A 144,179-nucleotide genomic window follows, 5' to 3' on the forward strand; every position below is an offset into this window, starting at 1 on the left:
CCAACTGTCATCCTTACCCAGATGTGTATTCAGCAGACAGGCAGAGGCACAGGATGGTTAATCAAGAAAATGCCCACTTTCTGACAGTGTCACTTTCAAACTCACAGCTCAAAAACTTCCCCAAAAGATGTATTTTTAAATTGCAAGTTTAGAGACCCCAAACTCTATCTATCTGCTCCCAATGAAAAATTACACTTAAAAGATATTTCAAGGCAATCCTTATGTTACCTGATGGGAGCGATAGGCCTTGCAATAGTGAATACTAAGAGAGGGCGAAGAATTCTGCAGAGTTCACTGAGTTTTCCCTACTCTGTGCTCTGTGCAGAGTTCTGAAAAACTCCAGGAAGTGATGCAGAGCAGCGTTTTTTCTCACGCACGTTTTTCCATCATTATGTTGGCGTGTGAGAGAAATCGCTAAGTTGGCGAGCAAGATTTCTGAACGCAGACGGTCGTGGCGGGTCTTTACTGCTCACATTGAGAAAGCTGCTGCTCACGTTGAGGAAGCTGCTGCTCGTGTAGAAAACCTACCCGAGCAGTAGAAAGAAGTTAACCACCTCTGGTGCTTCGCGTGATGCCATTTGCGCTAATTTTACAGAATGGGGGGAAATCCTGGTGCTGAAAATCAGCGAGAACAGTGTGGCTTACCCAAAGTCCGCCACTCGTGGAACTCCGTGTGGCGTGTTTTTTTCGGCACTTCATGGAGTTCAGTGGAGCCCCCCACTCAGCATAGCGGGTTGGCCTAAGACCCTTCGAGTGAGTCCGGGGGGGCCCTCCGTGTTCTCTGCCAGGGGAGTGCCCCTCAAGTTTTAGTTATGCCACTGGCCAGGAGCTGACAGGTCTAACAGAAAGGTTGCCAGTATTTTTCTCAGGTTGCAGCCATCACTAATCAAGTCTCAAAACAGGAATGCAATAAGAGGAAACTATAACCCCATACGAGAGTTCATGCTCCCAAAACCAAATTAAATCTGCCTCTAAACGACCCCGACTGTCTCCTCCAAAGTTATGGCTTTGTGTCCAATATCGGTAGATTTTTTTCTGAAAAAGATTGCTCAGATCTATCTTGACTCCTAAAAGAAAAGACACTCTGAAATAGCTCTACTCGGGTTTACTTTGCGTTTAATACCTGAATGGTCTGTTCAAAATACTAGACCTCAGAGAACTGCAATCAGTTCTGCAGGAGATAATACGGCTAGTGAAGAATGTACTGCTCTTCGGTTATGCCGTCAAGACGTTCCTATTTCCCTTCAATTCCAAGCCATAACTTAATTGGCGTTCGCTACTGAACATTTGGTCCAGAATTCTTCTTTGAACACACACTTCATTGTGACGTCTGTCACTCCAGTAGTGTATTCGGCTCACTATAATTACGTAAATATGTAAGCATATATAAATACATACATTATTTAATTAATTGATTTTTAAATTAATTATACTTAAACTTTTCACAATAAAAATCATCCATTTTTGCATTAGTTATTCATTGAGAAATGCCAAAGGAGAATACATAGTTACGGTAGATGGAGCAGTATTTGAAAAATAAAGTCCAAAAATAGCATTGCAAATAGGAAAGTCACAGCTATCAGTGTAATATTTAAGTGATAGTGAGAAACTGCACTCAAGCGACATCACAACCTTCCCTTAAATTAGACATTACTAGGGCAGACCAATAATTTATGAATAATGTCAAATCATTAATTAAAAACAATACAGTGTAGTCACAAGGCCATGCAACTAAAGCATTCAAGACCAGTAGGGGGAGCCCACCCCATGACAGAGGCCTACAACTACGCCAAAAGGAGACATTGCTACAAGAATAACAGGCCATAGTAAAGCAGGATCAAAAGCTACTCCCCACTGTTAAGCAATGTCCATCCGAGCCACAACGATCTCAAACACTCTAACCGGAGATCTCTACCTCCTCGTGGAACGGGTCTCTTGGGTTAGTGTCAGAGTCATTGTCTTGTCTGTGACAGGCACGTTCCATATTCTCAGGAGCAGGATCACTCAAACGGTGCTCTAGTTCTTCATCCTCTTCAGCCTCATACATTTCAGTTGTTAAGGGGCCATGTCCTGGACTGGCACTGGGGACTTCGGAGGGAGCGTGGAATCTCTTAAACCATGATACATTCCGCGCCACCTGCTCAGGGCCTCGCTTTGCCACAATCATCGATCCTTGATGGCTGGTGACTATCCACGGCTTGTCTTCGAACGGGAGACGAAACTTGCTTCCCGGGAATCGGTCCTTTATGAGCACGGCGTCTCCTTCTTGTATGTCCGAATGACGCGCTCTCCTACGTCTGCTTGTTCCATCATTTGAGTTTTTCCTCTTGGCATATTCTTTCCTTTCATTTATGGGCTGGGCTTCCAGGACTCATGATGGGGTATGACATCAGTCACGATTCGCCCCATCAATATATGGCCAGGAGCCACTCCAGTGGTAGAGTGTGGCGTCAAATGGTAATCATGGAGGAAAGAGTAAATACCTCTCTCTATTGCTTCAGTCTTAGCCATCGCAATCCGAACCACTTTATTTAGTGTCCTAATAAATCTTTCTACTTCCCCGTTGGCTTGAGGCCAGCGAGGAGTTATCTTTCTGTGCTCCGAATTCACTCCCACGAAACAGTGGCCCATTGTCAGTCTTGACCTCTTGCACTAGCCCATGGGATGCAAATATTTTTTCCATCTTTGATATGATTTCGGACGCTGTCAAGGTGCTAACTATTTCTACCTCGGGGTACCAAGAGTAATCATCAATCATGACCATCAGATGATCTCCATTGGGCAGGCTCCCAAAGTCAAGGCTCGTTGACACCCACGGTTTATGTGGCAGTTCCTCAGTCTCAATAGGGACTGGGGTGTTGGGAGTTCCAGTCGTTTAGCACCAATGGCACGACCGTATTAACTCCTCTTCCCTTTCGTCCATCTGTGGGAACCATACCTTCGTCCTCAATCTGTTCTTCGTCTTCACCATCCCTTGGTGACCAGCATGTGCTAGCTGAACGACTCTACTCGTGAGGCTGGATGGGATAACGAGTCTGTGATCTCGGAGGAGACATCCGTCTTCACTGACAGTTAGTTCTTGCCTCACCCGGTGTAGTCCTTCCATAACCATCCTCGACTCCGGGGTTAGGGACTGCCACTGTTTCAGTTCGATACGTCAGTTATTGTTCTGTATCGGCTGAATCGCTCTTTGGAGGTTGTCATCTGATTCCGTGGCTTGTCTTATTGTGTCCATCGTGATGGGTAGTGGTCGTGATCTCTCGGCTACGCATTTGACGTATTCTTCGGTCTCACGAGCTTTGCGTTCTTCTCTCTGAGTGGCAGGTCTGGAGTGCCTTGAGAGGTAGTCTGCTGGGTTGTTTGATCCTGGGCGATACTCCACTTTACAATTGTATTCCTGCAATTGAAGCATCCACTTTTCAATGCGTGGAGGTGGCTCCAATGCTGTACCTTGGAAGAGTGGTATTAAGGGTTTGTGATCTGTGGTGACAGTAAATGGGTGTCCATAAACATATAAGTGGAAGTGTTTACATCCCCAATGGATTGCAATTGCTTCTCGCTCAATCTGAGAATATCTTCTCTCTGGCTCAGTTAGTGAGCGGCTCGCATATGCAACCGGGGCCCAATCTTCCTCATTGACTTTCTGGAGGAGTATGGCTCCTAGCCCTGTTGGGCTGGCATCTACTGCGATGGATGTTTCTCGCCGGGGATCAAAATATCGTAGGATGGTGTCATCCGACAACGCTTCCTTTGTTGCTTGGAAAGCACGTTCCTGTTCAGGACCCCAAGACCATGTTGATGCCGTTTTCGTGAGGTCTCTCAACAGTTGAGTCAGTGACGTGAGGTTCTTTATAAAGCGGCCACAGTAGTTTACCATGCCTAGAAAACTTCGGACTCCAGTTACGGTCGTCAGGGGTTTGGCATTATTGATGTCTGTCACCTTTTACGGGTCAGGGGCAATGCCTCGTGACGATAAGGTGTATCCGAAGAATTGTATCGTTTCTTTGAGAAACTCACATTTTTCTCTATGGAGGGTAAGTCCTGACTCATGGATCCGCTGGAGAACTCTTTTGAGAATATCGTGGTGTTCTTGGATGGTTTTTGCGAACACGAGGATGTCATCACTGACATTTATAACACCTTTCAAGTCTATTACCAACTCTCTTATCGTGTTTTGGAAGACTTCAGCTGCACTTGAAATCCCGAAGTTCAGCCTCTTGTAGGGGCGGAGTCCAATATGGGTAGAGAATGTTGTGACATACCTGGACTCCTCTGCTAGGACTAGTTGGTGGTACCCTGATCTGAGGTCCAGTTTCGAAAACCATCTGGCTTCACTGAGTTCTCCTATTAGGTCATCGATGGTTGGTGTAATGTGCGTTCTCTTTTTATGGCTACATTTGGCAGTCTCATATCAACACAGATCCTGACTTCTCCAGGTTGTTTGGGTTTTTTGGCTACTACAATCGGAGATACCCATGGTGTCGGGCCCTCCACTTTCTCTATGACTCCTGCAGATTCTAACTTGCATAGTTCCTTTTCCACTAGGGGGCGTAAGTGAAACGCTATCCTTCTGTGTCTTAAAGCTCTGGGTTGAACTGACTTGTCAATGTGTAGCGTGATTTCTTTGTTTCTTAGACACCCTATGCCTTCAAAAACATGAGCGTAGGACTCTAATATGTCACTCAGGGACTCCACGTATACCTCAAAAGTGAAGGTGACGATGCCTAGGGCTTCTGCGGTGTGGCACCCTAGTAACGTTCGCTGTCCTTCCTCTGCTACATAGATGTAGGCTTCGATTTCTTGAGATCCGTGAGATACCATAGCGCAAAACTTTCCTTTCATCGTCAGTGGTCGAACTTGACCATATGCAAATACTCTGACCTGTGTCGGTATGAGGGGTGGAATTGGGTTTAGCTTCTGGTCTGTCGCTTGTGCCATGATGTTAATGGACGCTTCAGTGTCTATTATGACGTGCACTGGGCATCCAGCTACTGTACTTGACACTTGGGCAGTTTTCTCTGCCGACTTGTGGCCGTACTGATGGTGAAGATTGAGTGGACTATTTGTACTCCTTCCTCATCGTCATCCATGTCACTGCCTGTGGGTTGTGTCTCTATAGCCGTGTTTACTGTGGTTTGAGTATTTGTGCCCCTTGTCGTTCTACATACTTTGACGAAATGATTAAATTTTCCACACCCTCCACATTTCTTTCCTTTGGCAGGGCAGTTGATAAGGGGTTGGTTTGTCCCTCCGCACCTTCCACATGTTTTAGTCGATGATAGTGTCTTTTGTGTCTTTGGCTTGGAGGACGCTCCTATTACTGCTGCTACCTGCTCCATCTTGATTGGGTTCTGAAGAGCTGCTTCCATATGGGACGCTCTTGCCTTTGATAGCTCTTTGGTTCTCCCCATTGTGAGAATGTCTTGTAAGGGGCACCCTGACTCTTCAAGGATCCGTTCTCTTAATTTGGACGATGCACAGCCCTGTATGATTTGACCTCTAATTTCATCATTCTCATTGTGGAATGCGCATGTGGCCGCAAGCTCTTTCAGTCTCAGATAGAACATATCAATGGATTCATCAGCAGACTGTCGAGGTTGTCGAAAAATGAACCTTTCATAGTCTACATTGACCATGGGTGCAAAGTGCGTTCGGAGCGCTGCAATGAGTGAGATGCGTCTTTGGCTCTGCCTCATTTATTGTTTTCGCTATGCAGTATATGTCTTTCCCTCCTAGGTGTACCACCATTGTTCGTTTTTGCGCATTGTCCATTTTTGTGGCTTCGAAATAAAACATGAGGCGCTCCACCCATTCATTCCATCGCGCTGCCTGTGTGGATGGGGCACCTTCCTCTATGAATGGCTCAATGGGGGGTACCGTATTCATTTTGTATTACTTGTTTTATTTTATTTTGACTGTCTCTTTCCTTAGGTTGTGGTGTGTACAGCTGAGACTCTGTTTACTGTCTCTTAATTTTTTTCCTTTGAATGCTTCACTGTCTCATAAATTTTTTTCTGTGCCTTTAAATACTGCTTTTAGGCAAGGCACACACAGCTTTGCCTTTCGTTGTATGTGTTTTGTTTGCTCTTTTTTTGGGGGGGGGCGTGGCCTAAATTAGAGGGCTGGCGATCTTACCGGCAGGTGTGCCTCGCGTGTGGAGGTCTTCTTTTGTCTTATTTTGCATGCACGGCCGCCTCGCCACGTGGGTGTGGTCGAGGCACGAGCACCGTGCTTAGCTTCCTTTCACAGGTGGGCAGCGCCCGTCCTCTTCGCCAGTGTGGTGTTCTTATCACCGGCGCTGCACGCTAAATAAACCACGCGGTACACCGGTGTGGATTTCACTGCTGCGCAGCTATCGAGGGAGCTGTCTCCGTCACAGCCTTCTGCCCCGGATCCCTGATGTCACTGCCAGCCCTTTATTTCTATTAGCTCACGTGAGCTAGGGCTCAACCAATATAACAATACCCGTAGGGGTTGCCGTGGAAACACCCCTACAACATTTCTACTTTTGGTAGTGCCCGCAGTCCCGTTATTATACGGGCGCAACACTACAAGCATCAGCGACAACGAAAGACACAAAAGGAAAAAGAAAAGAAGTTCGCTCTCAGTCAAACTTATCAGCATTTAGCCATGTAACAGGGTCGATAGTCCAAGTGGTAACTAAACCGCCCCAAGGAAGGACAAACGTAAACCCTTTACCAATGTCATCAGAGTATTTTTGAAGGGCAGGCCCACGAACGAGTTATAGTGATGGGCGTGAGGTGGGCTTTGCTAAAAGTCTAGATACATACCAACACGTGCGCGCTGCTATGCTCGACCTAATAACGCAGTAGAGTCACCTATCATCGTGTAACAAAAGACTAGAAATATTACTATTATCCCATAAGTGTTGACCCATCCCATGTGTCCTTCTACAGTACGACTGACACATGTTGCCGAAAACAGTAGTGTAGCATCAGTGAAAATCTTTGTGGGGTTTGGAGGATTGGGGGCAGTAGTGGTCAGAGGCAACAGGTTTGTGTAACTGGTGCAAGAGTAATGCAGTGAGAAGCACAATTGTGCAATCAGCCAGGATTTCACCACATATCTGGCCACATGATCATTGATCCTTTATAGATGATGCATATGCAGAATGCGATCCTTTTGTGTTTTTTCAGCCACTTATCCATAGTAGGTTTGGTGCAAAGTCGCACAAAAAAACGGAGGGCCTCATTTACCATAAATTGATGCATCTTCATTGCTGCATCAGGTTTCTGGCACCTGCCGCATATCCCCTAAGGACGCTATGGATGCACTGTATTTAGAATGCGGAACTCCATGGCACACATGTTGGCACTAAAGTGACCCATTGCTAGAATTGTGTTGTTAAACTGACACAACACTAGCAATGCTAGGACAGCCCAACTGGAAAACGCTCTGTATCAATTTAACCCTTGGTCTGAGAAAGCAGTAAAATTTTGATTCAGTGAAGTCGTAGAGTGACTCAGTGAAAAGTTGTAAGTTTCACTGCATCAGTTCTACGTGGCTTTTTCTGTGGGTATGCCTACCCTGTATATATTATACCTGGCACAGGTATAATGCAACACAGGGCTTTACAAACGGACACATTGGGCCCAACCCATCAGTTTGTAAATATGGAGCAGTGTAGTGCACTGCTAGCGCCGCCGCTGCATCAAACAAAATGATGCAGCGGTGGCGCAAGGGGCTTGTAAATGAGGCCCAGAGTTTGGCATATTAGTGAATCTGTCAATGCCTAAATCTTCAAGCAGCATTTCTAGGTTTTGAGGGAAAACAAAACTTGCTGGTGTCATATAGCCTAGCTCATATTGCAAACCAGTATGCCTGTATATGGGGACTGTGCCAAAAAATGGGGAATAGATCACACTGCATCTGGGAACACTACCAGCACTTGGAGTGGTTAAGGAGGCCCGCTATGTGCAGACAATGAGACAACCTTTAGCAGTCTGTCACAATCCTAATGTACAGAAATTTCAGTTTAGCTCCCCTGGCAAATTAATTGTGCGATATGAAAAGATCAGACCAGTCTTCCAAGTCATTGGCATTTTGTAAGTTGAGCTGCCTTAGCAGTTTCAACATGTTTTCATAGGGCTTGGAGAACCCTACAGATATGAGGACTTTAAACAACCCAGACTTAAAACCTCAGAACATCCCCCACATTTTTAAATACAGTAAAATAGGCTAGTCAGTGAACTGCTCTTCCACCTCTTAGCTGCACAGGCAAGTGAAGCCCTTGTGTCCTCTGAACCCTGAACTCTGTGAGTTCGAGGACCTCCTCGACCTGCAGGCTTCTGCCTGGACCTCATCCCTGGTGTCTAGTGGGAGAGCTCTGCTCTTCTGCTAGGCTGCAGGGATGGATCTCTCGTGATCCATCCCTGCCGCTGCTGCCCCGCGGCCTTATCACCTTTTTTCATGCAGTTTTCTGCTCCCGCTACTGATCCCTCTCCCATCTCCCACCTATCCTCTCCTCCACACCCCCTACTTAATGACAGATGCTGTGCAGTAGGACGAGCAACCTCACTGACCTAGTCAGTGAACTGATCTGCCACCTCGTAGCTCCACCGGCAGGTGAAGCCCTTCTGTTCTCTGAACCCTGACCTCTGTCAGGAGTTCAAGGCCCTCCTCCACCCGCAACGTCTGCCTGCACCTCATCCCTGGTGTCTAGTGGGAGAGCTCTGCTCTTTTGCTAGGCTGCCCTTTGCCTCTTTTTCTTTTTCTTCCTCTGTTGCCTCTTTTTCTGTGTGCTGTTCCTTTTGTGTTCCTTTTGTGTCTTTTGCTTTCTGTGCTTACTCTCGCTCCCTCATTTTCTCCCCTCACTCCGCTCTCTCTCTTTCACTCTCGCTTTCCCCTGCTGTTGTTACCTCCGTGGTCCGCCCCCTCCTCCCTCTCTCGTACTTCATCTGCCTCTGCGGCTCAACCCCCTTTTTGGGTGCCGTTTTATGCTCCCAGCTGTCCCTCCTCCCCCCTCCCTACTTAATGGCGGCCGCTGGGCCAAAGGCAAGCCTAAGGAAAGCCTGTCTGCGCCCATCTGGGACCCGAACGCGACCAGTGCCAGGACCCCCACAGCAGTTGAACTCATCGCACTCAACCCAGGACGCAACAACAACGGCAAGCAAGCAGCTCCAGGCAACATACACAGTCCCTTCACCTGCTTCTGCTGCCGTCAAACTTGCACCACCAAGACCCGGGACCCAGCACATCCCACCTGCAATAACTCTCCCAACTCAAAACCCCTGAACTGTATCCTCCTCAATGTCTGCTCCCTCCATAAACATGCCACCGAAATCTAGGACCTCCTCGACAGCACCACCCTGGATGTTGCATTCCTCACGAGACCTGGACCAGCAACACCTCAGGCCTAGACATCGCCATCGCCATACCCCAGGGATTGAAGATCGATCTGAAAGATCGCCCCAGCTGCCTTGGGGAGGGAATCGCCATTGTCCACAGGTCCAACCTCTGCCTGAACACACACTTTGAAGACACCAAACAAACCTGATGGAACGCCTCTACTTCAAGCAACGCACCAGCCCGACATCCACCATCAGGGGAACCATCATCTACCGCCCCTCCGGACCTTGCACACCTTTTGCTGACTCTATCACAGACCTCATCTCTGCACAAGCCATCGCAGTTACCAACTACACCCTGCTGGGACACCTCAACTTCCACCTTGAGAACCTACAAGACCCCAACACTGCATCCCTCGTAGACAACCTCCACAACAAAGGACTCCGACAGATCGTGACAGAGCCAACACACTCTGCAAGACACACCCTGAATTCCATCTTCACTACAGGAACCTCCGCTATCTTCAGCCACACCACGGAACTCCCATGGACAGAACACCATGCATCTACTTCACCTTCAACACACCCACTATCACCACACCCCAAATCCAGCCATCGCATAGAAACTGGACAAGAATAACCAACAATCAGCTCACCGTCGCCCTTGCCATCGCCGCCCTACCATCACAAGCAACGATGACCCAAACACCGCAGCACGCACCTTCCACAACTGGATCACCGACTGCGCCAATACCATAGCCCCCTCAAAAAGAACAACAACACCCATGCAAAGAGAGCCAGCTGGTTCACCCCCGAACTCTGGGAATCGAGACACACCTGTCGCTGCCTCAAGAAAATCTGGAGAAACACCATATCCCCAAAAGCCCACAGCAACTTCACAGCCGCTACCACTGCACACCACCAACTCATCAGAAGGACCATAAAGAAGAATATCCAAGACAGGATCTTCTCACAGCACACACAGCAAGGAACTATTCAGCATCCTCAAGGAGTTCGCCCAACCCAAGAGTGAAACAATGGACATCCCACCCTCACAGGACCCATGCCACAGACTCAACCCCTACTTCCACCACAAAATCAAGACCATTTACGACAGTTTCAACAAGGACAACCCACACGCAGAATCCCCCCCTTCCAGGCCCAACACCAACAAACCTACAATCTCCACCGGGACTCCCCTCTCCACTGAAGATACATTGAAAACCATGAAGTCCATACATTCCGGGGCCCCCATGCTCTCATCACGTCTTCAACAGAGCTTCAGACACCATCGCCCCCATGCTCCGCCTCACCTTCAACTGCTTACTACCTGCCGCCACCTTCCTCGACGACTGGAAACATGACGAGATCAACCCCTTCCTCAAGAAATCCTCAGCTGACCCCACCAACCTCAAAATCTTCAGGCCCTTCTCCCCACTTCCATTTCCTGCAAAGATAATTGAAAAAGCAGTCAACAGCCAACTCACCACAGTCTTAGAAACCCACAAAATCCTCGACATCTCCCAATCCGGATTCAGGCCAAACCGCAGCACTGAAACAGCCCTCTTGTCCGCAACAGATGACATCCACTCCCTGCTGGACAAGGGAGAGGCAACGGCACTCATCCTACTTTACCTCTCAGCAGCTTTTGACACAGTCTCCCATCACACCCTGATAAGAAGACTCCATGAAGCCGGCATCAGAGACAAGGCCCTTGACTGGATCCAATCCTTCCTCACCGGCAGAATGCAACAAGTGAGGCTCGCCCACTTCCTCGCACAACCCACACCTGCGGGTTCCCCCAAGGATCCTCCCTCAGCCCCACGCTGTTCAACATCTACATGGCCCTGCTAGCCACCATCATCAGAAGCTACGGAATAAACATCATCTCCTACACCAACAGCACCCACCTCATCCTCTCTCTCTCCAATGAACCAGAGAAGGCCAGACACAACTTCCACAAAGGCATGAAAGCAGTCGCCAACTGGATGAGAGACAGCTGCCTTCAACTCAACACAAAGAAGACCGAAGTACTCATCCTGGTCCCTCAACCCAATGCATGGAGCCACCCACCCTCGGAAACCCGCCCACCCCGCCAGCCAAGCCTTCAACCTCAGAATCATCCTAGACCCCGACCTCACCATGAACCATCATATCAACTCAGTCACCTCCAGCTGTTTCCTCACCCTCCACCTCCTACGCAAGACCAAATGGATCCCCTTCAAACACAGAAATACCATCACACACACCCTCATCACAAGCAGACTGGACTACGAGAACACACAGCAAATTGCAAAACATCCAGAACGCCGCAGCCAGATTGATCCTCAACTTATCCCGGCGCTGCCACATCTCACAAACATCTATGTACACCACACTGGCCCCCCCATAGAGAAAAGAATCACTTTCAAGATCCTCACCTATGCACACAAAGCCCTCCACAGCACCAGATCAGCCTTCCCTAACCATCGAATCAACTTCCATGTACCCCACAGGGTCCTACGCTCAGCCCAGCTCTCTCTTGCAGAAGTACCCCACATCAGGAAAATCAGAACAGGACGACACTCCTTCTCCTGCCTCTCAGCCACCACCTGGAATGCCCTACCCATCCACATCAGACAAACCACCTCCCTCCCCAGCTTCACGAAGGAACTGAAGGCATGGATTTTTTAATCCACATCCGGTACCTGCTACACTCCTCCCTCTAGCACCTTGAGACCCTAACGGTTGAGTAGCTGTGCTTTTGAAACACTGATTGATTGATTGATTGATTGAAATAGGCAAATGCTGGGGGAGCAGGTGATGGGGTAATACCCTACTGTGTTTGATGAACTGTGATAATTAGTTACATCCCAAGAGGCGTTCATTACCTAGTCCAAAGTCAATTTGGATTGAGTATAGACTTAAGATGTTCTCCCGAGAATACCTGCTTCAAGCATGACACCCCAGATTTAGACCTCTGAGGCTAGTTGATTTGAGTGTCCTCTATCCTACAGCTGCACTGTACCAGTTTGGAGTGTAAGAGTGAATGTAGGGTGCCCCTGAAAAGGCTAGTGTTCAGATCGCCAAACCAGTAGCATATTTCCAAAATAGGTGTATTGAGCAAGACATGGATGATTTTGTGAATAGATCAGTATCGTACTAGGAGAGAAGTATAATGGAGTATGTTCTGTGTCAACCCAGAGTGGACGATAAAACTGACAGACAGAAAGTGCAGATGATGTCTGTGCCCAAAGTTTGGACAATTTAAACCTGGGGTGTGTATCCTTTAAAAAATATAAACCCTAATGTCTGTGTCAATCTGGGTAAGCAGAGATATATACATCCCAGTTGGAAGCATACTGGCAACATAATTATATCTCAATTACATCACAATGTCACTATCATTTGTAAAGTCTGTCCATTCCCATACAATGCTAGATTGATGTGAATCCATCGAGTCACTCCTAGTGTGGATGAGGAGGGGCAATATATTGTATTTGGCCATCTTTTTAGACCCCTGTCAATTTGAATATCCAGGAGCTCAAGGCCTGGTGGGGATCTTGGGCATAAAAAGGGCCTCTCATTTACATCAGTTGAATTTATACTCAAAGAACACTACGCTAGCAAGTATTGAATCAGTGACATCAGGGCACGGTAGGGCTTCATAGGCTTGCGGAGGACCAGAGAGAGTATCAAAGTTAGACCTATCAGCCTTAGGGTGGTCTTCCTCCTAAAAGTTTGCCTTCTCCCCTTCTATTTTTCTGGTTTCGTTTTTGTTGACCTTAGTACTCTCTGCACATTACCACTGCCAACCAGTGCTAAAGTGCTTGCGCTCACGCCCTAAATCATAGTAAAATTGGCTTACACCTGATTAGAATATTTAATCACCATGTAAGTCCCTAGTAAAGTGGTATAGCTTATGCCCAGGGCTGGTATTTTAAATGCTACTAGTGAGGCTGCAGCACTTGTTGTGTCACCCACTTAAGTAACCCTTACAACATGTCCCAAGTCTGCAGCTGCAGCCTGTTGTCAGTTTCAACCTCCCAATTTGGCTTGGCAAAATAACCCCTTTGCTAGGCTTCATGCTCCCTTTTTAATACATTTAGAAATGGGGTCTTTCGTTGGCAATGTGTAAAGTATTTGGGCAATAAATCATGCAATAACACCGTAGAACACCACAAAAATACACCACACAGTGTTTAGAAAAATATATAATATTTATCTGGTAAGATGCAGGTCAAAACGATTAAGATGCAATAAGTATATGTTGAGATATTACTGTAAAAATGATATAAGGTGTCTTTAGTCTTTTAAAAGCAACAAATGTCTCTTGCAAGCACAAAGTACCTGGTTTGCGTTCCAAATCTCCACTTGGAACAGCAGAGGAAAACAGGGAGGTGTGCGTCAATTTTTCGGGCCGTACATGGCAATGCGTTGTTTATTTTCCACGCAGGGAAGGTTTTGTGTTGATTTCCGGTGCGTGAACTTGGATCCTCTTCGGGTTGCAGGGTTTAGGGACGCCCCGGGGATGAAGAAATCTGGCGCTTGCAGGATGAATTCACAGGGGCTGCGTCGATCCGGTGGGCATTGCGTGGACATTTTTACCACACGGCAGGTGGTGCGTCAATTAATCTCAGGAAGTCTGGCTGCGTCGTTCTGGCTCAGCCTTGCGTCAATCCAGTGGGCCATACATCGAATTTCCAGTTGCTACGCTGGCGCTGTGTCGATTTTCTCCTTGCAAAGTCAGGCTGCATCATTTTGGTTCAGCGTGCAGTGAATTTTTCACTTTGATGCACGCTGTGCATCGTTTTCTGCATTCTGTGTGTCGATTCCGCCACACAGGGAGTTCTTCTTGCAGGAATGAAGTCTTTTTGGTCCTGAGACTTCAGGGAACAGGAGGCAAGCTCTATCCAGGCCCTTGGAGAGCACTTCTTCAGCACAGCCAGAGAGCAGCAAGGCAGCATGGCAACAGCAAGGCAGCAGTCCTTCTAAGAAAGAAGTCAGGTGAGTCCTTTCGGCAGCCAAGCAGTTCTTTTTGGCAGGTTGCAGGTTCTGGTTCAGGGTTTCTTCTCCAGGAAGTGTCTCGATGAAGTAGAGTTTCTACCTCAGAAGTGTCTGAGTTGGTAGGGGCAGAGGCCCTGTTTAAATACCCAAATGTGCCTTTGAAGTGGGGTAGACTTCGTAGAGTGGCTTAGAAGTGCACAAGGTCCCCTTTCAGTTCAATCCTGTCTGCCAGGGTCCCACTAGGGTGTGTGCAGTCCTTTGTGTGAGGGCAGGCTACTGTCCTTTGACATGTAAATGTCAGGCCCTCCACTATCTCAGCCCAGGAAGACCCATTCAATATGCAGATGTATGCAATTGTGGCTGAGCATCCTGTGTTTGGGGTTTGTCCGAGTGAATGCACAAGGGAGCGGTCAACTGAACCTAGCTAGACATGGATTGTAAGGCACGGAAGGATTTAAGTGCAGAGAAATGCTCACTTTCTAAAAGTGTAATTTCTAAAATAGTAATATTAAATCAAACATCACCAGTCAGCAGGAGTTTGTATTACCATTCTGGCCCCACTAAATATGAACTTGCCACGCCTTTCATAACAGCAGCTACCACTCAAACAGTATGTGAGGGTAGCTGTTAGAAATGGGGTCTTTGGTTGACAGTCAGGTTACCCCCTGTTCAAGCAAGGACCCTCACTCTAGTCAGGGTAAAAGAGAATCACCCTCTGCTAACCCCTGCTTACCCCCTTGGAAGCTTGGCAGAGCAGTAGGCTTAACTTCAGAGTGCTAGGTGTAAAGTATGTGTACCAACACACACAGTAACTTAATGAAAACACTACAAAATGACACAACACCAGTTTAGAAAAATAGGAAATATTTATCTAAACAAAACAAGACCAAAACGCTAAAAGTCTGACATATACAACTCAAGTTATACATTTTCAAAGATTAAACTCAAAAATAGCGCTTAGAAGCACAAAATGCTTCGATGAGGTGTTCACACGGCGTCGTGACGGAGTCGTTCCCAACAAGCCAACACTATCGGCGCCAGACACGGAGTCACGTAGACCCCCAAGTACAGTACCTTTGGTGAAGAGTGAAAACGAGTCGATGCGCGAAGTCGGGGATCGTGGCGTGGGTGCGAAACATTGTTTCTGCACACTTCGAGCGGCGTCGGTCACAACGTCTTGTGGTGACTTCCACAGAGTTGCGGACTTCAGCTGGGCTGCAGCGGCATCGGGCCTGCGAAGATCGCCACTTTCCAGCGAAGGTCACGGCTTCGGGTGAAGGCGGCGTCACCGGATTCAGCAGCGGCATTGGTCCGAAGTCGTCCGAAGTCGATTTTCTTGGATTTCCACCAGCTTTCCTTTCAAGGGGCCAGGGACTGGGTAGGGCACCACTTGTCAGAGCAGAAGTATCTCCAGAGACTCCAGGTGCTGGCAGAGAGAAGTCTTTGCTGTCCCTGAGACTTCAAAGAACAGGAGGCAAGCTCTAAATCAAGCCCTTGGATATTTCTTCACAAGATGGAAGGCACACAAAATCCAGTCTTTGCCCTCTTACTCTGGCAGAAGCAGCAACTGCAGGATAGCTCCATAAAGCACAGTCACAGGCAGGGCAGCACTTCTCCTCAGCTCTTCTTCAGGCAGAGGTTCCTCTTGTTTCCAGAAGTGTTCTAAAGTCTGTGGTTTTGGGTGCCCTTCTTATACCCAATTTCTCCTTTGAAGTAGTCCTACTTCAAAGTAAAGTCTCTTTTGAATGTGAAATCCTGCCTTGCCCAGGCCAGGCCCCAGACACTCACCAGGGGGTCGGAGACGGCATTGTGTGAGGATAGGCACAGCCCTTTCAGGTGTAAGTGACCACTCCTCCCCTCCCTCCTAGCACAGATGGCTCATCAGGAAATGCAGACTACACCCAGCTCCCTTTGTGTCACTGTCTAGTGTGAGGTGCAACCAGCCCAACTGTCAAACTGACCCAGACAGGGAATCCACAAACAGGCAGACTCACAGAAATGGTATAAGCAAGAAAATGCTCACTTTCTAAAAGTGGCATTTTCAAACACACAATCTTAAAATCAACTTTACTAAAAGACGTATTTCTAAATTGTGAACTCAGAGACCCCAAACTCCACATGTCCATCCACTCCCAAAGGGAATCTACACTTTAATCAGATTAAAAGGTATCCCCCATGTTAACCTATGAGAGGGGACAGACCTTGCAACAGTGAAAAACGAATTTAGCAATATGTCACTGTCAGGACATATAAAACAAATTACTATGGTGGTCATTACAACCATGGCGGTCGGTTTTAAAGCAGCAGTAAAAATTGAATCACGACCGTGGCGGAAACCGCCAACATAGACAGCCACTTTAACACTCCAAACAAACACTGCGGCGGTAAACACCAACAGACAAGCGGAGGACAATGTACCACCCACACTATTACAACCCACCAATCTGCCACCTTTTCCGGGGCGGATTCACCGCAAACAAAAACACAGCGGAAACAGGACTTCGGAGGGAAAACGCTCACCTCTACACACCCCACGAGGAACCAGGACGCCATGGAACCAGAACTTCCGATACTCCCAGCCTTTATCTTCCTGCTCCTCTACCAGGAGCACGAACGCCGGCGGCGAAGACCACGGTGAGTACTGCACCTATGACACAGGGGAGGGGGGAGGGAAAAGACAGTGACACACACACGCAGCACGCACCACCTCCACCCCCACCCTCACCCACTACAACACACATACTAATACATATTGATACATTACAGTTACAACCCCCAACCCCACTGGAAGAAGGCAGGGACAAAAGGAAATGAGCAGAATAATTGTGATATATTCAATTACATAAATCAAAAATATTTACAAATATATATACATTTATACTATATACAATTATATACAACAAGAACACAAGTCCAAGGGATTCCACCATCATAGTCCGTGGATCACTGGGCCCAAAAGGCAAGGGCGAGGCCCACACTCAATACCCGAACAAGACGGAGAGAACACAGCAGGGGCATCAGATAGAAACAAAACAGGCACCTCAGGGGGAAGGGAAGGGGGGCACTTCAGCCGGTTGAGTGCACAACACCAGATCCACGAGGGGGCTCCATGCCCACTGTCCAATCCTGGGGAGTGCAAAGCCACAGTCTCACGAGTCTCTACAGTGTGAGGTTTGCCCACTGTTCAATCCTGGGGAGTGCAAAGCCACAATATGTCATGTCTGTACAGTGGGTGGGTTGCCCACTGTTCAATCCTGGGGAGTGCAAAGCCACAGTCTCACAAGTCTCTACAGTGGGTGGTTTGGCCACAGTTCAATCCTGGGGAGTGCAAAGCCACAGTCTCTCAAGTCTCTACAGTGGGTGGTTTTCCCACTATTCAATCCTGGGGAGTGCAAAGCCACAGTCTTTCAAGTCTCTACAGTGGGTGGTTTGCCCACTGTTCAATCCTGGGGAGTGCAAAGCCACAGTCTCTCAAGTCTCTACAGTGGGTGGTTTGCCCACTGTTCAATCCTGGGGAGTGCAATGCCACAGTCGCTCAAGTGGATGTAACTCTCCACTGGTTCTGGAGGGGGCTTTGTGCCCAGAGTGCTTCATCCTGCCAAGGACTGAGGTAGTGGATGCCTTTCTCCACAGGTTCTGGAGGGGGCTTTGTGCCCAGAGTGCTTCATCCTGCCAAGGACTGAGGTATTGGATGTAACTCTCCACTGGTTCTGGAGGGGGCTTTGTGCCCAGAGTGCTTCATCCTGCCAAGGACTGCTGTAGTGGATGCCTTTCTCCACTGGTTCTGGAGGGGGCTTGGTGCCCAGAGTGCTTCATCCTGCCCATGGCAGCCTCAGTAGCATCGGAATCATTGGCGCTCACTGGCCTGCGGTGCTGCTGGCAGCGGTGTCCTGTGCAGCGGTTCTGCTGGTGGCGGTCTTGTCCTGGCATGCGGTGCTGCTGGCGGCAGTGTCCTGGGCAGCGGTTCAGCTGGTGGCGGTCTTGTCCTGGCCTGCGGTGCTGCTGGCGGTCCTGTCTTGGGCAGCGGGGCTGCTGCTCGCAGTCCTGTCTTGGGCAGCGGGGCTTCTGCTGGCAGTCTTCTCCTGGGCAGTGGTGCTGCTGGCGGTCCTGTCTTGGGCAGCGGGGCTGCTGCTGGCAGTCCTGTCTTGGGCAGCAGGGCTGCTGGCGGTCTTCTCCTGGGCAGCGGTGCTGCTGGCGGTCGCTGCTGGTGGTCCTGTCTTGGGCAGCGGGGCTGCTGCTGGCGGTCTTCTCCTGGGCAGCGGTGCTGCTGGTGGTCCTGTCTTGGGCAGCGGGGCTGCTGCTGGCGGTCCTGTCTTGGGCAGCGGGGCTGCTGCTGGTGATCTTCTCCTGGGCAGCGGTGCTGCTGGCGGTCCTGTTATGGACAGGGGGCTGATGCTGGCGGTCCTGTCTTGGGCAGCGGGGCTGCTGCTGGCGGTCTTCTCCTGGGCAGCGGTGCTGCTGGCGGTCCTGTCTTGGGCAGCAGGGCTGCTGCTGGCGGTCCTGTCTTGGGCAGCGGGGCTGCTGCTGGCAGTCTTCTCCTCGGCAGCGGTGCTGCTGGCGGTCTTGTCCGCCATGCTGATCTTCCCAGACTTGCCGGTTTTAATGTGCCCCTTCCCCAGCTTGGATGGTGTCGCAGCTGTCTCCACACTCCCAACTGTACCCTTGGGAGTGGCTTTGGTGGCTGATTTCTTTCCCCTCTCCCGCCGGGCACTGGCCAACTTTTTATGCTTGACAGGTGGGGGACTGTCTGTGCTCTGGCTCCTTGCCACACCGGTTGCCCTGCTGCCTGGTGCACTCCAGAATCCGGTGACTACTGGCACCACTGGTCCCGCCGATGTTGTGTCTGCGGTGCAAGGTTGGGACCTGGAGAGTCGGGTCCTAGGAGACTGAAGGGGTGGGGGAGGTGAGGGAAAGAGGTCAAGGTTGGCCAGGAAAAGTTTCTTAGGAACACTGGGACTGGTAGCTGGAGGGGATTTGGGAGTGGAGAATGAGATTGTGGTTGTAGGAGGTGTACGTTTGCTGACTTTGGGTGAAGGTGCATGGGCTGGAGGATGTCGTGAGGTGGACGGCTGTTGGGTGGGTGTGTGGCTGCGTTTGTGCACCTTGGGAGGTGGCCTCACAGACAGACTGGGAGAGGACACAGGGGATGTGTGAATGGTAGTGGGGGTGGTGACTGCACATGAGCGGGGTGTGGTGGTTGATGTGCTGGTGATGGACGTAGAGGCTGAGGATGTAGTGCATGCAGGTGCGAGTGGAGACGAGAGAGGAAGGGAGGAGGGAGACGAGGAGAAGGGGGACACAGTGGAGGCTGTGGATGTTGGTGTGTCTGCATGTGCCTGATGCTTGCGTGAGTGCCTGTGGGATATGTGGTGCTTATGTTTGCCAGAGCTTCCCTTGTGTGTTGAGGTGTGTGCATGCTGGTCTGATGGTGTGCTTGGGATAGGCTGAGGTACAGGGGTGTGGGTCTGGGTGGAGGAAGTTGAAGGGGGGAGGCTAGAGACAGGGACAATGGCTGCCATCAGTGCTGAGGCCAGAGTCTGAAAAGCTCACTGAAGGGCTGTCTGACCAGAGTGAATGCCCTCCAGGTATGCATTGGTTTGTTGCAACTGCCTCTCTACACCCTGGATGGCATTCAAAATAGCAGACTGCCCAACAGTGAGGGACCGGAGGAGGTCAATGGCCTCCTCACTGAGGGCAGCAGGGGTGACTGGGGCAGGGCCTGAGGTGCCTGGAGCGAAGGTGATGCCCACCCACCTGGTTGTGCGGGCACGGGGCAAACGCTGAGGGGCTGCTGGGATGGCGGTGCTGGTAGGGGGGTGGCGGCTGTACCTGTAGATGCTGGGGGCACAGATGGGGCCACCACCGCAAGGGAGCTCCCATCAGAGGAGGAGTCGGTATCGCTGGTGTCAGCTCCTGTCCCCGCTGTGGAGCTCCCCTCGCCCTCTGTCCCACTGGTGACTTCAGACTCCGTAGTGTCGCCCTCCAGGGCCATGTGGGATGCTGCTCCCTCCTGCTCCGGTGCCACTGCTCCTCCGCCTGATGATGCTAATGCACACAAGAACAGGGAGACCACAAAAAGGGGGGGGAAGACAGAAGAAAGACATGTTCAGTGCATGCAATACTGCTACCGTTGGCGGACACGACAGACACAGAAGCCCCCTGCACTATGCCTCGCACTTGGAGTCCACTATTCAATCCCTGGGACATGGCTTACACGGCTATGGCCGATTTCTGCACACATGGATGTCACAGGAGCCTGGCTAGGTGTAGTTGGCACTGTACACAGGTGGAGTGGGGTGCCACAGGGCCTGCCTGAAGAAGGGACCTTAACTATTAAACTCGCCCTGGCCTAGGGGAACCCACAGCCCACCTCCCTCACCCAGACACCTACAATGCGCACTGAATCAGCAGAATGAGAGTGTACTCACCCCCTTGTTGCTGCTGTGATGCCCTCAAGCGCCCATCCAACTCCGGGTACGCCACCGCCAGGATCCTAAACATCAGGGGGGTCATAGTGCGACGGGCACCCCTCCCACGTTGGGAGGCTATCCCCAGATGGGCCTCCACCGTCTTCTTGCTCCAGCGGCGAATGTCCTCCCATCTTTTCCGGTAGTGGGTGCTCTGTCTGTGGTAGACCCCCAGGGTCCGGACTTCCTTGGCGATGGCACGCCAAATGTCCTTCTTCTGGTGGGCGCTGACCTACAGGAATTGTACAGGGGAAAAAGAGAAGTAATTAGCAACTGCATTGTCATAGTCATTGGCCCGCATCCCTAACCTTGCCATGACGCACATGCACTCACCGTTGTTTCATGCACGCCTCATTCTCACCCCCCCATATCTTTCATCCACCCCACTCCACACAGGCATTGCACAGTGTACTTACCTGTTTGTCTGGAGGACCGTAGAGTAGTGTGTACTGGGGGAGGTCCCCATCCACGAGTTTCTCCAACTCCTCCGTGCTGAAGGCAGGGGCCCTTTCCCCAGACACACGAGCCATTGCCTCTTCCAGACTGAGGTCACAGCAGCACTTGCAGTGTAGGTCCTCTCCTGTCGAAGATCAGGTATCGAGTGATTGAACAGAGAGAAAATGGCGGTCACGTCCGCGGCGGTGCGTACTGTCACCGCCGGCATACATCTATTTGGCTCCTGGGACCCATAGGGTCCAATGTTAACCAATGCAGAATTGCGCCGCAGTCTTCGACCGCCTACCGCGATGGTGTACAATGCCAGAGCAGTTACCTCATATCCCATTGTCCCACCTTACAGGTCAGGCAGCTGCCATTTCAGGGGCCTACATGGCATTATTTTTGACTGCATCACACATACCTAGGCCTTGCCTAAACACTAATACAGGCAAATTTCGATTTATGAATATTTTCATAGTAAGGTGTGTTTCCGTACCTCAGAGTTGGTTGACTCTCTGCTCGCTGTTCTCCTCCATAGGCACCGTCCGCTGGGGCATGTGAGGAGATGGCGGCATCCTCTGGTGTACAGACCGCTGGTGGACCTGTCGACAATGGAGGAGCGACATGTGATCATCACCTACAGGCTTGATCGTACCACAATCCTAGAACTGTGTGCCCAGTTGGAGCCAGACCTGATGTCAGGTATCCGCCATCTCACAGGAATCCCCCCTCAAGTGCAGGTGCTGTCAGCACTCCATTTCCTAGCAAGTGGGTCTTTTCAAACAACAGTGGCCATAGCATCAGGGGTGTCCCAGTCTATGTTTTCCAACGTGTTGTCCAGAATGTTGTCTGCCCTGCTGAAACACATGCAGAGCTACATCGTTTTCCCTCAGGTGGAAGATTTGCCTACAGTGAAAGGTGATTTCTATGCCCTGGGACATATCCCCAACATCATAGGTGCCATTGATGGGACACATGTGGCCTTGGTCCCCCCATGCAGGAGTAAACAGGTGTACAGAAACCGGAAGAGTTACCATTCCATGATTGTGCAGATGGTGTGTTTGGCAGACCAGTACATCTCCCATGTTAATGCAAAACTACCTGGCTCAGTGTATGACGCTTACATCCTGCGGAATAGCAGCATCCCTTATTTGATGGGGCAACTACAGAGGCACCGGGTGTGGCTATTAGGTGAGCACATGGACAATACAGTGAGAATAGTTGTCTGGGTCTGTGGATGTCCCTATGAGTTAGTGTGTGTCTAACAGTTGTCCCTCGCCATTTGCAGGTGACTCTGGTTACCCCAACCTGTCATGGCTACTGACGCCAGTGAGGAATCCCAGGACAAGGGCAGAGGAACGCTACCATGAGGCCCATGGGCGGACTAGGAGGATTATAGAGCGGACCTTCTGCCTCCTGAAGGCCAGGTTCTGGTGCCTCCATATGACAGGTGGTTCCCTATTCTACTCACCAAAGAAGGTATGCCATATCATCATGGCCCGCTGTATGCTTCACAACTTTGTTTTACGATGACAGGTGCCTTTTCTGCAGGAGGATGGTCCAGATAGAGGTGTTGTGGCAGCTGTGGAGCCTGTGGTCAGTGAAGACGAGGAAGCAGAAGAAGAGGACATCGACAACAGGAACACAGTGATCCTGCAATACTTCCAGTGATACACAGATAAGAAGACAACACTGCCTGCTACATCTAATTCAAATCTACTACCTCTCTACTGTCTGTCATTTTCACCCAGTGTATGGTCACTGAGTTGTCACTTTCCCTTACGATTTCACAGATGTGGGTCCCACTGTGTGACATCTGCTTTATTTCCTCATGGACTAGAGCTGTGTGACATAGGTATGTTGACATTACATTTGAAAGAGCATTTTGCCACTGTAATTGCTAATACACTATTTCGAAATCACAGACAGACTCCAGATTGTTTTGTTTTTTAAGGGTGTTTATTTAAGTGCTCAATATTGGAGGGGGTTGTAAAATGGTGAGGGGGGATGGTGGAGGAATGTCCATGGCAGAGTCCAGTCTATTAGTCTCACAGGTGCATTGTCCAAAGGGTCATAGGAAGTGGAGCTGGGACAGTTTAAGGATGGACAGGGTGACAAGGTGGGACAAATGGATGACAATCAGGGCGGTCTCATTTCTTGGCGGGGGTCTTGGCATCGTTCTCTGTCTTTTTCCTGGATCTCAGGGACAGTTTGCGGGGTGGATCTCCCTCAGCAGGGGGTGGGGTGCTGGTGTGGTGGTCCTGTGGCGGTGCCTCCTGTCCACTAGCGCCGGCGGAGGTGGTGGGCAGTTCATCGTCCAGGCTAATGTCATGGGCCCCTTGTTGTGTCACAGTGTCCCTCCTGGTGTTCACGAGTTCCTTCAGCACCCCTACAATGGTGCCCAGGGTGAAATTGATGGATTTGAGTTCCTCCCTGAAGCCCAAATACTGTTCCTCCTGAAGCCGCTGGGTCTCCTGAAACTTTGCCAGTACCGTTGCCATCATCTCCTGGGAATGGTGGTAGGCTCCCATGATGTTGGAGAGGGCCTCGTGGAGAGTGGGTTCCCTGGGCCTGTCCTCCCCCTGTCGCACAGCAGCCCTCCCAGTTCCCCTGTGTTTCTGGGCCTCTGTCCCCTGAACCGTGTGGCCACTGCCCCCAGGTCCCTGTTGTTGTTGGGGTGGTGGGTTAGCCTGGGTTCCCTGTAGTGGTGGACACACTGCTGATTGACGCGTCCTAGGTCCAGAGGTCCACTGGGTGGGTGCTGTGCTGGTGTTTCCAGAGGGGGGAAGCTCTGTAGTGGCTTGTGACAGTGTGAGGGGAACCGACTGTCCCGAGGTCCCAGATGGGTTGGGCTGGTCGTCTAGATCCAGTTGGAAAGAGCTGCTGTCATCACTGTGGGCCTCTTCTGTGGGTGGAGTGGACATGTCTGGACCCTCCTGTCCGGTGACGTTGGATAGGGGTCCTGCAGGGGTGTAAAAGCATGATAATTGCATCTGTGTGTGCCATGGTGTGCAATGGGTGGGTGACCGTGTACCCCAGTGCTTGCATTCGTGTTTAGGACCTTGTGTGATGATGGTTGAGGGGGGTGTATGGGTATGTGCAGTGGCCATGCTTTGGTGATGGGTGTCCATGCTTTGGTGTTGCATGCAAAGGCTTGGGTTTGGGATGTGTGTTTTGTGATATTGGGACATGTGTGAGGAGTTGGAGTGATGGGGGTGAGGGCGAGGGTGGGGGTATGTGATGGCATGCAGGTAGGGTGGGGGATGTAATAGTTAAGATTTGACTTACCAGAGTCCATTCCTCCAGCTACTCCTGCGAGGCCCTCAGGATGCAGTAAAGCCAAGACCTGCTCCTCCCATGTTGTTAGATGTGGGGGAGGAGGTGGGGGTCCGCCGCCAGTCCTCTGTACCGCGATGTGGTGTCTTGAGACCACGGAACGCACCTTCCCCCGTAGGTCGTTCCACCTCTTCCTGATGTCATCCCTAGTTCTTGGATGCTGTCCCACTGCGTTGACCCTGTCCACGATTCTGCTCCATAGCTCCATCTTCCTAGCTATGGAGGTGTGCTGCACCTGTGATCCGAATAGCTGTGGCTCTACCCGCATGATTTCCTCCACCATGACCCTGAGCTCCTCCACAGAGAACCTGGGGTGTCTTTGCGGGGCCATGGGGTGGTGTGGGTGATGTGTGGGGTGGTGTGTGTTGTTATGTGTGAGGTGATTTTTAGAGGAGTGTTGTGTGAGGTTCATGGATGTTATGAGAGTAATAGTGTTGAGTGCCTGTGGATGCTAGTGTTGTTTCTGGTGGTGTCTCTCTCTGGCCTTCAGTCGCAATTGTGGTCGTAGGGGTTTGTGGGTGATATGGGTGTGTGTTTTATATTGTATTGGATGTGTGGGAGTGGTGTGTGTATGTGTATCAGGTGTGTATATTTTGAATTGTCCAATGTGGATGTGTTTTGTAAAAGTGTGTGTATTCTGAGCGCGGTGGTGTGTACCGCCAATGGAATACTGCGGTTGAAAGACCGCCGCGTGGATTCGTGGGTCGTGATAGTGTGGGCGTATTCCTGTTGGCGTGACGGTGGAGGTTTTGTTATCGCCAGTTTATCACTGACCTTTGGTGTGGCGGACTTGTGTGGGTGTCAAAATTTTGGCGGATTCCGGGCTTTGGGTCATAATGACCATGGCGGAATTCTGCGGCCGCGGCGGTGTGTTGGCGGTCTTCTGCACAGCGGTAAGCTGCTTTTACTGCCAATGTTGTAATGAGTGCCTATATGTCCTATCTTAACCATACACTGCACCCTGCCCTTGGGGCTACCTAGGGCCTACCTTAGGGGTGCCTTACATGTAGGAAAAGGGAAGGTTTAGGCCTGGCAAGTGGGTACACATGCCAAGTCAAATTTACAGTTAAAACTGCACACACAGACACTGCAATGGCAGGTCTGAGACATGATTACAGAGCTACTTATGTTGGTGGCACAACCAGTGCTGCAGGCCCACTAGTAGCATTTGATTTACAGGCCCTGGCACCTCCAGTGCACTTTACTAGGGACTCACCAATAAACCAAATATGGCAATCATGGATAAACCAATTACATACAATTTACACAGAGAGCGTATGCACTTTAGCACTGATAAAGTGCTCAGAGTTCAAAAGCCAACAGCAGCAGGTCAGGAAAATTAGGAGGCAGGAGGCAAAAAGACTGGGGATGACCCTGCAAAAAGGGCCATTTCTAACAGTAGCCCTAATGTTAGCCTATGAAACGAGCAGGCTTCACAGCAGTGCAAAACAAATTTAGGAGTTTTACACTACCAGGACATGTAAACTACACAAGTACATGTCCTGCCTTTTTCCTACACAGCACCCTTCCCTATGGGTTACCTAGGGCCTATCTTAGGGGTGACTTATATGTAGAAAAAGGGGAGTTTTAGACTTGGCAAGTACTTTTAAATCCCAAGTCGAATTGGCAGTGAAATTGCACACACTGGCTTTTCAATGGCAGGCCTGAGACATGGTTAAGGGGCTACTTAAGTGGGTGGCATAATCAGTGCTGCAGGCCCACTAGTAGCATTTAATCTACAGGCCCTGGGTACATATAGTGCACTTTACTAGGGACTTATAAGTACATTAAATAAGCCAATTGTGTATGATCCAATGTCATCACGTCTTTAAGGGAGAGAGCATGTGCACTTTAGCACTGTTTAAATGTAGTAAAGTGCGCAGAGTCCTAAAACCAGCAAAAACAGTGTCCAAAAAGTTAGGGGTGAGCACCCTAAGGCTGTCAGGTCTAACAATACATATAAGGCACCCCTAGGGCCTGCCCGAAACAGCCCATACGGCAGGGTAATAATAATAATAACAATAATACGTTTATTGTCTGGTTACTTAAAACAATTAGTCAATGCTATCATGAACAATGGTAAAATTCAGATTTAGATGGCCTTCAAAGCATTTTTACATAAAAAAAAATACTAATGCTATCAATAGCCATATAAGCAATTTTTAAATGTGAAACAAATTTATTTTTTACAATTGTCGATACTGTTGATGTTGACAACTGCTACAGAAACTGATAAAAACAAAGGGCACAATGCAATATGTAGAGTAGCAGCAGACATTTATCAGCAAAAGTTAGGCACAAAAGACCAATGTTCACAGCTGGAACTAGCACCTGGTTTACATTTCACATTTGTCAATAGTGCTTGTACGGACAACTGCTCCAATGGCTAATAATAGCAAAGTGCGAAGTGCAATGCGTAAAATAGCCGCAGACATTTATCAGCGGGCTTTAGGCACAAAAGCTTAATGTTCCCTGGTGAAACTAGCTTCTAGCTTGCACAAATTGTTTAAAAGCATAACAACCAAAACAACATTGAAGCAGCATAACCAAAGAGCATCAATGCATTATAAATACATCAATAATGCTGGAACAAGCAAGCTACACCAGTTTACACTAAGGCCAGAGGACAGAAACAGGTTCATATCAATTAAAGATAAGCACAGGGGCTGAAAGCTCTTTTTAAGTTATAAGGCCCTGATTATGATTTTGGCGGATGGGTTACTCTGTCAGAAACGGGACGGATGTCCTGTCTGCTGTATTACAATGCCATCATATCCTATCGAGATCATAATATGATGGATGGAATAACTTGTCACGTTTGTGATTAAGTATTCTATTCACCAAGATCGGAATAATACCCTAAGATATGAGTATATTCAATGCAACTTCAGTAATTGAATAAAGCTCAGGGTGCATTCACGCATTCAACACAGTTCAAAAATCGAAGATTTTGTAAACAGGCTCAACTGTAGACAAAAGACAAGTAAGCAACTCTGAAACGGAGCAGACAGTGCTCTTTCTTAAGCTTGAGATGATTGACTAAAAACATTTGCCTTAGTGTGCTGTCGCTCTAGTGAGGAGTTCAGTAAAGTGCTTGAACTAATGGCTGTTATTACCCCCAGGCTTAGCTCCTTAGTCGTTAGGGCTACAAACTTGACCAACAACATTTTCAAGGTGTTATTGTCAGGGTTGAGGGCATTAATTATTGTCAGTTGGCACATACGCATGCCTAATTTGTTCTACTCTCCCATTAGGAGTACCTTCAGTTCCGCTAACGAGGCTGGACAGCTAAAAAGATGTGCTGAAGAGCTTCATCGTACATAACACAGCCATTGCACATTGTAAATCCCAAAGGATGACATCACCTGTCCAGGTGTCTCAAAAACTGCCACTAACCATATCTGAAGGCCATAAACTTTAGTTTTTTGTATTTTGAATACATGCAGGCCAGATAGGATTGGTGATGCCTCTTGGTAATAGATGATAGCCAATGAGTACCTTTACTAGGGGATCCATGTCAGTCGGATGTGAGTGGCAGCTCACACACTTTTTAATATTTTGCTTAAAGACATTTTGACTCATGTGTGAAGCCCAAAGCTCTCTAACATTTAGGAGACTACTACAGTTCTTGATGTGTAGGGAGTAGGGTTGTCTGGCACCTCATGATTGAATTTCATCTCAGTTTGGAACCTTTAAACTTTCTCTCCTGGCAAACAAGAGTTTGTAGCAAAGATTTGAAAATGATCCTGCCCTTTCCATCCATTGGTCAAGAAGGCCAAATTCCAGTCAAATCTAGTTGATTGATGAAGGTCTCAGCAGTTGAAGAGCAGACTTATATATCTTAGTGACCAACTTATTTTGTAGCTTGATAAAGCCCCACAATGATTCACTGTCATAAGCCAGGGATGGAATACATTTTGGGGGTTATTCCAACTTTGGAGGAAGTGGTAATCCGTCCCAAAAGTGACGGTAAAGTGACAGATATACCACCAGCCGTATTACGAGTCCATTATATCCTATGGAACTCGTAATACGGCTGGTGGTAAATCCATCACGTTTGGGACGGATTACCACCTCCTCCAAAGTTGGAATAACCCCCTTTGCCCTCATTACCATCAGAAGTGGGTCAAGGCTCAGCTCCCCCAACGAGCTTGACAATTTTGACAGATGACAGGAGGGCCAGTCCTTTGTTTTCTACATCCTGCATGTGCCAAACAAAGGAGCAACTTGCATGTACTGTGACACCAAGGGATTTACATGACTGTTTGTTCGAGATCTTTTTGCCGTTGAGGTACCAGCAGCCCACTTTGTTGATTTTCCTGCCCAGTATTACAATTTTAGTTTTTCTTAGATTACCTTCCAGACACTTGGAATTAAAGTAAGAATGTAATACATTAAACAAGTGCTGCAATCCGATTCTTGTATACCTAAACAGTACTTAGAGCCAGATTACGAGTCTGGTGGTCTCAAGACAATGAGAATTGCGGTGGTGGTCGGACCACCTGGGTGGTGGCTATCCGACCACCACATTACGACCCTGGTGGTCGGACCGCCAGGGGACTGCCGTCTCCACCGGGATCTCTGATGTTGGTTGTGATCAGCCAGGGCGGCGCTGAAGTCAGTGTCTCCCTACTAAATAAAACAATGTTCTCCTCCAGCCTTTTCATGGCAGTTCAACCGCCATTAAAAAGTTGACAGATAACAAGTGCTTGGGGCCGCAGGGGGCCCCCTGCACTGCCCATGACATTGTCGTGGACAGTGTAGCACTCCCTTCCCCAGCACTGTTGGAATGCCCAATTCTGCTGTGCAGACAGTATGCATTCCTAGGGTGCTAGGTGGGCCCCCTGTGTGCCGGCATTGACCTTGTCTTCATGTGGAGCCGAGACAAATGGTGCTGCATAGTTTCCCCTGGGATGAGCAGCGGAAACCTTGGTTTCCACAGGTCAGCCCGTGTAAACCTCATAAAGGGGCTGGTGGGGCGACCACTAGCTTTGCGGTGGTGTCCTCACCACAGGTCTGGCAGTCGGGTTTTCCAACCGTCAGACTAGTAATCAGGCCCTAAGTTATCTGCATAGTTCAAATTATTGATGTGCTTGATTCTGATCTTCGGTGATGACTGTTTATGTTGATGGGAGTGCTGGATTAATCAGAGATGTACAAGTTAAAGAGCAGAGGGACCAGCATGCACCTCTGCTTGACTCCCTGCATGGTGGGAAATTTCCTGGATATGTGGTTTCCGTAATCTACTTTGACCCAAATCCATGTGTCAGTGTGTAGGGTGCATTGTAGTTAAAAAGGTGGACATGCACTTTCAAGTTTTACATGCCCTACTAGTGAAAAACTCACAAAATAGTTTTTCACTACTATGAGGTCTACCTTTCCCATAGGACAAGTTTGGACTACTCTGTTAGATATAATAAGTGCAAATGTTTGATTGGGAGCATGTAGAAAAATATTTTTGGTGTCTGGGGAATTGTAATTTCAAATTCTCTTTATTGGTAAAGTTGGATTTTAAGTCACAATTATGAAAACACCTCTTTTCAAACGTCTTAAGCATTTGGTGGCTGCAGACTCTTCCTTCTTTGCTACACCAAGAAGGACTGCTCTGCTGCCTGAAGCCTAATCCAAGGTCCCTGAGGTCTGCCCTGCTTCTTGATCCCTGCTTTCCTCTACTTGAAACCAGTAGTTACAGAGTGACTCCAAGGGCGGGTTGGCTGACCTGATCAGGGCCTCAGGGACCGAAAAGGCTCTATTCTGCACCCTCACCTGGACACTGCCCAAGTGAGTCCTGACCCACCAAGTGGTTCTTCTCCAGTCATGGACCTTGGAAGTGGTGCTAAAAGTGCCCAGATAGCCCAAATGCTAAACTTGTAACTTAGAACATTTTTGCCCAAAAATTGCTCTTAGACCAGGACCTGCCTGCTTGTAGATCGTCCCAAGGTGTATTGCCAGTCCATTCCCACTACACTCTTTTCTACAGTAGCAAAAATCTGTTCAGTGGCTCCTTGCAGAAGTGGTATCCAGCCTCAATGAGCCCTTGTTTGCTACAGCCTGCATGTAGGTCCACTTGGAGCTTTTCGACATCCCTATAGGAGTCTAACTCCGATACTAGGAACCTTCACTGCAACTTCATCCAAGGGCTTGGCGACAATGATGTCTCCTCCTCCTGCACTGCCCGCTGCTTTTGCCTGCTGAACTTAACCTTCTAAGACATTTTCTACAAAACTGTCTAAGTCCAAAGATAAAAAGAGACTGTACCCAATCAACTTCATATAACCAACCATCACTCTATTGTGGTTGGCCATAAGACTTTTGATTTGTTCCGGTCTCGCTTGACTAGATGTCTGCAGTTGACTCTTTGATAATCTACACGCTACTTTTCACTTTAAAGTCTGGTTCTACTGATTGGATTTTTGTCAATTTGGTGTCAAATAATACATTAAAATGTGCTCTATTTTTGTAAATTTGTGTGGAATTTTACTTCAGTTTTATTTCCAATATATCACTGTTTGTACGCTCCATAAAAGCTTTATACATTCCCTCTAAGTTAAGCCTGACTGCTTTCGTGCCAAGCCATCAAAGGATTAAGCACAGGTTAATTTATTGACTTTTTTGGTTCACCCAGACAAGGATTGCGGCTGTTGCTTGACAAGGGTTCACACCCCCTCAGCCAGCTATTCAATTTCTCACAATCATCCACATATAAAAATGCTTTGAAAGGGTCAGCTGAGCATTGGTGTCCTGTCTCTGCTCAGCTTGTCTAATTGCTGGTGCCAGGTACTTTAGGGCCAGTAAGAATAAGAGCTGAGAGAGGGGTTAGCCCTGACACATTTCTCTGCAGATTAGGAATGGCTGCTACAGAAATCCACCACAAATGGCACTAACGGAATCAGAGTTCAAACACTTTCTCAGCATGAAGTCAAAGAGCCAAAGTTTGTTTCAGGAGGTCTTTGGTTTGCCAGAGCAGATGTGTGAAGGATCCAAGGTTGCGTTTAGATAGATAAACAATGAGGGACAAGCCCAACATGGGATGAGTGGATCAGAAATGGTATTTCCCTATGCAGTTAGGCTTAACCAAGATCTTGACATCAATGTTTCTCACAGAATGGAGGGAATAGCTCACACATAACACCGAGCACTTGATTCCTAACAATATCACAGCTTTGTTAGATGTTGGCGCCAGAAAAACTCAAGAACTCAGCCTCATGAAATGCATTACAAATAATAGGTATGAGATGGGGCTCGCCGGTTTTAAAAAATTGTCATGGAACACCATCCTCAAAAGGGGACTTACAGCAGCTACCGCTTTCTCCTAACAAATTGCTCTTCCACATCTGCTGTGTTATGGCAATCAGAGTGGTGTAGGTATTTGTAAAGTGACTTAAATGCTTCCAAAATAACAAGGGGGTAAGTAAGTTGAGCTCCATCAGAACTTCTTATCAACAGTAGAGGCAGTTGGACCTCTTTCTGACTCAACTATGCAGCAATTAGACTATCCGCTTTTTTGTAATGCTCATAGTGCCACCAATGTATCTTAATTTGATCCCTTGTGATTAAAAAGTGCACTTGCGGCCTGATTCACGAAGATAAACTTACACTATTGTGTTTGTTTGCAATTGTTTGATGGTCAAAAAGTTATTTTAGTAGTAGTATTCTTACGATTGCAGAGTATCCAAACATAAAAAGATAGGACAGTCCTGCCTTTTAGTGTGTGGACAGTCTGCAGTCATAAAGATAAGGCTAAATTATACGTTTGTTAATAGCAAACAGCCAGAAACTTAAACAAAAATGTAAGTTTACCTCTGCAAATGAGGCCCTCAGTTTCAGCTTGGCAGTTTCAAGCTTATGTCTGGTGTCAGAACAGGGGTTTAATGCATACTCGAATGTCAAACCACTGACAACATGGTACAGACTACACTGTTTGGCCCTAGGTTTTGATAATGCAGAGCCATGAATCAATATTCTGCTTCAAGTGTCCTTTGCTGCTGGCCGAAGCTTCAGACAAAAATATTGTCATGAAGAAATATTGTTGCCAATAATATTGCTTTTTAAGGTAAGTATTATTGTTGTTAAGAATATTACTGTTGTTAATATCACTTTCGATAATAATTGTTATTAATTCTTTTAAATATGGTTTGTAATTTTACATTATGTAGAGCTTTTAATTTAATTTCTAATACTAATTGATGATGTTATAGCGGCTTGTTTGTAGAGGGATAGGGTGGGAAGTTAAGTAATAACCATTATTAACTCATTTACAATTGTTAAGTAATATGTGATTGATAATAATTATGTATATAATGTAATGCTGACTTATTTTGATTATATTTTCGGTCTGGGTTGGTATATCTGCAGAAGTATAGGGAGGGTAGTTATTTTGGTAATAGTTAATTAACAATTAATTTTTATTTATTATTAATTATTTTATTGATTAATAAATGTGTACATTTGCTTGTGACTCTGTCCACTTATCTCCTTTCAGTGGACCCTTGGTCAATGCTCTTTTCAGTGTTAAACTCAAAACTACTTCTTGCTATGCAAGATTTTCTCTTGACGGACCTGCAGCTGGTTCAGGAGACGTCAGATCACATTGGCTTTGATCCTCAACTCCTAGCCTTTCGGGGTCTGGTGATTGCTCTGTTTGTACCTCAAAATCGTCTTCTTCTGGGAGAGCCCTCCTCTGACTAGACTCTCCTGTTGCCTCAATTGAGGTTGTCTCACTGTCGCTCTCATGGAGGTGTTCTCCTTCATCTCTCACAGGAGTGTCTGAACTGTTCTCAACTTGCTCAGATACAGTCTCATTTCCTCTTTCGACCCCTTCCGGTTCTGAGACTTGTCTGGCCGTTGTTGGTACTCTCAACAACTCCTCTTCCTTGTCCAAAGGACATGCCACTTTTCTTGTGTGGCTGGCGTGTATCCAGTTCGGAACTCCAGCACACCTCACAGCTCTGGTAGTGATCAAGACTACCGGGAAAGGGCCTTTCCACCGAGGTTCCAAACATGTCTTCCTCACATGTTTTCAGACCACCACCCAGTTACCCGCTCTCAGGTTGTGTCCTTGATCTAGGGACGGTTGCAGTGTGGTGGCTTCCACCTGCTGAGAGAAAAAAAGCAAACCACATCAGCTAGACCTTTGCAGTAGTCCAACACCATATTGTCTGTTATGTTCACAAGATCTTTTGCAGAAACCACTAGCAACCTCTTTGCTCTGTCCATGAGGATCTGGTGTAGTGACAATCCTGTCTTCCTGTCGGGTGTGTTCCTCATTGTCATCAGAACTAACAGCAGTGCGTCAGGCCATTTCAGATTCGTGGCCGCACACATTTTCACCATTCTTGATTTCAAGGTACCATTCATTTGTTTCACCAGTTTATGACCATTCTTTCCCAAATAGTCCAGTAAGGCAATCATGTCATACTTGCACTCGTCCCTTGTTTTGGATGCAATCAACAAGTCGTTAATGTACTGTACCTATGTAGATTGGAAAGGCAATTCCAGTGACTCCAGATTATTTTGCAAGATCTGATTGATTATGGAAGGTGACTCTGAAAACCCTTGAAGAATTCAACACAACAGTGAACTTGGTTTAAAACAGAGCAATACCACTGACTTGGTCAGTGCATTGCTCTGCCTCCTGTGGCTACACTCTGTAAGTAGAGCCCTTTCACTGGCTCCTCTGAACTCCTGACCCCTGTCAGGAGTTGGAGGCCCTCCTCCACCCGCAGGCTTCTGCCTGCGCCTCATCCCTAGTGTCTGGTGGGAGAGCTCTGCTTTCCTTCTAGGCTACCTTCTGCCTCCCTCTTCCTTTTGCTTTGCTTTGCTCTCTGCTCTGCTTCACGACTGTCCCTTAGTGCTCCTTTTCCTCGTTTCTCTCTCACTCCGCTTTACATCACTTTCCCTTTCTCCCTCTCTCTTTCTCCCCTGCCGCTGCTTCCCCCGCGACCTGCCCCTTTTATTGGCTCTGCCTCTTTTTCGTGCCATTTTTTGGCCCCCTCCCGCCTCCCAGCTGCCTCTCCTCCCTCCTTAATGATGGCCGCTGCGTAGCCACGCAGCGGGCACGCTGCTGGCACTCCTGGACCGCGCTCAGCGCCAGAACCCCTGGCTCTTGTCCCATCCACCACTGCCACTCACATCTTTACTACAACGCCGCCACCCTCCTCCCTCAACACCGGCTGCTCTCCCGCCTGCCTTCAAACCTCCCCACAGACCACCCATGGACCCTTCTCCTGCCGGAACTGCACCTTCACCAGCTTCCACACCAATGACCCACCCACCAAGGCAGGACGCAACCATCTCAGATGTATCCTACTCAGCACCCGCTGTGTCCACAAGCATGCAGTGGAGCTATGGAATCTACCCGACTCAGCCTCCCAGAAGTCACCTTCCTGACCGAGACCTGGATGAACCCCTCCTCAGCGCCTGACATCGCCCTAGCCATCCTGGATGGCTACAAGATCACTCGCAGGGACCGCTCCAACAAAACAGGAGGAGGCATCGCCATCATCCACAAGAACATCCTCAGGATCACAACCAACACCGAAGACACCCCCTGCTCTTCCAAATACAAACTGACCCAAACACCACCCTCCGAGGGACCCTCATCTACAGGCCTCCTGGCCCACAACAGCAGTTCAGCGACTCCATTACCAACACAATCAGCATGCACGCATCCACTGACTACATACTCCTCGGAGACTTGAACTTCCACCTTGAGAACACCAATGACAACAACACTGCCACCCTGCTTGACAACCTCTCCAACCTCAGCCTCAAACAGCTCGTCACAACACCAACCCACTCTGCAGGACACACACTCGACCCTATTTTCTCCTCCAGCAATCACGTCTCTTTCAGCAACACCACCGAACTGCACTGGACAGACCACAGCTGCATCCACTTCTCCTTCAAGAAACCCACAACACACCACCACCCACAACAGATCCCCCACCGAAGTTGGAACAAGGTCACCGAAGACCAACTTATCGTGACTCTGTCCCAGAACCCACCCATCGACACCACTGACATTGATGCAGCTGCCCGCAACTTCAGGCAATGGGTCAACACCTGTGCCAATACTCTTGCCCCAATCAAGAATCCCTCCAACAGACGCACCTACAGAAAGGCCTTCTGGTTTACCGCCAACCTCCATGAATCTAAGCAAAGCTGCAGAAGACTCGAATGAAGTGGCGCCAAGATCAAACTCTGGACAACCTTACAGCCTTCAAAAACGCCATCCACAGACACCACCAACTCATCTGAGCCGCCAAGAGAACCGCCTTCAAAGACCGAATCAACAACAACGCACACAGCCTCAAGGAGCTCTTCAATATCGTGAAGGAACTCTCCAACCCCAGCTCCAATGCTAACAACATCCTGCCATCCCAAGACCTCTGCGACTCCCTAGCCTCCTACTTCCACTGCAAGATTGCAGACATCCACGACAGCTTCAGCACCCAGACCCCCCGGCAACCACCAACACAACAGATTCACCTCTGACCAACCTCCTGCTCTCCTAGACCCCCGTCAATGACAACGACACCATCAAAATCATGAACACCATCAACTCCGGCTCTCCATCTGACCCCTGCCCTCACCACATCCTCAACAAAGCAAGCTCTGTCATCCCACCCCAACTACGGAAGATCATCAACAGCTCCTTCGAGTCCGCCACCTTCCCGGAGAGCTGGAAACAGGCCGAGATCAACACCCTCCTCAAAAAACCCAAGGCGGACCCAAAGGATCTCAAGAATTTCCGGCCTATCTCCCTGCTCCCCTTCCATCAAAAGTCATCAAGAAGGTTGTCAACAGACAACTAACCCGCTTCCTCGAGGAGAACCGCACCCTGGACCCTTCCCAATCCAGATTCGGCAGCAACCACAGCACCGAAACTGCCCTCATCACCGCCACCGACGACATCAGCAGCAAAACTGCGGCCCTCATCCTCCTGGACCTCTTGGCCACGTTCCACACATCTGCCACCACACTCTACACTCACGCCTCAGAAATACTGAAATACGCGACAGAGCCCTGGACTGGGTCACCTGCTTTCTCACCGGCAGAACCCAGAGAGTCTGCCTCCTCCCATTCAGCTCGAAGGCCAGGGAAATCATCTGCGGCGTACCCTAGGGTTCGTCCCTCAGCCCCACCCTCTTCAACGTCTACATGGCCCTGCTCGTTAAATAACATTGCCTGATCCCACAACCTCAACATCATCTCATACGCCGAAGACACCCAGCTGATCCTCTCCCTCACCAAGGACTCTGCCAAGACCTACCTCCATGAAGAAATGGAAGCCATCGCCGAATGGATGAAGAGCATCTGCCTCAAACTCAAATCCGACACGACGGAAGTCCTCATCTTCGGCTCCACCACCTCTGCATGGGATGACTCCTGGTGGCCTGCCACTTTCGGAACCACTCCCACCGACCATGCACACAACCTAGGATTATCTTGGACCACTCACTATCCATGTCCCAGCAAGTCAATGCCATCTCCTCCTCCTACTTCAACACCCACTGCATGCTCCGAAAGATCTACAAATGAATACCCACTGAAACCAGAAGAACAGTCACCCAAGCCCTTGTAAGCAGCAAGCTAGGCTACGCCAATGCCCTCTACGCAGGAATCACAGCCAAACTCCAGAAGAGGCTGCAACGCATCCAGAACGCCTCCGCACGCCTAATCCTGGACATCCCCCACCATTGCCATTTCACAGACCACCTGAAAAACCTGCACTGGCTCCCAATGAACAAGAGAATCACCTTCAAACTCCTCACCCACACTCACAAAGCACTGCACAGCACCAGACCAGAATACCCCAACAGACGACTCTCCTTCTACACCCCGACCCGGCATCTCTGCTCTGCCGATCTCGCCCTCGCAACTGTCCCACACATCCGCAGAACTACACCCGGCGGTAGATCATTCTTGCACCTCGTCGCCAAAACATGGAACACGCTTCCCACCCACCTGCGCCAGACCAAAGACCTCCTTACCCTCAGGAAACTTCTCAAGACCTGGCTGTTCGAGCAGTATCAGCACCCCCCCATCCACCCTCCTTCCCTCCTCAGCACCTTGAGACCCTCACGGGTGAGTAGTGCGCTTTACAAATTCCTAATTGATTGATTGAAGAGAAATTGCCTATCCTCGTGAAGAGGCACAGAAAAGAATGCTTGTGACGAGTCTATGATGGTGAACCATTCAGCATCACATGGAATCTGAAACAGAATCATAGATGGATTTGGCACCACAGGGCAATATTCCATCACAGTGTTGTGTATTTTTCCCAAATCCTGGACAATTCAAACTTTCTCACAGATCGGTGAATTGCATGGGTTGCTCAACACCTCTTTCAAGACCTCTTGTTTTATGAATTCTGTAATTATGTGAGCAACCTTCATAAGGATATCCTGTGGCATCTGATACTGGGGAATCTGAGGAAAAATTGCATTTAGCTTTTCAGAAACTCTAAATGGCTCAACTCCCTTTATTAGACCTATTTCTTTCCCCATCAAATCCTGCACTTTCTCTTTAATCGTTCCCTGTAAATCAGGAGGAAGCTCCTTCACTGTGAACACTGGAAAGAAATTAATCAGGGGGTGCACCTTATTTATTGTCTCATACTCTGTCTCTGGAAGTGGACCATCCTAATCATCACTATACATCTGACTCTCGATTCCATCATTTGAACAAGTAATCAAGCACATGTTTTTACACAGTAGGTCTCTTTCCAGTAGGGATACCGGACTGGAATCACAGAGGGTGAATTTGTGCAATCCTTTAAAGTTACCAATTTTAATCTGGACTGGTTCTGTAATTAGGTTGCTCAAATACTGATTCACTGATTCGCTACTCCTTCAATCTGGACTGTCTTTCCTGAAAAGGGCAAGTTCGGAACTTCTGCGGTTCTCACTGTAGAGCGTGTGGCTCCAGTGTCAACCAAGAAAGGAACCTTGTGACCCATTACCTTTCCCTTCACATATGGGCCTTTCTGATCTACTTCTAAAGAAGCTGCAAGCACACATTCCTCCTCATCTGAACTCTCCCTCACACAATCATGGTTTATTCCATTCTCACTGTGTAACAGGAACTGGTGCACTGTATTATTACTTTGGTTAGACCGCTGACTTGTGACCTGTTGATGAAGCATCACCTGCTGCTGTTCCATTGGGGCTTGAGGTATTTGAATTTTCTGTCTAGGTTCCATCTGAACCTGCTGTTGCATTGGCTGCAACTGTGTCATTTGTACACGTGGCATTTGCTGCAGTGGTTGAAAATTCTGCCATTGATTCACATTATAATGACAATTCGGATTATGACCTCTCATTCTTGGTCTCCTCATGTTTTGGAATGACTTGATGTCACTATTTGCTGAACAACACCTTCCTACACCATCATCGGACACTCCCGCTTCCAATGTCTGATCGTTCCACAAGCGTGACAAGGCAACACTCTCTTCATTACCTCTACATCATTCTGAACCACTACAGTATTCAAATCGTAACTGCAATTTCCATTACCAATTCTGCCGCAACCTCCACATCTCATCTCTGCATCACCATCGCCTTTTCCTTCAACTTTCTATGCTTCAACTCGATCTCATCACTACAGTACTTTGCATACTGCAACACCTCATCAATCAGCTTTGCTTGCCATCATATCAAATGACTCTATCATCTGGCTAATTTCAGGTCTCAAATCTGAACACAAAATGAATCGTGTCTTTTCGGTTCAATTATTTCTGCACCACTGAAATGATTAAATGCCTGCAACAAGCTCTCGTAGTACACGTGTATTGACTCCTTTGCATCCTGAGCTGTCCTGGCATTCTCTGCCAGTCAATGTTTTTGGGCGAAATTCTCATCTTCAAAAATTCATTCACTTTGTAGTAGTATTTCATTACCTCTGAAGGTGGCGCACCTGTATTCGGATTTCTGTTTGGTTCTGTTTTTGGCCAATCTATAGTCCTCTTACACTCCATCCACAAATCAGCTGCAACTACTATCTCTAATAGGGTGTTCAAGTCTTCCCACAGGCTCTTCGCAATTTTCAGAAACATGTTTGTCTGCTGGTACCATTCTACTGGCTTCACTGTCAACCTGGGATAGTCATTTGTAAAGGACAGAATATCACAAATTCCCTCCTGGAATCTCTCTCATTGGTAACATTTTCACTAGATCCTTGTCCTGCTGCACATTTGCAGTCAGCTCCAAAGAATCCCCTTTTCTCTTATCTCTTTTCTTTGCCCACCTGCCTTCCCATTTGTCTAAGGCTCCCCATGTCTGGACACTTTGGAGTAACTCCCTAAGATGTGCCTTCATTCCTGCAGATCTCACATGTTCAAAATCCTATGTGTCAAAATCTAACCGGTAACTCCTTTTCCAATGCTTTGTTTTCTCTGTTTCTATGCCATACTTCTCTGCCAAGTCTGCCAACCTTTGTTGCACGTTGCTCACTTCCGTTGTAATTTTCGGGTACAGATATCTTAGTTCTGCTTCTGTGTAAGACTCTAATCTGGTCACACCCATAGTTCCTTCATTGAGCTCACCCGCTTCCATTCCTAGTCTCGTACAGTTCAAGTACTCCTCTCCCCTAGGAGCACTCTGCGGGGTATTCAGCTTGTCCAACCATTCAGTCAATTGTTGGGCATTCAAACCTTGCAATAAAATATTGTTAGCCTGTGCATGTGGCACTTGCTGTACCACTGTATTCAGGGACTGCGGTGTCAGTAATTTTGGACTCTGACTAACATTTGACCATATAACGGTATCCAGAGGAACTCCGAATGAGCTAAGGTATAGCAATGATCTTGATCCGTAAGAAGTCTGTCCCACAGTAAAGACTACTCGAATATTCCCATCAAGTCCTCCCCTCATTGAATTCTGACTCATGACTCCCTGTCCATTTGCACTGTCATTCCCCTTTGTGAACAAAGGTAGAACTGGACCAATGGTGACAGGCACAGATACAGCATCTGGGCTTGGTCTAACACTCAGGTTCTGTGGGTGCATAGTTCCCATATTCTGACTCATCAATATAGACGTCTCGATCTGGGTCCCTGTTATTGGAGTGTACTTTGATATTGCTTGTGACTGCACTTGAGGCATTAGAAGTGGAGTTGTCTCTTTCTGAACTAATGTCACTTTTGGGAAAACCTGTCCTGTAGGCACTATTAGGTTTGTGGCAGTTTCCACCATGGGCACATCAGGGTAAGTTCTCGGGACATTTGACTGTGGCACCTGATTTTGTGCTATTGGAGTAACAGATGCATTGAGACTGCTATGCCTAGAGCTCTGTGTCATGCCAGGATTAATCTGCACTAGACTCATTGTTGCATTAACCTGTGCCGGTGATGAAGGATTTACACTGGTACTCAGATCGTTCTCTTGTGCTGCATATGGTGGGGGACGATTTCTCAATAACTGCAAAATAACTCATCATCGTCTGATTCCTCCTCAAATGTCAAAGATCCTCTAGACTTCTTTTATCTCCACTCTCTACTCTTGGAAGGGCTTCTGTTTGTTTTTCTGGTAGCTTTCCTTCCTTCTCCCTTGTTGTCATGTGTAATCACTGGAAACAGTTTAATCCCCTGTAAAGTCTTGGCTCTCCACAATTTCTGACCACTGTCCCATCTAGCCTCTGCTAGTGTCTTTTCTGCCTTTTTCATCCCCTTCTAAAATTTCGGTTGCTGTTGCTATCTGGCTACTAACTCCCAGAATGGTAATGCCTCGAACTGTGCTGGTCTCGGAGGGGGTTTCAGATCATACAGCCACCCTCCTCAGATTCTCTAAGCTTCTCAAATTAAATGTTATGTTGGCAGGAAATGGTAAACTTCCATCCTTTTCAGTCACTTTGCACCATTGTTTCAGCCAAAGACCTGATGTGACAGCCTGCTCTTCGATAGCAAATAAGCTGTGTACCTTCGGACGGTGCAATATCCCCTATGCTCATTGTAATGTACGTATCTCCCCTTGAAGCACTCTTTAAAGCTTTGAACAATTTCATTTTTGCGACCTTTGTTTTTCAAAATCAAATCAGGAAGTGACATTTAATCCCAGAATTCTTTTCACCAACCTTCTCCACCAATTGCACTTCACGGACAGCTGCCAAACCATGTGCAAACTTTTTGGAAAGGGTGTTGGATTAAGGGAAACAATGGCGCTCAAAGCCTCGAGGTGTATATAGAGATTTCTCACAATATCTTAAACGGTGCACTCTTGGGGGACTACACCCTGTAGGAGGCTGGACTGGCTTGTAGTGAGTACCAAGGGGTACTTGCACCTTGCACCAGGCCCAGTTATCCCTTATTAGTGTATAGGGTGTCTAGCAGCTTAGGCTGATAGATAATGGTAGCTTAGCAGAGCAGCTTAGGCTGAACTAGGAGACGTGTGAAGCTACTACAGTACCACTTAGTGTCATATGCACAATATCATAAGAAAACACAATACACAGTTATACTAAAAATAAAGGTACTTTATTTTTATGACAATATGCCAAAGTATCTTAGAGTGTACCCTCAGTGAGAGGATAGGAAATATACACAAGATATATATAGACAATAGCAAAAATATGCAGTATAGTCTTAGAAAACAGTGCAAACAATGTATAGTTACAATAGGATGCAATGGGGAAACATAGGGATAGGGGCAACACAAACCATATACTCCAAAAGTGGAATGCGAACCACGAATGGACCCCAAACCTATGTGACCTTGTAGAGGGTCGCTGGGACTATTAGAAAATAGTGAGAGTTAGAAAAATAACCCTCCCCAAGACCCTGAAAAGTGAGTGCAAAGTGCACTAAAGTTCCCCTAAGGACAAAGAAGTCGTGTTAGAGGAATAATGCAGGAAAGACACAAACCAGCAATGCAACAACTGTGGATTTCCAATCTAGGGTACCTGTGGAACAAGGGGACCAAGTCCAAAAGTCACAAGCAAGTCGGAGATGGGCAGATGCCCAGGAAATGCCAGCTGCGGGTGCAAAGAAGCTTCTACTGGACAGAAGAAGCTGAGGTTTCTGCAAGAACGAAACGGGCTACAGACTTCCCCTTTGGTGGACGGATTTTGCTCGCCGTGGAGAGTCGGGCAGAAGTGTTTTCCCGCCAAAAGAACGCCAACAAGCCTTGCTAGCTGCAAATCGTGCGGTTAGCGTTTTTGGACGCTGCTGAGGCCCAGGAGGGACCAGGAGGTCGCAAATTAGACCAGCAGAGAGAGGGGACGTTAAGCAAGACAATGAGCCCTCTCTGAAGCCGGTAGCACCCGGAGAAGTGCCAGAAACAGGCACTACGAGGATGCGTGAAACGGTGCTCGCCGAAGTTGCACAAAGGAGTCCCACGTCGCCGGAGACCAACTTAGAAAGTCGTGCAATGCAGGTTAGAGTGCCATGGACCTAGGCTTGGCTGTGCACAAAGGATTTCCACCGGAAGTGCACAGGGGCCGGAGTAGCTGCAAAGTCGCGGTTCCCAACAATGCAGCCCAGCGAGGTGAGGCAAGGACTTACCTCCACCAAACTTGGACTGAAGAGTCACTGGACTGTGGGGGTCACTTGGACAGAGTTGCTGGATTCGAGGGACCTCGCTCGTCGTGCTGAGAGGAGACCCAAGGGACCGGTAATGCAGCTTTTTGGTGCCTGCGGTTGCAGGGGGAAGATTCCGTCGACCCACGGGAGATTTCTTCGGAGCTTCTGGTGCAGAGAGGAGGCAGACTACCCCCACAGCATGCACAAGCAGGAAAACAGTCGAGAAGGCGGCAGGATCAGCGTTACAGAGTTGCAGTAGTCGTCTTTGCTACTATGTTGCAGGTTTGCAGGCTTCCAGCGCGGTCAGCAGTCGATTCCTTATCAGAAGGTGAAGAGAGAGATGCAGAGGAACTCGGCTGAGCTCATGCATTCGTTATCTGAAGTTTCCCCAGAGACAGAGACCCTAAATAGCCAGAAAAGAGGGTTTGGCTACCTAGGAGAGAGGATAGGCTACTAACACCTGAAGGAGCCTATCAGCAGGAGTCTCTGACGTCACCTGGTGGCACTGGCCACTCAGAGCAGTCCAGTGTGCCAGCAGCACCTCTGTTTCCAAGATGGCAGAGGTCTGGAGCACACTGGAAGAGCTCTGGACACCTCCCAGGGGAGGTGCAGGTCAGGGGAGTGGTCACTCCCCTTTCCTTTGTCCAGTTTCGCGCCAGAGCAGGGGCTAAGGGGTCCCTGAACCGGTGTAGACTGGCTTATGCAGAATTGGGCACCTCTGTGCCCAACAAAGCATTTCCAGAGGCTGGGGGAGGCTACTCCTCCTCTGCCTTCACACCATTTTCCAAAGGGAGAGGGTGTCACACCCTCTCTCAGAGGAAGTTCTTTGTTCTGCCATCCTGGGCCAGGCCTGGCTGGACCCCAGGAGGGCAGATGCCTGTCTGAGGGGTTGGCAGCAGCTGCAGTGAAACCCCAGGAAGGGCAGTTTGGCAGTACCAGGGTCTGTGCTACAGACCACTGGGATCATGGAATTGTACCAACAATGCCAGGATGGCATAGAGGGGGCAATTCCATGATCATAGACATGTTACATGGCCATATTCGGAGTTACCATTGTGAAGCTACATATAGGTAGTGACCTATATGTAGTGCACGCGTGTAATGGTGTCCCCGCACTTACAAAGTTCAGGGAATTGGCTCTGAACAATGTGGGGGCACCTTGGCTAGTGCCAGGGTGCCCTCACACTAAGTAATTTTGCACCTAACCTTTACCAGGTAAAGGTTAGACATATAGGTGACTTATAAGTTACTTAAGTGCAGTGTAAAATGGCTGTGAAATAACGTGGACGTTATTTCACTCAGGCTGCAGTGGCAGGCCTGTGTAAGAATTGTCAGAGCTCCCTATGGGTGGCAAAAGAAATGCTGCAGCCCATAGGGATCTCCTGGAACCCCAATACCCTGGGTACCTCAGTACCATATACTAGGGAATTATAAGGGTGTTCCAGTAAGCCAATGTAAATTGGTAAAAATGGTCACTAGCCTGTTAGTGACAATTTGGAAAGAAATGAGAGAGCATAACCACTGAGGTTCTGATTAGCAGAGCCTCAGTGAGACAGTTAGTCACTACACAGGTAACACATTCAGGCACACTTATGAGCACTGGGGCCCTGGGTTACCAGGGTCCCAGTGACACATACAACTAAAACAACATATATACAGTGAAAAATGGGGGTAACATGCCAGGCAAGATGGTACTTTCCTACACAACCCCCCCCCCCCCCCAAACGAAGGACAATAAGACTAGCCATGACCTGATGAGTCTTCATTGTCTAAGTGGAAATATCTGGAGAGTCCATCTGCATTGGAGTGGCTACTCCCAGGTCTATGTTCCACTGTATAGTCCATTCCCTGTAGGGATATGGACCACCTGAACAATTTAGGATTTTCACCTTTCATTTGTTTTAGCCAAAGTAGAGGTTTGTGGTCTGTCTGAACAATGAAGTGAGTGCCAAACAGGTATGGCCTCAACTTCTTCAGAGCCCAGACCACAGCAAAGGCCTCCCTCTCAATGGCAGACCAACGCTTTTCTCTAGGGGTCAACCTCCTACTAATAAAAGCAACAGGTTGATCCTGGCCCTCAGAATTAAGTTGTGATAGGACTGCCCCTACTCCTAATTCAGATGCATCAGTTTGGACATAGAATTTTTTAGAGTAACAAGGGCTTTTCAGGACAGGTGCAGAGCACATGGCCTGCTTCAGCTCCTCAAAAGCTTTCTGACAGTTTGCTGTCCATAATACCTTTTTAGGCATTTTCTTGGATGTGAGGTCATTAAGAGGGTCTGCAATGGAGCCATAGTTCTTAATGAACCTCCTGTAATACCCAGTGAGGCCTAGGAAGGCTCTCACCTGAGTCTGAGTGGTAGGGGGAACCCAATCAATAATTGTTTGGATTTTCCCCTGAAGTGGTGCAATCTGTTCCCCACCAACAAGGTGTCCCAGATAAACCACCTTACCCTGCCCTATCTGGCACTTTGAAGCCTTGATAGTGAGGCCTGCCTTTTGCAGGGCCTCCAAAACTTTCCATAGGTGGACCAGGTGATCATCCCAGCTGGAGCTAAAGACAGCTATATCGTCCAAATATGCTGCACTGAAAGCTTCCAGCCCTTGCAGGACTGTGTTCACCAACCTTTGAAAAGTGGCAGGTGCATTTTTCAAACCAAAAGGCATTACAGTAAACTGGTAATGTCCTCCAATGGTTGAAAATGCAGTCTTGGGTTTAGCATCTTCTGACAATTTGATCTGCCAATACCCTGCAGTCAAATCAAAAGTGCTTAGATACTTGGCAGATGCCAGTGTATCTATGAGCTCATCTGCCCTGAGTATAGGGTGAGCATCAGTTTTGGTTACTAAGTTGAGACCTCTATAGTCTACACAAAACCGCATTTCCTTCTTTCCATCTTTGGAATGGGGTTTTGGTACCAGTACCACAGGAGAAGCCCATGGACTGTCAGAGTGCTCAACCACTCCTAGTTCTAACATTTTCTGGACCTCTTGCTTTATGCAGTCCCTGACATGGTCAGGCTGCCTATAGATCTTACTTTTGACAGGTAAACTGTCTCCAGTATCTATAGTGTGCTCACACCAAGAAGTGGTACCTGGCACAGTAGAGAAGAGTTCAGAGAATTGATCTAGGAGATTTATGCAATGGTCTTTCTGCTCAGCAGTAAGACAATCAGCCAAAACTACACCTTCCACAAGAGCATCTTGATCTGTGGAAGAGAAGAGATCAGGTAGAGGATCACTGTCTTCTTCCTGTCCCTCATCTGTTGCCATGAGCAGGGTGAGATCAGCCCTGTCATAGTAGGGTTTCAGGCGGTTGACATGGAGCACCCTAAGGGGACTCCTGGCAGTGCCTAAGTCAACTAAATAGGTGACTTCTCCCTTCTTTTCAACAATTGTGTGGGGTCCACTCCATTTATCTTGGAGTGCTCTTGGGGCCACAGGCTCCAAGACCCACACTTTCTGCCCTGGTTGGTACTGAACCAAAACAGCCTTCTGATCATGCCATTGCTTCTGGAGCTCTTGGCTGGCCTGAAGGTTTTTACTGGCCTTTTTCATGTACTCAGCCATCCTTGATCTGAGGCCAAGTACATAATCCACAATATCCTGCTTAGGAGCTTTTAAAGGTTGTTCCCAACCCTCCTTTACAAGTGTGAGTGGACCCCTAACAGGGTGTCCAAAAAGAAGTTCAAAGGGGCTGAAGCCCACTCCTTTCTGGGGTACCTCCCTGTAGGCAAAAAGGAGGCATGGTAGAAGGATATCCCATCTCCTGCGGAGTTTTTCAGGGAGACCCATAATCATGCCTTTGAGAGTTTTATTAAATCTCTCCACCAGTATATTTGTTTGTGGATGATAGGGTGTTGTGAACTTGTACGTTACACCACACTCCTTCCACCGGGCCTTTAAGTATGCAGACATGAAATTGCTTCCTCTGTCTGATACCACTTCCTTTGGGAAGCCCACCCTGGAAAATATTCCCAGGAGGGCCTTTGCCACTGCAGGTGCTGTAGTGGTCCTTAAAGGAATAGCTTCAGGATATCTTGTGGCATGGTCCACTACCACCAAGATAAACCTATTGCCTGAAGCAGTAGGAGGGTGAAGGGGGCCAACTATGTCAACCCCTACCCTTTCAAAGGGAACCCCAACCACAGGCAGTGGGATAAGGGGTGCCTTTGGGGTGCCACCTGTCTTGCCACTGGCTTGACAGGTTTCACAGGACTTACAAAATTCCTTTGTGTCCTCAGACATTCTAGGCCAATGAAACAGGGGAACAAGCCTGTCCCAAGTTTTCATTTGTCCTAGATGCCCAGCTAAGGGAATGTCATGTGCCAGTGTTAGGAGGAACTTTCTGTACTCCTGAGGAATCACTAATCTCCTGGCAGCTCCAGGTTTAGGATCCCTATGCTCAGTGTACAAGAGGTTGTCCTCCCAGTAAACTCTGTGAGAGTCACTGACATCCCCATTAGCCTGTTTGACAGCTTGCTGTCTGAGACCCTCTAATGTGGGACAGGTTTGCTGTGCCACACTCAGCTCCTCTCTGGCAGGCCCCCCTTCACCCAAAAGCTCAGCAGTGTCTGCTTCCAGCTCCTATGGTGTAGGTTCTGCACAGGGAGGGAATTCTTCTTCCTCAGAAGTAGAATCCACTGTAGAGGGAGGGATAGTAGGAAGTGGTTTGCTTCTACTAGCCCTAGCTTTAGGGAGCACTTGGTCCATTGTTCCAGGATCCAAGCTTCCCTGTCCTTTTTGCTTTTTGGCCTGAGCCCTTGTCAAAGCAAAAATATGCCCTGGGATGCCCAGCATTGCTGCATGGGCCTCCAAATCCACATCTGACCAAGCTGATGTCTCCAAATCATTCCCTAATAGACAGTCTACAGGTAAATCTGAAGCTACCACAACTTTCTTTGGACCAGTAACCCCCCCCCCAGTTGAGATTAACAACAGCCATGGGGTGGCTAAGTGTGTTGTTGTGAGCATCGGTTACTTGGTACTGGTGACCAAGTAGGTGTTGTTCAGGGTGGACCAGTTTCTCTATGACCATAGTCACACTGGCACCAGTGTCCCTGTAGGCCTGAACCTCAACACCATTTATTAGGGGTAGCTGCTTGTACTTATCCATATTAAGGGGACAAGCAACTAAGGTGGCTAAATCAATAGCCCCCTCAGAGACTAACACAGCCTCTGTGGCCTCCCTAACAAGGCCAACCCCAACTAAGTTACCAATAGTGAGCCCAGCTACTCCCTTGGATTGGCTATTAGAAGGTTTGCTCCCACCACCACTGCTATTAGTAGGGACACTAGGTGTAGCAGTAGGGGTTGTAGTGGTAGGAGGCTTGGTGCCTTTCTTTGGACAACTGGGATCTGTTGTCCAATGGCCTTTTATTTTACATAAATAGCACCATGGTTTCTTTTCCTTGTTCTGATTAAAAGAGGATTTGGGCCCACCACCCCCACCAGAGTGTTTTTGTGGGCCTGATGAAAACTCATTTTTAGATTTGTCCCCACCCTTGTCAGAAGACTTACCATCCTTCTTTTTGTTGCCATCTTTGTCACCCCCTGTATGAACTTTTCTGTTCACTCTTGTTCTGACCCATTTGTCTGCCTTCTTTCCCAATTCTTGGGGAGAGGTCAGATCAGAGTCCACCAAGTACTGGTGCAACAAATCAGACACACAATTATTAAGAATATGCTCTCTCAGGATCAAGTTATACAGGCTTTCAAAGTCAGTAACCTTACTGCCATGTAACCACCCCTCCAAGGCCTTCACTGAATGGTCAATGAAATCAACCCAGTCTTGTGAAGACTCCTTTTTGGTCTCTCTGAACTTTATCCTGTATTGTTCAGTGGTTAAGCCATAACCATCCAGGAGTGCATTCTTAAGAACTTGGAAATTATTAGCATAATTTTCTTTCACAGTAAGGAGCCTATCCCTACCTTTTCCACTAAATGATAGCCATAGGATAGCAGCCCACTGCCTTTGAGGGACATCCTGTACAACACAGGCCTTCTCAAGTGCAGCAAACCACTTGTTAATGTCATCCCCCTCCTTGTAAGGGGGAACTATCTTGTGCAGATTCCTGGAATCATGCTCTTTTACAGGATGACTATGGGGAATACTGCTGCTGCCACCATGGGTTTCTAAACCCAGTTTCTGTCTCTCCTTCTCTACTTCTAAAGTCTGTCTATCCAAATCCAGCTGTTGCTTCTTGAGCTACAGTCTGGTTTGTTCCACTCTCAATCTATTGAGCTCCCTTTCTAACAATCTGTCATCAGGGTGGGTGGGAGGGACATGCCTTGAAACAGAAGTATGGTGAGAATGGACAGAAGGAGACCTGTCCCTTACAGGAGCCACCCTAACAGCTTGGCTAACAGAAACATCACTACCAGTATGGTGAGAATAAATGCTTTTGCTATGATGTGAGACAACACTATTTATCTGGTGTGTCTCATCATCATTACCAACTATGCTAGACTGTCTAGTAATGGGCAGGCTAGGAAGTTTCTTTCCTGAATCTTTTCCTGGGGGAGTCCCTGGATCTGATTGAGAACCATTAGCTACTTTTTCTACAGATTGGGCACTTATGGCCTTATCCTGTACTCTAAGCATGTTAATTAACAGTTCTAAGGAAGGATTCTTCCCTACACTCAAACCTCTCTCTATGCAGAGACTCCTTGCTCCTTTCCAGCTAAGGTGATCATATGCAAGTTTGGACAGATCAACATTTTGGCCTGTGCCAGACATTTGTAGAGAGAGTTAAAGTGATAGTAAAAGATAAAAAGTTTGTCAGAGCTTTTAGAAAGACAGAGAAAAAAACTTTTAAAACTTTTTAGAACTTTTTAGAAAGTTAGAAGTACTTTTCAGCACTTAGAAAAGAGTAAAAAGAGGAAATGCAAAACTTTTTGGCTATGTGTATATACACTGACCTTGTTTTGTATATTTTTCTCTTATGAAAAGTACAATGACAAGAGTGGTAAGTAGTCTCAAAGCACTTATCCCACCGCTGCACAACCAATGTAGGAGGCTGGACTGGCTTGTAGTGAGTACCAAGGGGTACTTGCACCTTGCACCAGGCCCAGTTATCCCTTATTAGTGTATAGGGTGTCTAGCAGCTTAGGCTGATAGATAATGGTAGCTTAGCAGAGCAGCTTAGGCTGAACTAGGAGACGTGTGAAGCTACTACAGTACCACTTAGTGTCATATGCACAATATCATAAGAAAACACAATACACAGTTATACTAAAAATAAAGGTACTTTATTTTTATGACAATATGCCAAAGTATCTTAGCGTGTACCCTCAGTGAGAGGATAGGAAATATACACAAGATATATATAGACAATAGCAAAAATATGCAGTATAGTCTTAGAAAACAGTGCAAACAATGTATAGTTACAATAGGATGCAATGGGGAAACATAGGGATAGGGGCAACACAAACCATATACTCCAAAAGTGGAATGCGAACCACGAATGGACCCCAAACCTATGTGACCTTGTAGAGGGTCGCTGGGACTATTAGAAAATAGTGAGAGTTAGAAAAATAACCCTCCCCAAGACCCTGAAAAGTGAGTGCAAAGTGCACTAAAGTTCCCCTAAGGACAAAGAAGTCGTGTTAGAGGAATAATGCAGGAAAGACACAAACCAGCAATGCAACAACTGTGGATTTCCAATCTAGGGTACCTGTGGAACAAGGGGACCAAGTCCAAAAGTCACAAGCAAGTCGGAGATGGGCAGATGCCCAGGAAATGCCAGCTGCGGGTGCAAAGAAGCTTCTACTGGACAGAAGAAGCTGAGGTTTCTGCAGGAACGAAAAGGGCTAGAGACTTCCCCTTTGGTGGACGGATCCCTCTTGCCGTGGAGAGTCGTGCAGAAGTGTTTTCCCGCCGAAAGAACCCCAACAAGCCTTGCTAGCTGCAAATCGTGCGGTTAGCGTTTTTGGACGCTGCTGGGGACCAGGAGGTCGAAAATTGGACCAGCAGAGAGAGGGGACGTCGAGCAAGACAAGGAGCCCTCTCTGAAGCCGGTAGCACCCGGAGAAGTGCCAGAAACAGGCACTACGAGGATGCATGAAATGGTGCTCGCCGAAGTTGCACAAAGGAGTCCCACGTCGCCGGAGACCAACTTAGAAAGTCGTGCAATGCAGGTTAGAGTGCCGTGGACCCAGGCTTGGCTGTGCACAAAGGATTTCCGCCGGAAGTGGACAGGGGCCGGAGTAGCTGCAAAGTCGCGGTTCCCAGCAATGCAGCCCAGCGAGGTGAGGCAAGGACTTACCTCCACCAAACTTGGACTGAAGAGTCACTGGACTGTGGGGGTCACTTGGACAGAGTTGCTGGATTCGAGGGACCTCGCTCGTCGTGCTGAGAGGAGACCCAAGGGACCGGTAATGCAGCTTTTTGGTGCCTGCGGTTGCAGGGGGAAGATTCCGTCGACCCACGGGAGATTTCTTCAGAGCTTTTGGTGCAGAGAGGAGGCAGACTACCCCCACAGCATGCACAAGCAGGAAAACAGTCGAGAAGGCGGCAGGATCAGCGTTACAGAGTTGCAGTAGTCGTCTTTGCTACTATGTTGCAGGTTTGCAGGCTTCCAGCGCGGTCAGCAGTCGATTCCTTATCAGAAGGTGAAGAGAGAGATGCAGAGGAACTCGGCTGAGCTCATGCATTCGTTATCTGAAGTTTCCCCAGAGACAGAGACCCTAAATAGCCAGAAAAGAGGGTTTGGCTACCTAGGAGAGAGGATAGGCTACTAACACCTGAAGGAGCCTATCAGCAGGAGTCTCTGACGTCACCTGGTGGCACTGGCCACTCAGAGCAGTCCAGTGAGCCAGCAGCACCTCTGTTTCCAAGATGGCAGAGGTCTGGAGCACACTGGAGGAGCTCTGGACACCTCCCAGGGGAGGTGCAGGTCAGGGGAGTGGTCACTCCCCTTTCCTTTGTCCAGTTTCGCGCCAGAGCAGGGGCTAAGGGGTCCCTGAACCGGTGTAGACTGGCTTATGCAGAATTTGGCACCTCTGTGCCCAACAAAGCATTTCCAGAGGCTGGGGGAGGCTACTCCTCCCCTGCCTTCACACCATTTTCCAAAGGGAGAGGGTGTCACACCCTCTCTCAGAGGAAGTTCTTTGTTCTGCCATCCTGGGCCAGGCCTGGCTGGACCCCAGGAGGGCAGATGCCTGTCTGAGGGGTTGGCAGCAGCAGCAGCTGCAGTGAAACCCCAGGAAGGGCAGTTTGGCAGTACCAGGGTCTGTGCTACAGACCACTGGGATCATGGAATTGTACCAACAATGCCAGGATGGCATAGAGGGGGCAATTCCATGATCATAGACATGTTACATGGCCATATTCGGAGTTACCATTGTGAAGCTACATATAGGTAGTGACCTATATGTAGTGCACGCGTGTAATGGTGTCCCCGCACTAACAAAGTTCAGGGAATTGGCTCTGAACAATGTGGGGGCACCTTGGCTAGTGCCAGGGTGCCCTCACACTAAGTAACTTTGCACCTAACCTTTACCAGGTAAAGGTTAGACATATAGGTGACTTATAAGTTACTTAAGTGCAGTGTAAAATGGCTGTGAAATAACGTGGATGTTATTTCACTCAGGCTGCAGTGGCAGGCCTGTGTAAGAATTGTCAGAGCTCCCTATGGGTGGCAAAAGAAATGCTGCAGCCCATAGGGATCTCCTGGAACCCCAATACCCTGGGTACCTCAGTACCATATACTAGGGAATTATAAGGGTGTTCCAGTAAGCCAATGTAAATTGGTAAAAATGGTCACTAGCCTGTTAGTGACAATTTGGAAAGAAATGAGAGAGCATAACCACTGAGGTTCTGATTAGCAGAGCCTCAGTGAGACAGTTAGTCACTACACAGGTAACACATTCAGGCACACTTATGAGCACTGGGGCCCTGGGTTACCAGGGTCCCAGTGACACATACAACTAAAACAACATATATACAGTGAAAAATGGGGGTAACATGCCAGGCAAGATGGTACTTTCCTACACACCCCCAACCGGTTGGCAACCCAACAGGCTAAACTATACAGGAAAGAGGCACTCGCTAAAAATAACTTATACATAAATTGATAAATGTCAGTATATCAATCAAAGTCTCTACAAATGCTCTGCAAAGAAATTTCAATGACACCAAAATAATAGGGTGGTGTAAAGTAAAGTCCAATAGTAAAGAGGCGTCAATAATCTCCAGTGTGGTTCCACAATCTTGAAATTTATTCTTTCTGTCCCATATTTCAAGGTTCCAACATATGGATATACATGAATTCAATCCAATAAGTCAGTCAATAATTTTGTAATGAATCATGTACTTGATGTCTCTCTGTTCCGTTCAGACCCCACAATCCGTGTGCGACCCTTCTCACTAACCAACCTATCCCAGCGTGGCTCCAATGACGTCACACTCACACGTACTGTGGCTGACAACGTTTTGCGGCTTGTCCTCCGAAACTCAGATTCGCACAAAACAAATGCAATTTATTGCAAGCACTAAACAAAATCAGAACCCAATTTGCTTATTTACTACAGGTAAGGTAACACAATCCCTTCAGAAACTTTAAGGATTTTTCACTGACAGCTCTCTAGCAGCTACTCCTTCTTTCTCAGTTTCCCTGATTAACAAGCAAAATTCGACCCGCAAATTTCACTCTCAACTGATCAGTGGGTCTGGTGTGAGCCGATAAAATTATCTTAGAAATAGCCAGGTTTTCACCTCTCTTCTTAAGTGTATATTCTCCTGAATACATCGAGCTTCAGTACTTGGTGGCTTGCACGAAGAAATCAGTTTCTACTTATAGAAAGTTTGTGTGTAACCCTCCTGGCCCATACTAATACCATAACACTCAGCAGTCGGGCAGCCAATTTTAGCTCAAACATGCCTCATAATACCTCCCCCATACTGCTTGACCTTCGATCGCTCATATAAGACAGAACTCCTGTGGATCAAGTTCATCACCCAGTACAGTACCAGAAAACAGCAATATATCATCCATAACCAACTGAACAGGCATTGACTAACTGAAGAGATCTGACACATACTGCTGGCCAACAGAGGACTCTACAATAGTCCACCACTTCAATTCCCAACCAGCTACATATTATGACTGCTTTTTAATATCTCACAATGGAAAGCCCAATTGGGATGACAGTAACAAAGTTCATGCCAGCGGATCATTCTTCAACCATCTCTTTCCATCCTGTGCCTTCTCAGGACCGTAAACTTTAATAATGCTAAATTCTCAGAATGGAAAACTCTAGTGCATCAACCAGATAAGAGGGCTATGATCAGGAGAATCATTATAATTGGACCTGCAGAGCAATTAAAGCTTCTGGCTTATTGAAAACTCCACCTATGTCTGACACACATCCGTCACATTGATAATTGCTGCATCTCGTAACACAATAAGCCCACCTCATTGATCATTAAACATGATATGGAACCACTTACCATGTAGGATTTACAAAGAGACGCCCTTCCAACCTCACGTCCTAAGCAATATGGTACCCATGTATGCACACACTTCAGCCCCCATATATGTGTAGTAAGAGCTATAAAAATGTTACAATACAATACAACAGTCCATACTTCAATTGATGATAGGGGATATATGTTAATCCCTTGATTACGTCTATCTGCAATATTGAAACAACTACATTCCAGCTACCTGAATACGACAGAAGTACTCAATGAACTCACACAAATCTCTTCAAAAGATCACATCTCCACCCCTTTCGTCGGACCTATAATTCCCCAAAGAACCAACTCCTCAGCATCTATACCTGTTTGTTAACTGCATGTCTCAATAATACCCTGGGACTGCCTCTCACCTTAATTTCATGCCTCTTTTAGACCATGCCACTCACTTCAAGAAACCTACTTCAAAACTGATAGTTTTGCAAAATGACTTCTTTGTCATTGGTTCCATTGGTGCGCCTGTTCCATAAGTCCATTATGGCTCAGGATCATCTTTACACAGCTTTTTATTTGGAGTATCACTTTGCAGCTTAAATGTTATGCTTTAACATGCTCATATAACAAACTTCAATTTAATGTGGTAACATGTTTGATGGTTCAGGATATTTACTACATCTTTTCGTAATGCATCTGGTGCATGGCAGTCAACTTACTGTTGTCATTTGATCACTAAAACTTCAACAAGACAGATCCCCCTCTAGCTATGATCCTACTTGAGAGCCCCTCCACCTGTCGCTCTAATTTTGAGTGCATTCATTGGTTCATGCTTCAACTACTCCTCATTAGACATCATTTAGTATAATATAGCCACTATGCAAGTTGCCCACAACAATGATGATTCCATTGCCAGCCAGAACCTTAAACTGCAAGTCCAAAAATAGACGTAGCTGCTGGATAGCAGAGCAGGACTGGCTAAAGCTGTCACTTTGAAGCTACATTTGTTCTATTAGGCAACAGTCTTACCTGAAGCAACATTAATTTGTATTATGGGATTGATAGTTAAATGTTTTCATTCATCTAGCATCCATCCATGCACAAATGTAGATATTCAACAATCCATCCATGCACTCACAGTTCTAGCCTGCACTCAATACACACACACATGTGCTGATTGAATCTTGCCCCTTTCCCCACACTGCTCCTCTTACTCTTGGCCTCATCACACTGACCCTACCCCTAAACACAGCCCTTACACACACACACACACACACACACACGCACACACACAATGCTCTTGTTCACACATATTAATTCCTTGATCCGTTCAAGTAGTTATTGATCCAGCTTTCCATCCATACCCACACACTTTCTTTCACATTAACTCGCTTTAATAATGAATATTTTTATTGGAACATAGCACAAGACAAAGCAGGTGCAAAGCAAAAAGCATGCAACATGAATTTTACAAGTGAGCTCTAGATAAACTCACTTTCCCTTGGCAAGTCAAGTTTACCAGGAGATGAATAACAAAGAAAGAAGAACATCAAGTTATGTAACAGATGATGAATTTGAAATATTTAGAATTTTTCAGAGCACAGCTTTAGTTTACTAATCACCGAAGATAATTATTGACATAAAACAAATATTGTAGTTCAAGTATTATTTTACATCTATAATATAGATTCCAATTATGTTTCAACTTTAAGAAGTCTCATAGCTTCAACCTCCTACAGAGAGGCAGAAACACAGAGATTTTCACAAGGTACTTCTTATCCTTGAAAGTTATTTTTAGTTCTAGAAGTCTTTGCTTCTGTGGAGCAAGTTGAGCCTAGCTGTAAAAACAGGCAGAGTGAAAGTATCCAGTGTGTCTGTTTTTCTCTCATCTTTCTCCACTTTCCCCAGCAGGGTGCAGCTATAAATGCTGCAGCAGGCGAAGTGGCATTCACCCCCAAACTGTGCATGCACAAGAGATAATGCAAAAGGCTGGAAAGACAATGGCACAGCACGAGGGACCCCCCGAATGGCACCACCTTCAAAGATGAGCTAAATAAATACCATTGGTGTTGCAGAGAAGCAAAGACAGCTGTCTTACTCAGTCGCATTGAGGAAAGCACTGCTCAAGATCGTCAAAGAGTTTGCCCACCCTACAGCCACAGAGAACACGATCCAACCTTTCCAAACCCTCTGCATTGCTCTTGCCGACCACTTCCATGACTAGATCACTGCCACCTGCAGCAATTTCCCACCAACATAGATCACCTTCTAACTCCACCTGAGGACTCCACCAGCCACCTTATCACAGACTGGATGCCACTTTCCACACAAGAAACAGCTGCCCTCATGACCTCAACCCACTCTGGCTCACCCAATGACCCCTGCCCAAACTACATTTTCAACCTGGGTCAGAAGGAGGTTTGTAGTGTCCTCACACACATCTGCAACACCTCCATGAAGACCGCCACCATCCCAGAAGCATGGAAATAAGCAGAGGTCAAACTACTCCTGAAGAAGCTTTCAGTTGACCTCAGAGCGCTCAAAACTTACCACCCCATCTCTCTGCTCCATCTCTCTGCTCCCTTTCCCAGCCAAGATCCCGGAAAAAGCCATCAACAAGCCACTCTCCGAACAGCTTGAAAGACATAACCTGCTTGACCCCCTCCCAATGTGGTTTCTGCTCTAACCACAGCATTGAGACCGCCCTCATTGCCGCAACAGGCGACATCAGGACGACATCAGGACCCTCCAGGACCCTCCAGGACCATGGAGAGTAAGCTTACCTGATCCTCCTAAACCTCTTTGCTGCATTCAACACCATCTCCCAGGTCACCCTCACATCCAGACTCCACTACATTGGGAAACCGAAGCAAGGACCTCAAGTGGATTCACTCCTTCATCACTGGCCACACTTAGAGGGTCCGCCTCCTACCATTCACATCAGAACCAAAGAACAGCATGTGCGGTGTTCTGCAGGGATACTCCCTCAGCCCCACCCTCTTCAATGTCTACATAGGACCATTATCTGAACTTGTACGCTGCCATATCTCAACATCATCTCATACGCCAACAACATGCAGCTGGTGCTCTCCCTCTCTGAAGACCTTGAGACCCCCTGAAACAACTTCAGCAAAGCCTCGACACATGACGCCGAACTACCTGAAACTGAACACCTACAAAATGAAGGTGAGCATCGTCAGACACAACCCCTTCCCCTGGGATGACTCCCGGTAGCCATCCTCAGTCGGACATCCTGCAGCCCCTTCAAACCACTCGCACAACTTAGGCGTCATCATAGACAGCAAACTTACCTTCAAACAGCAAATAAACACTGTGGCCCCTTCTAGCTTCCATAACCTCTCCATGCTACATAAGCTCTTCTAATGGATCCCCTTTGAAACTAGAAAGATGGTCACCCAGGCCATCATCACCAACAGACTGGATTACGAAACGCCCTCTATGACGGACTCCCCACCCAGCTCCTCCACTGCTTCCAGACCATTCAGAACGTGGCCGCAAAACTCATTCTAGACTTCCCCAGAAAAGTACACATCACACCCCCACTTCAGAGAACTACACTGGCTACCAGTGCACAGGAAATGAAAATTCATGGTCCTCACCATTGCATACAAAGCCCATCACAACATCGGACCCAAGCTGATAAACCACAGACTCTCATTCCACCTGCTAACCAGAGTGCTTTGTTTCACAACTCGCCCTCGCACAGGTCCCAAGAATCCTATGCAGCCGCAGTAGAGGTTGCTCATTCTCCTACTTTGGCACAAAGTCCTGAAACAAAATCCACCTTCATCTGTGACCATCACACACCCTTCTCAACATAAGGAAAACGCTCAAGACATGGCTGTTTGAGGAGTAGACAACCACAACCTACCATCCTACTAGAGTGCATGGATACCCCCGTGTTGATAAGTTACACTTTATAAAACCACTGATTGACTGATTGATGTAGTGCATCCAATAAATCCATTCTTATATGACCAATATGTGAGAGATCCGGTAGTAGAACACTATGTGCACCATAGCAATGCCACCATAAAAAGGAGATTTACAACATTTAGCCATAGAAATACATTTAGGGGGTCATTACGACATTGGCGGGCGGCGGTAACCGCAGTGCGGCCGCCAATGCGCCCGCACTCCTGCAGCCCCCATTACGACATCCCCGCTGGGCCGGCCGGCGCAAACCAAGTTTGCACCCGCCGGCCCAGCGGGGATGAGGCCGCAACATAGGAGCAGGTTCCTAATGGAGCCGGCGGTGTTGCGGCCGTGCGACGGGTGCAGTAGCACCCGTCGCGCTTTTCACTGTCTGCTATGCAGACAGTGAAAAGCTGGCTGGGGTCCTGTTAGGGGGCCCCTGCACTGCCCATGCCAGTGGCACGGGCAGTGCAGGGGCCCCCAGGGGCCCCAGGACACCCCTTACTACCAGCCTCTTCCTGGTGGTGCAAACCGCCAGAAACAGGCTGGCGGTAGGGGTGTCATAATCCCCAGGGCAGCGCTGCTTGCAATGCTGCCCTGGCAGATTATCACCGCCGGGGCTAAAACGGCGGGAAACTGCCGGCCCCGGAGGTGCGACCGCGGAAGGGCCTCCGTACCGCCAGCCTGTTGGCAGTACGGACGCTACATTACCCCTGGCGGTCTCTGACCGCCAGGGTCGTAATGACCCCCATAGTCTTACTCTCCAAGTGGAAGATCATAAGAAGCTAATTTACCTTTCTGAAAAAGGAGAAAGGGATGGTGAAGAGGACGTGTTATACAGTATACAACATCTTTGTTGAGGAGACCATTTTCATGACTATAACCCATCATAAAAAGAACAGCCAAAGTGGAATCCAGTGCCCCTCTTTAGAGAGTCAGTTAGGGAAGAGATATTATTAGCCAAGCACTGCTCTGCAGAAATTAATTCCCAAGGTCTAAATCTAGTCAACTTCACCATGTGATCAGGAACCTATGTTGGTTTAGCATTGGTTCTCTGAACTGGGTGAACAATGGATTTGGATCAATTTACTGGCTAGCTCATGTGTCCATTCACTGCTGTTCAACCTTGCACTTTTTCATCCATCCCACTTTTTATCCATACACTGTCCCACTCAAGTTCATCCAAACTTCAATGCATTCACTCATCTATTCATAGATAAAATCATTTTCACATTCATCCAGTCATCCATTCACACAACCATAGATGCTAAGAATCAATGAGAAGTACTGTCACTTAAAACACAGAAGTTTGATTTCGCTCCTGGCTTCTGTAGAAAGCCTCAGAAAGCTCATACCCTACACCAGGGACTAAAATGTATCCCTCTTAGTCTAAGCCAGTTCACGTACCAGACCAGGGGCCAGATTTAGAGTTTGACTGATGGGTTGCTCTGACCTATTTTCCTTCCCTTATATTACAAGTGCCATAGTACATAATGGACTGGTAATGGGGGGATGCGATATCTATCACGTTTGTGAAGGAGTAAAGTAACCCGTGCAAAATCAGGCCCCATGTCCACCAAATATTGTAAAGCTTGCGAATAAAATAAAACACACATCTAAAAACAGCGTGTTTATAATCCCTGTTTCTCTGGGAAGAAGCAATGGTGTCATCACGTGTGTTTCAAGGAGAAAAGCTTTTTTTAAACCTCAGCAAAACAGCAGGGATTTGTCTCACACTGGTAATTCATACACAAACACTAGATATACAATCGTAAGGAAAAGAAAATCCATGACAACAAAGAGAAAATAAGCAAATAGCAGCTTTGCTAAAGAATGCACGTCTGTTCTCATCTTATGCAAAAACCTTTAAGTAGAATGCAAAAAAATCCTGTGGCTTCAAAGGAAGTTTCTGAGAATTTCTCCTTGCACCACTGCTACAATCACAGCAGTAGTTGTCAAAAGGCAGAAATCCCAGCGTGCAGTATATTTTTTCATTGTGAATCATCACATGCTAAATATGTGTTTTAGCCCAAATGAAGTAAACACCCTTGAGACCTTTACAGCCTGAAGTCTCTTCATTCTGGGCAGACGCTACAAAGTAGAGAATTAATGCACCACTCTTCTCAGGCTGGCATAAATAATTTACATTCCCTGCTTCAAAACAACACAATACTTATTATTTTGAAGTGATTGCAGAGGGTAAAATAAAAAAAAAATCTTTTCCCGATATTAAAATCCACAGATTCTTAAGAATACTTAAAGCTTCTGTTTGTTACTTTTTATAATACAAAAGCTGTGCACTTCAGTATCCGTGTCTAGACAGATTATCAATACACAATAGATACAAAAATACAAAATTACAAAAAAATGTTACAGCAAAAATCACCTGCTTCTTCTTAAAGAAGTTATTTCTGTGGTGTTCTGTAAGTATTGAAACGTTCAGCCATCACAAATCATGAATAGTCTGTCCATCTACCAACAAGCATTGCCAATGCTTGCTTAAAAGAATCTTGTACGGCAATGTGAAGCATTACGAGGTGTATTTACTGAGATGGTATGGCGTGTTTGTGTCACAAAAGTGACGCAAAATCTTTTTTACCTATTTACTTTCCAGCTCAAAACTGGTTTTTGCGCTGGAAAGTACCCTAAAACTAATGTTTGCTTTGCTTGGCGCCAAGGAGGCATTACATAGGTGGTACATGGTGTTCCTATTCAACCACCCATGATTCTCCTTTAGTACAAAACCTATGCTAAATTCATGCACACACCCTAGCACTACGGCGCTGAGGTGTGTGCGTGGTGCTTGGCAGCTAAAACCAACACCAGCGCTAGGGGGAGGGGAGGAGAGAGCCATATTTGTCTAAATATGTCTCTCTCCTGCTCTATCCTTCTCAAACAGCACAACACAGATTTTTGCATGGGAATCTGCTAAATTTGGGCTTACAGGTAAATAGCATGGGAATAGAGACGATTTTCTGTGGAAGCAGAAAAATGTAGAATGAGGTTGGTGTAGGTTAAAAGGTCAGATGATAGTAACACTGTTAAGCCAGACTTAAAATATCAATTTAGGTTAATGACAGCCCTCCTCCCCTCTGTACTGCTGCAAGAGAAAAACAAAATCCATGATCTTATCTAAGATATACTTTAATAGCGATCCAATGTCATTTGTGTGGCCCTTAAGTTCACTCTTAGGCAGTTGGGTAATTAACAAAATGCCTGGAGGGTTTTCTACTTGTACTAACCGTATAAAATAGTCTCTGGATATTCTCGTTTTAATGCCCTTATAGATGTGTTTGGTTCGATTCATAAAGACATGTACGAGAACCTAACACAGCACCACAGTAGTAATCCCTTACGTACTTCGAAATGTATTTGTGAATAGGTCCCATTAAGTCAACTTTGTGGGACAAATAATGCGCTTAGGATGAGTTTTTCTCTTTTTACATGAATTACTTTGTCCAGAGAATTTTGAGAGCTTTGGTGTAGTGCAGATTTTTGTGAGACTCTATAAGTAGGCGAGGAGCATGTGTTAGATCCAAGATGTTAGATGTATGGAGTGTCCTCTTTGCCCCAGTTTTCTGAGGCCCTGTTGTTAGAAGCCGATCACATCAAATCTTGGTAACATTCCTGAATCAATCAACTCAGGACTTGAGGCATGTGATATTGGCAGTGGTATTAGGTACTAATGGAACTTGACTGGCCCTCTCACATGTGAAGATGCACCATACCCGATCAAGTTGCTTTCAACACCATTTGCTAGTGCACTAGGCTGGAGAGGCAAAGCACATTAAAAATACATACTATAGTGAATAGGGTCCTGCATATGAGAATGCTAAACATAGTTCTAACAAGTTCAGTTGAAACGTGCTATGATTCAGTTAGTTTACAAACAGGGTCCCAGTGTGAGTGCTAATAGTGACAGAAACCACGGCAAGTATGGAGTAACATTTCTATGCACATGCATCTCTAGTAATTGTTACTGACACTATCCAGTTCCTTCAAAAATTAAGAATCCAATTTAGAGTTATGTGTTAGTGAAAAATCTTAATTTTACGGAGGAAGCTCTAAATTCTGTGGAAAACTCCCAGACAAAATTTCCTCCATCACACAACCTTGAAAGCTGGAGAAGTCTGGCAGTGAACATCCAATGAATTTAGAATTGAGAATTTCCAACAAAAGGAAAGTCCAATCAGATTTCTAGTTACTGTTACATAATAAGTAAGGTCCCTTATTCCTCTAGAACCAGTATAGGTGAGCGCTACCATTGGAAATGTATGTGGTCAATGCAGGTCAATATGCATTGTAAGTGGACCTCAATGAGAAGATATCATTGGTTACTGTTGAAATAACTTTAGAGGCAATTTTCTATAGAGCACCTTGAATGGTGTTGGGAATTTTGTGGAGACAGGCCACAGCACCGATGTAGATGGTGACTAAGCTCAGCCAAGGCTAAATCAGTATGGTCTACAATAGTAAACTGTTTCTTAATGTGCAAAATCTCAGTCTTTTGTTAGGTAGCTTGACTCATGGATGGCCTTCCTAAGTGGTTTAGCAGACAGAGTTCCCCCCTCCAAAATACCGCTCCGCGGTCGAAAGACCGCTGAGGGTATTTTGGCTTTTGCACTGGGCTGGCGGGCGACCGCCAAAAGGCCGCCCGCCAGCCCAGTGCAAACCACCCTTCCCACGAGGACGCCGGCTCAGAATTGAGCCGGCGGAGCGGGAAGGTGCGACGGGTGCAGTGGCACCCGTCGCGTATTTCAGTGTCTGCACAGGAGACACTGAAATACAAAGTGGGGCCCTCTTACGGGGGCCCCGCGGCACCCTCTACCGCCATCCTGTTCCTGGCGGGAGAACCGCCAGGAACAGGATGGCGGTATGGGCTGTCAGAATCCCCATGGCGGCGCAGCGAGCTACGCCGCCATGGAGGATTCTAATGGGCAACGGAAAACCGTCGGGAGACCGCCGGTTTTCCGCATCTGACCTCGGCCAAACCGCCGCGGTCAGAATGCCCTGCGGGGCACTGCCAGCCTGTTGGCAGTGCTCCCGCCAACCCTGGCGGGTCAGAATGACCCCCAGAATCTTCATGAGAAAAATTGTTACAGAACTAAAGAATTATAGGGAATACAAAAAATATCAAACACAGGAAAGCATGGGAAAATATGTTATCCAACTGAAACCTATCAATTAAAGTTTTTGCTGTTGCTCCAAGACATTTTTCTAGACAAGGAATATTTGAAGTAATTTACACCATAAATCTATGGGCAGCAAGGCCACAAAAAGTTTGGATATGGTTCATAAGGAGATCTGCTGTAGTTTCAAAGATTCTGCAAAGAATCTGAAAGTGGAAAAAGCATACAAGTTGAACCTCACCCATGACTCCTAAGGTTTCACCTTTCTTGGGTAGTGAGCTGGTATCCACCTCCCAGTCCTCCAGGTGATGGTTTTTCCAGGTTTAAAGATTTTTCCTCAGGTTATGGTTAGCGATACTGCTTCTTTAGCTCCTGGCAACTCACTGAGAGAACTTGTGCTCATACCTTTTCTAACCTCAGGACCATTTTGAAAAGTAGGAGAAGATTGCTTCTTGGGTAGGATTCTTATCAATGCTTTGTTTCTAAAGCTGTTACAAGCCAATTTGTAGAGGCTACAGCTTGATCTATCTTTCATGTTGCTTCTGAATGTGTATTGTTTCCTCAATTAGGTGTACTCTTGTCCCTTCCCTGCTGCTTGTTCCTTCCCCACCAGTCACTCTCCCCAGGCTTGACTGTTCCTCCTTCTCTATCTGCTCTTCCCAGCCTGGTCACCTCTTCTCACCCCAAGTGTGGGCCTTCTTTAATCTTGTGTGACATAAGGAGACATTTTGGCTCTCATTACAACATTGGAGGTAAAAACCGCCTACTGCCACGGCGACGGCCAGCAAAAGACCATTGCCACGGCTACCAGCCGTCTGCCATGTTATGACCACAGCAGGATTTCCGCCAGAAGGATGGCGGAAATCCGGCTGTGGCCCTGCCGGCAGATGGCAGTAATGTGGCACTGCTGCCAGCAGGAGCACCACACCAGTAGACCGCTACCAGCCGTATTACGACCCATAATAAGGCCTGGTAGTGTTCTTCTGGTGGACATTGCTGGTGGCCGCAGCACCCTGTCCCGTCTCCTGCTGGAGGACCCCCTGAACACATGTAAGTGGGTGCCGACAGGGGAGTGGGTGGGGGTGTTGTGTGTGTGGGGGGGTGAATGTTTGTGCGTGCATGTATGCGGGTGTGTGTTTCGTATTGAATATGTGTACATGTATGGAGGTGTGAGCGCGTGTATGTTGTGTTGTGTGAATGCATGTCTGCGTGTATGTATGTAAGTGTGTGCGGATATATTTGTGAATGGATGTATGCATGCATGGATGCATGTGTGTATGGGTGTGTTTATGCATGTGTGTGAAGGGGGCTTTGAAAGTAGGGGGGTTTGGAGAGGAAAGGGGGTGGGGGAGACTCTGGAGAGGGAGGGGGAGGGGGAGACCCCTATCAGTGACAGGGAAGGAATTCCCTGTCACTTATAGTGCCTACCGCCATGGTTTTCATGGCGGTAAGGAAGCCAGGAAAACCATGGCGGTAGGTGGGGTCATAATCCTGCGGACGGAACAGTGACGGCCGCCGGGCTGGAGATAGATATCTCCAGCTCGGTGGCTTTCACCGCCATGGTAGTCGGAGTAGTACGTTGGCGGGCTGGCTTCAACCAACCCGCCAATGTCATAATATGGCGGTAGGTACCGCCACCCTGTTGGCGGGACTTACCGCCATGTTACCACCGACCGCCGGGGTCATAATGACCCCCTTTGTTTGGGTCTCTGTTGAACTCTAGGACATATTGAAAAGTGGGAGATAACTGCTCAGTGTACATTAAGGATGCTCTGTTTTAAAACCCCAGTTTTAGTGCTGCATCTTGATCTGTCTATACTTTTCATCCAACATACTCTGCTGCTGATTTTTTTCCACCTACCCTTCACCCCCGGCTCCACTGCATCTCCACCCCAACCCCTACTTTTGGCCTGCCTGGATCTATCCCTCTCCTATCCAGAGCACACTGCCTTTAGCTCCTGACAATGCATTGGGTTTGTGCATCTGCAAATCTTGAAGCCATTCTGAAGAGTGGGAGCAGCCCTCTTCTCACACTGTTCTCCAAGCTAAAACAATAGAAACAGAGGACGCTTTCTTCTTCTTCATTGTCTCTAGCTTACCTTGAAATATTATTCCCTACTAATAGTGAAAAGCTAGCCTTTTTGGGCTGAAATTCTAATAGGTCAGGGGTTTGCCTTGTCTTCTAAAAGTAGAAAGAGCAAGGTGTTCATTGGTAGGTGTTTGTATGTGTATGTAGAGGTGAGTGGTGAGGGTATGTTCTTAGGTAGAGTTGCTGGAGTAGTGTTACAGGCGAAATAGCAGAGGGAGCATGTGAAAGTTTCTGTGTTGTGTGGCGCGGCACGCAAGATGAGGGTGATGAGGTATCCGGTACTCAAGGTGCAAAGGAGAGTTGTGGGTAGTGGTGGGTTGGGGAGAACAAGGTTTTCTGGCTCTGGGTGCAGTCCAGGTGCCAATGGGTGCAGATGGGTTTGCCTTTGATGCCCCAGTGGCACACCTGCTGCACTTGTCCACTGTGCATCTGTGCTGTTCCCGCTATTATGTAGGTCCTGGGAGGCGCACAATGGCAGTAAAGTAGAGCGGTGTGAAGAACAGGTAAGGAGCGAGGGTAGAGGGGAGGAGAGCCTGAAGAGGGCAGGAAATGGGCACAGGAAGGGACACGCAGAGAAGATAGATAGATGGCAAAGGTCAGAAAAAGAGTAAGAGAAATGGCACAAAGAGTGAGTGAAAAGGCATCAAAATGTAGCAGAATGAGTGAGAGAAAAGGCAAGAAGTGAAAGAAAAATGGCACAGAAAAGTCACAGAAAGAGTGAGCAAAATGGCAAAAAAGCAAAAGAAAAGTCACAAAAAACAGAAGAAAAGGCACAGAAAGAATGAGAGAAAAGTCAAAAAGAGCATGAGAAGAGTCAACAACAGTGGGAGAAAAGGCACATAAAAGTTGCAGAAAGAGTGAGAGAAAAGGCACCCAATAGCGAAAGAAAATGCACAAAGACTAAGAGAAGTGGCACAAGAGCCACATGCAGAGAGAGAGCGAGAGAGAGAACAAGGTAAGAGAGTGCTGGAGCTGGGTCAACAAGGGCCTTGACCAATTGGTGGGGTGGTCATAGGTAAGTCCTGCTGAGACTGGGCCTGTGCACCTACTTAGGCCCGGCCCTAGCAGGGTTGCTCCCCATATGAAAAAGAACTTTGGCACTCCACAACCGGATATAAAGCAGTATATAAACACTAGAAAACAACAGTATATATTACCTTGAAGAAAAGTTGTAAAATCCTCTACAACTAGAAGTAACTTGGCTACTTCCTCTAGCTGTAGCAAGGTCCCTAAAACTTAAGGCAGAGGTCCACGAGAAATTTCCAGTGATAAGTGATCACCTGGAATTCTTCCATGTTGCAACTCTTTCCTCTTTCTCAGGAAACTGTGCCTCTTCCAGCCTCTGGCGGAAAGTTCGGCAGGGACAAGGAAGATCCTCTGACACTACCCTTTACAACAGCAGTAGAGTGGAATTCTTAGTTATTGGGCAACATGCTAAAGACAGGTACTCGTTAACACATAGAGGATGACATTGTAAGCCAGGTTGGTCCCAGCGACATGGAGTTCCAGGTAGGATATAAGAAAACTTTCTTCAAAGGTCTATGGCAGACAGACATGAAGTCTTCACATAAACAGGCAGAGAAGTTGTCTTAGGTTCAGAACTCATGGACTATGCCTTATTTGAGAAATGAATAAAAAGATAGAGTTGTCCCTACCTCAAGATGTGCAATGTGGTTCGACCATACATCTATTAGTGATATGCTTCTGATGATAAGGGTGCCAAAAGTGAGTTCCCTCATGTCTCCTGTTTTGTGTTTTCACACAATGTAAGGGTTTAGCCACACGACAACTACAGACCCTGTGCCCAGAAAAAAGACTGGTGTGTGCCTCCTGCCCCGACCATGTCTTTCTTAAGGGAACATCTGAATTTCACAACATCATGCTTGTACAAGAAAAGGGAAGTGGCATCCAACACTAGTGATGCCTGCTGGGCTCCCAACCCCTCTAGCTTTGATGCAACTATTCTGTGTGTTGATGACAAATAATGGGGTACGATCCTGTGTTATAGCCATTCTTGCTGTATAGAGGTGTAATGTTTTTTTTTTCCTGACCTTTGGGGTTACCATTTGTTTGATGAAATAGTTTGTTTTTTATTTCTGTGTACAAATGTATGTAATGTTACCATACACCGTTTTTCTTTCAAAGTGATGCAGTTGTGGACAGAGGAGAGAGCCTCCCCCCCCCACATACCTAGACTGGCCTTTCTTTTCTTGATCTAAAAATTACTTAGATGCATATTCCCACTAGCTCGACTTCAGCGTTACCTAGGTGAGTTGCAGGTTTCCAATGTAGAACAAGTATGGTCTGCGGTGATAACGATTGTGCCCTTTATAAATGATTTGTGAAGGAGAACTTATCATTACTGTCCTGTCCACATGTAGGTGACAGGAATTGTCCCATTAACGGTTATGTTTATGTTAAATGCTTCATTATTCTGCTGCTTTTACTATCGGTCACACCTCAGACATGGTACAATAGCCTGTGGGATTAGGTGTGCGCAAAGAGGAAGGGGTGAATTTATCGAATTGATTGATTTACCACATAAACCAGTGAGCTGCTTCCATCAAAGTATGACTTATTATCACCATTGTATCAGCATTTCCCTTTATAAGGCTTTGGCCCATATTTATACTTTTTGACACAAAACTGCATTTGCGCAGTTTTACATCAAAATGGATAGCGCCGGCTTGCGCCATTCCAGGACGCCAGCTGGGCACCAAATTTATGGAATGGTGCAATCCGGCGCAAAGGGTGGCCTAGCATAAAAAAAAAATGGCATTAGCTGCGATGGGGTGGCGGTATGGGAGAAGGGGTTTTTACGCCACAAAATGACGTTAAGCTGGTTAGAGGCAAAAAAAAATGCCTCTAGCCAGCCTAGCATCATTTTCTGACGCAAAACCATCCATACCACATGACTCCTGTCTTAGAAAAGACAGGCGTCATGCCCACCACGCCAATGGACAGCACAAGGGACAAGGGTCCCCTGGGCATGGCCACTGCACACTGTGCCATGCTGGGGGGCCCAAGTTGGGCCCCCGAAGGTACTTTAATAAAAAAAAAAAGAATACTTGCCTATACTTACCCTACTTACCTGGGATGGGGTCCCCCATCCTCTGGTGTCCCTCTGGTGAGGGTGGGGGTGTTGCTGGGGCTTGAGGAGGGCACCTATGGACCCATTCCATTGTGTTCAACCATGGAAATGGGTTCACAGGTTCCCTAACCTCTGGTCTGACCCAGGTGTTAAATATTGATGCAAAGCAAACTTTGCACCATTATTTAGCCCTTCCTCCCACCCATGCATCATTTTAGCACTTGGGATAAATATAGGGCTATGGGGTTAACACCATTTTTTAGATGGGAACGCCTACCTTGCATCTCATTGACGTGAGGGAGGTTCAAGCATCTGAAAAATTGTGCAAACTCCTAAATTTTTACTTTAGACAGGCTAGAGTCAAAATGTAAATGTGGAGTTAGTTTTGTTCCAAATGTGAGTTACAAAAAATGACGCAAATTCAGCAAAAATGGAGTATAAATATGCCCCTTTGTTTCCAGATTTCTGCAACAATTTCAATGAACTAGAGACATACTCTGGAACAGTGATCTATGACTGTGGCCAAATGTCTGATTTCTTGAATTCTGATAATGGATCAACATTGGCTCCTATAGTTATCAAGTTTCTTTTGCAAGGGTCTTGGGAAAACACAAAGTTGCACTGTGCCTACTATTCTCCAGCAGAGGGTGCAGTAGATTAGAGGACTGGTATAGTAAAACTGGAATTGGAAAGATTTCTACATATTCTGGATTGACGCACTATGACGTGCTTCGTTGGTTAGGAGAAGCACCCCTCACAGAGTGGGCATACTGAGCACCAACTGAAATACTGTTTGACTAGCGTATGCACATTTCCATTGTTCCGCTGTCAGTATCTCAGTTGTTTTTACAGTCACATTGAGTTACCTTCATCGTCAGGTTCTGCAGGCCCTTCCTGACTAACAAACACCAGCTGGACATGATCTCCAACCCGGTGATTGGGCCTTGGTCACCTGTGAAGTGTGAGGAGCTGATCCCCTGGACAGATGGCTCTCACATCAAGAAGGTGTATCCAACTGGAGCAACAACGAGGACTAGGGGGCACCATCAACTTCACTAACTTCATCACCTGCAGTTCTGGCTGGCAAACTTCGGTAGAACCTTAGTTTTAGAATACCTGGCCTCCATTTAAAGCACCTAGTGTACAGGAAATTGATCATTTTGAAGGTCTCTTTTGAAGTTCATTGAGACAATGATGTCTGACACCTCATTAATGCTCATCAAGAAAAGGCTATGGGTATCAGCGTATTTCTTCATGCTACTGATCATGGTATCTGTTGATTTCACACAGATGCCCCTTACTTAAAAATAGTAAAATTGAAGGACACTGAAACTTTTGAACTTTGAGACTTTGAACTTCTTTCCCAGATTTGATATTAAAGATCACTGTGATGATCAAACATGCTTTGAGGGAAAGAGAATAAGGTTGAATAGAAAGTGAAGTAAGATATAAAGTTACATGTATTGTCATTTGATGTTTGCCCACACTTGCTCCAACAGTGCCTAGTAGATCATAACTTACAGTGTAGTATTGCACATCACCTTTACCAACTGTAGCTGTGAAAGACAGAACAACATGAGCGTTCTATTACCTGTCAAATAAGAGTTGTCATTCATAACAATGCATCATAGAAAGTATAAGTGTGAGGATCATAATAGGAGAAGTAAGTTGCTGTTAGGTTAAGAACAGATAAATAAGTGGTGGACCCACTGTGCATCACAGATTACTGGTGGGAGAGATAAATGTTTGTTCCTAATTACACACACACAACAGATAGCTAATGGCTTTCTAGAGTTTGTTAATGTACCTGTGCATCATTGCCTATACAAGCTACCACAGATAGTGATACATCAGGCATCCTCTGAAGGCTTAGCAAGAGGTACTAAGGATGATGAAGGACAGCAATAGTACTTATTCCCAAGGTAGTAACAGCATGCATGCCAGACACAATATCTAGACCTAAACACTGATGAATGTGGGACAGAGCCAGGAGGATTAAAAACACCATTTCATCTTTGACCATCAGAGGAGGGGATGTAGAAGCATGTTTTATTTTATGTGGAATCCTTCCTGTCTTGTTCACGTTTTGTGATATTCAATGGTGATAAATGCCTGCAAAGTGTGTTCAGAATTGGGATGACCTTCTATTAAACTAATGTTTCCAGACAGCTAGCTTGTAATGCAAGGCTTGCTTCAAAGAGACACCTTATGCGACATGCATTGCTTCATTGGCCCAGCAACAGACAGACATATGGATGTCCACATAAGTCTGGACAGGGGTTGTGAAGAAATGGTTTCTTTGATGCCTCGGAAAGTCTTAACCATTTGAGTAATGTGAAGGTCATGTTAGTGGTCATCATGCTACAATCATGAAGTGTTGTTTTACTGTGATTGGTTAGATGCCTAATAGATGTGTAACACCATGGGCCATATTTATACTTTTTGATGCAAAACTGCGCTAACGCAGTTTTGCGCCAAAAAAATTAGCGCCGGCTAACGCCATTCTGAAGTGCCATGCGGGCAGCGTATTTATTGAATGGCGTTAGCCGACCGGCGCTGCCAGGTGTGCGTGAAAAAAAACGACGTACACCAGGCAGCGCCGGCGTAGGGAAAAATGGCGTTTGGGCGTCCCAAAATGGGGCAAGTCAGGCTGAGGCAAAAAAATCGTCTTAACCTGATTTGCGCCATTTTTTTGGGGTGCCCAGACGCCATTAACATGACTCCTGTCTTAGCAAAGACAGGAGTCATGCCCCCTTGCCCAATGGCCATGCCCAGGTGACTTCTGTCCCCTGGGCATGGTCATTGGGCATAGTGGCATGTAGGGGGGCACAAATCAGGCCCCCCTATGCCACAATTTTTTTTAAAAAAAATACTTACCACAACTTACCTTTTCTTCCCTGGGATGGGTCCCTCCATCCTTGGGTGTCCTCCTGGGGTGGGCTAGGGTGGCAGGGGGTGTCCCTGGGGGCAGGGGAGGGCACCTCTGGGCTCATTCTGAGCCCACAGGTCCCTTAACGCCTGCCCTGACCCAGGCGTTAAAAAGAGGCGCAAATGCGGGGTTTTTTGCCCCGCCCACTCCCGGGCGTCATTTTTGCCCGGGAGTATAAATACCACGCACATGCCTGGGAGTAATTTTTTAAGACGGGAACGCCTACCTTGCATCTCATTAACGCAAGGAAGGTGTTCACGCCAAAAAATTACGCTAACTCCATGAACTTTGGCGCTAGACGCGTCTAACGCCAAAGTATAAATATGGAGTTAGTTTTGCGTCGAATTTGCATCGAAAAAAACTACGCAAATTCGGCGCAAACGGAGTATAAATATGCCCCCATGTATCTTCTGATCAACATCACGCCATGTATTTAATGAAGAAATCACCTTCCTGTTATTCTGATTGGACAATATATTTTCACGCCTTTGTGGCTTTCATGCATAAAAGATCTGATGGAACTTCTCCAAATTGGACATTTTATTTCTATGAATATGGCCATATGAGTTCATGAATACAGTTCTGTTTCAATCTCAACTTTGCCTGTGTCTCTTTACTTAGCTTTGACACCCCCAACAACTAATCTATAATCTCGGCGGATCAGTGTGCCCTGATGAACTCAAAGGTAGATACACAGAACTCCCAGACACCCAACAAGTTAGTAAGCAGGACTGTATAGACCTGGATGAATTCATTGATTTAACTACCAGCCCGAGTGCCAATTCAACCAGCTAGGTCCCCCATATGTGCACATGGGCAACAGCAGACTAATATTCTCTTCAATTCTCAACCTTGGGCCAGCAAGGTCTACCATAGAATGCAAAGGAAGAGTGTCCTGCAAGTGCAGCAAGGTCAGCAAGCACAGCAAGCAGGGCAATTAACTTGAAGGCATCTGGTGTCATTACCACCAGCTCGACTGGCATGGGCATGGACCATTCAGGGCAAATAAACCATATTCCGGCCTCTGCAGCAGTAATAACTTCAGCTCCAGAGAGCAGCAGTGCATCTCCACTCATCTCAACCCGTATCAAATACAAACACCCCAGCTTCTGAAGACCTATTTGACCCTAAAGAACCTAAAGCAGCAGGTCCTATCTCAGTTCTACCTCAACAGGATGGACCTAGCTTTCAAATGTCAATAGAAACATGCGGAAAAGATCCAGTACAAAAATGCTCACAATATGTGGGAACAAAGGTGAATGCATAGTGCACACAGATTTCCTATTTGACACAGGAAGAGGGGTGAGATGCTAGCATCCTACGCTACTGACCTCGAGCAGGAGCCTAAGGCAGATGAATCCAGGTAAATCCAATAGGAGGGACCCCCCAAATTAGATACCTCTGCAAAAAATAACAACTCTCTCTCAGATGCAGGAGTCTGGCCGTCTATCCTGAAGACCATACAAACAATGGTCAATGCCAAGGACTACTGTTCTATACAAATGTACATTCAAATAGAGAGATCAAACACCGTAGCCACGTTTGTGGCCAGGATTAATGGCAGGATTACTGATTTAAACAATCTCATCAGAAGGGTCCAAAATGATGCAAATGTTCTAATCCCATGGTGTACTTGTTCTCCTACATTGGAAAAATTGGGCACATTACCAACCACTCCCTCTTGCTTGATGAACTAAAGGCCTTTCTAAGGCCCCAAACTGCTAACAGGCTAACCCAGCCTCAGAAGAGACAATGGATAAAGGGGACAGAAAAATGCCGAAACAATCTGAAACCACAACTACTAGCTCAAACACACTTAGCCCTTTCTTAGCAGTCAAACTCTTGTTGGGCTCCATATTGTTCACAAAGCCTACCCAATAGCTCCAAGTAACAGAAACTGGTGCAGCCATAAACTGGGACATAAAAAGGAGATATCCTCAAAAGTGACAACAGCAGCAGGACAGACTTAAGCCAGCCCGGACCCAACAGTCCACCCCAAAACACACTACTGGCAGCCTAACGGATGTAGTCAAAGGCAGCAACCCAAAAAAATGACAAAAAAGGAAGTCAGGGAATAAAAGGTTCCCTAAAACCAACTCCCTGAGTAATTACGCCATCTTTGGAAAATCCACCCCTATGCTAGATAGTAATGCACCAAATCTCTCTAATGAGGAATGGGGGAGAGTGGCTGACTTAATTGAGGATAAAGCACCCTCAATGCATGTAGCATTTACCGCCAAAGGCCAGAATTTGGCAGATGCTCAGGTGGTGATAACAGGGCCTCTCCCCACCCTTAATCTTCTACCAGCCATCCCAGCTGAAATAATGATTCCTGGCATCCATCACGAAAGCCCCAAAGGCACCAGCCTGGCCCTGTTGAAAGCAATTCAAATTCAAATGCCGGGATTTTTGTTGGGGAAAACTTGTATAGGTCTCATTGGCTCTACTAACCCTCATCTGGCATCCAAGAGCACACCTGCAAGATCCTGGAAAGAAGAGACCATAGCCCAACTCTGGTCCGCCCTCTTTACTGGTCATTAGGAAATGATGACAACCTCAATCGAGGAAACATCAGAATGTTGCTAAAACAGATTCCAGACTTATCGAGGCCTACCTCTGCTGACATAGAATATGTTAAATTCTTAACCATAAATCACGGGTTACAGGGAGACTCCACAAAGGGCATCTGTAGCTCACCGGACATGGCAGACAAGGCGCAATGTGAAAGTAATGATTTTTTAGCCGGGGGCAAAATTGTAGAAAAATATCTAGTACAAGGGTACTCACACCGCTTCAGAAGCAAAGAAGGCAGCGACCCAGGATACGTCAGCAGCCTGCCAAAACTGTTCTCAGTGCTAAAAATTGTCCTATGGGTAAGTCCACTGAGTAAAGAAAAAGTTAGCAAATCAATCTCAGTACACCAAGACTTGAGCCAGCACTGGAAAGGGCCAGCTATCATTGAGTGGAAGTGTCTAGCAAGAGCACTAAACAAGCCAAAACCAGCAAGTTGGCCGGTGGCAGCTGAAGGAGATACCTCAGAATTAGTTACACAAACTCTCCGACTGTGCTCCTTGAATGTCCACGACTTGACCAGCAATGTTAAAGACAAGACCTTGTCTCCTACCTTCAAACTTTGTCAGTGCTTGCATTACAGGAGACCTGGACTCAAGAACTGATAACTATTCCATGCTTCTCTAGTGATCAAATTCAAATTTGGATGCATTAATGGAGGTCTTGCAATCTACTTGTCTACATCTATCAAGATTAGTGTAAAGGTGCACAAAATAGACTCAGATAACATCCAAATACTGCGCCTAGTCATGCAGAAAATGTGAGCAGCAACCAACAGTCTTTCAGTGACATCAATAAATCTTTATGCACCGCCAAACCAAAAGGAACACACAAACATGTTGAAGAAGCCATGCAACAGCCTCCTCAGACAAGGGGCATTCCCTCAGCACCCGTTGACAATAGTAACAGGTGTTTTCAATATGCACTTACTAGGCTTCTTATCAACGACCAAAAGTATTGAGGCACAAGAGCGCTAATGGGACATTCCAGTTCAGGCAGACATAGAGATGGGGAGAAGAGACCAAAGGATCCCAATTCTGCTCTGCAAATTAGAACATCTGGACCTATGGGCATTGATGGCTGCTTCCAAGATGATTTCCCACCCACAATGTCCTTCCACTCTGCCAGCAGCAATTCCCTGCTTGACTACACATTTGGTTTCCTTCCTCTATTACAAAAAGTATACTTGTTAAAAATGGGGGAAGGAATGGAGAGTGACCACCTATGGCAAGAGGTGGAACTTGCTTTTGCCGTGCTCTGGAAATCAGCAAATGCAGACGCTTCAGAATCAATCTACCTACCTGACCTAAGAAGGGTAAAATGTCAGCAACTAATATAGTTTCCTTGGAACAGGAAGCTGACAACCACTACAAGCTGGCGCATAGCGACAGGAGTTCTGCAACAAGCAACTGGGAAACATTCACAATTTCCTTCTCCCAACAACATGACTCAAAAGCAACTCCCATACAGCTCAAACATCAAATGGCTTTTCAATACAAAGTCAGAGCAACTGTGCAGGCAGAGAAATAACAACACTGAAAAGGGAGGTCAACAGAGCTCTGAGAGCAGTACAACAACTCTCTCAAAGTTTCCATATTTGACTTCAGGCATAAGAAAAAAGTGTTAAAAGGGGCCAACTGGTCTAAAAAGAGGGAAATAGTGGTCAGCTTCTGGGCCAAACTCATCTAGGACATATAGCACCACAATGCAAGTGCTTTCTGGTGATCTGTCAACTCCCTAAAAGACAAAGCACCGACACACCCTGGATCAAATTTGTTTGAAGAAGCCTATGCCTTATTCTTCACTGTTCACTTTATTTACAACCGCATAATGGCAGCAGACTCACTGGGCTGCCCAGGGGCAAGCTCATCAGGTGAGCAATTCCACCCATACCCATCATTCTAGAGGAGTAGCGAATCCTAGACGAGGAAATATTAAAATTGCAGATCAGTAAAGGTAGACTCACAGGTGCTCCTGGTCTGAATGGAATTCCCCAAGCCATCTATAAAATCAACCCAGGAAAATAGGCAGTGTACCTGGCCCCTTTATTCACCAGTGCTCTGTTAACAATCCCGTCCGCCTGGAAAAGGTCTATCATATCACCAATCTTTAAAGGTGGTGTCAAGTCAAAACCCACAAATTACAGGCTTATAGCCCTCTTTGAAAATGGGGTGAAGTGTTATGTGGGTGTCCTATTGAAATGGCTCCTTGACTGGGCTGGCACTGCATCCATCATCCTGATAAATCAGATGGGGTTCTCAAAAAAACTTTGACAAACAACACGGTACTGACCTTGCTGCTAGAAGCTTTAAAATCAACCAAACAACCACTGTATCTATGTTAAATAGATTACAAAGCAGCTTCCAACAGTGTCCCACAAAACCTGTTACGGAATAAGCTAAAGGACTGGGGGTACCTCCAATGCTTTTAAGAGAAATTAAAAACATATATACGGACACTTGGGTCAGGATAAAGGTGGGCAACAGGACAGCCTCTTCAGGGCCATCCCAAATTTCGAGAGCTAAAACAGGGTTGCTTTCTGGTCCCAACTCTCTTTAATCTATTTCTGGTGGACTTCTCTTCATACTGGGCTGAGGAATTTTCTCACGCCCTGAAACTCAGCACCATCTCTCTTTTAAATTTGTTGTATGCCAATGATCCAGTGCTGATCAGTCGTACCAAGGTGGGAATGCAGCGCCTTCTGAATGCCACTTACGACTACTCATTAAGAAACGGCCTGACAATTAACACCAAGAAAATTAAAATTATGAATTGCTGCGGAACAAGTGGCAAAATCGGCTGCTTCCTAGATTCCACAAAGCTCAAAGAATTCACTGATTATAAATATCTCAGCCTCATATTTGACAACAAGGGTGACCTTAAGCCACACAGGGAGAAAATGAAGAGAAAAGGCCTGGCCTCGGGTTGCTCTTTAGGAACCTAACCTGACTATTTAAAAGCCCCATTTTGGGAATATCTAGGGTGAAGATAGTCCCAACTTTGGCATACGGAAGTGAGGCCGTTCTAGGGAGGCCTTCGAACACTCTGGACAACACTGTCATCAAAATCTACAGGGAAATATTTTATCTACCAAGAGACACCTTGGCAGCCCAGATTAGGCTATTGTCTCCAGACACAAGAAAGCCCCTTTTGCCCATGGGGCTGGGGAGGAAGGACAGAGACATGTAGGGCAACAGTTTGTACTCTCCCAGCCTTAACCCAAACACAGAAAAACAGATGTGCCCTTATCTTAAAGAAACAGACATATTTTGGCTTTGTCACTCACTGTTTTGGGAAATTATTCAATTATGAGTGTGCTTTTAATTTCTGGTGTGCCACTGTTGCATGAACACAAGCATTTGCTAAAAATGTTTGGGATGGCATCACACAGCCCCTGGTGTCATGCTTCAACACTGGCCATCCCGTGCTCACCAAAGCATGACCTAATGGTGAGCAGGCCCTTGTAGTCCAACTGAGGGTGAATCAACTGGGGAAGAATCAGGGAAAAGGAGGGTATTGAAACACCTGCCTCTTGCTGTGAGTGCAATCTAGACTTTAATAAGGGGCGAAAGAGGGGTGATTAAAATGAGCAGCTGGGCAATGAAGGGTGCAGTTATTACATCATTGTTCCCCCTAGGTAGAAATGTTTCAGCCCTTAATTGGTCCAATGTTGGATCCAGAACTTTCATCAGGACCAAACAACCCTATATGACCCTATCTTGTCTTCCTGCACACAAAACATACACACATTTTAGTGCACATACAATCAACACCAGATCTGTAATCTCTGGTTCTTCCTATAAGGAGAATGTTCCTTCTTGGGATGCGGTCCTGTGAGGAATACATAGGTATACCTATATATTTAATGATATAACAGAAAAAGACATAAAATGAAAATACAAAACCAAAATGTAAAGTACAGCACACTTAAACGCAAAATGTGGTTAAAAGAAACAATACACCTAGTGACATACTGAGGGGGTCACAGTGGTCATCCTCCTGTGGAGAGAACATGTCTCTTGAGTGTGTAAACTGCACTCTACAAATGAGCCAATGTGTGTGAGAACCCAATCACCTGTAACATGTCAGACACTAGCAAATCCTGAACAACTCAAAACCACATTGCATGTTGCTTTGTCTCACCCTAACACTGGGATATCAACACTTCATGGAGGTGTGAAGAGGGGGAGCCTTCACACCTCCATGAAGTCTATAATAAAAATAGCAAAGGCGGTAAGTGCATGTCTTGGAAATCCTCCATGCCATCCTTGCTGCATGTCAAAGTTATTGCTACTTACTTTGTCAAAGGTCGCCCCCACAGTATCACTTGTTTCATGTTCCTCCCTACTTCCGATGCTACAGAAACTGTTGGTAGCTCGGTATTATGAGTAGAAGTGGGCATAGCATGTACCATCATAGAGGTGTGACCCCCTATGCTACGTGGGAGTTGAAGTACGCGGACATTCACTGCTTAAGCCATATCAATGCATGAGGGAAAAGTTCCTTCCTTATATGGTGGGCATGAAACAGGACAGAGACACGTCAGGCCCATGTGCGGGTCCTTTGCCCAAGGCTGTATTGGTAGCTCGGGATGATGTGGAAGCAGGCATAGCATGGTATCAATAGGGCGCGACACCCTAAGCCACTTGGGAAATGTAGTACGGGGACCTTCACTGCGTGAACAATATCATGATGTTGCTTCCACATCATCCAAAGCTACCAATAGAGCCTTGGGCATAGGACTTTGCACAGGGGTCTGACACATCTCTGCCCAGACCCATGTCCACCCTACAAGGAAGGAACATTTTCCTCATGCATTAATATGACTGTGGTGGTGAAGGTCCACATACTACAACTTTCATGGGGCATGGGGGGTCACACCTCTATGAAGCCACATTCTACGCCCACTTCCACTCATAATCCTGAGCTACCAACAGATTTGGTAGCATCAGGAGGAGAGAGGAACATGAAATATGTGATACTATGGTGGTAACCTTTGACGAAGTAAGTGACAATTACTTTGACAGGCAGCACGGATGACATTGATGATTTCTGAGCTATGCACTGACCTCCTTTGCTATTTTTAATATAGTGTGTGATTACAAGGCTGCCCCACTCCACTCCGGCATGGCATGTTGATATCCCTGAGTAAGAGGAAGACACAGGAGCATGCAATCCGATTTTGAGTGGTTCAGGATCCATGTGTGTCTGGCATGTTACAGGTGACTGGGTTCTCACATGCATGAGCTCGTTTTTTCATGTGCAGAGTACACACTTAAGAGATAAGTTCTCTCTGCAGTAGGATTGCCAATGCGACCCCCTCAGTATGTCACTGGGTGTATTGTTTCTGGTAACCACATATTGCGTTTAAGTGTGCTGTACTTTACATTTGGCGTTTTATATTTCTATCTTATATCTTTTTCTGTTATATCATAACATATAACTGTATATCTATGTTTTCCTCATAGGACCACCTTCCACATAGGAACATTCTCATAATAGAATCAATCAGAGATTACAGATCTGTCATTGATTGCATGTGCACTAATATGTGTGTATATGTGATGTTGCAGAAAGACAAGACAGGGTCATATAGGGTTGTTTAGTCCTGATGAAAGTCCCAGATCCACTATTGGACCAATGATGGTCTGAAACATGTTGATGGGAACAAGGACGTCATAATTGCAACTTCCATTGCCCCGTTATTTGTTTTAATCATCCCTCTTCCATTCCTTATTAAAGTCTAGATTGCATTCACGTCAGGAGGCAGGGATTTTCAATACACTCCTGTTCGCTGATTCTTCCTCAGTTGGTTCACCCTCAATCGGATGACAAGGGCCTGCACACCAGTAGAACATGCTTTAGCGAGCGTGGGATGGCCAATGTTGAAGCATGACACCGGGGAGGGGTGGGGGGGTGATGCCATCCTAAACATTTTTAGCAAATGCTTGTGTTCATGAAACAGTAGCACACCAGAAGTTAAAATCCCACCCGCAATTGAGGAATTCTCCAGAAAAGTGGGTGGCACATTCCAAATATGGCTATTTGTGAGATGAGCAGCATTCGTCATCATGTGCTACCGGTTCCAATCCGTGGAAAGGAATACCTTAAATCATAACGTTTGGCTGAAAATCAAAAAAACTCATTTGGGAGCCCGAAAACTCCTCAAAGACACCATTGATTAGCTCGGACTGGCTCAACTATGGTCCACAACAAACACCCTTGAGTCTTTTGGAAAAACAACTGGCACAATGTTGAGACTAATCTTATCATTAGAGGATAAGGCTTCCCTTGAGAACTGCGCCCATGCATTGATTAAATTAAATAGTTACACTCAGGTAAAACCATAACCATATTTGCGTGAAGACTTCAGTAGCAGGACCAAGGGAACCTTTTTAAAATATTGCCTTGGAGTCCTCCCCACAAATGCACATGCAGCATCCTGGCTAAGGGTAGCAGAAAAAACACCCTGGAGGTTGTGTGGCCACTCAAAAGAAGACACGATCCACACTTTCTGCATATGCAGATCCACCTTAAATGTGTGGATCCAGAGGGCTCAGGACTTTCTGGATTCAGGCGGCTGCATTCCTGCAGACAAACAATAACAGCATGCTTAAATCCTTAGGACTCTTGAGCGATCTCCTGAACAGTAAAATACCTGCAGAGGGTTGAGCAGGCTCTAAAGAAAGCTCCTTGCCAGTCAGCAAAACTCCCCCAGCCGTTATCGCCGGTTTTCAGCCGGGACAGGGGGAAAGTACCTCTTCCACACTTGCAGCAGTAGTTCCGAACTCCCAGCTTTCATTAATGTATTTTAGTTATTTTTGCACGTTTCCTTTCCACACAAAGCACTTTCCTCATACATGTTATGCACCTCCTGCACTACTGTAAAAATAGGATGTAACTTTTTGGCCGGGGCATTGTCCGATTTGCAATGAGACTCTCTTGCTGCTATATGCCAAGATGTTTTAATGACTTTTTTATACTGTATATTAATATTGAATTGTTTTTAATTAATCAATCAATAAAGCAGCAGCGGCTGCCAGCAATAACACTCGGTTGGGTGGGGGGAGGAGCGCAGGGGGTGTTTGCATGAGGGGGTCACATGGAGAGGGGGGTGGTAATAATCATTTTTTTAAAAGGTACCTGCCGCATGCCACCTCAGTGTTCCTTGTTGCTTGGGTGCTTCTCTGCTTGTTCTCTCCCCGGCCAATCCAGACACTTCTTTCATGCTGTTACCCAGCATGAGAAAAGCTCCTGGATGGTCTGAGCGGCCTGAAATGCCATTTAGCTGAGGACTGGGAGCCAGCACTGCTTTTTCACATGGGCTGTTCAACACAGCCCGGGTGGAGAGTTCTAAGTGCGTATGTTGGTTGACCAGCCTAGGACGGCTGTCCAAAATGACATGCGTAATTAGAGTGCACACTACTCCTCCTCCCATGGTGACGAGGATGGCCCCATCCCACCCTACACTAGGCAGACTGGCCGAGGAGGAAGCAAAAAATTAAATGATTATACAATAATTGTATTATCATTTAATTTTTGTGCTGCCTTTCAGCAGTGAGGTGATGCTCCTCCGCCATAGAGGAGTGGCTACCACTGCAATAAAGTTTACTTACATAAGAGGAGTTCAATCTTTGAAGTAAACGAGTTTTAGGGATTTAAGAAGATGTAAGGTTAGGCTTCTGCCTTCCACTAGAGGAAGACCTTTACAAGTAAGACCACATTTCATGGACTGTGTGCACTACAGACTTCTTATTCTGTTATTCAGTCCTGCCATATACAACAAAACTGAGATGAGACAGATTTGCATTTTATGAACAATTGCAAGTTTAATAATATTGTACATTTGAACGTATTGAGATGCTTATTGTATGGTTTAAAGGGATTTACCTCAAACAAGCATGATTTACATTTGAAAATCAAGCTTTCCTTCTATTACTTTATTGTTTTTGAAGTGAACACCCTAGGTGCGACATGTATGCTCGGACGTGGGTCCAATGCTCACTGTGCCATAGCACACAAGCCATACCTCACTGATGAGATATAAGTAACTCGTAACCAATATGGAGTTGCTTGTGTTCTGATCTGGAGAGTTCTGGTCTGGCAAGTTAGGCTGGACTGTTCCTACTGGATGGAGTAGGACCAAAGCTGATTTGTATAAGGTGAGTCTCCATCTAATGTGGCACAATGGGTGATTAATTCAAGCATCCCTTTCATCACCTTTTTGTTTTTGTAGTTGCAAGGTACAGCACAACCTTTTTAAGAGTAGTGGCATAGAGGTGCTAATCTAGCACTTGAGACGTGCTTTAGAAAATATGGAAAGAACATTTTACTGATTCAGAATTAAATAAAATGTATATTATTATAATATGTGTAATTAAATATGATTGAGGAATGGGGCACATTCTGCATGGTCGGTGTCTCACAAACCCCTCTGTGGCCACTGAAAGTCAAACAGCTATTTGCTGACTGTATTGCACACATTTTGTGATTAATATCACTGCAAAGGCGCACCTGCATTTTGCTAGCTGCCGCCTATCACTTCTGAAAATGTTACTATCCTGTGTCGGGAACAATAATTCTAAAAGTGACGTAAATGTAAGGCTTCATTCATCATACGCAGGTACAGCATTGGCAGGATCGAAGAAATATCTGTCTTTTGAATTCTCCATTTCAGCTGCAGGCACTGAAGACATGTTCTGCCTTCACAGAGGACAAAGCCGGGCTTGCAATAAGGCAAGAAAACCCAGGTCTCTTTTTGCCCCGGGCTGTACAACTTTACATGTTTTTTTTGCTTCTCCGTGCAACTCATTGAATTTCAGAGTGGGTCTCAATAGCCCCTACTGTCCAATCCATGCCCAGTATGGTCTCCTCAAAGGCCTACTTCTGTTCAGTGCAATAAAATCATAACAGTGCCCCTTATTACAACTCACTGATGCCTGGGAGCATGATGTTAGAATATTATTCTTTTTGTCGCTTGCTCATAATATGCTGCTGTTGGTACATTTCGTTCTTTCAGTTGCAGCAACCAATGAAAAAATATTATACTGTTGAGGGAGTTTTTAGATTGCCCTGAAGCACAGTTAAAGTATTTAGTGTGACTCTTGTTTTCCTGCCAGCATGTATCACCATCTACACTTAATGCCACATTAGGTAGTTTTTTTTTCTTCAGTCTGGATGAGTTTTCATCATGTGAAGCTACAGCCAAAATGCACGTCTCTTATGCAGATTACAATTGAATCACTATTTGTGGTTCCATAGCCCTGGCCCTACTGTTTTAAATGTAGCACAACCCGCTGTTTTTCATTTTTACACATCAGTGGAAAAAAATGAATTTTGCTGTTTGTTGTGGTTTGTGTTGTTTGTGCAGCTCATGTTGAGAGGTGCAGGTAAACATTCTGTAATTACTGCGAAATTCCATCAAATAGTTTAGTATGCGAAATAGTGTTACATTTGTTTTACAAGGTAAATGTGTCCATAGACAAACTTTGTATTTTTCACCTGTGGAGAAGTGTGGCACAATGACATGCCGCGGCGGCCGCGGCCGCAGGCACAGGTCGCCGCGGCGCGGCATTCCTTTCATGTCGCGGCCTGTGGGCGGGCCGCGGGGGAAGCCGCGGCTGGCGCACAGGCCGCGGGGGAAGCCGCGGCTGGCGCGCGGACCGCGGGAAAAGCCGCGGCTCGTGCGCTGGCCGCGGGAAGATCAAGGGGCCTGGTCAGGGGTTGCGGCACTCGCCGCGCCCCTTTCCTTAAGTTCTGCTTCAAAGGCAGACGCGGCAGGGCTTGAGACCCCGAGTGGGTTTCAGGCCTGACCGCGTATAGCGCATTACTGCGCTTTACATCCAGTTTCCTACTACTGCAACTAACATCTGCTCACCACTTACCAATGTCTCCAGTCAAAGACCGAACCCTTGCACATGGTGGTATTTTTATGCCTGCCTTTTCCTTTCCCAGCAGGCTGCCCACTTCCTCTCTTCCCAGCATGCATTGTTTCTCTTTTTTTAGACGCATGTACCTGATTCACTATTACATTCTCTTCCCCAATCCAAGATGGTGGTGTTTCTACTTCCTGTTTCCTACTTCCTGTTTAGAGGTATATAAGGGGAATTCAGCTGCTTGTTCATTGCGTTGCAACACTCCTTGGTGGTAGTCACGCTCTGATCGATTTCTTCCTACGAATCCATTGTTTCCTGACCTGTCTTTGTTCTCCAGTTTTCCTGATCTTCAGTCCTAACGTCTTGGTGTCCTCCTTTCGTTTCAGGGAGTTCCTGTGGAGGTTTTTTACCCTACTGGGGTTTTTCCTCTGGGACTCCTTCTGGAGGGCACGGACTGTAGTGGTTTGCTCTTACCAAATAGCACCGTGGCTACTGGAAGGGGTCGCCCCTACCTCGGCCAGAGCAGAACCTGCCGGAACCGGGGCCGTTCCCCTACGCTTCTCAACTTCGACGGTAAGCCCATTGAAAACCGTGACACACAATGGTTAGAGTGGCAGACCCTGAAGCAGAGATCTGTCTCAAGACCAGGGTTCAAGTCCTGCTTTGGCAGGTCTTGGGCTCAATTCCCTTGGACCAGATAATTCTCACCTCAGTGCCTAATCTAATTAATGAGTCCCACTCTGCCACTCTGGGCAATAGCTTGCTTAATCTCCACAACGGCCCCAACAGCGCTTGGATGCCTGGCTTCACCCTGGGGGTGCCCAGGAGTGGGCATCTCACAGGGAAAAGCCAGGAGGGGTTCCATAGCTGTATGAGTACAGCGCCTTGAGACCCTAACGGGTGAGTAGTGTGCTATACAAGTGCAAAGTTTACAGTTTACCTTCGACTACTTGTGGCCAAATGTAGTATAGTAGTATTGTGATAGGCCAATGATTAGGAGCTGACAGTTCAGACTTGCACTCGTACGTGGGAGCTGAGCATCAAGTAGACATTGGCATCTAGCTTAACCCCACACTCTTTCTTTGCAGGCTCAGTGAAAAGTGAAATTCCACTGGACTGTCAAGTCAGAGAACTTTTCAGCTCACTTCCGATCAGAGGATGTTCCGGCAGTAGGATACACCGAAAAATGTGGTGACACATTTGAATGGAGTACTCCTTGTCCAAACACTTCCTCTTCCGCAGTCAGATGAATTTCTGACACTTGAAAGAAGGATAATTAATGGGTTATCACAAAGATTAACAGAGTGACCTCTTTCTCTAATTTTGTGTATTTCATCAGCTCTCCTAGCATTGTTCCACTTTCATTAATATTTTAAAGAGCATTCAAACACTGCCAATTAGAATCAGTCGGCTTTGATCAAAGGAGAAATATGCACTCAGTGAAGTCAGTTGTTATTCTGTATGACTAACGGCCTCATTATGAGTTTGGCAGTCGGACCGCCGGATCGCCATAGGGGCGGTCTTTTGAATGGCACCAGGCCGATGATCCCAAGAACGCTGAATTACGAATTCCCCACAGGGCTCGCGTGACTGGCAGGGGGAGGCAGCGGGCAGTATAATGGAGATACTGCTGGAAAAGCATCCCTACCTGTCGGCACAAAGGGGGGGCTATGCCCATGCACCATGTCTTGCACAGGACACAGTGCACTCCTGTTGGAAATGGCCCTTTTTGCAGGGTTATCCCCAGACTTTTTGCCATCTTCCTCCTGTTTTTTTTCATATCGGTTTTGCTGGTTTATTGTCTCTGCGCACTTTACCACTGCAGATCAAGCTAAAGTGCAAGTACTCCCTGTGTAAATTGTATTGGTGATTGGTTTATCTATGATTGGCATATTTGATTTACTAGTAAGTCCCTAGTAATGTGCACTATGGGTGCCCAGGGAATGTAAACAAAATGCTACTAGTGGGCCTACAGCACTGATTGTGCCACCCATATGAGTAGCCCTGTGAACATGTCTCAGACCTGCCTCTGCAGTGTCTGTGTGTGCAGTTGTAAAACTGCCTATTCAACCTGGCAAGTGTACCCATTTGCCAGGCCCAAACCTTCCCTCTTACTACATGTAAGACACCCCTAAGGTAGGCCTTAGGTAGCCCTGTGGGCACAGTCTTGTATTTAAAAGGTAGGACATGGACTGGTGTGTTTCACATGTCCTGATAGTGAAATAGTGCCAAATTCAGGTTTCTCTATTGCAAGGCCTATCTCTCCCATAGGTTAACATGGGGATTGCATTTAAATTCCTCTTGAGTGTAATTTCCCATTGGGAGTAGATAGAGATATGGAGTGTGGGGTCCCGGAACTCACAATTTAAATATACATATTTTTTATGTTTTTGTAGAATTAGTTTTTAGATGGGCATTTTCTTGTTTAATGATTCTGTGCCTCTGCCTGCCTCTGGACTCCACGTGTGGTTCAGACTGACAGTTGGGCTGTTTGTGAATTCCCTCTACACAGTGACACAAAGGGAGGTAAGGTGGGTCCTGCATATCCTGATGAGCCTCCTGGGCTAAAGGGAGGAGGGAGGAGCTGACACCTGCACCTGAAATGGCTGTGCCTGTCCTCACACAATGCAGTCTCCAATCCCCTGGAGTGTGCCTGGGGGGCCAAGCCTGGCAAGGCAGGATCTTGTGAACAACAGAGACTTTCCTTTGACATTTGCCTACTTCAAAGGCAGAAATGAGTATAAGAAGTGGACCTAAAAACCAAGATTTTTAGAACACTTCTGGATCAAGAGGAACCTCTGTCAAGGAGAAGTGCTGAAGAGCTGGAAGAGGAGTACTGCCCCTTGGCTGTTTGTGCTTTGCTTAGTTGGCCTCCAGTTGCTGCTTCTGCCCAAAAGATGACATAAACTGGACTTTGCTGTGTATCCTGCTTGTGAAAGTTCTCCAAGGACTTGAAGAAGAGCATGCCTCCTGTTGGAAGTCTCAGGGATATCAAAGACTTCAGATTCATCTGCTTACAGCACTGGGAACATTGTGTTTTGTGCTGCAACAGAAGAAAAATCACCATGACGCTTTCAACGGTGTGCTACCTGCACCGTGAGCTGACAATGTCACAAGGAGCCGAGCCTTGGCATCCTTGCTACCAGCGCTCTACTCTTACACTGATGCTGCTGCCTGCAGCGTGGCCTGAGGACACCGCTTGTGAGGTACACGCAGTACCGTCCCGTCCCGCAGCCCTGATCCACTGAGGCCAGCGCCATCAACTCCAGCATAGTCAACAGATGCCCCTGTCTGCACAGTGACCCGTGGGCGCCTCACGGAGCACCCATGTCATACTGCAGCCTTGGGCCTACCGACGACAACGCTTCAGCAACGATGATGCTGCTGCCTGCACTGTGACCTGGAGACACGGCATGTCACACTGCACGTCACACCGCCCTGCTTCACACTGCAGCCTTGGTCTCACCGGCACTGCAGGACACAGTGACGAGCCGCTGCCTGCACTGTGACCTGTGTGCACCGCACATTTCATCATCCTGCTTTACACTTCAGACCTGATGCCATCAACACCAGAGTTCCTAACTTCGTCATCTGCCCAAAGTTCGATCTGCAACGTATGTCACTTCAAAGACCCGGCAACCCCTGCACTGATGTCTGCCAATGCCCGCCAACGCCAGTGACGCCACACTCTGGATCTCATCACAAGGATCACAATGCACTACATTTCCAAGGTACTGTTTGTGGGTCTTCCCTAAACCGTAGCTGGCCCGCAATGCCGTGGTCGGCCTTAACTGTTGGATTTGTTGTTCACGATGCCGTGATAGCCCCAGATTAAGCTATCAACTTCAAGGAACTGTATTTTTAAGTAATTTTTGCAAAATTCATATATTTATTATCTATGTTGGATTTTTCTTGTTTTGGTCTTGTGTTACACAGATAAATATTGGCTATTTTTATAAAACTAGTGTGGTGTCCTTTTGTAGTGTTTTCACTGTATTACTGTGTGTTATGTGCAAATACTTAACACATTGCTTCTGAGATAAGCCTGACTGCTTGTGCCAAGCTACCTTGGGGGTGAGCAGGGGTTATCGGAGCTGGGTATCTCCCTTGCCCTGACTAGCATGACGGTCCCTACTTGGACAGGGTGTAAATTGACTGCCAACTAGAGACCCCATTTATAACAACACCGATCCCCAAATTCTTTGGAAGGTCCACATTGGCCACTGCCTCACACTCAATGTGGCTGTACCTCTAGGGCCCTCTGGTTTGGGCCCCTTACCTGCCTGACCGACAAGCTTTCCATGGCAGTGGGATCACCATTGAAAGCTTGGGAGTCCTGCAGGTCGTTATGACCAGGGTGGTCCCAATGACGGGATCTCAAACATTGGCCACCATGGTCAGGCCAACCACGGACCCACTGCACTGACTATGGCAATGTCGGTGGTCTGCTGGTGGTCTTCTGGCAGTCCGACTGCCAAACTTGCAATCTGGCGGTCCAACCGCCAAAGTTGCGGCGGTCTGACCGCCACCGCTACCATGGAGGTCCATGGCCCATCAAACTCGTAATGAGGCCCTAAGCCTATATATGTTTTGACAATTGCACTTGGAACCTTTAAGATTCGATTTTCAGTCAGTCTAGAGGTTCGTATCTAGGAGATATCACAGAATGAAAACACTGCACTATGAAAAGTTATTTTCCAATATTTTGGAAACTCTTATTTCAAGGAAAAGAAATACCAGCTATGAACCTTCTCCATGCACCAAGACCTCTGCTGAGACTACCCTTGCACAACGGTTAACTGACAGTTCCTAATTGGACTGCCACTGCAAAGGTTAAAAGGCAGCAAGCATGTTTTGTTTATATATTTACCAATGAAGTTGCAGATTTCTTTGAAGCAGTAAATAAATAATGGATACCAGTGCCTTTCCAAACCTCCATTTAGGTTATGTCAACCTAATCTCAACAGTGAATTGAACTTCAACATACTGATGGGAAACCTTTAATACACCATAAGTACAGCTCCTCCAAGATGAAGAGAAGTCACATTATCAATAACACCAAGATTCGTCTGTAAGTAAAACTGAAAATGACAGTCGGATTTGGCAGACAGACAAAATAAAACCAGCAACATCTGTTGGAGGGAGATATCAAGACACTAGGCCTGATTACAAGTTTGGCGGTCGGACAAGCCAACCGCCAAACTTGTGGGGAGGATGCCACTGTCATACTGGTGACATCCCACCCAAGCGTATTACAATGTTCTTGCCAGGCAGATCATTGGGAACATTGTATTATGTGTTCCTGCAGGGCTGACCAGCGGGAACAGTGCTACAATATTGGTCTCAGCTCCTTTAAAGGAGCCGAGGTCAATAACGCAACACATCAGCACCATCGGAATGCACACTATCTGCAAAGCAGACAGTGCGCACTCCGATGGTGGTGGGCAGGGGGTCCCTGCACTGCCCGTGCCATGGGCAGTGCAGGGGTGCGCCTGTGGACCCCCTGTAGCCCCCGGCACTGGCTTTCCACCAGCCTTTCCATGACAGGGTCCTCCCCATGGAAAGGCTGGCGGAAAGCTTAGTTTTATTCAGCCAGGTGGCGCTGAGTTCAGTACAACTTAGACAGCCATCAGCCCATCGGGAACCATGTTCCTGGCAGGGATGGCAGTTCCTTGGTGGGTCCGCCTCCAGGGTTGTAATGTGGCAGTCTGACCACCTGGAGTGCAGTCATCTGACCATCACCGCATGTCTGGCAGTCCTTGGACCACCAGACTTGTATTCAGGCCCTCTGTGACCTATGATCACATGGAACTGAAACAACCACCTCTCAAGTAAGGTGAGTTGTATGCAGCACAAATCTTGTAAATGCTTCTTTCTGACATTTCTGACAGCAAGAATACCAGATAAAAAATAACGTATTAAGGGACAGTATTCTAATTTTTTCCTGCTTTTGTAATATGTGGCCTTCTGTGTAAGAAGGGGATCATGTACAAGTGACAAACAATATGAAAGAAAACACCAGTGTTAACCGAGTTATAATCTGATATGATCCGTATCTGCCCTCCATGTCCTAAAACTAAATTATGGCTCACTACAGAGATTCAGACCATATACTCACAAAATGCACATTGTAACATTATTTTTAATGTATTACTGAGTCAGAAATCGCTACAGTGTATTCACAGATGAGAGCTTTAGACTACAGGAACATTTTTATTTTGACTTTCTGTTAGAAATGGGGTCTTTGGTTGGCAGTCAGATTGCCCCCTGTCCAAACAAGGACCCTCCCTCTATTCAGGGTAAAAGAGAATCACCCTCAGCTAACCCCTGCTTACCCGTTAGATAGCTATGCACGAGCAGTAGGCTTAACTTCAGAGTGCTAGATGTAAAGTATTTGCACCAACACACACAGTAACTTAACTAAAACACTACAGGAGAGCGAAGTGTCGATCTGGTCAGCACTCTCAGGTCCGGGCAGGCCTTGCATTGTTTTTAAACGCCCAGCGGTACTTGCGTCAGAAATCCAGCCGAACGATGATCTGAAAACCACGCAGTGCGGGTTGCGATCTCCCAGCCTCCGTCAGCGATGCTGCGCCTCATTTCTTCAGCTCCGTGCATTGATTCTTCAGATGCATTTCCAGCGAGCATCGATTTTCGGCCGCAGAGCCGGCGGCACGTCGTTTCTTCAGCCGCAGATTGGAGTCACATCGATCTTTTCCCCACACAGCGCTCTGTGCGTGGGTTTCTCCTCTTAGGCTTCTAGCTTCTCCTTTCAGGGTCCCAGGAACTGGATGGGCACCACAGGGCAGAGTGGAAGTCTCTGCAGAGACTCCAGGTGCTGGCAGAGAGAAGTCTTTGCTGTCCCTGAGACTTCAAACAACAGGAGGCAAGCTCTAAATCAAGCGCTTGGAGAGTTCTTCTCAAGATGGAAGGCAAACAAAGTCCAGTCTTTGCCCTCTTATTCTGGCAGAAGCAGCAACTGCAGTATAGTTCCACAAAGCACAATCACAGGCAGGGCAGCTCTTCTTTCTCAGTTCTTCAGCTCTTCACCAGGCAGAGGTTCCTCTTGTTTTCAGAAGTGTTTTAAAGTCTGTGGTGTTGGGTGCACTTCTTCTACCCAATTTCTCCTTTGAAGTAGGCCTACTTCAAAGTAAAGTCTCTTTTGAATGTGAAATCCTGCCTTGCCCAGGCCAGGCCCCAGACAATCACCAGGGGGTTGGAGACTGCATTGTGGGAGGGAAGGCACAGCCCTTTCAGGTGTGAGTGACCACTCCTCCCCTCCCTCCCGGCACAGATGGCTCATCAGGAAAAGCAGACTACACCCCAGCTCCCTTTGTGTCACTGTCTAGTGTGAGGTGCAACCAGCCCAATTGTCATACTGACCCAGACAGGGAATCCACAAACAGGCAGAGTCACAGAAATAATATAAGCAAGAAAATGTTCAGTAAAAGTGGCATTTTCAAACACACAGTCTTAAAATCAACTTTACTGAAAGATGTATTTTTAAATTGGGAGCTCAGAGACCCGAAACTCCACATGTCCATCCGTTCCCAAAGGGAATCTACACTTTAATCAGATTTAAAGGTAGTCCCATGTTAACTTATGAGAGGGACAGGCCTTGCAATAGTAAAAACTGAATTTAGCAGTATTTCACTGTCAGGACATATAAAACACATTACTATATGTCCTACCTTAACCATACACTGCACCCTGCCCTTGGGACTACCTAGGGCCTACCTTAGGGGTGTCTTATATGTAAGAAAAGGGAATGTTTAGGCCTGGCAAGTGGGTACACTTGCCAAGTCGAATTTACAGTTAAAACTACAGACACAGACACTGCAGTGGCAGGTCTGAGACATGATTACACAGCTACTTAAGTGGGTGGCCCAACCAGTGTTGCAGGCCCACTAGTAGCATTTGATTTACAGGCCCTGGGCACCTCTAGTGCACTGTACTAATAAATCAAACTGTACGGTTACTAATAAATTAAATATGCCAATCATGGATACACCAATTACATACACATTTTGTAGAGGAGCACGTGCACTTTAGCACTGGTTAGCAGTGGTAAAGTGCCCAGAGTAACAAAAACAGTAAAATCAGAGTCCAGCACACATCAAGAACCTGGGGAACAGTGGCAAAAAGTTAAGGGAGACCACGCCAAGGATGAAAAGTCTAACACGTGTCCCCCCAGCTGAAAGTGGGGAGCAACTACCCAACCTCATGGGAGTTCTCATAACTAAGGCCGGAAGAACCTGGACAGACCATCAGCATTGGCGTGCTCTGTACCAGGATGTTGTTCCACTGTAAAGTCCATCCCCTGTAGGGAAATGGACCACCTCAACAGTTTTGGATTCTCACAACTCATCTGCATTAACTATCTGAGGGGCTTGTGGTCGGTCTGAACTAGGAAGTGAGTCCCAAACAAGTAGGGTCTTAGCTTCTTCAGTGCCCAGACAATAGCAAATGCTTCACGTTCTATGGCACTCCACCAACGTTCCCTGGGTAGTAACCTCCTGCTAATGAAGGCTACAGGTTGATCTATGCCCTCTTCATTAAGCTGTGAGAGTACTGCTCCAATACCATGCTCTGAGGCATCTGTTTGCACAACAAACTCCTTGGAGTATTCAGATGCCTTCAGCACAGGTGCTGTGCACATGGCAGCATTCAGGGTATCAAAAGCGTTCTGGCAAGCCTCTGTCCAGATCACTTTCCTGGCTTGCTTCTTAGAAGTCATCTCAGTTAAGGGGGTAACAATGGTACCATATCCCTTAACAAACCTCCTGTAGTATCCTGTGTGACCTAAAAAGGCTCTCACTTCAATCTGGGTCTTGTCAAGCTCCCAAGCCAGAACGGTGTCAATCTTAGGATGTAGGGGGGGCCACTTGGCAACTCCCCACCTGGTATTCTTCATCCCAAATGGCATCACCTTAAATTGAAAGTGTCCATCTGAGGTAGTGAATGCTGACCTCTCCTTGCCCCCCTCAGTTAAGGCAATCTGCCAGTACCCAGATGTTAAATCAAACGTAGTGAGGTACTTGGCAGCTCCCAACAGGTCAGTGAGCTCATCAGCTCGGGGAATGGGGTGTGCGTCAGTCTTGCTGCCTGCATTGAGTCCTCGGTAGTCCACACATAACCTAAGTTCTGGAGTGGCACCAGGTGCAGCAGCCTTTGGGACCAATACCACTGGGCTGGACCAAGGACTGCTGGAGTGCTCAATAACCCCTAGGGTTAGCATCTTGGATACCTCATCCTTAATGCATTCCCTTACCCTGTCAGTCACCCTGTAAACGTTCTGTTAAATAGGTGTACTGTCCCCAGTGTCCACATCATGTGTGCACTAGTGTGTGACTCCTGGGACCAGGGAAAACAGTGAGGAAAACTGTCCCAACATGTGGCGACAGTCACCTTGCTGCTCCTCAGTCATGGAGGGGGAGAGGATCACTCCCTCCACTGACTCATCTTTTTCTCCTGCAGACAGGAGGTCAGGAAGAGGCTCGCTCTCCTCTTCTACCCCATCATCTGTCGCAAGGAGCATTGACAGTTCAGTCCACTCAAAGTGAGGTTTGAGGCGGTTGACATGTAGGACCCTTAAAGGGTTCCTTGGAGACCGCAAGTCCACCAGGTAGGTGACTTCACTCTTGCACTCCACCACCTCAAATGGCCCAGTCCACTTATCCTGGAGCGCCCTAGGCTCCACTGGTGCCATCACCCACACTTTTTGTCCAGGTTGAAACTCGACCAGAGTGGCATTCTGGTCATACCAGCGTTTCATGTCCTCCTGGCTTGCTTCCAGGTTCTCCTGTGTGAGACTCCTGAAGCGGGCAGTCTGGTTTCTCAAAGCCAGAATGTAACTGAATACATCCTGGTAGGGGTTACTAGGAGCTTTTTCCAAAGCCTCCTTCACCAGACTCAAAGGTCCCCTCACAGTGTGGCCATAAATCAGCTCAAAGGGACTAAACCATAGTCCCTCTTGAGGCACCTCTCTGTAGGCGAACAAAAGGCATGGCAAGAGGACTTCCCACTTCCGCCTCAAGGGCTCTGACAGGCCCATGATCATGCCTTTCAAGGTGCGGTTGAATCTCTCAACCAGACCATTACTTTGGGGGGTGGTAAGGGGTGGTGAACTTGTAGGTTACCCCACACTCCTTCCACAGAGACTTCTTATAAGTGGCTATGAAGTTGGTACCCCTATCAGATACCACTTCCTTGGGGATCCCCATGCGGGTAAAAACCCCCATCAAAGCACAACCCACCACAGGGGAAGTGATTGATCTCAAAGGAACGGCTTCTGGGTACCGGGTGGCATAGTTAACCAAGACCAGGATGAACCTGTTGCCCATGGCTGTCTTGGGATCCAGAAGCCCCACAATGTAAATGTCTACCCTCTCAAAGGGAGTACTGACAACAGGTTGAAGGGGAGCCTTACATTGACCTCCACTCTTGCCAATTGCCTGACAAGTCTGGCAAGACCTGCAAAATGCATCTGAGTGCCTGCACATTAGGGGCCAGTAAAAATGGGTGACAAGCCTCTCAAAGGACTTGTCCTGCCCCAAATGTCCTGCTAAAGGCACACCATGAGCCAGCCCCAGTAGGAAGGGCCTGAAGCACAGGGGTACAACCAGCACATGGGCTGACCCAGGCTCAGGAACCTTAGGCTCGCTATACAAGAGGTCATCCTCCCAATAGATCAGGCTCCTTGCCAGCCACCTGGTCAGCAGCCTGCTGCCCCAAACCCTCCAGAGTAGGGCATGTCTTCTGTGCTGCACAGAATGCTTCCGTGGTGGCCCCCCTTCCTGTTGCCACTGCGAGAGCTCAGGGACCTCCCCCAGTTCAGCCACCTGTTCCCCTGTAGGCTCCGGGGCGTCACCCTCAGACTCTGCCTCCTCCCGGACCGTGGGGAACTTCTGGGGCTGGTTTCCTGTGCCCCCTGCCCTTCCTCTTCTTGGCGGTCCCCTGGGCCACTGTTTCAGGCTCCAGGGGCTCTTGATTACCTTGACGGGCTGCCATTGAAAGGGTGGATACACATACCCACCCAGGCAGACCCAACATCTCCAAGTGAGACCTGTGTTCCACCTCCTTCAGAGGGGAATCCTCCAGGTCATTGCCTAGCAAACAATCAACAGGCATGGTTGGACTCACAGCTACCTTCAAGGAACCTGAGACCCCCCCCATTCAAATGGAACCTGAGCCACTCAGCACAGGCACTCTGAGTTATCCACTGCAACTACTTGGTGAAGTACCCGGGAATCAATCTGCTCTTCAGACACCAGCTGACTCCTCACTGTAGTCACGCTGGCTCCTGTGTCTCTCAGAGCCTCCACCCTCTGTCCATTAATGGTCACCCACTGCCTGTACTTCTTAGTGTTCTCAGGCACGAGGGTTATCTGGACCATCTCACTGTCCCCTAGTGGTTCCCACCCACCTGAAACCAACTCGTCCCCATTCGCTACACTGGCCAAACCCTGGGACTGCGCACCAGTGGGTGCTGGTGTACTTTTGGGGTATTTGGGGCCCCCGTCACATGACCCACCTGCTCACTTGCATAGCACTTACGTGGGGGACCACCTGCCACTGGCTTACCTTTGGAGAACCATGGCTTTTTCTCACTGGGGATTGGGAATCCTTACCCTGGGAATCAGTTTGGGGCCCTTTAGAGAACTCCCCCTGTTTACCCTTACCTCCCCTTTCTTCTCAGATGGACCCTCCCCACCCTTGGTGTGGTCTCCCTTATACCTCTTCTAGACCCTGGTGCTCTCCCATCGGTCCGCATCCTGCGCAAGCTTCCTGGGGTCAGTCAGCTTGCTGTCAATCAGGTGCTGGCACAGCTCTGGAAAACATAAACTGTACAAGTGCTCCCAAACAATCAGATTGTAAAGCCCCTCATACATAGTTACCTTACTGCCCTTCACCCAACCATCCAGTGACCTGCAATAAGAATCTACACATTCCAACCATGTTTAGGATTGCTTCTTCTTGTAGGATCTAAACTTATCCTTATACTGATCAGGGGTGAGACCATAGCTTGTGAGTAGGGCATCCTTCATGCTATACTAGGTCCCCTAAGGCTGTCAGTGTATCCCTCACCCTTACCTCAAAGTGCTTCCACAGACCCGCCCTCCAATGAGCTTCAGGGATCAGATTCATAAGGAGAGCAGACTCATACCCCTTAAACCACAACTATATGTTGTTCTCTCTTTTATAATCCTTCACAAGATATTTAGGAATGTGCACCCTCCTTTCAGGCTGCACTGTGATGTGGCTACCACCATCCCTACTAGACTGGCTCCTCTGATCCAGCTCCCTCAAGCTGAGCTCATGAGCCAACAACAACTTTTTCTCTTCAATGGCCATCCTCATTTTCTCCAACTCCCTCTGGTGCTCCCTCTCTGCCTGTCTGTCCTGCAATTCTTCAGGGGTCAGACCCTTAGATGAGACACTGCTACCTGCCCTGGAGACCCTCTCCCTGGAGATAACAGGCCCACCCACAATACCATTGTGTATGAAATAGCGTTCCTCATCCTCTGTGTTCCCTTCAGTGCACTTTGCTGTCACCCAGGCCCTCAGTGCCTTTTGCAGCTCCTCCTTGGATGAGCTCTTAATGGGACAGTCAAAGCTTTTACAGAACTCTTTTAACTGAGCCTTGGCACAGCTATCCAATTTCTCTAGGTCAAAAGTAGCTCCAACTGATGCATCTCCAGATTGGGACATGATGAAAAGTCAACAACAGTCCAAACAACATAAAAGTTCCCAAATGAAGTTCAGAAGTCAATCAAAGATTACCACAAAAACGGATGTAGGGAAAAATCCAAGCAAAAGAGAAAAATCTAAAATCACCAACCAAGTAGTATGTGGTCACATAGTGGTCTGCACTCAAAATAGTATTGTACACTTAATTACTGTATGTCAAGTACAAATACAAGTCGAAATCCCACCCCTGCCACCAATGTTAGAAATGGGATCTTTGGTTGGCAGTCAGGTTACCCCCTGTCCAAGCAAGGACCCTCACTCTAGTCAGGGTAAATGTGAATTACCCTCAGCTGACCCCTGCTTACCCCTTGGGTAACTTGGCACGAGTAGTAGTCTTAATTTCAGAGTGCTAGGTGTAAAGTATTTGTACCAATACACACAGTAACTTAATGAAAACACTACAAAATGACACAACACAGGTTTAGAAAAACAGAAAATATTTATCTAAACAAAACAAGACCTAAACGACAAAAATCCACAATACATAAGTCAAGCTATCAATTAAAAAGCAAAAAGAGTCTTCATGTAGTTTAAAACACACACTAACACTGTTAGCATAAAAATTTACCTTGGGTGAGTCAAAAATAACCCCACATTGGTGAGTGTGCATCAAAAAGGGCTTACGATGTGTCAATTCCCCTCGCAAGCAGGACCTTGTGTCGTTTCTCCTTTCGTTGGGTCGGGGGCGTCCTTCCTTCTCTCTGCAGGAAAGTGATGCGTCGATCCGGTCAGCACTCTCGGGTCCGGACGTCTTTGCGTTGTTTTTACACACCCAGCGGCACTTGCATTGGAAATCCAGCCGCACGATCATCCGAAAACCATGCAGCTCGGGTTGTGATCTCCCAGCCTCCGTCAGCGATGCTGTGCATCATTTATCCAGCTCCATGCGTCGATTTTTCGGTTGCGTTTCCGGCGAGCATCAATTTTCTTCAACCGCAGCACAGAGTTGTGTCAAGCTTTTCCCCACACGGTGCTCTGTGCATGGGTTTCTTCCTCTTAGGCTGCCATCTTCTCCTTTCAGGGTCCCAGGAACTGGATGGGCACCACAGGGCAGAGTAGGAGTCTCCCCAGAGACTCCAGGTGCTGGCAGAGAGAAGTCTTTGCTGTCCCTGAGACTTCATACAACAGGAGGCAAGTTCTAAATCAAGCCGTTGGAGAGTTCTTCTCAAGATGGAAGGCACACAAAGTCCAGTCTTTGCCCTGTTACTCTGGCAGAAGCAGCAACTGCAGGATAGCTCCACAAAGCACAGTCACAGGCAAGGCAGCTCTTCTTCCTCAGCTCTTCTCCAGGCAGAGGTTCCTCTTGTTTCCAGAAGTGTTCTAAAGTCTTTTGTTTTGTTATACCCAATTTCTTCTTTGAAGTAGGCCTACTTCAAAGTAAAGTCTCTTTTGAATCTGAAATTCTGCTTTGCCCAGTCCAGACCCCATACACTCACCAGGGGGTTGGAGACTGCATTGTGTGAGGGCATGCAAAGTCATTTCAGGTGTGAGTGACCCCTCCTCCTTTCCCTCCTAGCACAGATGGCTGATCAGGAAATGCAGACTATACCCCAGCTCCCTTCTTGTCACTGTCTAGTGTGAGGTGCAACCAGCCCAACTGTCAAACTGACCCAGACAGGGAATCCACAAACTGGCAGAGTCACAGAAATGGTATAAGCAAGAAAATGCTCACTTTCTAAAGGTGCCATTTTCAAACACACAATCTTAAAATCAACTTTACTAAAAGATGTATTTTAAAATTGTGAGCTCAGAGACCCGAAACTCCACATGTCCATCCGCTCCCAAAGGGAATCTACACTTTAATCAGATTTAAAGGTAGCCCCCATGTTAACCTATGAGAGGGACAGGCCTTGCAACAGTGAAAAACACATTTAGCAGTATTTCACTGTCAGCACATATAAAACATATTACTATATGTCCTACCTTAACCATACACTGCACCCTGCCCTTGGAGCTGCCTAGGGCCTACCTTAGGAGTGTCTTATATGTAAGAAAAAGGATGGTTTAGGTCTGGCAAGTGGATACACTTGCAAAATCGAATTTACAGTTAAAACTGCACACACAGACACTGCAGTGGCAGGTCTAATACATGATTACAGAGCTACTGATGTGGGTGGCCCAACCTGTGCTGCAGGCCCACTAGTAGCATTCGATTTACAGGCCCTGGGCACCACTACTGCACTATACTAGGGACTTACTAATAAATCAAATATGCCAATCATGGCTAAGCCAATTACATACACATTTGTAAAGGAGCACATGCACTTTAGCAGTAGTTAGCAGTGGTAAAGTGTCCAGAGTAACAAAAACAGCAAAATCAGAATCCAGCACACATCAACAACCTATGGAACAGAGGCAAAAAGTTAAGGGCGACCACGCCAAGGATGAAAAGTCTAACACTTGCTTATATCTTCAACCACTTGATGATTTTGAAAGAATTTAGTAATAGCTTAGTGCATTCAGCTAATGTTTATTCTTTCAAACTTTCTTAAAGATTGGTCACATATAGGCACAGTTATCAAGAGAATATAAAATCAATTTTACTTTGAATTACTATAATAATTTTCCTTTCCTCTTTTGGAAAACTCTGCTGAAGAGATTTGCACCAAACTCATCCTTAAGAAATGTATTAAGAATATACTGGTTTTTCCCTTCACTGGTTTTTGAAGAATGGAAAGGATATGAAGGTGTAGGTTTGGATTTGTGCAGATAAGCTGACAGATATTTTGGTCATCAAAGTCACAAAGTAGTAAAAAAAATCACAAATTCTAACTGACTACCATCAGTCTAGCTGTCTGAGTTTGTATTGTATTGAAGCATTTGAGAAACATTTCATATGACTGAGTGGGCTTCTTTGTGCTTAGCTGGTTGGTTGGGTCAGAGACTATTCTGCTTGTTATGTATGCTTGGATAAGAAAGATTTATAAGGAACATATCTGGAAAGTATTGGGTATAATGCAAAACTTTCAAAGGTAATCAATCATTTTGCACTGAGGTTGTAACTGCGCTTTGTTGTAAAGTGAGAGAGAAAGATAGAAGGCAAAAAGAATCGTGTTTTGGACTCATAATAACTTCATATTGCCTGACTTATGCGTAAGGATTAGGTTAGGTAATTGGGAACATAGAAGTCATTACAACTCTTTTGAACTTGAGATTGGTTTTGGAGGAAATGTATTCTTGCAGGGTGTGAGTTCCAGAGGCTGTCAATCTCCACATTTAACAATGTACTGCCAGTGCAAGGCGTTCTAAATAATGGAAAAGTTCCAAGTAAGGGCAGTCTGGGTCCTTCTTTGACAGCAAGTGACATATTTGAGTTAAGAGACCAGTGGTCCAGTACCAGGATTGCTCCACAGTCAATACAAAGGGGCTTGATTACGAGTTTCGCGGTCAGTGGACCAACCTTGTGTTAGCGTCTGAGTCACCTCCTGCCGACTAGTCGGTCTGACAGGCGAATTACGATGTTGTTGATTTGCAGACAGGAACACTGCTGGTGAACTGCTGCCGCCACCATCCAGCTGGAAACCACCAGGACGGTGGAAGGGGAGATCAGCTGTCAGATGACAGTACGTACAAGGGGACTGCCATCAGGCTAAAGAGTTGCCTTTCTGATGAGCCAACCGTGGCAGTGGGACCTCCTGCTTCAAGTTGGCGGAATGGAAGGATTTGGGCTGCATACTCACCCATTTTATTATTATCCTTGCAGTCTCCCACATAGATCAGTTCCTCCAGAATCCCGCTTCACAGCAGCAAAACTGATCCCATGGAAAATGACCCTGTCCGGGGATTAATCGAGATAAGTCCATTTAGCATCTTATTACACATTGATTGAGCTGGGCACATATAGGCCCTCATTACAACCCTGGTGGTTGGTGTTAAAGTGGCGGTAATACCGCCAACAGTCTGGTGCTAACTACCGACAAATTATGATCATGGCTAAAAGCTCTCCGATAGACAGCCAGTGTACCACACAAACCGCCAGGGTGGAAACAACAGCCACCACGGCGTTAGCCGCCTACAGCCAGGTGGAATGTTCCGCCGACCATATTAAGACACTGCAATTCGCCACCTTTTCCGGGCCGGTACCAACGACATCAAAAGCCTGGTGGAAACTGAGCTCAGAATTGAAAGGACTCACCATTGGAGACATAGGGAACAACCATGCCGCCATGGAGCCCGAACTGCATGTCTTCTCCATGATCTTCTACGTTCTGCTCCACCACGAACACCAACGCCGGCGAAGACGACGACAGTGAGTACAGACGCCTAGCACACAAGGGAGGGAGGGAGGAAAAAGAGAGTGACACACACACGCACCACGCACCCCACCCTCAACACCATACACACAAGCAGCTGCGTTACTAAAACATTTTTACCCCGTAACTCGGATGAATAATCTCTCAGGTGGGTGTCATACCCACTGGATTTGCAGGGGGCAGGCCGCACAGCAGCCCATGGAGGCAGGATTAAATTCTGTCTGCCGGCGGTGATGGCTGCTCAGTAGAGGTGCTGCTGGTGGGGAGAGGCTCCTGCCCATCCCCTGCAACCTCGGATGGCTGCTCAGTGGAGGTGATGGTGCTGCGGGGGCAGGGAGGCTCCAGCCAATCCCCTGCATCCTCGGATGGCTGCTCACTGGAGGTGGTGGTGCAGCTGGGGGGAGGCTCCTGCCCATCCCCTGCATCCTTGGACCTCTGCTCACTGGAGGTGGTGGTGCTGCTGGGGGGGAGGCTCCTGCCCATCCCCTGCAACCTTGGACGGCTGCTCACTGGAGGAGGTGGTGCTGCTGGGGGGTGGAGGCTCCTGCCCATCTCCTGCAACCTCGGACGTCTGGTCACTGGAGGTGGTAGTGCTGCTGAGTGAGGAGGCTGCACAACCATGGTTGGTGGTGGGGGCTCCGTCACAGTTTGTGCCCCAGGCCCCTTGCTCTTAATACAAAATATAACTGGCAACTCATTAGTTGAAATCAATGCACATTCTGATTGTGTAAGAAGAAGCTTATGGGTGCTCAAACATTGAAACACATTGTTGCCCTGATGTGTGGAACCGGGTTTTTGAATAAACCCGTTCTAATGATACACAAACAAACCAATGGGGCACACCAAACAGAACAGTATCTCTATTTAAGAGATAATCTAATATTTTGAAAAGACCAAATGACGTATCATGATCAATATCCCTAAAAATGCTTATTTGATTCTCTTTCTTCCTTAAATGAAATAAACGATCATAATTTCGACCAAAAAATACTGTATATAGATATACAACTAACCAAAAAAATTATATGTCCATACAGATATAAATTTTAATACACAGAGAATAATTCTTCTTATATAGAAAAACATATACATATATATACAAAACATAGAAACAACAAATGAATAGCCATCAGCCGACACGTGTTTTGTCCTGACTGGACTTCTTCAAGGCTGAGAAAATCACAACAAGCAACAATAAATACATTACAAACATATATATATACAATTATTACACAAAAAATGAAAACATATGTACATTTTATCCTATTATTGTCCAAGATAACCAAACAAAAATGTTCTTTTGGTCAGTTCGGTGTCCAAAATGTTATATACATATCATATTTATAATATTAATTTAAATCTAGACCAAAGACTGCAAAGGAAGAAAAGAGAACCACCACCACATAGTCTTAGTGGCAAAGCGTTAGTTGGTGTCCAAAGATATAGCATAGAATACTCCCTATATCTTTAAGAATTGGTACATCACCTCCATAGCCAAAGTTCAACATACCACATGCACACCCAAGTGTAAAAAATACTTCTCTTTTGTTGGCATTCTACCATTACATAACCAAAATTTATATTTCATCAAAAATAGACCGCTCTATGCCTAAAGTGACCCCTCTTTATACCTTGGTGTAAAATAAGTTGTGTACCTTTGCTCACTTCTATGTCCATTATATTCATGTCACATCTACCACACTCTATAGCAAGAGGGGAGAAAGAAAGGCCATTACATTAGTCACCTTTTACTTTATCCTAGGTATTCCTCAAAAATGTGAGAGTTTTTCCTTATAATGCCATTACTGACCTGTTTCAAAACCAAAGTCAATCACATCTTTTCCTTCTTCATCATCAATTTAAAAAAATGGACATTGCTTAGTTTCATCTATTGGTGAGTCGACTGAAATACAAAACAAATACAATATCTCTAATAACCTTTCTACTAAATAAAATAGCCTTTAATTCCTATCACCATCCAATCACCTAACAAAGTTTAAATCAGTGTCTCCATAATTTCCAACAATGAAACACACATATTACTATAGCCCCATTTTTTCAATACTTGAACTAAATACCATTACCAAATTCTTACTGTTCACTTACCTAGCCACCCCTCTTCCTAAGCTTTCGTTTGTTTTCCAAACCCGTTTGTTGATATATCTAGGCACAGCCCGTCGAGGGAAATCTATGCTCCTATGTGCCTTCCGTAAGCCCAGACATCAATGTGAGCCCTTCGCCGGCACTGATAAATGCCGCGTTAGTTCTTAGAAACGAGATTGTTCATAACCGTGACGGAGGGAATCGCGTGCCCCCCGTGAGTCCTCCGACCATTATGTCTTGCCGGAAACCCTCGCGCCGGCATTTAAATGCCGCGTTGATTTTCAAAGCAGAGTACTAGACATTAAAGATGGACTTCCGCCTGTCCGACCAGACTATGGCGGCCATCTTAAAGTGATTGCTCTTATTGTCTGCTGGTACAGGCTCCTTGCTCTTCCTGGCAGCTGGGACAGGATCCTTTCCCTTTTTAGCAGCTGCTGCAGGCTCCTTTGTCTTCCTGGCAGCTGGTGCAGGCTCCTTCTTGCCTGCTGGGGCAGGCTCCTTGCTCTTTCTGGCAGCTGGTACAGGCTCCTTTCCCTTGAGGCTGCCTGGTGCAGGCTCCTTCACCTTCAGGACATGTGGCCTGGATCCTTTTCCACCACAAGTGGGTGAGGTGACGACTGGGCCCATGGACTGGGTGGCTGAGGTGCTTGGCTGGGTTCTTCCTTCCCTGCCCATACATGCAGAACGGGGGGAGGGGTAGGGAAGAGATCAATGGTGGATAGGAACAGTTTTTATGGACATTGGGACAGATAGAGGGAGAGGAATGGGAGTGGAGGAAGAGGGAATGGTTGTTAGAGGTGTCTGTTGATTTTGGGTGCAGGTGCATGGGCTGGATGCTGTTGTGAGGTGGATGGCTGTTGGGTGTCTGAGTGCTTGCGTTTGTTTACCTTAGGAGGGGACGGACAGACACAGTGGGAGAGGACACAGGAGACGTGTGCATGGCTGTTGTGGAGGTGTCTGCCAGTGAGGTGTGTGTTCTGTTTGGTGTGGTGATGATGCTGATAGTGGATGATGAGGTAGTGCATGCAGGTGTGAGTGTAGATGGAACTGGGAGGGAGGTGGAGAAGGAGGGGGAGACAGTGGAAATAGTGGATGTTGGTGTGTCTGCATCTGGATGGTGTTTGTGTGAGTGGCTGTGGGATGAAGTGTGGTGCTTGTGTTTGCCTGTACCACTCTTGTGTGTTGTCTTATGTGCATGCTCGTCAGCCTGTGTGTTTGGGATGGGTTGGGGTTGAGGAGAATGGGACTGGGAAGAGGAAGGTGGAGGGTGGAAACAGGGACAATGGCTGTCATCAGAGAGGAGGCCAGAGCCTGGATCGATCTCTGTTGGGCCGCCAAGTCAGTGTGACTGCCCTCCAGGAATACATTAGTCTTTTGCATCTGGGCTGCCAGCCACTGGATGGCATTCCCAATGGTTGACTGCCCTACAGAGATGGCTCTCCGGATGTCAATAGCCTCCTCATTCAGGGCAGCAGGGCTCACTGGGGCAGGGCTTGAGGTGCCTGGGGCGAAGGAGGTGCCCACCCTCCTGGGTGAGCAGACACAGGTAACTCAATGAGGGGCTGTTGGGAGGGCGGTGCTGGTATGGGGGTGCCTTCTATACCTGTAGGTTGGGTGGTCACAGAGGTGTCCGCCACCACCAGGGAGCTTCCATCGGAGGAGGTATCTGTGTCAGAACTGTCCCCTCCAGTCTCCGCCGTGGTACTTCCCTCACCCCTTGTCCTACTGATGCCATCACCGTCGGTGGTCTCTGCCTCCTGGGTCCTGTGGGATGCAGCGACCTCCGTCGCCAGTGCCTCTGCTCCTCTGCCAGATGATGATAATGCACATAAGGACAAGGTGACAAAACAAAAAAGGGAGGGGAAGAGACAAAGGACACACTTGGTCAATGGCTGCACCAACACCACTGTTGGCGTACATAGCACCCTCACACACAGGGAACAGCCCTATGCAATATGCCATAGCAGTACCAGAGAAATAGTTCACAGCCAAGGCATGGGGAGGGGCACACACCGCCAAATGCAGCACACTTGGGACCCACGCAGCCCTGACCAGTAGTGGATGCGCACGAGCTAGGTAGCAAGATTTTCCCTTCTGAATCCTAGCCACCAGAGAACCTATGCTGCAATGACAGGCCTGTCCTAGGTACACCCACCATGCGTAAGCTGTAATAATAGGCACTATACTCACCCCCTTGTGGCTGCTGTGATGCCCTCAAGCACCCATCCAGCTCAGGATAGGCCACCACCAGTATGCGGGCCATCAGGGGGGGGTCAGGGTTCAATGGGCACCCCTTCCGCATTGGGAGACCATCCCCAGCTGGGCCTCCGCCGTCTTCCATGCCCAGTGTCTCAGGTCCTACCACCATTTCCAACAGTGGGTGATCCGCCGCCGTAGACTTCCAGGGTCCTCACGTCTTTGGTGATGGCATGCCATATACTCTTATTTTGATGGGCGCTGACCTGCAGAGGCAATACCCACATGAAAATGGAATTAGTCAAACAGTCCTGCATGTTACACTTATGGCCCACCATACCCCTTCACATCACCATTTACTCACCAAGAGGACATCCACCCACCCCCTTACACGAGGCCTTCACACACACCACTCCATGCATTCATGCCACAAGCATTGTGCCCACAGTTTACTCACCTATTGGTCTGGAGGCCCATACAGCAGTCCGTACTGGGGTAGGACCCCATCCACCAGTCTGTCCAACTCTGCTGGAGTGAAGGCTGGGACCCTTTCCCCAGTCACATGGGCCATGGTAGGTTCCAGACACAGGTCACAGCAGCACATGCAGTTTAGGTCCTCTCCTGTTGAAGATCCGGTAGCAAGTGAGGGATGAGTTAGAAAATGGCGGTCACGTCCACGGCGGTGCATACCGTCACCGCCGGCGTAGATCACCATTGGCCACTGTAACTCATAGGGCCCAATGTTAACCAATGAGGAGTTACACAGCGGTTCCCGACGTCTCCTGCAACGGTGCACAACGTCAGCGGAATTACCTCACTTCCACCTGTCTCTCCACACAGGATAGGTGTATGCCATTTGAGGGGGGTGCAATTAGGACATACTGGACAAATCACACTTACCCATTACAAGTTAACAGCATGCAAAGTTCTGCTGTATCTCCATTGTTCAGTTTGTGACCGGCTCCTCACTCTTTTGCCCCATAGATTGCTACTGCTGCAGATGAATAGGAGATGGAGATATACACCCGTTTACAGACCCCTGGTTGACTTGGCAACAATGGAGGACAGGCACATTATCTTCATCTATAGACTTGACAGGGCCACAATCACAGAGCTGTGTGCCCAATTGGAGCCTGACCTGATATCTGCTATCCGTCACCCTACTGAGATACCACCTCTTGTGCAAGTTCTATCAGTGCTCCATTTCCTGGCAAATGGTCCAAGTGACAGTGGGCTTGGCAGCAGGAATGTCACAGCCAATGTTCTCAATAGTGCTAATAAGAGTGTTGCCTGCCCTGATTAAACACATGTGCAGCTACATTGTATTTCCCCAGGTTGAAGATTTGGCCACAGTGAAGGCTGACTTCTACGCAACATAATTGAGGTGATTGATGGAACACATATTACATTTGTCCTCCCCGTCAGAATGAACAGGTGTTCAGAAATAGTAAGAGCTTCCACTATATGAATGTACAGATGGTGTGCTTGGCGGCCCAGTACATCTCCCACGTCAATGCTAAGTATCCTGGATCGGTGCATGATGCCTTTGTCCTGAGGAATAGCAGCATCCCAAATGTGATGGCCCAACTACAGAGGCACAGGGTGTGGCTATTAGATGAGCCCTGGTTCCCACCAGTATATGTTGGTGTATGGGTATGGTGTGGGCCATATGGGATAGTGTGTGGCTAAATGTTGTCCCTCAAAATTTGCAGGTGACTCTGGTTACCCCTACCTATCATGGCTGCTGACCCCTGTGAGGAATGCCAGGACAAGGGCAGAAGAACGTTATAATGAGGCCCACGGGCGAACCTATCATGGCTGCTGACCCCTGTGAGGAATGCCAGGACAAGGGCAGAAGAACATTATAATGAGGCCCACGGGCGAACCAGAAGGATAATAGAAAGGACCTTTGGCCTCCTGAAGGCCAGGTTCAGGTGCCTCCATCTAACAGGTGGATCCCTGTGCTACTCACCCAAGAAGGTCTGCCAGATAGTAGTGGCATGCTGCATGTTGCACAACCTTGCCCTGAGACGCCATGTGCCTTTTCTGCAGGAGGAGGAGGCCTGAGATGCCCGTGTGCCAGCAGTGGACCCCGTGGACAGTGAGGATGAGGAGGATGAGGACAACAGAACATCAGTGATCAGACAATACTTCCAATGACACACAGGTAAAACAGTGTTAATTTACATTTCATTTACATTCATTTGAATTTCTGTAGCACTGTTAAGCTGTTATTTTCCACTTCTATGCCCACTTACTGTACCCTCTGGCAATTCATTTTGCAGATGTTGGTGACCTGACATACACTCCTGGTGTGATCACTGCAGCCAGCTACTGGTCATTAATCTATGCCCATTTTCTGTACAGTTGTATTGCAATGTTTGTACCTGTTTCAATGAATACATAATTGAAAATATGACATACTCCAGACTTCTTTTTTTTCCAAGGGTGTTTATTGAAGTGCTAAAATATAGAGGGGCAAGTGCAATGGGCTGGCGTGATGATGGAGGAAAGTCCAATGACTGATGATTGTTCCAGTCTATTTGTAGCATAGGTGCATTGTCCAAGGGGACATAGGAAGGGGAGCAATGGCAGTTCAAGGTGGACAGAGTGACTGAGTGGGACACAAGGGGGACAATCAGGAGAGTCTAATTTCCTGACGAGGTTCTTGGCAAGTGTCTCTGGCTTCTGTCTGGATCACAGGGAACGTTTGCGGGTGGTTCTCCTTCTGCGGGGGAGCGGTGCTGGTGGCATGTGTGTCCTGTGGCGGGGCCTCCTGGCCACTAGCGGCAGCGGAGGTGGAAGGCTGTTCAGATGTCTGGCTAGTGGCAGGGGGCCACTGTTGTGTGACCGCCTCCCTCACTATATTGGCCATGTCCTGCTATGGAGATCAGGGTGTTGTTGATGGCCTGCAAGTCCTCCCTGGTCTCCTGGTACTGTCCCTCCTGCAGCCACCTGTTCTCCTGCACGTTGTCTAGGATCTGGCCCATCGTGTCCTGGGAATGTTGATATGCTCCCAGAATCTCTGTAAGTGCCTCCTGGAGAGTCGGTTTCCTGGGTCTGTCCTCCCCCTGGCTTACAGCAGTCCTCCCAGTGTCCATGTTGGCCTGTGTCTCTGTCCCCTGAACCGTGAGCCTACTGACCCCAGATCCCTGATTGTCTTGAGGGCGAGATGTGCCCTGGGGTCCGAGAGGTGGACACACTGCTGACTGACGTGCCCTGGGGACAGAGGTATGGGTACGCTGGGTGGATGTTGTGGTGGTGTTTCCTGATGGGGAAGGCTCTGTGGTGGTGTGTGACTGGGCTTGGGGAACTAGCTTTCCAGAGGTCCCTGATGGGCCAGGTTGGTAATCCAGATCCTAAAGACCAGAGTTGCTGTCATCACTGTGGGCCTCTTCGGTTGGGGTACTGGGTATTGCTGGCACCTCCTCTCTGCTGACATTGGCTGGGGCACCTGTGGGGATGTAAATGATGTGTTATGGTTTCTGTGTCTGACATATTGTGCAGCAGTGGCTTGGCCTCTTTGGTTGTATTTGCCCTGGCAAGCTTTCACTTGTGTATATTGGTTTCTAGTGCGATTGTTAGTTCTCTATGGTGTGTATGCTTTAGTGATGAGTGTCCATGCAGGGCTGTGAGGGGTGTCCATGCATTGGTACAGCATGCAGGGATTGGCACTGGGATGGGTGAGATGTGATGGTGGGGTGTGTGGGAAGTGGTGGAGTGATGGGAGTGAGGGTGAGGGTGAGGGTGGGGGTATGTGATGGCATGCAGGTAGGGGGGTAGTTGTAGTAGAGAGTTGACTTACCGAGTTCAGTCCTCCTCCTACTCCGGCCAGGCCCTCAGTATGCAGTATTGCCAAGACTTGCTCCTCCCATACTGTTAGTTGTGGGGGAGGAAGTAGTGGTCCACCGCCAGTCCTCTGTACAGCGAGTTGGTGTTTTGCTGCAATGGAACGTACCTTCCCCTGCAGGTTGTTCCACCTCTTTCTGATGTCACCCTTAATTCTTGGGTGCGGTTCCACAGCGTTGACCCTGTCCACGATTCTCCACCATAGCTCCATCTTCCTAGCTATCAATATCTGCTGCACCTGTGCTCCTAACAGCTGTGGCTCTACCCTGATGATTTCCTCCACCATGATCCTTAGCCCCTCCTCTGTGAAGCAGGAGTGTCTTTGTGGTGCCATGGTTGTTGTGTGAGGTGTGAAGGTGAGGGTGTGTTGGGTAAAGTGTTGGGGTGTGTGATGTGGGGTGCATGAGTGGTGTATAGGTGTGCATAGTGTGTGGCTCTGGTTGTGTCTGTGGTCTTGATGTCTCTCTGGTGGCAATGAACTGTAATCGTAAAAGTTGAGGGTAATGTGGGTGTGTGTTTTATAGTGGTGTGTGTGTGTGTTGTGTGTATGGGTGTCAGGTGTGTGTTGTTTGAATCGGCCAATTTGGTGGTGTTTTGTTTGTGAGTGTCCATTTTGAGTGCAGCATAAGGTACCGCCAATGGTTTACCACCATTGAATGTCCTCCATGGTGATTCGTGGGTCATAAGGGGGTGGGCGTAGTTCTGTTGGCATAACGGTGTGGGTTTTGATACCGCCAGTTAATCACTGACCTTTGGTATGGGGGATTTGTGTATGTGGCTGAATACTGACAGATTGGTGTATGTGCATCATAATATGGATAACGGATATCTGCTGCAGCAGCGGTAAGTTGGGGGCAGTCAGTGTGGTGGTAAGTGGGATTTACTGCCAATGTCATAATGAAGGCCATAGTCTAGGCTCAGGCATTGGGACAGTAATCCTATTAGGTATTTTTTGTATGTGTCAAGAACACGTGTACACATGACACTTGTTTATTCAGAAGGTACACATGCATCTACACATATAAAAACTATCCACCACAATCAATAACCCCGCCCGTAGTCAGTGGTTATTTTGTGATCCAGCAGGCAGGAAACCACTGACTTAACGGTCTTCCTGGGCCCGCTCCGATGGTGGCCTGGTAATAAGACCACCAAACCCGTAATCCACCCAATAGTCATCAGTGAAATACATCTTGAAATAGGCAACCATTGGAGAGATTAAAGGGCATAAGTGCAGAAAGTGTTAGATGGTGTCATTCTGGATCTGCTGGAGTCTGTGGCAAAGGGAGAAAAACACCCTAACATAAAATCTGCAGGTATGATCTCGGCAAGACATGGCCAAGCTTTACATGGTGATGGATTTGTTAACCTATGAAACAACCAATCCTATGTTTCTTTCTTCAGACAATCGTTTAGATTGGAGTCCAAGTTCTTCATATGATAATGATGAGATAATTCTTGGCCCAGGTTCCACAATGAGGATTTCAGTTTTTTGATGAGTTGTACTTGAAGTGGTTGCGTAACTTTAATTGCCTACAATTCAGCGGCTAAGACCTAGGCATAGAGTTTGTGATTCAACAATGTAGTCAATGGATTTGATGAGACCAGGTTAGGACTGAATTGCATTGAGTAGGCAAGACCGAGTGATGAAACCTTAAGGCATGCTTTTATCAGAAGTGAAAAGGGTAGATGTGAAAGAAGAAAGAATGATTAGAATATAGATTTTAGTGCGTTAGGATTAGATCTAATCCAATTTGCAAGTTTGATTTTCAAACTTGCCCAGTCCCTTGCTAAGATGGGGTGATTCACAACATCAAATACAGAAGATAAGTTTCAGTGTCAAGACAGGTGGTGATCATGATGGATTCCATTTCATTGTTGTGAATCCTGTTTGGTGATCTAAGAGTCAGATGCTTTCCTTGAAAAAGTCAGAGCTGGGCTAAGGCTGATCTTTTAATTAGCTTTTTTTGAGTTTGATCAGAGTACAGGGCCTGGTTATGAGTTCAGCAGCCTGACTGCCTGATAGAAATGGGGTTTTTGGTTGGCAGTCAGGTTACCCCCTGTCCAAGCAAAAGCCCTCACTCTAGTCAGGGGAAGTCACACACAATCCAAGATTATCCTGTGCCCACCCTCTGGTAGCTTGGCACGAGCAGTCAGGCTTAACTTAGAAGGCAATGTGTAAAGTATTTGTGCAATAAATCATACAATACCACCATATAGCACCACAAAAATACACCACACAGGGTTTAGAAAAATAGATAATATTTATCAGGATAATTGTAGGTCAAAACGAAAAAAAGTTGCAATGTGAATTTGTAGAGATATCACTGAAAAGTGATATAAAGTGTCTTAAGTCTTTAAAAAGCAAACAAAGGGGGTCATTCTGACCCTGGCGGTCATTGACCGCCAGGGTCAACGACCACGAGAGCACAGCCAACAGGCTGGCGGTGCTCTCAAGGGCATTCGGACCGCGGCGGTTTGGCCACGGTCAGAAAGGGAAAACCGGCGGTCTCAGGAATCCTCCATGGCGGCGCAGCATGCTGCGCCGCCATGGGGATTCCGACACCCCATACCGCCATCCTGTTCCTGGCGGTTCGCCCGCCAGGAACAGGATGGCGGTATGGGGTGTCGTGGGGCCCCTGGGGGCCCCTGCAGTGCCCATGCCAATGGCATGGGCACTGCAGGGGCCCCCGTAAGAGGGCCCCACAAAGAATTTCAGTGTCTGCTTAGCAGACACTGAAATTCGCGACGGGTGCAACTGCACCCGTCGCACCTTCCCACTCGGAGCCGGCTTCCTCGTGGGAAGGGGTTTCTCGCTGGGCTGGCGGGCGGCCTTCAGGCGGTCGCCAGCCAGCCCAGTGGGAAACACAGAATCACTGCGGCGGTCTTCAGACCGCGGAGCAGTGTTCTGTCGGGGAACTCTGGCGGGCGGCCTCCGCCGCCCGCCAGAGTTAGAATGACCCCCAAAGTCTCTTTCAAGCACAAAGTACCTGGTTTGGAGTGGAAAATCTCCTCAGAGAGCCACAGAAGAAGAGATACGTGGAAGAAGGGGTGTGTGCGTCGATTTCTCCCCAGCACACACGGACTTGCGTCGTTATTTTTCACGCGGGGAAGTCGTGCGTCGTTTTCCGGCGCGCGGACAGTCTCTTTCTGTGGATCGCGGGGATTACCAGATGTCCTGGGTCTGTGCATAGATTTTCCTGCTTGTTTTCCGGCTGCGCGTCGTTCTGCGGGGCTGCGCGTCGAAATTTCGATCTCACGGCAGGCGTCGCGTCGATTTCTCCTCTGGAGGTCGGGCGGCGTTGTCCTTGCGAAGCCGTGCGTCGAAGTTCCGGTCGCCCCGAAGGCGTCGCGTCGATCAGCGTCGGTGTGCGGCATTTTTCTCGCCGCGGAACAAGCTGTGCGTCGAAAATTTCGGCGCACGGAGCGTCCAAGTGAAAAAGAGAAGTCTTTTTGGTCCTGAGACTTCAGGGAACAGGAGGCAAGTTCTATCCAAGCCCTTGGAGAGCACTTACACAGCCAGACAAGAGTTCAGCAAGGCAGAAGGCCAACAGCAAGGCAGCAGTCCTCTGTAGAAAGCAGACAGGTGAGTCATTTGAGCAGCCAGGCAGTTCTTCTTGGCAGGATGTGGTTTCTGGTTCAGGTTTCTTCTCCAGCAAGTGTCTGATGAGGTAGGGCAGAGGCCCTGTTTTATACCCAAATGTGCCTTTGAAGGGGGGGAGACTTCAAAGATTGGCTAAGAAGTGCACCAGGTCCCCTTTCAGTTCAATCCTGTCTGCCAGGGTCCCAGTAGGGGGTGTGGCAGTCCTTTGTGTGAGAGCAGGCTTTCCACCCTCCCAGTCCAGGAAGACCCATTCAAAATGCATATGTATGCAAGTGAGGCTGAGTACCCTGTGTTTGGGGTGTGTCTGAGTGAATGCACAAGGAGCTGTCAACTAAGCCCAGCCAGACGTGGATTGTAAGGCATAGAAAGATTTAAGTGCAAAGAAATGCTCACTTTCTAAAAGTGGCATTTCTAGAATAGTAATATTAAATCCAACTTCACCAGTCAGCAGGATTTCATATTACCGTTCTGGCCATACTAAATATGACCTTCCTACTCCTTTCAGATCAGCAGCTACCACTTCAATACTGTATGAGGGCAGCCCCAATGTTAGCCTATGAAGGGAGCAGGCCTCACAGTAGTGCAAAAATGAATTTAGGAGTTTTACACTACCAGGACATGTAAACTACACAGGTACATGTCCTGCCTTTCACCCACACAGCACCCTGCTCTAGGGGTTACCTAGGACACACATTAGAGGTGACTTATATGTGGAGAAAGGGGAGGTTTAGGCTTGGCATGTACTTTTAAATGCCAAGTCGAGGTGACAGTGAAACTGCACACACAGGCCTTGCAATGGCAGACCTGAGACAAGGGAAAGGGGCTACTTAAGTGGGTGGCGCAACCAGTGCTGCAGGCCCACTAGTAGCATTTAATCTACCGGCCCTATGCACATAGAGTGCACATTACTAGGGACTTATAAGTAAATTAATAGTCCAATCAGGTATGATTCAAGGTTACCAAGTTTTAAGGGAGAGAGCATATGCACTTTAGCACTGGTTAGCAGTGGTAAAGTGCGCAGAGTCTAAAAGCCAGCAAAAGCAGTGTCCAAAAAGTGGAGGGAGGCAGGCAAAAAGTTAGGGGTGACCACCCTAAGGCTGTCAGGTCTAACATGTGTCCCCCCCAGCTGAAAGTGGGGAGAGCTACCCGACCTCCTGGGAGCTCTCATCGCTAAGGCGGAAGTATCTGGAGAGACCATCAGCATTGGCGTGGTCAACCCCTGGGCGATGTTCCACCATAAAGTTCATCCCCTGTAGGGAAATGGACCACCTCAAGAGTTTTGGATTCTCACCCCTCATCTGCATGAGCCATCTGAGGGGCCTGTGGTCTGTCTGAACCCGGAAGTGAGTCCCAAACAGGTAGGGTCTTAGCCTCTTCAGTGTCCAGACCACAGCAAAAGCTTCTCTCTCAATAGCACTCCACCTCTATTCCCGTGGTAATAGCCTTCTGCTAATAAAGACTACTGGTTGGTCTAGGCCCTCCTCATTTAGCTCTGCTAGGACTGCCCCTATGCCATGCTCTGAAGCGTCTATCTGCACAATAAATTCCTGGGAGTAGTCAGGGGCCTTGAGCACGGGGGCCGTGCACATGGCTTCCTTCAGGGAGTCAAAGGCTTTCTGACAAGCCTCTGTCCAATTCACCAACCTAGGTTGTTTCTTGGAAGTGAGTTCTGTCAAGGGTGACACAATGGTACCATAGCCCTTGACAAATCTGCGGTAGTATCCTGTGAGGCCTAAAAAGGCTCTCACCTCAGTCTGAGTTCTAGGTGGTTGCCAGGCCTTGATAGTTTCAATCTTGGCCTGGAGTGGCTGCACCTTGCCACCACTTACTAGCCTTGATGGTCAGGCCTGCGTGTTGCAGGGCCTGAAGCACCTCCTTGAGGTGGAACAGGTGTTCCTCCCAGCTGGAACTGTAGACAGCTATGTCATCCAGGTAGGCTGCACAGAAGGCATCCTTGCCAGCCAGGACCCCGTCAACCAACCGTTGGAAGGTAGCGGGGCATTTTTCAATCCAAACGGCATCACCCGGAACTGGTAATGGCCATCAGGGGTTGAAAATGCGGATCTTTCTTTAGCCCCCTCAGTCAGGGCGATCTGCCAGTACCCTGAAGTAAGATCAAACGTACTCAGGAACTTGGCAGCGCCCAGACTGTCAACAAGCTCGTCAGCTCGGGGGATGGGGTGAGCATCAGTCCGTGTGACTGAGTTGAGACCCCGGTAGTCCACACAGAACCGGAGTTCTGGCTTCGCACCTGGGGCAGTAGCTTTAGGGACCAACACCACTGGGCTGGCCCAGGGACTACTGGATTTCTCGATAACCCTTAGAGCTAACATTTTGGAGACCTCCTCCTTGATGCTGGCCTTCACCTTATACGATAACCTGTAAATTTTGTTCTTCACAGGGAGACTGTCACCGGTGTCAATGTCATGAACACAGAGGTGGGTCAGTCCAGTAGTAAGGGAGAACAGGGGGGAGAACTTCTCCAACAGCTCATAGCAGTCTCCTTTCTAGTTTAGAGTCAGGGAGTCAGAAAGAATGACCCCTTTTACTGACCCATCACCTTCTTGGGCAGAGTGGAGGTCGGGGAGAGGTTCACTCTCCTCTTCCATTCCTTCATCTGTGACCAGAAGCATGTTGACCTCAGACCTCTCAAAATGAGCCTTTAGTCGGTTAACATGGAGCACCCTTAGGGGGTTCCTAGGGGTTTGGAGGTCCACTAGGTAAGTGGCCTCCCCTTTCCGCTCCTTTACTTCAAATGGGCCAGACCAGCGGTCCTGGAGAGCTCTAGGCTCTACTGGCTCCATTACCCACACTTTGTCTCCAGGTTGAAACTCTACCAGGGTGACCTTCTGGTCATAGCAGCGTTTCATTACCTCTTGACTGGCCTCAAGGTTACTTTGGGTCTCTTTCCAGAAGCGGGTCATCTGGTTGCGGAGGGCCAACATGTAGCTGACCACATCCTGAGGGGGTGCCTTTGGAGCTTTCTCCAACCCCTCCTTGACAATGCTTAAGGGTCCCCTGACAGGGTACCCATAGAGAAGCTCAAAGGGACTGAACCCCACCCCCCTCTGGGGGACCTCTCTGTAAGCAAAGAGAAGGCATGGTAAGAGGACGTCCCACTTACGCCTCATGGCCTCAGGGAGGTCACCAATCATGCCTTTCAAGGTCTTGTTGAATCTCTCCACAAGACCATTAGACTGGGGGTGATAGGGTGTGGTGAACTTGTAGGTTACACCACACGCATCCCACAGAGACTTCATGTATGCAGACATGAAGTTAGTGCCTCTGTCAGACACTATCTCCTTTGGGAATCCCACACAGGTAAATATCCCCATCAGAGTTCTGGTCACCACCGGTGCAGTTACGGTCCTCAGAGGGATTGCCTCTGGGTAACGGGTGGCATGGTCCACCAAAACCAGGATGAACCTGTTGCCTAAGGCAGTTTTGGGGTCCAATGGTCCAACAATGTCGATGCCCACCCTTTCAAAGGGGGTGCCAACGACAGGATATGGAATCAGGGGGGTTTTAACCCTTTTTCCTGCTTTACCACTGGCCTGGCAGGTAGGACAAGATCTGCAGAACTTATCTGAGTTTGTCCTCATTCTGGGCCAATAAAAGTGGGTGACAAGCCTGTCAAAGGTCTTGCCTTGCCCCAAATGTCCTGCCAGGAGAATGTCGTGAGCCAGACCCAGTAGGAAGGTCCGGTAACACTGGGGGACCACCAGCGTATGCGCTGCCCCAAAGGCCGGAACCTTAGGCTCACTGTAGAGGAGATCATTCTCCCAATATATGTGGTGATCGCCAGAGGCTTCACCTGCCGCCTGGTCTGAGGCTTGCTTCCTCAGACCCTCCAGAGTGGGACATTCTTTCTGCGCCTTGCAGAATTCCTCCCTGGTGGGTCCACCCTCAACTTGCCAGTCAGCAAGCTCAGGTAGGTCACCTAGGGTGGCAATGTCTTCCCCAGTTGGCTCGGGAGCCTCCTCCTCAGGAGGCCCGTCAACCACTGCTGGAACTTCTGGGGCCGGTTTCCCGCGCCCCTTGCCCCTCCTCTTGGCAGCTCTCTGGGCCATTGTTCCAGGCTCCAGACGCCCTTGACTTCCCTCTCGGTCAGCCATGGACCGTGTGGTCATGCAGACCCACTCAGGTAACCCTAACATCTCCAGGTGAGATCTGAGCTCCACTTCTTTCCAAGCAGTATGCTCAAGATCATTGCCTAACAGACAATCTACAGGCATGGCAGGACTCACAGCTACTTTCAGAGTACCAGTGACCCCCCCCCACTCAAAGGGAACCAGAGCCACCGGTAGGTGACTCTCACGATTGTCAGCGACTATGACCTGGTGGAATGTATTAGGGACTATGCTCTGTTGACACCAGCTGACTCTTGATAGTAGTCATACTGGCTCCTGTGTCACGCAGAGCTTCCACCTTCTGCCCATCAATGGTGACCCACTGCCTGTACTTGGAAGTATTTTGGGGCATGTGGGTTTTGGGCACCATTTCTCCTTCTCCCAGAGACACTAGGGAAATCTCTACCTGTTCCCCAAAGCTATCTGGGTCCATCTCCCCCCCGAGCGCTACACTAGTCAACTCAGGTGTCTGTCCGGTAGTGGACGGTGCTCTCTTGGAGGACTGGGGGTCGCCTTTATAGTGACCATACTGGTAATACTCCATGCATTTGGGGTTGGATTTTCCTGACCTATCATATGTCCCTGGCTTTTTCCCAAATCTGGAAAAGGAATGGTTGCCACCCCCTCCCTGGGAATTCTTTTGGGGGCCTTTGGAGAGTTCCTTATCTGTAAGTTTATCTCCCCCCTCTTTCTTCTGTTGGGAACCCTGACCACCTTTGTGGGTGTCCCCCCCAGGTACCTTCTTGGACACTCTGGTGCTAACCCAGAGGTCCGCCTCCTCAGCAAGCTTCCTGGGATCAGTCAGTTTACTATCCACTAAGTGCTGGCGCAACTCTGTAAAAGTAGTATTAAGCATATGCTCTCTCAGAATCAAGTCATATAAACCTTTATAATCATCTACTTTGTTGCCCCGCACCCATCCATTCAGTGCCTTACTGGAGAAGTCAAAGAAATCTACCCATGTTTGTGTGGTTTGTTTGGTGCTGTCCCTGAACCTCTGACGGTATCCCTCAGGGGTCAGCCCAAACTTGGCAAGTAAAGTGGCTTTCTGAAGTGGGTATGTGTTTTGATCAGGTTGATCCAATGTGAGAAGTGTGTCCCTCCCCAATGGCGGTACATAACCCCACATAGCTACCCCCCATTGCCCTTCAGGAACCTCATGAGCCCTTAGTGCAACTTCATAAGCAGCTAACCATTTATCTATGTCATCTCCCACCACAAAACTGGGCACCACATTTTTGGGTATATGAACCTTCTTTTCTCCAGCATGTCCTGTCAGTATGCTGCCACCATTATTGCTGGATTCAGACTGCTTTGCCTTGAGATCCAGCTCCTTGAGACTCAGTTCATGAGCCAATAACAGTTTCTTTTCAGCCAAGGCTCTCTCAGCTGCAGCTTCAGCTCTTTCAGCTTCAATCTGTTTGCCTGCTCTTTCAGCCTCAGCTTGCTTGGCTTCTCTCTCTGCCCTTCTTTCCTCCTGTTGAGCCTCAATTTTCAGTTTTGCCATTTGCAATTTGAACTCACTTTCCTCTCCTTTCCTCTGCGGTCAGGCTTTGCACAGAGACACTGCTCCCTGGTCTGGAAGGGGGCACAATTGCAGTGGTAACACCATCCACAGATAGTAACAAATCCTCTGAGGGGCCATTTTCTGGCTCCTCTTCCTCATCATCCTCTTCTAAATGGGCTTCTGCCCAGGCCCTCAGCGCCACTTGAAAGTCCTCCTTTTTGGAGGCCCCTTGGGTGGGTACCCTCATTGCCCTGCAGAATCCCTTTAGTTGTTTGACCGTATATGTATCCAACAGTACTAGGTTAAAGTCTCCTATCTGAGACCCAGTCAGAGACATGTTGAGTGAGGATTTAGTTTTTGAAAATTGTCAGGAAAAACAAATTTTCAAATAGAGATAAAAATCAAGTTGACCTTCAACTGTGGGTAGGTAGTGAAATACTTAGCTACTGTATGTCACTGCACAAATACAAGTCCTATCCTCACCGCTGATCACCAATGTTAGAAATGGGGTTTTTGGTTGGCAGTCAGGTTACCCCCTGTCCAAGCAAAAGCCCTCACTCTAGTCAGGGTAAGTCACACACAATCCAAGATTATCCTGTGCCCACCCTCTGGTATCTTGGCACGAGCAGTCAGGCTTAACTTAGAAGGCAATGTGTAAAGTATTTGTGCAATAAATCATACAATACCACCATATAGCACCACAAAAATACACCACACAGTGTTTAGAAAAATATATAATATTTATCAGGATAATTGTAGGTCAAAACGAATAAAGTTGCAATGTGAATTTGTAGAGATATCACTGAAAAGTGATATAAAGGCGGACATTCCAACCCTGGCGGTCTCGGACCGCCAGGGTTGGGGACCGCGGGAGCACCGCCAACAGGCTGGCGGTGCTCCCATGGGCATTTTGACTGCGGCGGTACAGCCGCGGTCAGAAACGGAAAACCGGCGGTGTACCGCCGGTTTTCCGCTGCCCTGGGGAATCCTCCATGGGGATTCCGACCGCCATCCTGTTCCTGGCGGTTTCGGCCGCCAGGAACAGGATGGCGGTATGGGGTGTCGTGGGGCCCCCTAACAGGGCCCCACAAAGATTTTCAGTGTCTGCCATGCAGACACTGAAAATCGCGACGGGTGCAACTGCACCCGTCGCACCCCTTCCACTCCGCCGGCTCCATTCGGAGCCGGCATCCTCATGGAAGGGTGTTTCCCGCTGGGCTGGCGGGCGGCCTTCTGGCGGTCGCCCGCCAGCCCAGCGGGAAACCCAGAATAACCGCGGCGGTCTTCTGACCGTGCAGCGGTATTCTGGCTGCTCCCGCCGGCCCTGCGGTTACCGCGGCCGGCGGGAGTCAGAATGACCCCCAAAGTGTCTTAAGTCTTTAAAAAGCAAACAAAGTCTCTTTCAAGCACAAAGTACCTGGTTTGGAGTGGAAAATCTCCTCAGAGGGCCACAGAAGAAGAGATACGTGGAAAAAGGGGTGTGTGCGTCGATTTCTCCCCAGCACACACGGACTTGCGTCGTTATTTTTCACGCGGGGAAGTCGTGCGTCGTTTTCCGGCGCGCGGACAGTCTCTTTCTGTGGATCGCGGGGATTACCAGATGTCCCGGGTCTGTGCGTGGATTTTCCTGTTTGTTTTCCGGCTGCACGTCGTTCTGCGTGGCTGCGCGTCGAAATTTCAATCTCACTGCAGGCGTCGCGTCGATTTCTCCTCTGGAGGTCGGGCGGCGTTGTCCCTGCGAAGCTGTGCGTCGAAGTTCCGGTCGTCCCGAAGGCGTCGCGTCGATCAGCGTCAGAGTGCGGCGTTTTTCTCGCCGCGGAACAAGCTGTGCGTCGAAAATTTCAGCGCACGGAGCGTCCAAGTGAAAAAGAAGTCTTTTTGGTCCTGAGACTTCAGGGAACAGGAGGCAAGCTCTATCCAAGCCCTTGGAGAGCACTTACACAGCCAGACAAGAGTTCAGCAAGGCAGCAGGCCAACAGCAAGGCAGCAGTCCTCTGTAGAAAGCAGACAGGTGAGTCCTTTGAGCAGCCAGGCAGTTCTTCTTGGCAGGATGTGGTTTCTGGTTCAGGTTTCTTCTCCAGCAATTGTCTGATGAGGTAGGGCAGAGGCCCTGTTTTATACCCAAATGTGCCTTTGAAGTGGGGGAGACTTCAAAGAGTGGCTAAGAAGTGCACAGGTCCCCTTTCAGTTCAATCCTGTCTGCCAGGGTCCCAGTAGGGGGTGTGGCAGTCCTTTGTGTGAGAGCAGGCCCTCCACCCTCCCAGCCCAGGAAGACCCATTCAAAATGCAGATGTATGCAAGTGAGGCTGAGTACCCTGTGTTTGGGGTGTGTCTGAGTGAATGCACAAGGAGCTGTCAACTAAGCCCAGCCAGACGTGGATTGTAAGGCACAGAAAGATTTAAGTGCAAAGAAATGCTCACTTTCTAAAAGTGGCATTTCTAGAATAGTAATATTAAATCCAACTTCACCAGTCAGCAGGATTTCATATTACCATTCTGGCCATACTAAATATGACCTTCCTACTCCTTACAGATCAGCAGCTACCACTTCAATACTGTATGAGGGCAGCCCCAATGTTAGCCTATGAAGGGAGCAGGCCTCACAGTAGTGCAAAAACGAATTTAGGAGTTTTACACTACCAGGACATGTAAACTACACAGGTACATGTCCTGCCTTTCACCCACACAGCACCCTGCTCTAGGGGTTACCTAGGACACACATTAGAGGTGACTTATATGTGGAGAAAGGGGAGGTTTAGGCTTGGCATGTACTTTTAAATGCCAAGTCGAGGTGACAGTGAAACTGCACACACAGGCCTTGCAATGGCAGACCTGAGACAAGGGAAAGGGGCTACTTAAGTGGGTGGCACAACCAGTGCTGCAGGCCCACTAGTAGCATTTAATCTACCGGCCCTATGCACATAGAGTGCACATTACTAGGGACTTATAAGTAAATTAATAGTCCAATCAGGTATGATTCAAGGTTACCAAGTTTTAAGGGAGAGAGCATATGCACTTTAGCACTGGTTAGCAGTGGTAAAGTGCGCAGAGTCTAAAAGTCAGCAAAAGCAGTGTCCAAAAAGTGGAGGGAGGCAGGCAAAAAGTTAGGGGTGACCACCCTAAGGCTGTCAGGTCTAACACTGCCCAATACTCACAAAAAGTAAACATACTGAACACCAAAAAATTGACATATTGCTAAATAAAAATCACAATATTATAATAACTATACACAAATAAAAATAAAATGTATACGTACTAAATAAATAACATAGGCCCTCATTACAACATTGGCAGTAAAAGCCACTTACCGCCGTGCAGAAGACCGCCAAAACACCGCCGCAGCAGAAGAATTCCGCCACGGTCATTATGACCCACTGCTCGGAATCAGCCAAAATTCAGACACCCACAGAAGTCCACCATACCAAAGGTCAGTGATAAACTGGCGAAAACAAAACCTACACCGTCACACCAACAGAAATACACCAACACTATCACGACACACGAATCCACGAAACCCCTACGACAAAGTTACTGAGAGAAGGCCAGAGAGAGACACTACAAACAACTACCAAGCATCCACAGGCACACAATACCATCACCCACATAACTTCCATGCACCTCACACAACACACCACTAAATATCACCCCACTTATCACTATACACACCACCCCAGACATCACCCACACCACCCCATTTCACGGCAAAGACACCCCAGGTTCTCTAAGGAGGAGCCCAGGGTCATGGTGGAGGAAATCGTCCGGGTAGAGCCACAGCTATTCGGATCACAGGTGCAGCACAACTCCATAGCTAGGAAGATGGAGCTATGGCGAAGAATAGTGGACAGGGTCAACGCAGTGGGACAGCACCCAAGAAATAGGGATGACATCAGGAAGAGGTGGAACGACCTACGGGGGAAGGTGCGTTCTGTGGTCTCAAGACACCACCTTGCAGTTCAGCGGACTGGCGGCGGACCCCCACCTCCTCCCCCACAACTAACAACATGGGAGGAGCAGGTCTTGACGATTCTGCATCCTGAGGGCCTCGCAGGAGTAGATGGAGGAATGGACTCTGGTAAGTCAAATCTTAACTATTACATCCCCCACCCTACTTGCACGCTATCACATACCCCCACCCTCACCCCCATCACTCCAACTCCTCACAAATGTCCCAACATCACAAACCACACATCCTAACACCAAGCCCTGCATGCAACAACAAAGCATGGACACCCATCACCAAAGCATGGCCACTGCACATACACACACACACCCCTAAACCACCATCACACAAGGACCCATACAGGAATGCAAGCACTGGGGTACACGGTCACCCACCCATTGCACACCATGCTACACACAGATGTAATAAACATACTTTTATACCGCTGCAGGACCCCTACCCAACGTCACCGGACAGGAGGGTCCACACATGTCCACACCACCAACAGAAGAGGCCCACAGTGATGACAGCAGCTCTGTCCAACTGGATCTAGATGACCAGCCCGGCCCATCGGGGACCTCTAGACAGTGGGTTCCCCTGACACCGTCACAGGCCACCACAGAGCTTCCCCCCTCTGAAAACACCAGCACAGCACCCACCCAGCGGGCCCATACCTCTGTCCCCAGGACACGTCAATCAGCAGTGTGTCCCCCACTACAGGGAACCAAGGCTAACCCACCACCCCAACAACAACAGGGACCTGGGTGCAGTGGCAGTGGGCACACGGTCCAGGGGACGGAGGCCCAGGAACACAGGGGAACTGGGAGGGCTGCTGTGCGACAGGGGGAGGACAGGCCAAGGGAACCCACTCTCCACGAGGCCCACTCCAACATCATGGGAGCCTACCACCATTCCCAGGAGACGATGGCAACGGTACTGGGCAAGTTTCAGGAGACCCAGCGCCTGCAGGAGGAACAGTATTTGGGCTTCAGGGAGGAACTCAGATCCATCAATTCCACCCTGGGCACCATCGTAGGGGTGCTGAAGGAAGTCCTCAACACGAGGAGGGACACTGTGGCACAACAAGGGGCCCCTGACACTAGCCTGGATGATGAAATTCCCACCACCTCCGCCGGCGCTAGTGGACAGGAGGCACCGCCACAGGACCACCACACCAGCACCTTAACCCCTGCAGAGGGTGAACCACTCCGCAAACGTTCAAGACCCCGCCAAGAAATGAGACCACCCAGAATGTCATCCTTCTGTCCCACTTTATCACCCTGTCCATCCTCAAACTGCCCCAGCTCCCCTTGCTATGCCCATTTGGGCAATGCACCTGTGAGACTAATAGACTGGACTCTGTCATGGATATTCCTTCATCATCACCCCTCACCATTTTACAACCCCCTCCACTATTGAGCACTTAAATAAACACCCTTGAAGCACAAAACAATCTGGAGTCAGTCTGTGATTTCGAAATAGTCTATTAGCAATTACAGTGTCAAAATGCTCTTTCAAATGTAATGTCAACATACCTATGTCACACAGCTCTAGTCCATGAGGAAACAAAGCAGATGTCACACAGTGGGACCCACATCTGTGAAATCGTAAGGGAAAGTGACAACTCAGTGACCATAGACTGGGTGAAAACGACAGACAGTTGAGAGGTAGTAATGTTAAAGTACATGTAGTAAGCAGGTTTGTATTCTCACCAGTGTCTCACTGAAAATATTGCAGGATCACCGAGTTCCTGTTGTCGATGTCCTCTTCTTCTGCTTCCTCGTCTTCACTGTCCACAGGCTCCACAGCTGCAACAACACCGCCATCTGGAACATCCTCCTGCATAAAAGGCACCTGTCGTCACAAAGCTAAGTTGTGAAGCATACAGCGGGCCACGATGATCTGGCACACCTTCTTTGGTGAGTAGAATAGGGATCCACCTGTCATATGGAGGTACCTGAACCTGGCCTTCAGGAGGCCGAAGGTCCGCTCTATTATCTGCTGAGTTCGCCATGGGCCTCATTGTAGCGTTCCTCTGCCCTTGTCCTGGGATTCCTCACTGGGGTCAGTAGCCATGACAGGTTGGGGTGACCAGAGTCACCTGCAAATGGCGAGGGACAACTGTTAGACACACACTAACCTGTAGGGATATCCCCAGACCCAGACAATTCCCACTGACTTGCTTCCAGGTGCTCACCTAATAGCCACACACAGTGCCTCTGGAGTTGCCCCATCACATAAGGGATGCTGCTATTCCGCAGGATGTAAGCGTCATGGACTGAGCCAGGGAATTTGGTATTAAAATGGGAGATGTACTGGTCGGCCAAACACACCATCTGCACATTCATGGAATGATAACTCTTCCGGTTTCTGTACACCTGTTCACTCCTGCGGGGGGGGTACCAAAGCCACATGTGTCCCATCAATGGCACCTATGATGTTGGGGATATGTCCCAGGGCTGAGAAGTCGCCTTTCACTGTAGGCAAATTCTCCACCTGAGAGAAAACGATGTAGCTCCGCATATGTTTCAGCAGGGCAGACAACACTCTGGAAGAACACGTTGGAAAACATAGGCTGGGACATCCCTGATGCTATGGCCACTGTTGTTTGAAATGACCCACTTGCAAGGAAATGGAGTACTGACACATGCACTTGAGGGGGGATTCCTGTGGGATGGCGGGTAGCTAACATCAGGTCTGGCTCCAGCTGGGCACACAGTTCCACGATTGTGGCACGATCAAGCCTGTAGGTGATGATCACATGTCTTTCCTCCATTGTCGACAGGTCCACCGCCATCTCCTCACATGTACCAGCGGACAGTGCCTATGAAGGACAACAGCGAGCACAGGGTCAACCAACTCAGAGGTACGCACCCACAGCTTACACAGAACACAAATCATAATCCAAAATTGGGCCTGTATGAGTGTTGAGGCAAGGCCTAGGTATGTGTGACGCAGTTAAAAATTAAGCCATGTGGGCCCCTGAAATGGCGGCTGCCTGACCTGTAAAGTGGGACAATGGGATGTGAGGTAACTGTGCTGGCGTTGTACACTGTCGTAGTAGGCGGTCGAAGACCGCGGTGCAATTCTGCATTGGTTAACATTGGACCCTATGGGTCCCAGGAGCCAATGACGATGTACGCCGGTGATATGGACTCGTCCTCTGATGGGAGCTCCCTTGTGGTGGCGGCCACATCTGTGCCCCCTGCATCTACACGTACAGCCGCCACCCCCCCCCCTACCAGCACCGCCCTGCCAGTAGCCCCTCAGCCTTTGCCCCGTGCCCGCTCACCCAGGAGGGTGGACATCACCTTCACCCCAGGCACCTCAGCCCCTGCCCCAGTCACCCCTGCTGCCCTCAGTGAGGATGCCATTGACCTCCACAGGTCCCTCACTGTTGGGCAGTCTACCATTTTGAATGCCATCCAAGGTGTAGAAAGGCAGTTGCAACAAACAAATGCCTTCCTGGAGGGCATTTATTCTGGTCAGGCGGCCCTTCAGTGAGCTTTTCAGACTGTGGCCTCAGCACTGACGGCAGCTATTGTCCCTGTTTCTAGCCTCCCCACTCCAACTTCCTCCACCCAGACCCAATCCCCTCTACCTCAGCATATCCCAAGCACACCTTCAGACCAGCATGCACACACGTCAACACACAAGGGAAGCTCTGGCAAACATAAGCACCACACATCCCACAGGCACTCACTCAAGCATCACACACATGCAGACACATCAACATCCACTGCTTCCACTGTGTCCCCCTCCTCCTCGTCTCCCTCCTCCCTCCCAGTCTCTTCTCCACTCACACCTGCATGCACTACATCTACAGCCACTACTTCCATCACCAGCACACACACCACCACACCCCGCTCTCGTGCAGTCACCACCCCCACTGCCATTCACACGTCCCCTGTGTCCTCTCCCAGTGTGTCTGTGATGCCACCTCCCAAGATACACAAATGCAGGCACACACCCACCCAACAGCCATTCACCTCACGACAGCCTCCAGCTCATGCACCTTCACCCAAAGTCACCAAACAAACACCTCCTACAACCACAACCTCTTCCTCCACTCCCAACCCCCCTCCAGCTACCCGTCCCAGTGTTCCCAAGAAACTTTTCCTGTCCAACTTTGACCTCTTTCTCTCACCTCCCCCACCCTGTCAGTCTCTTAGGGCCCGACTCTCCAGGTCCCTACCTAGCACCTCAGCCACAACATCTCCAGGACCAGTGGTGCCTGTAGTCACCGGAATCTGGAGTGCACCGGGCAGCAGGGCAGTGTCAAAGCCCAGCTCACCTGAGTTCTTGTTCAGTTCTGATGGAGGTTGAAGACAATCCGACCCCACCCTGAAACTGCTTGTTCCAGCACACTAGTTTTTAAAACAGTGCACTAAGAACAGAAGCTCAAGGGAAGGGGGGAAGTGGATAAAATAAAAAATAAAAAGACAACACCGTTCTTGCGTTTCCACTGTTGAAGTGCTGCACAAATCTGCGGCCCTTTCTGACTTCTGTAGAAACTGGTGCCTAATGAAACATAAACAAAGAACAGATAAGTGCAACCTATTCCTAAATGGGTTCCTGACTATCCCTTTATTTATTAGAAATTCTCTTCTAAAAGTACCTCTTGGATCCTGGTCTCTAGTTTCCAGGTTTGGAATGTGTTACTGCTCTGGGATGTGTTTTCTATTACTGTAAAGCTTCTAAAACATTAAACAAATACCGTTATCAGAATTACCAATATCAAACATTCATCATAATATAACTAAAGCCTAAATTCCCAATAGTAGACTCACTTTTCCCATGTTTCCAGAATCTTTTATAAAACAAATACTGTACTTGTACATCAAAATACAGCATGTAATTTGTGCAAGTCCTTGATTTACTGTTTGCCTTGCTGTCAATGGTTTTCACTGTTCGATTCCCAAAAGTTCCATGAAAAAAAAAAAAAAAAACAATGTCCGCTTCACAAAGTTCCGCAAAATACTCCTGCAACAAAGAGCCTGAATCACAATGCTCGTGGAAGGCACTTCGCCTCAAACTGTCTATACACGAATCCAGAAATTGCTGTCAAAGCTTCCTCAGGTAATAAAAAGTTTTGCACTTACTTGTTGCTGGCAAGAGATACTGATCAGTCTAACCTTGTCTTCTTTCTCTTTTGCAGGTTACTCGTAGGAGAGAGGCTGAGGCAAGGAGGAACCGGAAACCGGAAGAAGGAAGAGCCAGCAGCTGCGCCCATTGAAGTCAAAGAAAGTCTGTAAAGAGCAGGAGTGCCAGCGCCAAGGGATCTGTTCTCAGGTAAGCTGGAGGTAGACGAGCACAAGCACTGGGTGAGGCTCGGGGGATGCCTTTTATAGACAGGGCTGGGTGTGGCTCAAAGAGCTGGGTGTGGTTTGAAGGGCTGGGTGTGGTCCTCACATGCTGCACATGTTCTTGGAAGGTGTGCAGAGCTGGGTGTGGTTTGAAGAGCTGGGTGTGGTCCTCACATGCTGCACATGGTCTTGAAAGGTGTGCAGAGTTTCAGTTATTATGCAAATGAGTTGGATTAACACATGGCCTAGGGAGGAGTGTTTTAAAGAAGCCTTGGTAAAAGCAAGGCCCAATGTGTAAACAAAACAGCACATTAAACAACATACACAGAAGCCTAGGGGGGGGAAGGTGAAATAACAAGAAAGGCTTTTAATAGTAAGTTTAAAAGGGAGCTATTACAGAACCCACTAGTGCAGTGAGAGGGGACATGCTCTTTGCTGTGTACAAACCCTAACAGTTTCCCCCCTCAAAGGCCCTCCTACAGGACGGGGTTTTCCTGGATTTTTTAAATAAAACCGTCTAATCAGCTGTGGGGCATGTACATATGATGCTGGTTCCCATGAATTCTCAGATTCATCATATCCTTTCCATTCTACTAAATAAAACAGACGTCCACTAATTCTTTTTGAGTCTTTTATGCTTTTCACTTCATATTCCAGATTTCCCTTAATTGGTATGGGTGGAGGTGGTGGTTCAGGTCGGGTTTTTGAGTTGTACGGCTTAAGCAAGGACACATGGAATGTAGTATGTACTGGATATTCTTTTGGTAAATCTAATTTTACTGTTACCGGGTTTACTATGGCAGTTATACTAAAGGGTCCAATGAAACGTGGTTGCAGCTTTCGGGATCCCTCTATGTTTAGGTTTTTTGTGGAGAGCCATACCTTGTCACCAATTTTATACATTGGGGCCTCAGACCTGTGTTTGTCTGCTTGTCTTTTCATGCTTTCCTTGTACTTTAATAAATGTTTCCTGGCTTTGTCTTGTATGTCACCTAACCTCGTTAGTCTATCCGTTACTGTAGGCAACAGGGAATCTTCTAACAAAATGGGTATAGCTCTTGGATGATACCCCTGCAAGAAATAGAATGGTGAGCAAAGTAGAGCTGAATGCTCAGTATTATTATAAACAAACTCTGCTACAGGAAGAGCTTCCAACCATTCACTAGAATAATCAGCCAATAAACAACGTAGTGTTTGAAGTAAGGTTTGGTTCAGTCGTTCAGTCTGTCCATCTGTCTCTGGGTGGAAAGCAGTGGATAAGGCCACATCTATTTTCAGTTTTTCACATAATTTTTTCCAAAATCTGGAGTTGAACTGGCTCCCTCGGTCTGACACCACTTTGCTTGGCAAACCATGTAAACGCACAATTTCCCTTATAAAAATATCGGCAAATTCTGCCGCCGTGGGTAATTTCCGTAATGGTACAAAATGTGCCATTTTAGATAAAAAATCCACTATAACCAACACTGTTGTGAAGGATTTTACAGGTGGTAAACCTACAATAAAGTCTACGCTCACAGTGTGCCAAGGTTGTTTGGGTGTTGGCATTGGTATTAACAAGCCGTCAGGAGCCTTATGAGAAGATTTATGTCTTGCACAAATTGGACAGGTAGTGACAAATTGCTTAATGTCCTTTCTTATAGTGTCCCACCAAAAGTGTTTTTGCACATTTTCCAGGGTTTTTACCCAACCAGGATGACCTGCCAACGGTGAGGCGTGATGCCAAATTATCACCTGTGTTTGTAATTCAGAGGTGGGCACTAACAGCATGTTGTCGTGATACAATAAACCTCGTTGTATTGTGTTATGGGAATCCTTTAACCAATCCTGAGGTGCTATTTGCATGTGTGCATTATATAGATCTGTGATGAAATCCTTCTGTTGTACTGGTGCCAACAACTTTTGGGGAGGAATAATGGGTTCTCCTATTTTATCTTGTTTCATGTCTGAGGTATGTCCGTATCTAGATAACACATCAGATTGAATTTGTTGTGCACCTGGTCTATAGGTTATAACAAAGTCAAATGTGCTAAAAAAATTTAACCAGCGCATCTGACGTGGTGTTAGTGCTTTAAGTGATCCAAAAAACTGTAGGTTCTTATGGTCAGAAAAGATTGTAACTGGGTACTTGGCTCCCATTAAATGGTGCCTCCATTCTGAAAAGGCTACTTTGATAGCTAGTAGTTCCCTTTCAGCCACAGTGTAATTTTGTTCAGCTGGCAATAACTTTTTGGAATAGAAGGCTATAGGATGTAACTGGCCATCTACTGCATCTCGTTGAGAGAGAACTCCTCCTAAAGCTACTTGTGAAGCATCCGCTTCAACAAAAAAGGGCAAGTCAGGATCAGGATGTTTCAGAATTGGGGCTGAAGTGAACTTTTGTTTTAGGAGTTGAAAGGCGTGTGCCGCCTCATCAGTCCAAAGAAATCGTTGCCCTTTCCGCAACAAGGTAGTTATTGGGGCCGCAATGTCTGCAAAATGTGCAATAAACCTCCTATAAAAATTGGCGAAACCCAGAAATTTCTGAATATCTTTTACAGAGGATGGTTCTGGCCAATCAGCAATAGCACTGATTTTCTTTACATCCATAGTTATTCCTTGAGGTGACAGGCAGTATCCTAAAAAGTCCACCTTGCTGACATTAAAAGTACACTTTTCTAACTTAGCAAAAAGATGATTTTCTTTTAACTTTGATAATACTGCACGAACATGTTGGGTATGTTCTTCTGAGTTCTTAGAGTAAATGAGAATGTCGTCTATGTATACTATGACACAAACGTCCAGGAATTCGTGTAGGACCTCATTTATAAAGAACTGAAAGGCCGCAGGGGCATTACATAACCCAAAGGGCATTACTGTGTACTCAAATAAACCAAACTTTGTCTTGAAAGCTGTCTTCCACTCATCCCCCTCTTTTACTCGGACCAGGTGGTAAGCTCCCCGCAGATCTAGTTTAGTGTATACAGTAGAATGTCTTAATTGATCCAACAACACAGGTATTAGAGGAAGAGGATATTTATTCTTTATTGTAGCCTTATTTAGTCCTCTATAATCGATACACGCGCGCAGGGATTTATCCGGCTTCGGGATAAAAAAGAGTGGAGATGACACCGGAGATGTGGAATGACGGATGAACCCAGACTGTAGTAGGTCATCTAGGTAGGTTCTTAAGTATTTGGTTTCTTCGTCAGTCAAAGCATATACTCTGTTATTAGGTAAAGGGGCCCCTGGGATAAGATCTATACGGCAGTCATAAGACCGATGTGGGGGCAGCACACTAGCCTTTACTGGATCAAAGACGTCTTTAAAGTCAGAATATTCAGGAGGGAGACTTGGTTCATCTTGTGTAACACTAGCACAGTGTAATACTGTGCTCTGTTCTGTACCTGCTTCTTGATAGCAATTGGTTCTACAGAAAGAGGAATCCAAAGTAACAGTTCTATTCACCCAATCAATTTTTGGGTTATGAGTTGTTAACCAGGGTACCCCGAGAATCAAACCAAAATTAGGAGTATCTATTAGATCAAAGCTAATCACCTCTGTGTGCCCGTTCTGACAGACCATAACAAGTGGACTTGTTTGTTTTGTGATTAATCCAGAGGTCAATTCTGACCCATCCACTGCACATACTGCTTCTGGACAAGGCTTTAGGCACATAGGAAGTCCTAAGATTTCAGCTAACTTATTATCCACAAAATTTCCTGTTGCGCCTGAGTCCAGTAGGACAGGGAGAGAATGCCTCACTTGGGTAGTAACAATTAAAACAACCTGAATTATGAAATGTCTAGGTATGTGCGGTACCCTGAAGGGTGCAGCATTAGAGGTTTGATTAAGATGTTTTCTCGAACAAGTAACCTCTCCCCTTGTCGAGCTTAATCGTTTCCCGATTCAGTTGAGGAGGTGGAGGAAACAGCACCCTTTCGTGGAGTTTTAGACTTTACTGGACATTCTCTGGCAAAGTGACCTGCCCTGCCACAATATAAACATAATTGAAATTTTCTCCTTCTTTCTTTTTCCTCTGATGTGAGTGGACCTCTGAGTGTCCCTATTTGCATAGGCTCTGGTTCAGGGAGTTTATTATCTGTGTCTTTCTTCTCGTGTCTAATAAAAGTTAACCGTGATTCCAGTTTGTATTTATCTCTCTTTCTTTCTCCTAGTCTATGTTCTAATTTCACAACTAAATCTACAAAGTCCGAATAGTCTTTTGGCAAATCAACGATATGAGCCAGCGCGTCTTTTAACTCGTCTCTCAAACCTTTATAAAAAAGGGAGACACGCTTTTCTTCTGGCCACTGTGTCTCGGTGAGTAAACGATTAAAACTAGTGAGATAGGTCAATAAATCCTTGTTACCTTGTTTAAGATTTAAAAGCTCATTATCACTTGCCTGCATGAAAGTGTGTTTTGCAAAAAGGCTGGTCATGGTACGTTTAAATTGATTCCAATTATGGAGGATGGGATCATCTCTATCCACGAAAGGAATTGACCAATTGGCTGCTGTGCCACCCAAATAAGACAAGACGAATGCCACTTTCGTATCATCAGTAGGGAACTGTTGTGGCTTACAAATGAAGTGTAATTGACATTGATTGATAAAAACATGGAATTTGTTACTATCTCCATGAAAACGTTCAGGTGCTGCTAAGGGCACAACATTAGGAACATTAACAGTAACCTCAACTGGGGAAGGCAAAGTTGTATGTTTTGATGGCGCCCCTGTCTCTGAGGAGGTTTTAAACAAAGGCGTAGAAGCTGTGTTCCACTGAGATCCCCTAAATTTATACCTGCTTAAATCCTGTTTTAAAGAGGTATTCTCCATCTTTAATCTTTCTATTTCCTCTTGCATATGTTGCAAGATGCCAGACACTGATTCATTATGAGCCAAGTCCTCATTTAGGGCCAGCGCCATATCCGTGACGTCAATGCCCTCTATTTCTTCCCCGGTATTCATCATCCACCAGAACTGAAATTTTTTAAGGCTTGTGCTTCTGTCAAAGCCCAGCTCACCTGAGTTCTTGTTCAGTTCTGATGGAGGTTGAAGACAATCCGACCCCACCCTGAAACTGCTTGTTCCAGCACACTAGTTTTTAAAACAGTGCACTAAGAACAGAAGCTCAAGGGAAGGGGGGAAGTGGATAAAATAAAAAATAAAAAGACAACACCGTTCTTGCGTTTCCACTGTTGAAGTGCTGCACAAATCTGCGGCCCTTTCTGACTTCTGTAGAAACTGGTGCCTAATGAAACATAAACAAAGAACAGATAAGTGCAACCTATTCCTAAATGGGTTCCTGACTATCCCTTTATTTATTAGAAATTCTCTTCTAAAAGTACCTCTTGGATCCTGGTCTCTAGTTTCCAGGTTTGGAATGTGTTACTGCTCTGGGATGTGTTTTCTATTACTGTAAAGCTTCTAAAACATTAAACAAATACCGTTATCAGAATTACCAATATCAAACATTCATCATAATATAACTAAAGCCTAAATTCCCAATAGTAGACTCACTTTTCCCATGTTTCCAGAATCTTTTATAAAACAAATACTGTACTTGTACATCAAAATACAGCATGTAATTTGTGCAAGTCCTTGATTTACTGTTTGCCTTGCTGTCAATGGTTTTCACTGTTCGATTCCCAAAAGTTCCATGAAAAAAAAAAAAAAAAACAATGTCCGCTTCACAAAGTTCCGCAAAATACTCCTGCAACAAAGAGCCTGAATCACAATGCTCGTGGAAGGCACTTCGCCTCAAACTGTCTATACACGAATCCAGAAATTGCTGTCAAAGCTTCCTCAGGTAATAAAAAGTTTTGCACTTACTTGTTGCTGGCAAGAGATACTGATCAGTCTAACCTTGTCTTCTTTCTCTTTTGCAGGTTACTCGTAGGAGAGAGGCTGAGGCAAGGAGGAACCGGAAACCGGAAGAAGGAAGAGCCAGCAGCTGCGCCCATTGAAGTCAAAGAAAGTCTGTAAAGAGCAGGAGTGCCAGCGCCAAGGGATCTGTTCTCAGGTAAGCTGGAGGTAGACGAGCACAAGCACTGGGTGAGGCTCGGGGGATGCCTTTTATAGACAGGGCTGGGTGTGGCTCAAAGAGCTGGGTGTGGTTTGAAGGGCTGGGTGTGGTCCTCACATGCTGCACATGTTCTTGGAAGGTGTGCAGAGCTGGGTGTGGTTTGAAGAGCTGGGTGTGGTCCTCACATGCTGCACATGGTCTTGAAAGGTGTGCAGAGTTTCAGTTATTATGCAAATGAGTTGGATTAACACATGGCCTAGGGAGGAGTGTTTTAAAGAAGCCTTGGTAAAAGCAAGGCCCAATGTGTAAACAAAACAGCACATTAAACAACATACACAGAAGCCTAGGGGGGGGGAAGGTGAAATAACAAGAAAGGCTTTTAATAGTAAGTTTAAAAGGGAGCTATTACAGAACCCACTAGTGCAGTGAGAGGGGACATGCTCTTTGCTGTGTACAAACCCTAACAGGCAGCCAGTGTGGCACGGAGCCACAGCACGGACAGTCCCCCACCTGTGAAGCATCAAAAGTTGGCCAGTGCCCGGCGGAAGAGGGGGAAGACTCCAGCCACCAAAGCCGCTCCCAGGGGTACAGGTGGGAGTGTGGAGTCAGCTGCAACACCTTCCAAGGTGGGGAAGGGCCACAAGAAAGTCAGCAAGTCTGGGAAGAGCTGCATGGCGGAGAAGCCCACCATAATCCCCGCTGCCCAGGAGGCCACCGCCATCATCCCTGCTGCCCAGGAGGCCACCGCCATCATCCCCGCTGCCCAGGAGGCCACCGCCATCATCCCCGCTGCCCAGGAGGCCACTGCCACCAGCCCTGCTGCCCAGGAGGCCACTGCCAGCACCAGCCCAGCTGCCCAGGAGGCCACTGCCAGCACCAGCCCAGCTGCCCAGGACAGGACCGCCAGCACCAGCCCCGCTGGGCCAGACAGGACCACCAGCACCAGCCCCGCTGGGCCAGACAAGACCGCCAGCACCAGGCCCGCTGGTCCAGACAGGACCGCCAGCAGCTGAGTCACTGCCAAGCACCGCTGAACAGGACACTGCCGCCACAAGCACCGCTGAACAGGACACTAACGCCACAAGCACCGCTGCCAAGGACACCGCCGCCACAAGCACTGCTGCCAAGGACATCGCTGCCACAAGCACCGCTGAACAGGACACTGCCGCCACAAGAACCGCTGAACAGGACACTGCCGGCACAAGCACCACTGCCAAGGACACCGCTGCAACAAGCACCACTGCCAAGGACACCGCCGCCACAAGCACCGCTGCCAAGGACACCGCCCCCTCCAGAACTAGTGGAGAGATACATCCACTACCTCTGTCCTTGGCAGGAAGAAGCACTCTGGGCACAAGACCCCTCCAGAACCAGGGCACAAGGCCCCCTCCAGAACCAGTGGAGAGATACATCCACTACCTCTGTCCTTGGCAGGATGAAGAACTCTGGGCACAAGGCCCCCTCCAGAACCAGTGGAGAAAGGCATCCACCTGAGAGACCGTGGCTTTGCACTCCCCAGGATGAAGCAGTGGGCAACCCACCCACTGTAGAGACTTGAGAGACTGTGGCTTTGCACTCCCCAGGATAATGCAGTGGGCAACCCGCCCACTGTAGAGACTTGAGAGACTGTGGCTTTGCACTCCCCAGGATAATGCAGTGGGCAACCCGCCCACTGGGGAGACTTGAGAGACGGTGGCTTTGCACTCCCCAGGATAAAGCAGTGGGCAACCCACCCACTGGAGAGACTTGAGAGACTGTGGCTTTGTACTCCCCAGGATAAAGCAGTGGGCAACCCACCCACTGGAGAGAGTTGAGAGACTGTGGCTTTGCACTCCCCAGGATGAAGCAGTGGGCAACCCACCCACTGTAGAGACTTGAGAGACTGTGGGTTTGCACTCCCCAGGGTAAAGCAGTGTGCAACCCACCCACTGTAGAGACTTGAGAGACTGAGGCTTTGCACTCCTCAGGATTGGGGCATGTGGCCCCCTCGTGGATTTGGCGTTGTGCACTCAACCCACTGAGGTGCCCCCCCTTTCCCTTCCCCCTGAGGTGCCTGTTTTATTGCTATCTGATGCCCCTGCAGTGTTCTCTCCGTCATGTTCAGGGATTGAGTGTGGGCCTCGCCCATGCTGTGTGGGCCCAGTGTTCCACGGACTTCAATGGAGCACTACCTGGACTACTATTCTTGGTGTATATATTTGTTTATAGTGTATATATATGTGTGCGTCCTGGATTTTAATATATTACAATGGTTACACTCATTTGCTTTTGTCTTTGCATTCTTCCGGGGGGTTTGGGGGTGTAATTGTAATGTATCATGCTGTATTAGTGTGTGTGTTGTAGTGGGTGAGGGTGGGGGTGTTGCATGTGTGTGTCCCTGTTTTTTCCCTCCCCTGTGTCGTAGGTGCAGTACTCACCGTTGTCTTAGCTGCCGGCATTCGTGCTTCTGGTAGAGGAGCAAGAAGAAGAGGGCTGGCAGGATCTGGAGCTCGGGTTCCATGGCGTCCGGATTCCTCGTGGGGTGTGTAGAGGTGAGCGTTTTCCCTTCGAAGTCCTGTTTCCGCCGTGTTTTTGTTCACAATGAATCCGCCCGGAAAAGGTGGCGGATTGATAGGTTGTGATACTGTGGGCGGTACATTGTCCTCCGCCTGTCTGTTGGCAGTGACCGCCAAGCTGTTTGTTTGTACCGCCGTGGCGGTCGGAGTGTTAAAGTGGCTGTCTTTGTTGGCAGTTTCCTCCACTGTCGTAATTGCAATTTTTTTACCGCCGGCCTGTTGGCGGTCTTACCGCCGTTTTAACACCGACCGCCAGGGTTGTAATGACCCCCATAATCACTTATTAGCATTTACCATGAATGGTGGAAAAAAATCAAACCAACATATCAAATTAAATTTGAAAACAATTAAAAGTAGAACCACACTCCCATTTACAAATTGTGTAAAACAAACACATAAAGTACAACAAAATGCTTCTTAAAAAGAATTACAGTAAGACAGTGTCACTCTGCCAAGTTGTAAACTCACAAACGAAAACCACAACACTTTAACTTTAACAAATCACTAAATAGTATCAACTATTCAAGTTTGACTATAAATGAAAGGTAATGTAATAAATAAATAAATAATAGTATGTTAAGATACATTACAACTATGCTACGTGTTTATTTCTTTATTTACTAGGTGCATCCTCTAAAATAAGAAAAAAATGTGAAGAGAAAAAGAAAAATTACACAGGAATCACATTTCCTCGAAATACAGCAAAAGGTGAGCGCTAAAGGACGTATTGTAACCAAAACACAAAACTGGAATTAAACTAAAAATAATATATTGACACATATAAAAAATAAAAAAAGAAAAAGAAAAAGAAACATTATATTAAATTTTACATGAATAAAAACAGAAACGTACACAACTCAATGCTACAAAAGAAAACTGTGCCAAAAACAACAGCAAAGAACCCTTAAAAGAAAAAATCTATGACTAAAACAAAGTAAATACAACAACCGCAATGTAAGTTACAAAGTGTACCTGCAATCTAAAAACGTTAAAAGAAATATACCATCACATACTTTTTTTAATAACGCATGTATATTTTCTATACTCTAAAACCCATAGGTAAAATGTCAAAAAAGCTAAATACATCAAATCCCAACAAGCATTTGCAATGCAATGGGTCTTGCATTTGCTCGAGTTACAGCTATTAGTGGTGTAAACCCCTAACCGGACTTTTCTTGCCACATAAATTGAAAATGAAAAGTAATACAGTTTCACATAAGCAAGCCGATTCAAAGAGCCACAGCATCAATGTGAAGGAGCACACAAAAGGAAAAAGAAGTTTGCTCGCAGTCAAACGCATCGGCAAAAGTGCAATTAGCCATGTAACAGGGGCAATTTCCAAGGTGATAACTAAACCGCCCCAAGGAGGGACAAACATAAAGCATTTGCCAACAAAAATAAAGGATTTTTGAAGGGCCAGCCCATGAACGAGTGATAGTGATGGGCGTGTGGTGGGCGTCGTTAAAAGCCCAGATAAATACCAACACGTCAGAAAAGCAGAGCTTGAGCGCTGCTATGGTCAACCTAAAAAGTGAAGCTGTTACTAAGCTGTAGGAGATCCTTATAGTGAAGGCTGCACCACAAGTGAAAAAAACACACAAGAAATGCACGAAATATTCAAATGCATATTTTTGGCAGGGAGACAACTAACAAAAAAAAAACTAAAAAGTGTTGGGGAACATTCTCTACTCCCTAATATTAATAAAATAGAAGTCATAAATATTTCATAGCACCTACAAAAAGACCAGTACACTCTCAAAAGAGTTAAAAGAAATTATACCTAAAAATATAGGGCCTGATTAAGAACGTGAAGGATATCCATTCTGCGGTTTTACAAGTTCCAAAGGATATAATGCGGGATATCTGTCACGTTTGGGATGGAGTAATTGCCTCCGCCATGGTTGTAATCAGGCCCAGAACATCAAACATTCTTGAATCAACAGACCAACTCCCTATCATACCAACTGAGAAAAGAATAACTGCAACAACATGTAGAACAACCAGGGAAACACCAGTAACAGATACAAAATATGTAGATACAGATGTTCAGCAACACTTACTAATCACACACAAGAAGATACCTTTTTACTATGTGACAACCTTAATAATGATAAAAAGAATAATCATTCATGTTACCAATAACAATTTACTAACCCTAATGTAATGTAACACATGGATGTTAGAAGTCACTACTCCGTTTGGTTCAATAAACTCCTAAAGGGAACCAATGCCAATGCTGTAACACTGCTTCTGCCGGGCTGACTGGCAAAAACATTGTAATATGATGTTTCTGTTGGTCAGCCAAGTGGAAACATCGTGATATGACTGGAAGAGGCCACCCAGATGACGGCAGCCTCCTCTCCGCGGCTTTGGCAGTCAGCTCGTTCACCTGTTGGGGGGGGGCAGAAAAATGGCACAAAGAAATCTAAAAGATTTCTTTGCGTCATTGTTTTCAGCACATTAAAAGGAGGCACACCATTGTTTACAATGGGCCTCAATAGGCTTTGCAGGATATGCGTCAATATTTTTTACGCTAATCCTGCAAAGCTCTGAACTAGCATAAATAAATTCTGAGTTCTCTAACTTCCGCCATGGTGCACTGTATTTTAAATACGGCGCACACATGGTGGCATTAGGGGGACGCTAAGGGGCACAAGAAAAGTGGCGCTGCACTTGGTGCAGTGCCACCTTTCATAAATCTGGCCCTTATTATTTATTAACTTTGTTTTTAATATTATTAAAGCAAACGTAAAATACCAGTCTGAATCAAAAATAATTCAAAAGACAAAAATACGTTAATAATTAAAACTGAATACGGATTTAAAAAATAAATAAATAAACAATGCAAAGTAAGCACCATTATTTTAAATACACAAACACTTTCCTACCACCTATAAAATGTGCAGACATCATTAAAACTCACATATAGGCATTAGACAAACATAAGATGACAAAACATTGCCTGCCTATTAACATAAATATGTAAAATAAGATAACATGTATGATTTTGTAGCTGAAGTCCTGGTCAGTGAAATAACAATCTAAAAAACTACATTTTCTAAATAATTGCACTACAAATCCCAAAACAAAATGCAAAAATAAACTATAAACGAATAATTCAATCTAAGTCCAATAATCTGAAGAATATGTAAAATTTATAAATGCTCCAGGAAAAAAGATGAATTTGTTTAAAGGAATGTTACTAATTTTTTTTCATTGAAAATAAATAAAATATATCAAGGGTAAAAAAAAAAAAAGGTTGAGGTCCAAAAATAAACAACAATTCTACAGGAATAAACATATGAACCTAGATAAAAACACTTACAACTCTAGTATAAAATACACTACAGTAAGAAAGCATTGCAATCAATGTGAAACACATTGAACACACATATAAAATACAAATAATTATTAGGGGCGTTATTGCAAGGCTCTCAGTGTGAGGACCGCCAGCACTGCGGTGGTCGCTGGACCGCCGCAGCTTTGGTGGTCTGACCACCACATCATGAGTTTGGTGAGCAGACCTGCCAATCAACCGCCGTCCCTGTCAGGATCAGTGATCCCGATGTGTTGACAACAGTACTGGTTGCGATCAGGACAGGGCAGCTCTGATTACAACCTTGTTCTCTACCAGCCTTTTCATGGCGAGCTGACTGCCATGAAAAGGCTGGCAGAGAACAAGAGCAGGAGGCCACCAGGGGGGACCCTGCACCCTCGAAATGGACACTATCTGCTGTGCATACAGTGTGCATTTAGAGGGTGCTGGTGCCCTCTGGGTGCAGCAGCATTGCCGCCAGCTCTATTATGAACTGGTGACAATGCTGCTGCAGCTTTCCCACTAGACTGACAGGTGTAAACCTTGGTTTTCGCCGGTCAGCCCAGTGGAAAAGTCGTAAGAGTGCTGGTGGGGAGGTCCCCAGCACCTCGGCGACCTCCCCGTCAGGAGTTTGACAGAACGATGTTTCCGTCGACCAAAATCATAATTAGCCCCTAAATGTCTCTATAATGATTACCAGAATATCATAAACTAACACATACTGCACTAAAAACAAATACAAATACAAATATATATCCACTAAAACAACATCCACTTTCAAAGACCAGCCTAAGTTCAAGCACCTCCCCAAACAACTCTTTTAAAATGCATTGGAAGTTGTCTGACATAAACCAGAGAAAATAACAACTTACTTACTATTATAACTCCCAACATTAATACATTGCGGAAAATGTTGGAAATTTGGAGGAGTGTTGGACTCTTTGGGGGGAAAATTTTACTATTTCTAATCCACCCCACATTAGGTAAAGTGTTGGACTTTGAGAGTAGTCAGATTTCCTATTCCAACTCAAAACTTCACCACAATGGGGAGAGAGTTGGACTACGGGCACTGTGGCCCCCCAGCACTGGCTTTCCACCAGCCTTTCCATAACGGAGACCCTGCCATGAAAAGGCTTGTGATCAGCAAGGTGGTGCTGCCCTGAGCACCGCTATGGCTGACCATGACTCTGACTGCCTCAACCCCATCAGGATCTGTGGCGGTCCCCTGTCGGTCTGACCCCCACCGTTATAATATGGTGGTCGCAAAACGGCCAAACTCATAATTAGGCCCATTGTCTTTAAGGTATTCTGAGCCTCATGTACAAAGAATTATGCACCGCTGCCGCAGCGCATTGGTCCAACAAAATATTGAACGAGGTGTGACAACAGATCCGAACATCATGCTTGCATCGTATTTACAAAATGGCGCACCATGGTGTTAGGATCAGGGCAGCATCAAAATAAATGATGCCGGCCTGTGTGCCATGTGGCAAAAAATGAGGCTAGTGCTGCAAAAGTGATGTTAGCCTGATCAGCATCACTTTTGCGCCTAAAAGTGTCAGAAAAACAGGCGCAAAATGCCACTTAAAAAGAATAAAAACAGGAGACACTGCAGAAGCAGACATGGAGAAGCCAGGAAACCAGAGACTCCAGGACATACCCAACAACCCCAGTATCAGCCAGGATGTCCAGCCAGACTCCCAATAGAAGGGGAAGAGAAAGAGGAAGTGCAGGTTCAGTGAGGAGGAACATCTTGATCACTAAGGTGATGGAGCACCAATAACAGCTCTTTGTCACCTCAAAATTGTGGCAAGGGAAGGAAGAGGAATATGGCAGTACATAGTTGACAAAGTCAACAGTGTGGCAGAGGTGGAGAGGACAGTCATTGACTGTAAGAAGCACTGGCACGATTGCAAGTGCAGGACAAAGGAGAAACTGTCCAGCAACGGCAAAGCAGCATTGCAGACCAGAGGTGGAAGTCCAGCACCTCATAAGGAGCTGGATGACTTGGAGGAGATGGTGGCAGCTGTCATCCCTGGAGAGTTGGTGACAGAAGTCCCAGGACACAACAATGCAGCGTACGATGAATTACAACAACCAGAGAGTAAGTCACAGTTGGGGGCAATGTGGTAACTCTGCAATGTCAAAAGGGAGAGGCAGCCATGTCCTAGCACTAACATGCACTATCTGCAGGTTAAATTATAGTATGCTGGTGCACGTATGGTTAAATGGCAAAGATATGTAATGTGCACTGACCTCCCACAATTAGAACATCCCAGGACAGAACCATCACTACACTTTCTTCATTGTGTGAAGTGCAGCATCATTCCACATTTACCTCACTTTGTGCCTCATGTACAAGAAAATGATGTAGTGCAGCGCAGTCAGCCAGCTTGAGGCGCTGTGCCATGTAGAAAGTTGAGGGATGCATCATATTCACTGAAATTCAACGCATCCCTGTACTTTCATCAGTGATAGCACACAAACTGCTGCCTAGCTCCACTGCAGGCATCCTTGCGCCATGTAGCTACTCTTTCTCACTTGGGCCTATGCACACTTATCTACGATTTAAGTCCTCAGTATGGAATGGCTGAGTCACAGGACAAACTGAGAGGTGGGTCAAGCATGGGTGATGGGAGGCAGATACACATAAGGACTTGGAGAGAGACATGTCTATTGTACCCTGCATGAAACTAAATTGCACCAAGACGATGTGGCAGGCAGGGGAGTGCACACAGCTGCCATGGACAGGACAACAAAACTAATCACAAATAATCAATTGGAGAATAGATGATGTAAAAAATGCATAACACTGGACCATGTGTGTACAAGCTAATGGTTATGTGTGGGCATGGTGGGACACTGCTACTGCTCTGCATGATAGGTGATGACTCCTCATGGCAAAATAACTTTTCTGTGCATACTGGGGAGGGAGGTGGGAATGTACATGTGTACTGCATGGTACCAACACAAACACACATACACCACTGGGTCTGACTGTGCAATGCTTGTGACACACCTGGGAAGGGATGGCAGAGAAAAACCCATTGGCGGACCACAACCTACATGTCATGTGGACCGGGGGGAGCATGTGGCAAATGGAAAGGGCCTGATACAACATTGCAACAATGTCTCACAGTGCCACATGTACCATTTGGAGGATGTCAAACAGGGATTTGGCAAACAAATACCAAGAAACACCTAGCCACCACAAATTATAGAACCCATAGAGGAACTCAGGATGAAGTGGGTGGGCCTACTGATGTGGCATTCAGATGTAGTTAACTTGCCACCAATCACACCACCACTACAATATGGAGTGAGGTCCCAACAATTGCTGTCCATAACAAAACAACATGTAGTCCCATTTGATATGGATGTGCATGATCAAAGTGTTGTAGGTGTGCGAGAATGAATGCATGGTTTGGGTAGGATCACTGTGTGCCTCTTACCTGTGCACCAGGACCCAAAGGTGGGAAATCTGAGGAGGTCTGCACACATGCAGTGGCCTAGGCCTGAGTCATAGACGCGTGACACTCTGCAGATAAACAACTCACCTCAGGATGTTATGGGGGAAGTATAAGTGATCTAAACTACCAGTAGGACATGACCCATCCCCTCAGAGCAGGCATACAGTGCCTGTGAGAACAATCCAATTGTCATGTCAATCTTGGGAAACTGTGCATCAATACTCATGTCTAACAGGCATACTACATATCACTATTCAACCCAGTGTCCCATTTCTGACAAAATGATGCAACGTGGTGCTGCAAGCCAGCTTGCTGTGCTGAACCGCATCATTTTGAAAGTGCAGGAATGCATTGTATTTACTGAAATACAATCCATACCTTTACTTTTCTCAGAGATGGTGTACTAACTGCTTCCTAGCACCACAGAGGCACCCTTGAACCATGGTGTAGGGGTGCCTGCATTACAGGGATGATTGCTCATGTGCTGAAATGGACACTTTCCGGGAACTGAAAGCACACATTGAAATATGAAAAAATGGGGACCAAAATGTCAATTCTCTCTGTTACACCAGTTTAATGCCACCCCTGAGGTTGTGTAGGAATCTGACACATGTCCATATATTTAAATGTGGGAATGTGTCACATTCCTTTGGATTCCATGGAAATTGTGGGGGAATACTCACAGAAACACCCATAGAACTCACCTTTTATGCAGTGTAATGCATGAAAGGGGTACACATTTACAGGGCCATGATAAGCTACACAAGTTGGTGTGGTGTGGCCTTGTAAATTAAGGGACTGCACACTGTGCCACCGTAGTATCAAATACAATGATATTCAGTTGCGCAGTGTGGTCCTAGGGCCTTGGAAATGAGGCCTTGAAAGTGCTCTCTTGGAAACCTCGATTGTGAACCTGATTACTTCTGTCAACATCTAACAAAGCTCAACATTAACTTACCTCCATTTCATTGCAGAGGATGACACCATAACATCTGCGAGGTGCCTGTCCTGGACTTTTCCGATGATGCGGTTGACCGGCTACAAATCATACATCTGGATACCCTTCAGCAAATCCTGGGTGCCATTCAGACACCATCTCTGGTCACAGG

Source organism: Pleurodeles waltl, chromosome 5 (assembly GCF_031143425.1).
Source record: "Pleurodeles waltl isolate 20211129_DDA chromosome 5, aPleWal1.hap1.20221129, whole genome shotgun sequence".
In the NCBI taxonomy this organism is placed as follows: domain Eukaryota; kingdom Metazoa; phylum Chordata; class Amphibia; order Caudata; family Salamandridae; genus Pleurodeles; species Pleurodeles waltl.